Source organism: Arvicola amphibius, chromosome 1, assembly GCF_903992535.2.
Source record: "Arvicola amphibius chromosome 1, mArvAmp1.2, whole genome shotgun sequence".
NCBI classification, from domain to species: Eukaryota; Metazoa; Chordata; class Mammalia; order Rodentia; family Cricetidae; genus Arvicola; species Arvicola amphibius.
Genome location: NC_052047.1, coordinates 13976954 through 14121132, shown reverse-complemented (window position 1 = coordinate 14121132; position 144179 = coordinate 13976954). Strand labels below are relative to the sequence as shown.

At 43.2% G+C, this 144179-nt stretch overlaps 1 protein-coding gene and 1 pseudogene across 2 annotated transcripts; both read left to right on the top strand.

Moving 5' to 3' along the window:
• The first annotated feature begins 25895 nt into the window (after positions 1-25895).
• Positions 25896-29594, top strand: LOC119803246 (annotated as a pseudogene).
• A 12180-nt stretch (positions 29595-41774) lies between these two features.
• Parm1 (prostate androgen-regulated mucin-like protein 1) lies at positions 41775-141422 on the top strand. 2 transcript variants are annotated; one of them, XM_038345134.1, is made up of 4 exons: positions 41775-41991; positions 108148-108849; positions 129352-129430; positions 138979-141422. In XM_038345134.1, exons 1-4 carry the CDS (start codon positions 41949-41951, stop codon positions 139061-139063), a joined length of 909 nt encoding a protein of 302 aa, XP_038201062.1. In that variant the 5' UTR covers positions 41775-41948; the 3' UTR covers positions 139064-141422. The 2 variants fall into 2 exon arrangements, with proteins under 2 accessions (XP_038201062.1, XP_038201073.1); XM_038345145.1 differs by lacking the exons at positions 129352-129430; positions 138979-141422 and adding an exon at positions 116027-116156.
• The last annotated feature ends 2757 nt before the right edge of the window (positions 141423-144179 follow it).

The following is a 144179-nucleotide window of genomic DNA, read 5'->3' as shown; positions in this document are numbered from 1 at the left end:
CAAAGAAAACCTCTACAGATAAAAAAACAATTGCAATAACCCATGTATATTATCAGATTGCCATGGCTTACAATTAGAATTCAACAGCAACACTAATTTCAGAAAGCCCGTAAACATATGGAAATAAAACTATGCTCACCTGAAGCATCAATGGGTCATGGGAAAAAAAGGAAGAAATTAAAGATTTCCTAAAATTCAATGAAAATGACCACACAACATACCCAAATTTATGGGACATAATGAAAGCAGTATTAAGAGGAAAGTTCGTAGCAATAAATGCCTACACACACACACACACAAAAAAAAAAAAAAAAAACGGAAAAATCCCACACTAGTGAGTTAGGAGAACACCTGAAAACTCTAGAACAAAAAGAAGCAAACTCACCCAGGAGAACTAAGTATCCGAAAATAATCAAATTGAGAGCTAAAATCAACAAAATAGAAACAAAGAAAACATTCAAAGAATCAATGAGACAAAGAGTTGGTTCTTTGAGAAAATCAACAAAATAGAAAAAATCTTTATTCAAACTAACCAAAAGACAGAGAGAGAATATCCAAATTAACAAAATCAGAAATGAAAACGGGAACATAACAACAGACAGGGAGGAAATACAGAGAATCATTGGGTCATATTTCAAAAACCTGTGCTCCACAAAAATAGAAAACAAAGGAAATGGACAACTTTCTAGATAAATATCACTTACCAAAATTAAATCAAGACCAGATAAACAAATTAAATAGACCTATAACTGCTAAAGAAATAGAAACGATCATTAAAAGTCTCCCAACCAAAAAAAAAAAAAAAAAATCCAGGGCCAGATAGTTTCATCACAAAATCCTAAAAGATTTTCAAAGAAGAAACATTACCAATACTCATCAAATTGTTCCAAACAATAGAAACAGATGGAACATTGCCAAACACTTTTTATGAAGCTACAATTACCCTGATACCCAAACTAGACAAAGACATTTCTAAGAAAGAGAATTACAGACCAATCTCACTCATGAACATTGATGCAAAAATACTCAACAAAATACTGGCACACTGAATCCAAGAACACATCAGACCAATGGGATCGAATTGAATTGAATCAAAGACGTGAATATCAATCCAAATTCCTATAAACACCTGATTTTTGACAAACTAAAAATAGAAAGGAAAAAGAAAGCATATTCAACAAACTGTGCTGGCATAACTGGATATCAATATGTAGAAGAATGAAAATAGATCTGTATCACCATGCCCCCAACTCAATTCCAAATAGATTGAAGACCTCATCATAAAGCCAGCCACACTAAACCTTATAGACGAGAAAGTGGGAGGTACACTTGAACACATTGACACAGGAGACCACTTCTTAAATACAACCCCAGTAGCACAGACACTGAAAGAAACAATTAATAAATGGGACCTCCTGAAACTGAAAATCTTCTGTAAAGCAAAGGACATGGTCAACAAGACAAAATGGCAGCCTAGAGAACGGGAAAAGATCATCACCAATCCCACATCAGAGAGAGGACTGATCTCCAAAATATACAAAGAACTCAAGAAATTGATCATCAAAGAACACATAATCCAATAAAAAAAAATGGAGTACAGACCTAAACAGAGAACTCTCAACAGAGGAATCTAAAATGGCTGAAAGACACTTAAGGAAATGCTCAACATCCTTAGCCATCAGAGAAATGCAAATTAAAACAACTCTGAGATTCCATCTTATACCTATAAGAATGGCCAAGATCAAAAACACTGATGACAACTTTTGCTGGAGAGGATGTGGAGTAAAGGGAACACTTCTGCATTGCCGATGGGAGTGCAAGCTGGTACAGCCGCTTTGTGATGTGGGAAGGTCTTCTGTTTGAGTTGATTTCATTGGTTAATAAAGAAACTGCCTGGCCCATTTGATTGGCCAGCCCTTAGGTGGGCGGAGTAAACAGAACAGAATGCTGGGAAGGGAAGTTAATAAATCGCCATGCCTCTGCTCTCTGGGTCAGACGCAATGAAGCTCCGGCCCAAGATGGACTTATGCTAGAATCTTCCCAGTAAGGCACCACTTCATGGTGCTACACAGATTATTAGATATGGGTTAATCAAGATGTGAGTAAGAGGCTGAAACTAATGGGTCAGGCAGTGTTTAAATGAATATAGTTTGTGTGTTCTTATTTTGGGGCATAAGCTAGCCAGTGGCTAGGAGCCAGGTGGGACGAAAGGCAGGCCTGCCTGCCGCTCCTCACTACAGCTTTGAATGTCAGTGTGGCGATTTCTCAGAAAATTAGAAAATAACTTTTCTCAAGACCCAGTAATACCACTTTTGGGTATATATCCAAAGGGTGCTCAATCGTGCCACAAGGACATGTGCTCAGCTATATTCATAGCAGCATTGTTTGTCATAGCCAGAACCTGGAAACAACCTAAATGCCCCTTGACTAAAGAATGGATAAGGAAAATGTGGTACATTTATACATTACACACAACAGAAAAGTATAATGACATCTTGAAATTTGCAGGCAAATGGATGGAGCTAGAAAACATCATATTGAGTGAGGTAACCCAGACCCAGTGATACAAGTATCATATGTACTCACTCATAAGTGGTTTTTAGACATAAAGCAAAGAAAACCAGCCTACAATTCACAATCCCAGAGAATATCAACACCAAAAAGGACTTTAAGAGAGATATATATGTTTCTAATCTACATGGGAAGTAGAAAAAGACAAGATATCCTGAGTAAATTGGGAGCATGGGAATCATGGGAAAGGGTTGAAGGGGAGGGGAAATAAAAGAAGGGGAGCGGAGAAAAATATATATCTCAATAAAAACAATTTTAAAAAATAAAAAATAATTTGAAAGATATTCTTGGATTTTTTTCGTAGTAGGGTGGTGATCAAGAAGTTGTCAAGTGGTCCCAGTTTCCCTCATTGCTAGCCGAGGTAAACAGAAACTTGTTTTTATTTCTATTGTAATTAGAAAAATGAACTCTCAAATAATACCTGACATATCACAAGTAAGAGAGTGTTTGCGTATGTGTTATAGAATGTCTATAAAATGTTTAAGAGGCCACATCAGATTTCAAGGAGTTTCAAATGCACCTGACTGGGAGTCTGAAGCAGGAATCTGATGGGGATACTGTTGTAGGGAGTCACTTGTTTGTTTCCCATCCGCCTGGCAGCTCAGACCTGAAATAATCACACAGGAACTATATTATTTAAATCGCTGCTTCACCCATTAGCTCTAGCTTCTTATTAACTAACTCTTACACCTTAATTTAACCCATTTCTAGTAATCTGTGTATCACCATGTGGCTGTGGCTTATTGGGTAAAGTTTCCAGCATCTCCCATGGGGCTACATGACTTCTCTCTGACTCTGCCGTTCTTTCTCCCAGCATTCAGTTTAGTTTTCCTTGCCTAACTAAGTTCTACCTTGCTATAGGTCCAAAGCAGTTTCTTTGTTAATAAGTGATAATCACAGCATACAGAGGGAAATCCCACATCAGGATACAGAATAGAGTCTCTAGGCAGATTGAATAACTAACTATATAGAATATGCTATTGTAGAGTCAAACCACAGGGTAATAAGCAAAGTAGGTGTCGTGGTCAAGTTGAGTCAGAGCAAGGTTGGGACTACTGAGGGTGTTGAGGTAAAAAGCAAAGGCCAAGTCCGGGTAGGTAAACAGGCAAATGGGTAGTTGTCAACTAAAAGACAATGTCAACTGTGAGGCCAAGCTAGGACAGTTCAGAGCTATCTGGCTGACAGTCTCTTGATAAATACACTAGGTGGTCTTGTAGATGGAGCGGCGGGTCTCCTCCCACCATCCGGCTAGCTTTACCCAAAATAATTACATGGAAACTGTTTTCTTTTAAACACTGCCTGGCCCATTAGTTTCAGCCTCTTATTGGCTAATTCTCACATCTCCCTTTAACGCACATTTAGTAATCTGTGTAGCACCATGAGGTGGTCGCTTATCAGGAGAGATCTTAACCTGCGTCCATCTCAGAGAGGAGAAGCATGGCGACTCACTATGGCGACTGCCTGAAGCATCTGCCCGACTCTGCTTCCTTTCTCCCACAATTCTGTTCTGTCTACTCTGCCTACCTAATTTTCTGTTCTCTTAAAGGGCCAAGGCAGTTTCTTTATTAATCAATGAAAGTAACACATAGACACTCCTCCATCATGGTCTGCTATCGGATCAATGGGGGATACTGTCATCATTGTTGTGTGTCCTCTTCTACACTGGGGCTCAGGTGAGGCTATTACACCCTCACCTCAGTCTCGTATGCTAAGTAACTTCTCAGGCCTGGTTTTCCTGATATGGTTTTCATACACCCACATGTTCATATGTTCCTATAATCCCAATTAATTTAGATAGATTTATAGGGTGGCACACTTTCTACTCTGGGAAAGAGTTACTGTCAGTCTGTGCCTCTGATACTGGGCAGTTGGGATTGCTTACATGTCAGGTAAGGTTCGGGTCAGCCTACTTCTGCCTTTGCACTCAGGATGGAGTCAAATGCTGTCTGTGTAATGGAGTCCCTTGGGGCAAGTGATAGTTGCTCCCCCACAAAGAAAACCAAAACAATAAACACTGTTTCACACAATATGGAATAACTTAGAGCAGGACACAACTTGATCTCAATAGCATCAGTCCGGACAGACCAATATAACCACTTCGTATTCACAAAATTTTCCTGTTTCCTTAGTTGTTAAATGAAGATTTTACAGTCAGCTAAATGTTTCTGAAGTTGGGACACACTTTCCAATCAATTTAGACATTTAACATTATAGAGGCAATGACGTTTTTTCTCTCTACCCGTGTATTAGCTAACACATAAAGCAACACCTTTATATTAAAAGCAATGTGGTAATATGGACAGACACTCTGCTCGTTAGTACTTCATTTCCTGCACCAGTCAGGAATGGCATCGACTGTCTTTTGACAGCCTTAGTGAAGAGCAGGAGACTTTTCACCCATACTTGGCTAACAGCCTCATTTCTAAAATCTCAGCAGCTGCATCAGCAGGCACCAGATACCAGATGAAGAGCCAACCTTGTGACAGGCCAGGCGTTTCTTACAGAAGGGCCTCAGAAGCCTGGCTCATTTCCTAAGCTCCATTACCAATTCTGGCAGCTTTGCTGTCAGGTAACCCAAATGTCACTACCAGCTTGGTGTCATCAGGCTCAGGTGACAGGGTAGAGCAGAGCCACAGAGGAACCACAGAGGTTTCTTCAAACCAGAAGAATAGATCAACAGTGACAGATGACCAGAAAACTACCCGAACGAAGCAAATCAGCTTCATTAGATTTTGAAGGTATTAACTGATTAAAATTTATTTCATAGATATTTAAACTCCCAAAGACACTCTTTCTAGGTGAGTGAAGCGGACAGTAAAGTAAGCTGTTTCAGGATTCTGTATGCTGGTTCTGTCCCATCTGTCAGCTGAGCAGTTGAGAACCATATCTCCTTCCTCAGTGGTTGGGCCTCATGCGAACTAACAAAGGGAGGTCCAGGATTCTTCCTTTCTAGCCCATCACATCCTGGCCTTACTGTCGTCCTCTGCCTCTAAGCCACAGAAGCATCCTTTCCACTCTGACAAACTTTTAATCCAGGCTAGAGGGACACACAAATCTGCCCAGAAAACTCCCATATGTAAGTAAATTTTATTTTGGTACCAAGAAAACACATGAAAGATGAGAACTGCAATTGAGAAAACGCCTCCACAAGATAGGCCTACATACATGCAAGCCTATGGGGCATTTTCTTAATGAGTGATTGATGAGAAAGAGACCAGCCCACTGTAGGTGGTGCCTCTCCTGGGCTGGTGGTCCTGGGTTCTATAGGCAAGCAGGTGGAGAAAACCATGATGAACAAGCCAGTAAGAAACTCTCCTTCATGACATCAGTTTCTGCCTCGAAGTTCTGCCCTGACTTTCTTCAAAACTGAACAGTGATGTAGCAGTATAAGCCAAATGAACCCTTTCCTTCCCAAGTTGCTTAGTCATGAATATATTAAACCATCTTTTTCCAGTTGCTGTGCTAAATATTCTAGCAAAAGCCACTTAAGGGAGAATGGATTTGTTCTGGCTCATAACTCCAGAATACTGTCACCTCTGGGAAATGAAGATGTGGTCCCATCATATTAGTAGTCCACTTCTTTCATCTGTAGGACCCCATTTGGTGCAGAACCATGCAGGCTCTATGCATGATGCCCAAGGCTCTGTGAGTTCATATGTATGTCAAACCTGTTGTGTCTAGGCCTTGTTTCTTGGTGTCCTACTTCCCCTCTGTTTCTTAGACTCCTTTTTTCTCCTCTTCTGCAGGACTCCCTGAGCCTAGATTTGATGGTGACAACCCATTTCGGGCTGAGTGTTCCAAGGTCTCATACTCTCTGCATACTATCTTGCTATGACTCTCTGTGTTTATCCCCATACATGTCAGGAGAAGCTTCTCTGATGATGGCTCAACAAGACGCTGATATATGAGTATAGCAGAAAGTCATTAGGAGTCCTTTTATTGCTACACTCTTTAAGTAGAACAACAGTATTTTTTTCTAGGTTCCTGGCACGGGACAATTGTCTCTATTCTGTCAATTATGTTTTAAATAAACACTGATTGGCCAGTACCCAGGCAGGAAGTATAGGCAGGTCAATGAGTACAGGACAATTCTGGGAAGGAGGAAGCCCATTCTTCCTCAGTCCTGTCCAGACACTGAAGAAGCAAGATGTGACCTGCCCCGCTGAAAAAGCTACTGAGCCATGTGGCTAATACACAAGAATAGTGGGCTAATATAAGTTATAAGAGTTAACAAGAAGCCTGAGATAATGGGCCAATCAGTTTATATCTAATGAAGACTGTGTGATTTTCTCTGAGACTAAATGGCTGCGGAACTGGGCAGACCGAAAACCTCATGCAATGGGTCCCTAGATACTAGTCTCAGGTTCTTTTGTCACCCAAGCAGTGTTTAGTATGGGTTCCATCACGTAGAATGGGCCTCAAGTCAAATCAGATATTGGTTGGTTACTCCCACAAGATTTGTGACGACATTGTACTCATTTATTTTGCAGGCAGGACATCATTGTAGACTGAAGGGCTTGGAGTTGGGCTAGTGTTTACATTTCTCATTTGGTAGCATGCAGAGTACTTTCCTGCATCAAAGATGCTAGCCTGTAGGGTTGAAGGATCTATGTAGACACCAACTTGACTTCTCCCTGTTCAATGAATTGTGTAGGTGTTATCTTCAGTAATACGTTCTTGCTGTCAGTTTGTGGATAGCAACCTATGGTCCACAAGGAGGCCAGCTAGGAGTCACATAAATCAACAAAGAAGATCTCTGAGATATGAAACTGTATGAGCAGCTTATTTCCTTTTGAAAGGAAGAGAAGACGTAGTTAGTTTGTTTAATGAAGTTGAGGGATCCAGCGTTGTATTGACATCAAGGGGAAAAGGTTTATAGATAGTATCAGTTGAAAGAAAGGACTGTGGGGCAGCGGGGAGGATGAAGTTGAAATTATAGTTGAAGCTGCAGGAGGTTTGTTGACTGACTCCTGCAGGATTCCTAAAAGGCTGCTAAGGAAGACATGCTTATCAAGGAGAATTAAATCTTCATTTGACTCCTTTGGAATTGGTAAAGAGAACCTTGGTGGTGTCTAAGTAGCATCTTCAAAGAGAAGTTGGAGGAGCATATGAATAGGACTTAGTCTATGACAGAATCCTACTTAGTTCTTAGCCATCTCTGGCAAGGCAGGACATGGGTTGGGATGACCCAAATGTCATCTGCCATCTCACTCTAAACCTAGAGGTTTCTCTCTCTCCCACTAGTTCCCAAATAACCACTCTGAGGCTTAATATTAATTACAAATTGTTTGGCCAATGTCTCAGGCTTCTTACTGGCTAGCTCTACATATTTAAATTAACCCATTTCTATTAATTTGTGGCCCTTGGCTTACCATCAAGTGGCCTGTGGCTTACCAGTAATGCTCTGGAATCTTAATCCTCTGGTGACTGCTGGCATATCTCTCAACTCCACCTTCTTTCTCCCTGTATTCAGTTTGTCTATATTCTGCCGTGTCATAGGCCAAAGTAGCTTTATTCGTCAGGCAATAAAAGCAACAGATATTCACAGCATACAGAAGGATATCCCACATCATCACTCTGCACAACATCCTAAGCTGTTATGGTAGGTAATTTATTAATTTAGGTGGCTCAGTTTTAGTTTACCCGTGTGTGTATGCATGTGTGTGTGCATGTGTGTACCATAACAAGAGTATGAAGCACAGCTCATAGGAGTCAATGCTCTCCTTCTAACATGAATCCTGAGTATTGAACTCGTTTTCCTCCTGAGCCATTTCACCAGACCTGATTTGGTTTTATTCCTGAGGAGTGAATAATATAAATTATTCTGTGTTCGGTGTTACTTGTAAGGAGCAGGAAAGTATGAGCAACACAGAGCAAGAGCTTGTTTCCTTTCAGTTCTTACTTCATCATTGTCTCTGGGGGAGCAACAATGGAACAGAACTAGGGAAAACCCGGGGCACACCTCGTATTAAGAGTTGACATATTTTTCTGAAACAAGTTTTACAATCACAGTATACCTAAGAGTCTTCAACAACAACAACAAAAATAGGCAGAATATTTTTGTAATAAACATCTGGAGTCACACAAAGTATCGGTCAATAGATGAATAGGTAAAGAAAGGGATATATTCTCTATGGAGTTTTATTCAGCCACAAAAAAAATGAAATCATATCACTTTCTGGAAAAGGGAAGTGAATGGAGATCACAATAAGCCAGATTCAGAAAAATTACAGTAGCTACTGTATGGATTTATATTTTTAAAGTTCTAAAAATACTATCTGACCCATAATGTAATTATGATGGTTATTTTTGCTTGTTAACTCTATCTGGAATTAATAAAAACCTAAAGTGACTGAGAAAAAGAAAAAAAAGAGTTGACATATTACATATTATGTGAGGTAACCGTGAAAGGGGACAGAGTCAAGCTCAGGAAAGGGCATTGCTGACATAGTAGAACAAAGGCAGAACAAGACAGAAGTGACCAAAGATGAGGAGAAAGACACAGCAAAGGTCTGGAGAGGAGAAGATAGACAAGGAAGATTCAAAGAAGAGAAACACAGCAAAGGTGGAGAACATGAACTGGATGCAAAGGTAAGAACACTGTGAGAAAGATTATATTATAAAAGAACAAGAATACTTAGCTTAATATAATGAACCGTGAAAGAATATTTATTCTACTTTTATTATTTACATCTATTAGATTTCCTTCATTCTACTGATGCAGTAAGCTAGAATAAAAGCTTCACATGCACGTGCGCGCGCACACACACACACACACACACCAGCAACTTTCTGACAGGTACATGCATCCCCCTACTCTAAAACCAATTCAAATCATGTGGCGAAGCTTTCCGGACTTCTCAGACGTCTTCTCTGAACTGTCAAAGCACACAGCATGCTCTGAGGAGGTCTCCATAGCGACTGCCGGAGCCGGGTATCATTTACACACGTAACAGAGGGGGAAACTGCAGAGCTATTTAAAATTGACATTGACTGGAGCCACTTCTCCGTTTTTTGGCCCAAAGAGAGTGGTAAAATTGCCTCTGGTGAGTAGAAAGTCTTCTACTGAACAAAGCCTTTTATAACAGGAAAGAGACCTCCAGAGAATGAGCTCAAACAGCTCAGTGAAGCAAAGAGGGAATAAAATTACTTTGCCTTCAAAATGAGCAGGGATTTGGGAGACTGGATACAGATCAAGGAGGAAATCGAAGAGGAGAGTAGGCACAGGTGATGACCAAGCAACCCCCACAGCTGGGGACGTGAGGGATAAAACTGACCACCTCCTAGAAATGGAGGTAGTCTAAAACATCAGAAAGAGATTAAATAACATTAACATTTTATCATTTCTTCTGTGGTCTTTTACCACCGAAGTCCTTTAATCATGTGGATGCCATATGCATGCTTGTCTGATAGGAAAGCCAGGACAGGACACTGAATTCCATACCTGGCTCTGTGTAGAACAGAGGAAATGGACGAGTCCTGGAGGGTAAGACTCAAAATCAGGAGGTTAGCCTCACCAGGAAAGAGACTACTATGGCTTTGATTCTGCAAGCCCATGAAACCTAAAGCAACAGCCATGAGAAAGCCTTGATGAAGGCAGTGGCCTGGCTCATCGAACCATTACTTGAGTTATTTGACTTAAATGCTTAAGGAAAGAGAGTCCTAACTATTTGATTTTTATATGTCGATCTCCACTAGTTCACTGTGAATTCCTCGTCTAGAATAAAGACGTACCTCAAACATCTTTGCACCCTTAGTATGTTATGTACACATGGTAAGTGATCAATAAGAATTTTTTAAATACATGGCTAAACTTTTGTGAATGAAAAAGTGCTGCCTTCTCAGAAAAACTTCAGACATTTCATTGGTTGAATGACAAAAAAAAATATCAAGAAGAAAAAGTTACTAGGGGAACCAAGTGAGGTAACCTTGCATTTTATACTCAAAGACCCGTGACAGGGAAGGGACTCATAGTTACATCTCATTAGGCTTTGGAAAGTGAGTAACTAAGCTAGGTGTGTAACTAAGGAGAGGAAGAAAAGCACAGTGAAGGAAACAAGACCCTGAAGAAAAGGCTCTCCCAAGCTTCCAGGAATAGAAAGTCCTCTTGCTATTTTCTTTTAGTATCCATGTCTTACAGCTTTGAAACATTCAAAAACAAAACCCTTGGCACTTGTTTGTTATCATTTTCAAGACTAGCCTTTTAAAAGTCAGATAATCTACAACAACTTGGATTTTATATACTGTCTTAGTCAGTGTTCTATTGCTGTGAAGAGACACCGTGACCATGGCAACTCTTATAAAGGAACGCACTGAATTGGGTCTTGCTTACAGGTTCAGAGGTTTAGTCCATTAGCATTAGAGCAAGGAGCATGGCAGCATGTGGGCAGATGTGGTGGTGGAGAAAGAGCTGAGAGTTCTACATCTGAATCCTTAGGCAGCAGCAAGGAACAGACACTGGAAATGGCTTGGGCTTTTGAAACCCAGAAGCCCCACTCCCATGGCACACTTCCTCCAATAAAGTCACACCTACTCCAACAAGGCCACACCTCCTAATTCCTCTCAAGTAGTGTCACTTTCTGATGACCAAACTTTCAAATGTATCACCATTCTTAATCAAGCCACTACCTACATATATCTAAGTCATTTTTCACCAAAGGAGGAAAGACTTTTCTGATGAAATCAAAAGAAACTTTACACCAAAGAATTAAAGGGCAGCTTTAATATTAAAGCAATTCTTCCACATAACAAGAGATAAATGAAGATAATGACAACATTCTTAGGTTGCTGTCTCTTTGTAGAAATGAGACAAGGAGAATACACTCAAGACAATAGAATGCATTGCCTATGGGTCAAGGGAGGAATTGCTGCCAGCCATAAAATCACATGATATAAACATGTAACTTAGCACAAACATTCTTTATGTAGTGGGAATAGCATGCTCAATTTAAAAGTCAGTGACTTTTCAGTGAGTTTTCTATTGTTAGGAATTGACAAAGCATGAATAATATATAGAAGCCTGCCATACAGACTAGCTTCATTGTGCCAGAATAATTACTTCAGTAACTAATGGAGAAGCACATAAATTTTTATTTTATTCTTCTGGAAAAATCAACTGTGCTCTCATTTTTTTTTGTTTTTGAAAAGGATTTTTTAATCCTTGACACTGGATGATTTTTTTTTTTACAAAGTACTTTGAAAGCTCATGGAAGAAGATTGCTCTCACACATAAAGCACTGAGCATTTTTTCTCTTTCTTATTGTAAAAAATAAGAACTCTTCCCAGCCCATCAAGTCATTTTATAAAGCCAAACAAATCACTGATTTTCCTCCCTTTCATAGTTTCAAGAATACTTCTAAGCAATTTTTCAGAAACTCCTTTTTTTCTTTAGTTTTAACAAAGGGGCCTTCCTTACTATCTTTCAAGTCATTCTCCATGTTTGAGCGTACTTTTATGATTTTGCCGCCTTTATGTCCATTGTTATGGATACCACACAACAAGGCTAAGCCACTTCTGGAAGCCGTAGCAATAACTGGAGACTGCTGAGATGGGGGCTCATTGGGGCAAATCACTCACCTTGTAACAGGGAAGAGGTACCAACACCTTCAGCACAATTAGGAGAGGCTCAAAGGCAGAAGGGGAAGTGGGGGGGTCTTGACAGTGAACAAAAGGAAGGTGCCAAGCAGGATCCAGTTAAAAGGATCCATTCTGGGAAGCTGAAGGATGAGTGGCTAAGTGAGGGGCACCAGAATGCAGTGCGTCTGCGGTTGTCATTGCTTGGTCTTGTCTAGAGCCAAAGGGAAAGGAAAAACTCTCGAGTGAATATTCCCCACTCCTCATGGGATGATGATTGCAGAGGTCAGGGTTTGGTTTCCTTGGTTGCTGCTACGGAGTCTGGGTGAGCGTTCCATTGCCTGGCTGCTGACTGCCTGTGCATGCAGTTGCTTGGTCATTCGTTGTTTTCACCATTTTTCTACATGTAAACTTTGACATGATCACAAAATCTAGCATTGCCTTAGAGATTATGCATCCCCTTCTAATAAGTGCCATGGGAAGTCATCTGGAATGTTATTTCATCATCACTGTGGGAGTCTGAGGAAAGGGAAGCTCCTCTGAGCAAAATGCACAGACTGAGACAGTAACCACAAGGACAAAACCAAAGGAGAAAAACTCTAGTTCCTATAAGATACATGGACCCGGGAAAGTCTAGTTTGCAAACCCAAGCCAAGAATAATTTATTAGGTTTTAGAGCTTAGATCTTGAATGTTGCCCCAAAGCCCATGTGTTCTGGAGGCTTGATTCTCAGCCTTTTAGAAGGTAGTAAAATCTTTAGGAGGTGGAGCCTAATGAAAGCGTGTTAGGTCATATGATCATGAATGACATATGAGGACTCCTCTTCCCTGACCTCCTTCTCTTCTTCCTCTTCCTTCTTTTTAGCACTGAGAATTAAGCAGGCCTCCTCTACCACGCACATCAGCCACAATGTACTGTGCTATCACCAAGCTAAAGCAGGACCAATCACTTGAACTGAAACTTACGCAACCATAAACCAAAATAGACCATTCCTCATTTTCAGTTAATTATCTGAGGTGATAAAAATCTAACTGATGTAACAGAACCCAAGGATCAACCTTAGCGAAGTGAGTTGTCTTGTTCTTGTGGTGATATACAGCATATTCTATCTGAACTGTTTCGTGGTTGTCAGTTAAACAAAATTTACAATGGCATAGACACCGTTACGATTAGCCGAAAGAAATCTAGAGTGATCCTCCACCAGGGCTCATGCCAAGGAGTTGAAACACATCTGTGTTCATTGAAACGGAGGTGATGCCATTAAAAGTCGCTGCCAATGTTAGCAGAAGTTTATGGCGATCTCTTCTAGTAGCATGATTCCCACAGGTAAGAACACCCCTCTCATGGTTTGCATAAGCAATGAGTCAGAAACGTCTGCAGGTAAAAATACAGAATAATCAAAGAGGATGTTGTTCGGGAGCTTGTGACTGAATCAGAATTTCCAGCCTTGGTGATTTACAGATTTGGAGCCTTTTTGTCCAGACAAGTCTCAGAACACTATTTCCAAGATGTAGGATGTGTTTGTCTGAGAAGAACAGACACAAACAGACTGCACACAAAGGAAGTGGTATCTAGCAGAGGTACCATGAAGAACTAGGAAGAAAGGAGTCATTCATGGCTTAAGGTCAGAATCAAGACTGTATAGCAGATGTGTTACATAATTTGAGTCTTTATTACTTTTATAGGGTATGAGTTCTTGGCCCACTGCCCTATGAAGGCAGTGAAAACTTAGATTAACTTAGGTTCATATCATTCACTAGATAGTCTTGTTTCAAGTCATGGGTCACACAGTACAGATGGAAACATCATAAACTATAATTCCCATGTTCCTCCTTCATTACACCAGAATTTATGCCAGAAGTTTTATGTGGAGACCCATAGTGGACTATCTGGCAGTCAATAAAACGGGGGCAATGGCTACTCTTAAGAACAATGTCATAGAAGAGAATGTCTACATTCTAATCTAAAAGGTGTCCTTAGGAGGAAGGAAAAAAGAAAGGGAGTATTATAGAAAAAATGCAAAAAAGGAGTAATAAATCATGGGAAGAAGAGTGACTATAAACAAGCTGTGGAAAAAAAAACGCAAATCACCCAGGAATTCCGGCACAGCTATTATGCATCTCCTACATATGTTGGCTTAGGTAGAGGAATCAACTTGCCCATGTCCAGATGAAAGTCACGGAGAGATTTGATAAATTCCCCTCTGAGGTCATTTTAACTTCTATGCTACCAAACTGCTAACAGGAGAGTTCCAAAGATTATATGAAGGAAAGGTCAAAGGAATGATTTCTCTTCTTTTCCAAATGCAGCAGCTAAGTGTTACTACTTCATAATGCTCTATTTGAATACCTTGAGAGTCTTCCTGTGGGGGGAGTATTGAGGCCATAACCACAGTTGGGCATAATAGCCTACTAGAATAGTTCCTTCAGTGTCCTTTATTGCCGCCTGCTCTTCGGCCTTTGGGACAGCCATGTCTCTAGGAAGGAGAAGTGCATTTGAAATTCCTTACTTTGGTGTTCATTTTCCTACAGAACTGTCGGTGGTGGTGAGAAATGCTGTTTCTAGAGTAAACCCAAGCCACTGCTCCAAACCCTAGACCCAATCTGTACAGTCTATACATGTACCTCAAATACCCATGCTAACAGCTTGTTAGCCAAAGTAGAACTTCAGGGAGGTCACACACACACACACACACACACACACACACACACACACACACACATATATATATATATATATATATATAAAATTTTGAATAAATATCTAAAGGCAAAATGCAAAGAACTCCAATACCAGTGCTAACTTGCAGAACTGGTATGAACTTGCCAAACCATGCAAGTGCTCAAGTGCAGAGCCTATATGGGCTCTGCACCTGACTGAATGCCTTGTCTCCAGCACTGAGAAGTACAGGCTGTGTCTTGGTGAAATGACAAAGGAAACACAAATAACCAAAGGTCATCCAGGTAAGAATGAACAGAGAGAGACAGACAGACAGAGAAACACAGAGAGAGAGACAGAGACAGAGAGAGTCAGAGAGAGACAGAGAAACAGGGACACAGAGAGATCATGCTTCTTGAGTAATCTTTTTGGAACGTGTCTTGATAGGGAGCCTTGAGAAATCTAACTAGATATAAGGTAACTTGTGCAACTAATTAGGATGCATATTGGCTTTGCTTGGTAGATGTTGACTTATTTTTGAAGCAAAAATAGGGTAGCTACTTCTGATTGACTAAGTTCTGACTAGTTTGGACTGGTTGTCACTTAAGTTAGAGGTCAGAGCTCTACTGTCATATATAGCTTGGCCTTGGCTATTGTTTCTGTGTACATACAGTGCCTTCATGTGTGTGTATGTATGTATGTATGTATGTATGTATGTGTGTGTATGTGTGTGCAAGTGTGTATGTGTGTGTGTTTGTATCTAATCTTCTAATCTTGACATGTGTAGCTAGTTGTTTTAATTAAAAAAACTTTGTTGGCCTTTGAGAATATGGGAAATCACGTTCATCTTACATGATGTTCATTAAGTCAAACTTCTAATTTTTGAGAACTCTTGTTATGGTTGCCAAACTTTAAAGCAGTAAGAGCTACTTAAATTCATAATATAAGCCAGATTAGAAAATACCGACATCATTTTCTAACCTACAGAAATGTATTCTGGATCTCTGTGAGTCTGAAACCTCATATACAGAGAACCAGGTCAGCCAGGGCTGCATGTAGGGATCCTGTCTCAAAAGTACCAAAAACTCAAGAGTCATTTCTTTTCAAATGAACCATAAAATGTAACTTTTGCCTATACCAATCAGTTTTCCAAATAAATAGACATATAAAGATGACATATTGCACTTAAAGAAAAGTTCCAGTATGAAGTTCCATGTGGTTTCAACAATTAATTTTAGCAGGAGGAAAAGTCTTTGGGGCTGGCTGAACTGGGTTCAGTGTAAATGTAAGTTTCGGGAGTGGCTATAAACCTTGATCTATGCATACCATGCAAATAAAAATATTTCATTTTTTCCTTTTGAGGTTCCGAGGATTGAACCTAGGACCTCACTCACAGTGGGAAGACGCTCTGCCACTGAGATGTAATCTCAGCTCTTTTTTGTTTTTAACCTTCTATCTTGAGTCAGGGTCTCACTGCATTGCCCAAGTTAGCCCTGTGTTCAATGTATAATCCTGGTAAGCCTTGAACTTTCAACTTTCCTGTCTCAGCTTGCCAAGTAGCTACACTAACAGCCTGTGCCATCTGGGCTAGCAAGCAAGTGATTTCCTTTTTTTAAAAAAAATATGACCCATTTCTATCTGTAAGCGTTGTTTGGCTTGTATGTTTGTATGTGCACCACATGCATGAAGTGCCCATGGAGGCCAGAAGAGGGTGGCAGATACCCTAGAACTAAAGTAGTCATGTGCTTCCACATGGGTGCTGAGAACTAAACCCAGGTCCCCTACAAAAGCAGCAAGAGCTCTTAACCATTAAGCCATCTCTAGCTAGCTCCTAAGCACAGGCATTTTCTAACCATAACTACTACATTAAAAAGAGAAGTATGTATACGTAGAGACATAGTGGGATGACTCAGCAATCAAAAAAGGATGTTTTTTTCTCATTTACAGCAATGCAGATTGAATTAGAGAACAGGGTGTTAGGCGAAGTAAACCAAGAATAGACAGACAAATCCTCTATAGTCTCGCTTGCACTCAAGTGCTAACGACCTTATGGAACTAGAGGGGAAACCATAAACACCAGGGCCTGGAGATAATACGGGGGAGGTAAAGGTAGAGAGATGGCTAATGGATTTCGGAGATGCAACTGAATAGGAGCCTTGTAGTGGCACTTCATTTGTATTCTAATAAATAAAACGTGCCTGAAGATCTGAGAGTAAAACAGCCCCACTGCTCTGCCTTACAGACCAGGTAATGCTAACACACACCTTTAATCCCAGGAGCCACACTAGTTGCCGTAGAAACCGGGCAGTGCATGACTTAAATCCCAATGGTGCACGCCTTAGACCCAGCCCTAGAGAGGACTGTAACATGGGAGCAGACAGCTCTCAAACACAGTCTCATTCTGAGATTCCGGGAGGAAGGATCGCTACTTCAGATTGAGGTCGAGGTAAGAACCAGTGGCTGACTGCTTTGCCTTTTGGGTCTGTAGGTTGAACCACAATTTCAGCCTCTGAGTTTTTATTAACCAGAGCTTCTCATGCTTCGGAACACCACAGGATAACAGGATAACCATGATTGACAGCAATCTCTTGTATATCCTGAAATAAGTAGTAAAGGAAGTTTGAATGTTAGTAACACTGAGAAATAATACATGTTTACGGTTATATATGTACCGATTACCCAGCTCTAATTATTGCATATTTTTATACCTATGTTCAAATAGCACACTTTATGCTATAAGCATATACAATTATTACGAACCAACTAAAATGAAAATGCATATTTATAAAGCAAAACAGAAGATAAACACAAGAGTGAGGCTATATCTAAATAGGGAATCTTTCCCCTTATAATAAGGCAAGAGTTTAATGTTGGTGGCATCAAAGGGCTCTTCTAGCATTCAAAGTGTGGTTAATAGTTTCCCTTTATGAACACTGTATGATGTGCTAGGTTCTGTTCTGATCACCTTCAAGACATAAAGCCCTTTGATATGATTCTGGCAGTAACTCATTTATCAAGGAGGCTCCTATCTTCTGGATCCCTTTGCAATCATTAACTCTCAAATTCTCACATCCTCTCGTAGTTTGTCAAATTGGAGATTGTTATTTTTGTTTTCTACACTAGCTGCAGAATTCTGGAAAAATTAAGGCCCTTTGCTGCAAATCGGGCACTCTCTGCTTTTGCCAGCCTGCTCATTCCCCTTCTGGCAAGTGCAGGGCAGCAGGAAGGGAGGGAGCAGGCTGAAAGAGAGCAGCAAGCGGGGTCAGGAAGTAACCTGAGCTGGATTCAGCCCAAAGCTGCAAATAGGGAATCCAAAACTAAATCCAGCCCAGTCACATTGTAGATTCTAGAGCCAAGAAACTCAGATGCAAGCTGGACTGCCAAGTTGTAGCAAGAGAACCCTGGAGCTGGCAGAGTGAAGGAATTAGACCACAAGAGTGGAGCAGACCCCAGGAGAAGGACAGTGACTCCAGGACATGGGTGTAACCAGCTGCAATGGTCCCTGTACATTTTTGAAAGTTTATTCTAGAATTGTGTGTGTGCATGCATGTGTGCATGTACATGTGTGTGTATGTCTGTGTGCTTGCATCTGTGTGTACATGTGTGTATGTGTGTGCATGCATGTGTGTACGTGTGTGTCTGTGTGCTTGCATCTTTGTGTGCATGTGTGTGTGCATGCATGTGTGTGTGCGTGCATGTGTGCATGCATGTGTGTACATGTGTGTATGTGTGTGCATGCATGTGTGTGTGTGTGTGTGTGTGTGTGTGTGTGTGTGTGTGTGTGTGATGTGTTATGGAAGTCAGAACAAAGGGTGAAGTGCTGCAGTGGAGCTGGAGTTCCAAGTGATTGTGAGTCACCCAGGTTTGAGGAGCTGGATTTGCTTTCCTGGAAAGGGCTGCAAGTGCCCTTGACCTCAGAGCCATCTCTCCAGCCCCAGTTCATGTCCATTCTTGCAGTTTCAGATGAGAAGAGATTGGATAAAGTTGGGTCTAAATACAGCACATGATGGGGACAGAGGGGGACAGAGGGCCCTTGATAAATGGCAGCTTTGGGAAGCAGCATTGTTGAAGGAAATGGCTGGGGCTTGGGTATGGCCTGGATTCTGTCACTCACGAGATGTCTCATGTAGGGCAAGGCTATTGAATCTTTCAGAGCTGGTTCTCTTCACCTGGAGTAGAAACATTAAAACAGAAAGGTCCAGTCCCTGGCTTTCAGCCTATTCCCGACCAGGACTGCATCAGCACAGTCCTGAGAGCAGCCACTGTGATGGAGGAAATGCATGCATCAGGAGCTGGACCACCAAGAGTTCAAGCCTGGCAGCTGAGCTACTGTTATTTTTGTTGGTGTAGGCAAAGAACCAGGCGAAATGGAGATCTTTTTGCTGCCAAGTATTCTCATCGGCGCTGAGAGGCATCCAATTTGTTTCTCTTGATGCTAACTCGACCCAATCCAGGTGTATGAAGGTTCGTTCATCTTGAAGCTCCAGTAGGGGAGAAATCTTCCAGCTGCCATTTGCTTCTGTGGGTTTTAAAGCTGGTGTGTAATTCAGCACAGACATTTAGGGGGTAGATCTGTTTCCCTTTGGTGCTGTGCCTGTCTCACACCCAACAAAGTATGTCCATCTGATGGAGACAGGGAGCAGAAGAGGAGAAAAACGTCTAAAGGGGAATTTTCTCTCTTTAGCATATTTCATTGTACAGAGCAATGGGTTTCCCTAGGACATCTTTATATGTGTGTATCATGGACTTCAGACTATTCACATTCTCTCTTGTTCCCCTCCACTTTATGCTCCTCTTCCCCACAAAAATTTCTCTTCTACCTTCAGGTTTTATTTTCATTTTTAAATCTAAATTCCACAAATGAGAGAAAGCGTGAGATTTGTTTTCCAAGCCTGGTTTAATTCATTTAACATGATGACCTCCAGTCCCATCTGTCTTCCTGCAAATGACAGAATTCCGTGCTTTATAGCCAAATAATGCAGACATATGTCACATTTTCTTTCCATTTATCCACTGATTTACATTACTTGGCTATTGTCAACAGTGACAACAAGCATGTACACATAAGCATCTCTGTTGTGTGATGATTTAGATTTAATGAGAATTTTTTATAATGCTGCATAATCTACAACACAGACATTCACAAATTCATTTCTCAAATGAAATAGAGCCTTCCCCAGTTCATTGCTCACAATTCTTGGTTTTTTGTTTTTTGTTGTTTTTTTGTTTTTACAATTTCCAGTAGGTGTATGATACAGTAATTCAATATATTCTTTTCCTGTGCTCATTTACTCTCACAGGAAATAGAGTGACTGTCTTTCAGATGATAAAGGAGGAAAGAAATGGAGGGGTGGGAAATGGGAAGGGTGCTGTGGGACAATTGTCTTGTACTCTGTCTCTTGTCAGTTGTACTAGTTTAACAAAATGCTGATTGGCCACTAGCCAGGTAGGAAGTATAGGCGGGGTGACCAGAACAGGAGAATTCTGGGAAGAGAAAAGACTCAGTCTGCAGTCACCACCCAGATGCAGAGGAAGCAAGATGAGAATGTCTCACTGATAAAAGGTACCAAGTCACATGGCTAACACAGACAAGAATCAACCCGTGTTGATAAACAATGTAAGAATTAGTTAATAAGAAAGACTGAGCTAATTAAGCTAATAGGCTAATCAATTTATAATTAATGTAGACCTCTGTGTGTTTCTTTGGAACTGAACAGTTGTGGGACTGGTGGGACAGAAACCTCTAACAAGAGGGGTTGATGAATATGCTACCAAAAAAATGATCAATTTTGGTATCTAGTTTGAATACACAAATGTGTGTGTGTGTGTGTGTGTGTGTGTGTGTGCACGCGCGTGTGTGTGTAAACAAACCAGAGAGGATGGAACATTTGAAACAGGTCCTTTTGAAGGATCAGACCTCAACACTGCCACACCAATAAGATGCTAAATGTCTGTTCATAATTAGCTGGCTGCCACTAGACTGGCACAGCAGGATGGTTTTGGAAGAAAGGCACAGCTCATCAATTCATCCTAGCCACTCTCATTGTCACATACCAGGGTGCACAGAAGCCCAGGCCTGGGCTGAAAACACCATTGTGTAGTACACCTTTCAACATGGCAGAGTTCTAGTTTACTTGTCCACTAAAGGATGCTGCCATACAGGAGATGGCACATTAGCCATTACCTTCTGTTGTTCACTGAATATGTACCCTGTCTATAGCCTGGGGACTTTTACACATGCTGCTGCCTACCCTTAATCCTCAGGCTTTCTTTGGCCCATCTGCACACAACATAAGGGTTGCTTTCACAGAATGTGGTTGTCTGAAATGAATGAAGATCACTGTACTCCTTTCACACACCTCTGATCTTTCTTCCCACAATGTCTCCTCATCCATTTCCATTAATGGGCCCCTTGCACTACAAAAAGTAGAATATCCTCCATATCTTTTCATTACTGTACAATAAGCTTTTTTCCTAGATCATTATAGATACTTAAAATTGTATTTGCTTGTTGTAAGGAAGCCACTTGTTTTTCTCCTGGCCACCCAGACTCCAGAAATAATCACATAGAAACCATATTATTTAAATCACTGCTTGGCCCATTAGCTCTAGCTTATTATTTGCTAACTCTTACATCTTAATTTAACCCATCTTCATTAATCTGTGCATCACCAAGAGGTCATGGCCCACTAGCAAAGTTTCAGCATGTCTGTCTCTGGTGGAGGCTCCATGGCTTCTTTTTGACTCCTTCTTCTTTCTCCCAGCATTCAGTTTAGAGTTTTCCCTGCCTACCTCTATTCCCTGCACAGGCCCAAGACAGTTCCTTTATTATGTATTCACAGCATACAGAGGGTAATCCCACCATCATTTGTTTAGTAAACAGATAATGAAAAAGTGATGGAGACAGATAGAGTCAGATTAAAGAAGAGGGTCACATAAGTGCTCTTCTATGATATCTTAAAGTCTCTACTGATATGACAAAATAGCATGACCAAAAGCAATCTGGGGAGAAAAGGGTTTAATTCATCTTACAGCTTTCAGGTCATATTCCACCATCATACCCTGAAGGAAGTCGGGATAAAAACTCAAGACAAGAACCTGGATAGGAACTGAAGCAGAAGCCATGGAGGAATGCTGATTGTTGGCTTGCTTTGCCTTTCTCTTATACAACCAAGAGCACCTGCCTAGGGGTGACCCTCACTGCCATGAGCTGAGCCCTCTCATCTCAAGCATTAATCAAGAAAACGCCCCCACAGACTGCCTACATGGCCAATCTGATAGAAGTATTTTCTCAGTTAAGAGCCACTCTTCCCAAATACGTTGAAGTTTGTGTCAGATTGACAAAAAATCAACCAGGGCACAATGATATCATATTAACCAGAGTACCATTAGCTTCAATAACAAAAGTTGAAATTTTAATGGCTTAATACAATAGGCATTTGTTGCTTGGTCATATGATAATTTAGTGCAGGTGTTCTTGGTGGGAAAGGACTCCCTTCCACAGTCAGCTAACTCCAGGCTTTGCTATCTTGTGGCAAAAAGAAATGACAAAGGAGATGTCTTGCTAGCATTCCCTGTACCAGCCTGAAAGAGATGCCAGCAATTTCTTACCCTTCATTTAAAAGGAAATGTTCAGCATACTAGAAGCAAGAGCAAGGTGATAAGAAATGGGATACTTATCTGGACATGCCCCCAATATTACAGGTGATATGAAGAGCCAAGACTTTTAGTAGACAGCTAACATAACTAGCCACACCATATAATAAGCCAATGCAGACAAAATAAAACCTCCACTGAAAATGCACCAGTCTCATAAGACTTGTTAATTAGAGAGATTTCTGTTTCATTTTGACTATGAACTCATGGTCCTAATAAGGATATTTGAATTATTAAGACCAATGTTCATAAAGTTCTTTTTGGCTTCCTGAAAGCTTCCACAGATTTCCCATGTGTCATATGCTGTTATTAAATCATGTAAAGTATTTGCGTTGACTGCTGGCATTCTCCTCTAATCCCCAAACCTATCCTTACTTATTATCAGTGTCATAATAGAAGGAAACATGGAAGCTTGCCTCTAAGAAGTCTTAAAATATTTTAACACGGAAGTAAAATAGAATGACATGGCATCTCTGGGGATCATTTTATTAGCATCAAACAAGAACTAATTTGAAGATCTTTAAATGTAGTGAATTAAAACCTCTATAAGCAAGGATTATTAACCAGTTTCTTTGGATGCGTCATAAACTCAAAACACTATCTAATACTCAAATGACAAGTAATAAAACCAGAACGTGTGTGTGTGTGTGTATACCTTAAGATGAACTTATTAAAAATCATGGGCTCTTCTTTGATGTATGACATCAGAGGAAACATTCCTGTTTAATGTGAGTTACGTTCTTGGGAAGGCATACTGGTCTGATGAGTGGGGGAACAGTGGTGATTTTGGTCTCTGCTTACTGCTTCTATTCTCCTGAACAATCAACGTGGTCCCATCTAACAGCTGCTGGTAGCCCAAGGCAGATGGGCTGACCCAGTAACTATGTGGCTTTAGACTCCTTACAGACAAATGGCATATTACTAAGTTAAGGCCAAAATGATGTAGGAATCATTTTTTTTTTGGTAGAAAGGCTATAGAGACATAAGTTTATTTGTTCATTTTTGAATGATCGTAGCTTCAAAAGCAGGGTTGGATACTGAGGCTGTGTGAACCACACTGATGGTGTCAAGTTCTTACTCCAAAAGGTGCTTCTTTGTTGGACTGAGGAAAAGAGAGCTTGGGCAGAAGAGAAGTCACAGTGAGAAAAAGCACTTCCCACTGAGCCTATGGTCTGAGTTCAAACCTAGGACATCTGTAGTAGAAAGACATAACTGACTTGTCCATATGTACACTGTGGCACACACACACACACACACACACACACACACACACACACACACACGCACGCACGCATGCACATGCGCTCATGCGAGCACACATACAATGCAATTTTAAAAATATAAAGAAAATACACTGGGCAGTGGTGGCGCTCACCTTTAATCCCAGCACTCTGGAGGCAGAGGCAGACGGATCTCTGTGAGTTTGAGGTCAGCCTGTGAGTTACAGGATTGCTAGGGCTACACAGAGAATTTTTATTTCAAGAAAGTATACATTCATGTATATGTATATGGAAGGATGGAGAGGATTCTTTTTTGACATCCTGTAGGGATTGCTAAAGAAACCGTTCTTTGGTCCTTGCTCCAGTGTCTCTGGATACCTGATATTTAACTTCTCCTTGAATTTGAGTCACTTACATCTTTCAAAAGAATTCACTTCCCTGCTTGAATTAATTAGAATCCGTTTCTGTGGTTTGAGACATGAGAACCTAACAAAAGAAAAGACTTTAAAATTGGTGATCAAAGAGGCACCCAGATATGAAAATTCTAAAAGACAATAATGTGATTTCTTTTACAATTTTAACAGTTGAACAATTCTGCCAAACAAGACAATTCTGAAATCAGATCAGTCAAGTTTAAAGCCACATTAAACGCCAAAGAAATGCTCAATTCAGTCCAACTGCTTTGCATAGGACCAGAGAGAGTGTAAGGTGCTAGTAACAGTTAATGGTCTCCAATCTGTATGTATTCTATTCCCTGGGAGCTAAGAGTCCATGAATTCCAGTACGAAAGGAAATGTGAAGGTTTCCCAAATTTATTATTTCTACAGTCGCAACTCAAAACACTGGACCAAGAGAAACCTGGAAGTCGCATTCCCTGTCTCTCGACAACACGTCATGCCATCAGCTAGCAATTCTGGTGCTTTTGCTCTGAGTATCTCACAGCCCTTTTCCTCTCTCTGGACAGTCATTCCTCTGTGGAAACACTATCAGTCTCTTCAGAAGCGTCACCTTTCAAACACGTAGGAAGATATAGTATGGGATTTGCCATTTTAAAAATGTTATTATGCTTCTCCCTGATCACATTTATTTGTCATTACCAGCCTGAAGGAGAAAGAACAAGAAAACAATACATCAGAAAAAGCACTGAAAATGTCTGGCAACCTTCCATGTCTTTGTGTGTAAAGAGCTAATCCCTAAAGCCCGAACACTAGGGTGCAGACAAGGTGTCTATGCCAGAATTGTGAGAAGAGTATCATTTCCCAGAAATGGGGAAATTCCTGAGGTTAGCAGAGTAGGTTAGATAATAAACAGATAGTCCGGGGGTCTAAATACAGAGGGCACCTGGGAGCTACTTCCTCGGCCTAGTCCCTAGAATAGCTGAAGCCCTTCAGTAAGAAACCCGACTATTTTTGCAAGAATTTTGACACCTCAACCATTGCAGACAGACCCTGGATCTGAGGACTCATATGGAAAACAATGTCTAATTTCCTGTGCTAACCTGGGATTGAGATGGAGCAGATGACTCAAGTTAGGTGGATTCATTTACACTCAAAAGTTTAACATCATACAAAATCCAGGGACCACCGATTTAAAAAAAAAATAAACAACAGAAAGGTAAGAGTAAATAAGGTCAAAATTTTCTACAAACCTGAGAAGATGGGAAGCATGAATTAGATGTGAGCTTGAGAAGGAAAACAGTAGAAAAGGGAAGGAACAACTCTAAAGCATAAAGGACATCCACCTCCTTAAACGCAAACTTTCTAAAGCCCCACCTGCTGCTACTAACTGCCCTTAAGACACTGGAAAAGTGCAGCAATCTTTCCATAAATACACAGTCTGGTCTAAAGGGAGCCAGGAAAGCCCCGGGGGTCCAGAAGGAGGAGGAAATGGAACTGTAATGAGTGTCAGCAGCTGTTACAGCCTTGGGTTTAATGACCACTTGGGAGACGAGAGGTAAGAATTGACCTGTGGGAACCACAGCGGTGGAGCTGGATTTGTATCTAACACTAAGGCCTGTGTATTAAGAGAACTTTAAAAAAAAAAAAAAAGGTAGGCTGTAAAAATATACCTGAGGCAAAAGATGACACACAACGTAATTGTAAGCTTCTCAACTCAGCTTCATGTGAAGAATAAAATATATCAGCTGTACCAAAGTTCCGGAGACTGGGCAATGGGCAATGCATGAAAGGGGTTTTAAGAGTTCATGGTCTGGAAGGCATGTCCATTGTGGCATGGCCAGCCCTATCTGTTCAGCTCTTTAGACTGAGTCACATCATGGAGCTGGCATCAGCCTGGGTCTTCCTGTGTGAGAAAGAGATCACAGGGGAAGGCTCGAAGTCAGAAGGCCTCGGGCGTACTCTGTTATAACGACTCAGTTTCAAGGGATTCTGTTTTTATCTGAGGGTAACCCCATTGCCAGCAGAGGCTTAGCCATCCCCCACTAGACCCCACTACGTATCAAGTTTTTACCACCTGAACACCACCACACTGAGAGGAAAGCCTTAACACCTGAACAAGGCAGGAAAACTCTATCCAAACTCCAGAAGAGCACAAGCAGGAAACAGACTTCCTCCAAAATCAGAACCCAAGCCCTAACGCCACACGGTCTGGAATTTGCTAATCCAGTTCCAGTGTTCCAGTGCTGGAATCTGTTATTACCTGCGTTAGAAGACCCAGGCTGATCACTGTTGGAACAAAGTTAGGCAGAATCTAAGTAAGTTCCCTTAGAACAGGGGTTGGTAATCTATGGTAATTTATGAAAATTGGTTGCATAAATTCTGTGACCGCAGAACCATAGCACTTCTCATGACACGTGAAAATGATGTGAAATTCAGATTTCTGTCTTGAAGTTTGACTGAAACATCCACTCGTTTGTGAGTCTCTGGCTGATTTTACCCCTCTAACAACGGTGTCTATGTGAAACAGCTGCGACAGAAGAGACACGCGTCTCACCACTTCCGGGTGCACTACGCACCACAGGGATAACGTCACAGCCTGAAAACATCCTAAGCGACACTTAGATCGCTGCACTGTCTTGGTCCATTTTAGGCCACTGCCTCCCGAGTGCTGGGATGACAGGTATGCGCCATCGTTTGACTTTCTAAAATGACCCTGCTCCCAAGATCACAGAATTAACCATTCACTCTGCTCTTGCGGCATAATTATGTCTCATCCAGCCGCACCTCTGAACACTGATGCACTGGGGACTGGTTTTTCAACAGGCCCCTTGAGGGGGCACATTAAAACCGTAGCTCAGGCCAGCGCCTTTTATTTTGCTTGTTACTGCACACTCTTCATGTAAAAACAGGACAAACAACAAAGAAATGAATAGAAAAACGAGACTTTAATTATCACACTCCTAAGGTAGAATGGAAAGTGGATTATTTGTTAACTAAACTGAAAAACGCTGTTTCATATCCTTTAATATATTACTAACGTGATAAAAGAATAGGATATATATTCACAGAATGAGACTAAATGTCACATTCTGCATAATATACAGTGTTCTCAAGGAGTTATAAAATGTAGAATTTAATCCTGTTAGGGAATAATTTGTCCCAATGAAACGTCAACTAAATTAATTTTCCAAGTGGTTCGATTGTTAAGCAAGTGTTTGGCTATGAACTGCCCCCCGCCCCCCCCACACACACAGGTTTATTGTTTGGACACTTGGTCATCAGCTGATGACATTGTTTCAGGGGACTTTGGAATTCTTTGGGCATGGGGCCTAACTGGTAGATGTAGGGTCATGGGGATGGCGGCTTACGGTTCTAGCCAAGGTTCTGCTGGTTGACCTGCTTTTATCTAACAGGCCATGCTGCAAACTCCCGCCATCGCTGACAGAACTCTAGCAACCAAGCCTCCTGACCACGAAAGTGTGGTCTCCTCTCCCTCATGCTGTTTCTTCTCAAGTATTTGACTGAGGCAACAAGAAAAATAACTAATATGCCAAGTAAGAAAATCTATTTACCATGTGTGACTTAATTACAGTAGCCGAAAAGGACACTCAGAGAAAGTGAATGCCATTTAGATAATTAGCATTCATACGGGAATTAGTTGCTGCAACTTGAGAATACAAAATAGGGGTGGGGGAGGTGGAGGGAGAGGGAACTGGAATTGATATGTAAAATTTTCAATTAAATAATAATGAAAAAGAAAAAAAGATGATTGTTATGCTGCATACAAATTCGGAAAAGGAGGAGAAAAAGAAATATCATAGTGAAATTAAGACCCAAGCAATTAATTGTCAGTACTTTTCCCTGGGCTCTTGATGAATTGATGGCATTACCCATGCTGTGGTTATTTCTTGTCTTAGTTGGCATTCCTTTTGCTATGATGAAAAACAAACCAGGGAGGAAAAGACTAGTTGGACTTACCCTTCCATATTGCTATTCACCATTAAAAGAAGTCAAGACAGGGATTCAAACAGGGCAGGAACCTGGAGGCAGGAGTTGACACAAAAGCCATGGAGGGGAGCTAAATACTGGCTTGCTCATCAATGACTTGCTCAGCCTGCTTTCTTATAGAACACATGACCAGCAGCCTAGGGGTGGCACCAACCACTATGGGCTGGATCCTCCTCCATCAATCACCAATTAAATAAATGCTCTACAGGCTTGGGTAGAGCCCTTATGGAGTCAGATCTTATGGAGCCTTTTTCTTAATTGAGTTTCTCTCCTCTCAGGTGATGGTAGCTTGTATCAAGTTGACATAAAGCTACCCAGCACATTGCTATTTGAGAATGAAATACTGAATGTTTTAAGAGATTGAAAATTCAGCCTCTGTGAATTTTCTGCAGCTGCGTGGTCACCAAACGATACAACCAGCTCTTTGACGACGAATTGGACCCTTTTGAGGTACTGAAGGCAGCAAAGAACAAGAAAAAAGAAGCTGACAGGGGCGGCTTTGGAGGCCCCAGGGCCAAGAGTGCGGCTCAGGCTGCATGGCCCAGACCAACTCTAAGACTGCAGGCAAAGAGTTGCATAAAGAGTCCCAGAAAGACCGCAAGAACCTGCTGCCCTGCATCGTTGGCGTGGCTGACAAAAAGGAAGGGGTCGCTGGAGCTTAAGAAAGGAGGAATAAGGAGAGTTGGAAGAAGGCGTGATTAACAACTTCAGGGTGAAGGGAAAATAATTGATAGGGGAGCAGAAAGGCGACCACCTAGGGAAAGAAGATTTGAAAAGCCTTGCAGAAAGGCGGAAGGGGGTAAATTTTCAGTTGATAGACTGATTATTGAAAGGCCTATTCGAGGCCGAGGTGGTCTTGGAAGGGGTCGAGAAGACCTTGGACGTGGAAGGGGCCGAGGCGATGGATTTGATTCTCATGGCAAATGTGAATTTGATAGGCATAGGGGAAGAGATAGATCTAGCTTGAAGCATGAGGACAAACGTGGAGGTAGCGGATCTCACAACTGGGGAACTGTCAAAGATCAATGAACTGATTTGGAGCAATCCAATGTGACTGAGGAAACACCCGAAGGTGAAGAGACAGACTGAAAATAAGGAGAATGTAGTGGAAGAGGTTAAGGAAGGGGGTCCAAAAGAGATGACTTTGGATGGATGGAAAGCTATTCAAAATAAAGACCGAGCAAAAGTAGAAGTTAATATCAGAAAACCAAATGAAGTTGCATCAATGGAAAAAGTGATTTGTTCTGCATAAATAAAAAAGGGAAGCAGCTCATGCTGAAGATCCGGTTATGGACCATCATTTCCAGAAGCCAGCAAATGATGTAACGTCTCAACTGGAGATCAGTTTTGGAGACCTAGGCCGCCCAGGACGTGTGTCAGGGGAGGACATTGTGGATGCGGGCTTGGTGGACTTCCAAACCGGGATAGCAGGACTGATAGGTCAAGTGTTTCAGGTCCTGGTGTTGATGACCCAGAGGCACTCCCAGCTCTGCCTAACTGGACGCCATAATACAACCCTGGCTCCTTTGCCGACCTCCTGTTCAAAGCATGCATGCTTAAAGATCCCAAACAACTAAGAATTTAAAAAAAAACACCTGTCATTCATACCATTCATACCATTCATACCAGACTGAATTTTATCTGTTTTGAAAATGAACATCTCTAGCCACTCAGAAGTAACAAATACGTTAGTTTTGTATTTAGAAATGTATTGGTAGCAGGGATATTTCAATAATTTTTAGAGATTATGCATTCTTCATGAATACTTTTGTATTGCTACTTGCAAGCATGCATTTCCAAACTTGAAATATAGTTGCGAACAGTGTGTACCAGTTTAAAAAAAAAGAACACTTTGAAAGTTGAGAAAATATTTAGTTTGTCCAACTTAAAGTAGAATTTACTAAGATACATAAAACTTGTAGTTAAAATATACATAACAAAATAAGATAAAACAAGATGAAAAGAAGCATGTCTGAGAGAGATGGCTCGGCAGATTGAGGGGACTGCACAGGGTCTGATGATCTGAGTGCTGTCACTGGATCCCATAAGGGGGCAGGAGAGAGCCAAGTTCTGAGAGCTGTCCTCTGACCTTCATGTGTGCGCCATGGTTCGTGCACACAGTTTATTCCTGATTTGTAAAATCAAAATAATTTTTATACCAAGATGGAATGTAATATTTTTATATTGGCTTTTCTTTTTGTTTCCTTAGAGCAAATGAAAGCAAAGAAAGGAAACTATCCTAGTAATCACAGGGTGGATAACCACCGAGTGGTCCCAGTTTAAAGGGAAAAACAATAAGTTTCATGTGTTAATAACCTTAGTTCAGAAGTCCAGGTCATTGATTTCATTACATATTCTTGATGCTTTATGTTAAAAATTGGGAAATATGGATGTAAAACATGCTTGTACCAAAATGCAATAGTGATTTTGAAAACACCATGGTGTGATGACTTCCAGGCTATAGGAGTTGCATTTTCCATGAAATACATTGGTTTGACTTGGAAAGCAAAGTTATAAACTTTGATTATTTAGACCTGGGATCTGTGAGACACTTTCCCATGAACTTAGCTTCTCATGTCAGAGAAAACATTTAGCAGTATTTGCAGCCCTAGGAAGACTCAGTATTTCAGGGGGAAACTAAAACTTGAAGAGACAAGTCATCTTTACCAATAGATTGATAGTTCCCTAAAATTTATTTTCTGATGATGAGGGCTAAAATTGTACAAATACTTTATATTTGTCAAATGTGGTAATTTGATATCATATAGTAAAATGCTTTAAAATTTTGGATAATCTGTAAAACTCAGTGAACCATTGTTTTTCATGCGGCCAATGTTTAATATTATTTAAAAAAAATCCTTTGTGGATAAAAAACATCTTCAAAGTATAGAACGGTCTAATGGATTTTAATGTTTCCTAATATGAAAATTATATTAATGTGCTTTCAGGTTTCACACACTGGGCTGACTTTTAAGAATCCATGCTTCATTGACCACAGTTGCAGTATGAAAGAAGAAAATCTTCAATCATCTGAAGGGATCTGAAGATGCCGTTCTTACATAAACACTTCAGAGTTCTTACAAGTTTCATCAGTGCAAAGGGTCCTGAGGCCCTTTGAGAAATTCTTCTATAAATTGTGCATATGTCAACTTAGACGGCCAAACAGCACTGCCAGCGGCTTTGAGTAGTCATGAACCTAATTTGTCTCAACACTGTGATGTTTGTCAGGCTGTTACTATCAATCCTACTTTTTGTCATCATCTTCATCTTTAACCTACGCAAGCAGCGTTTGCTGAAATTCTTTGTCTAGACTCAGTCACGACCCTCTCCGTGTGCTTGCAACCATCTGAAGTACAGTCTGCAGGTGGAAAAGTGAGAGTTGAAAGGTCAGAGGCCATGCATCCTTCATTCTCACTCACCGCTCCCCAGCTGTTGCTCTGTGGCTGCGCTGCCCATGATGGCACCCGCCAGTCATATTTACTGAAAAGCAGATAACCAGTTAAAATGACATGCATGTCTAAAAGTGTCAGATCTACCATGGGATTCAAAGGACAAAAAGAATGTGAACCAGCTGAGAAGATTTATGTTTGATACCTGTTGTTATGATAACTAGGACATCTAGTTTCAGTAAAATATATTCTCCAATAAATTCTAGTCGCTGCTTTTCCTTTTTAGAAATGTGATGTGGGATGGAACTGGAGCTAAGTGGTATAGGGGGTGCCAGCATGTGCAAGGCCCTGGGCTCTAGGCCAGGCACTAAAATGAGAGAGAGAGAAAGAGACACAGAAAGGGAGGGAGGGAGGGACGGACGGAGGGAGGAAGGGAGGGAGGGAGGGAAAGAGAATATTAAATGAAGCCACTAGAAAAATTAAAGTTGTGCATGTGGCCAGGCCAGTGTTTTATTTTTATTGGACAGCACACACTAATCTAGGGTTATTAACTCAATTAAGTTTTAACTAGTTTGAATAAGTAGTTCCATTGTGCACATAGCCTCCAAGAAGTCAGCATCATCCTTCTTGAGATATTTAAAGACTTTTAATCGTTAATTAAAAATTACTGACACATGGTTTGTTGTTCTCAGCGTGATCATGCAGCTTCAAACCCTGCTGTTTAAATCAGGTAAACAAGTGTGCCTCATCCGGCCCTTCCATAATTGTCCAGTTCAAGCACTTATTTCTCAGCTAAGTTCCAAACTTTCACTTCTACAATTTGCGTAATCACTTTTGATATATTTTGTCATTAATATTAAATGTCAAAGAATTAGAGTTCAAAAGCGAAAAGCAAAGATGTAGGGACATGTGATGTAGACCCAAAGGAAATGCGTTTGCGATTCAGCTTGTGGAGCGTAAACGAAGCAAAGATAAAATATAGCAAGGTCTTGAGGCTGCTGTGGTCCTGCCTTGCAATAGCAGGAAGGGGTGGGGGAAGGGCTGCAAGAGGCAGGAGAGCCTTCCACGCTGTTCGTTTGCAGCAGTAACGATTACTGCTCTCGAGCTCCCGTCACACAACTGTGTGTCAAGAACCTTGGCAGCAGGTAGCAACGTGTTCTCACTGCCTAGAGACTCCCCAAATGTTTTCATATACACGCCAAAGTTTCTTCTGTAGACATGTATTGGTCCTTCGATTGCAGCAAGCCTTTCATGTGTATTATCTGTTCTGTCCTTGGGATGAGTTTAGAGGAAGCCTCAAGGCTTCAAGGAAACCTCTAAAGCTACGGGGCTTCCCTATCCTGTGCTTTGATAGCACATAACTGTTGGTTTCTCATTGACAGAGGACTTGAACTCAGAATGCCTCATATCTTGGGTCCTCAGAATGACCCACAGAATGATGAGAGATGAGAACTTAGGTGTTGAGCTGGTGCTGCAATAGCTTAAGGCTCCTGGACCTGTTCAGGGTGGGGTAAATGTATGTTGTATGTTTAATAAAAACACAGAGATAGAAATTGGTATTCAACCTGAAAGTCAGAAAAGCAGAACAGCCAGCCACTGGCTCTTACCTCTACCATAGTGCAAAATGGCGATCCTGACTCCAGGAATCTCAGGATGAGACTGTGACTGTAAGCTGTCTCCTCCCATTTTATATTCCTCTCTAGGGCTGGGATTAAAGGTACGCACCACTACTTCCTGGCTTCTATGGCAAACTAATGTGGTTTCTGGGATTAAATATGTGTGTCATTGCTACCTGGTCTGAAAGGCTGATCACTGTGGCTGTTTTACTCTCTGAACTTTAGAGAAGCTTTATTTATGAAAATACCAATGAAATATCACTTCATTATGTGTGAGAAGATAAATTTTGGGAGCCAGATGATGGGATTTATGGACTGAGTGTTCCACTGTGGGTGGCCATGTCAGAGGAGTAGCAGATGGCAAGTGACTTCAGGGAATCAGCCCACTGGGAAACAAAACCCTGGTGGGTGAATGTCGGGTAGGCAAGGTGCCCTAGAACCTCGGGCCTGGAATGTTTCTTGTACTGCTGTGTCTTTGCATGTTTGCCACTGCCATTTTTATCTGGTATCTGGTACGGTGTGAATGGGCATGGGGAGATCCCCACTCCCCGTAATGCAGTATGATCATCTCTTGGAAATATCCCGCTCTACTGGGCATTTTTTTTCTGTGGATTATTATGAAGATCATTTCCTTTTAAGTTGTATTGTTTAACTGAAGCAATGATTTATGCTATGTTAGTGTTAGTTTAAATAGGATTTTGATGATTGAGGGTTTTTAATAAATATAGTCAGGAATTATGATAGAGGTTAGTGAAAAAAGGTCAGATAAAATGTTGCCCCTTCCTCTGATAAAGCAGAGACTGCAGAGGATTAAAAAACAGAAGCAAAGATGTGGTCACACAGCTAGATACATGAGTTTCTACTGAGGAGCCATATAGGCTGGGGCTAAGTTAATGACTAAGAAAAACAATAGAGCCTCAGTAATCCAGATAGCTTAAATGCTTGTAAACTTAGTGTTGGGAGATGTGGTCACAGGTTTTGGAGTGCATCATAACTAAAACAAAGCTTTGAAAATAACAAGTTTAGACTAAGATCTAAACTTACTTTTGTCAAACGGCTTTGAGGTGAAAACCCTTGGAAAACACCCTAAGGTTCACAAGGACACAGGGCTGAGTGGTAGATTCCTTAAAGGCAGGGAACAAAATCAAAGCAGCCCAATTATTGTCAGCTGCTGTACCTTCCTTGTAAGGATTGTTTGGTGATCAAGGATGATGATTAATTCCTCATACCCATTTCTGCCTTCAGTCTCCTGATACCTACTAATTGATGAGCAGGTATACGCCCTAAAGATTTAAAGTAGAGCTGATTGATTGTTTTTCATGTATAAAAGTTTAGGTTTGTGATTACTTTAAGATACCTTATAAAATTACCTTTAAAGCTAAGTAATAAAGTGATTGATTCTTCCTTTGTAATCGCAATATGCAGCTTACCAGCAAAAGAACTGACTGAGAAAAATACCCTGCTTGCCCACACTCTGTTATATATCTATAACAAGTTACTTAGATACAAATGTGTGTGGGTTCTCGGGATGACTTTGTTTTAATCATGTAAGGGAAATGAAAAACTTGTTTTTTTTTTTAACCTGTATTCATTATAGTTACTCACTTGAAAAATAGAATGGAACCACATTGTAATTTTTATATTATCTGAAAGATTTTGTTGGGGTATATAAGCTGTTGGGGAAAAATAAGGTCAGAAAAAGACAGAAAACAGAGGAAAGAAATCAAGAGAGAGAGTGTGCGTGTCTTTTCCCTTAGTCCCTCATTTAAAAAGTTTTAGTGCACTGACTCCATGGATGCCCTTCACGCGCTGCTGGAGGCTGGTTCCCATGGCAGCAGAACTCCACACCCATTTCAGACACAGATGCTGAAGCTCCGACTGCCACTCTGACTCCGTGTTGTAAGCAGGCTGCTTGTTCATTTCCGGCTGCTCAGTCCCAAAATAATCACACAAAAACTGTATTATTTAAGCCACTGCTTAGCCCATTAGCTCTAGCTTCCTATTGTCTAACACTTATATCTTAATTTAACCGATCTCCATTAATCTGTGTATCTTCATGTGGCTGTGGTTTACCGGCTAATGTTCTGGCATCTGTCTCTGGTGGGGCTACTTGGCTTCTCTCCACTCCGCCCTTCTTTCTCCTAGTATTCAGTTTAGTTTTCCCCGCCTAACTAAGTTCTACCCTATCACAGACTCCAGACAGTTTCTTTATTAGCCAATCATACTCATAGCATACAGAGGGGAATCCCACATCAACTCCGGATATTTGAAGACAGAATTTTTAAGGAGGTAACTACAGATAAATTAGGTCATAATAGTGGGTCTGTAATACAGTAGGACTGGTACCCTTATAAAGTAATAAGGTACATAAATATGCACCACAGATAAAAGGTCATTTGAGGCTATATCCAGAGGATAGGTATTGTCAAACTAAGGAGAGAAAAAAACAAATTGATCATAAATAAACTCTCCAGCACTTTGGTCTTGCAGTCAACGTCTGTAACTTTAAAAAATAAAATTCCTCTGGACCTGGTGGTGGAGGTCTGAAATCCCAGATATCTGGAAGGCTGAAGCAGGAGGATAACAAGTTCAAGGCCACCATGGGCAATAGAGCAAGTTTAATAAACTCAGCCTGAACAATTTGGCAAAGCCCTGTCTCAAAATAGAGAGGGAAAAGACAGCTGTGGACGTAGTCAGTGAGAGAGCAGTTGCCTAGAACACCTGATGGTCCACATTCAGTCTTTAGTACTCTGGCACTGGTGGAACAGGCTCCAATACCTTAGCACAGATGACACCATGTTAGGGATCCATTCTGACCTAAGAACCCAGCACATAAGCCCCAGCACCAAAATGAGAACAAAAACCTAATCCATCAAAGACCTAGTCCATGTTTCCAGGATCTGGGGAAGTCCCTAACTGGACTAACCTTGCTTTTTGGCCTCTTGTAGTTTTGCCTCTCCCTAACTGTTCTTGCCAACTGAAGTGTGTCAACCTGATGTAGTTTTTGTGTCTATAAGGCAAAGAATGGTGAGGCTTGGGGGCTGCATGATTTAGTCAAGTTCCCCATGCAGTTGCTAGGCAGCAATATAGACTTTTGATTTGGCTTTAAGAGTGTCCATGTTTACTCTGGTGGAATTACCTTACAACACTGGAAAGAATGGAAGGGAGGGATGAAGGAAGAGAGGGAGGGAGGGACAGAAGAAAGAAGGGAAAAGATATTCTGCTTTTTAGGACATTAAATGTGTAGTGTATTATAGCAGCCTTAGAACACTAACACAGGTGCCAAGAGAGTAAAGTCCTTGTTTGGCAGTGGTAGAGAGGAGGCATGGCCCACACATCTACCCACCATTACACAATCTCACACAGTTCTATTGTCCAAATTATTTGCTCTTTCGTCAACCATGAGGCTAAAGGTCTAGAGATAATATTTCTGTGGGTCGAGCATATCTCACCTAATATTGTCCATGACGTACAATACATCCAGGATGCCAGAAGTTAAGCCAGTCAAGGGTAATGTTTTTACAAAATGTTGAAAGCCAGTAACACTAGAAATCTATTCTAACAATGATCAAAAAGGAATGAAGTTGGTAAAAGGCAATTTTTTCCTCAGGTTTTATCCCACTAGAACACTATAAAAGGACCAAAAGGAATCTCTGAAGGCAGAAAAGCATAAACAGCCACACACAAGTTTCACCTCTGACCCCACTGATGAGAGCCTGTTCCCTGCTATTATAGAACTTCAGTTTCCTTCAACTCCAAGTATCTTAATTACTTTGCTTTCCGACTTAGAATAGTAGCATCATAGGAGAGAAAATTTAGTTTCGAATTTCTTATATAGAATGTCTTAGCTTGGACTCTCTGTAATGAAAGGCAGATTAATATGAGGGGAAAAAAAAGACAATTTTAAAGGTGTGTGTAAGTGTTACAGCTCTGGAGGGAAAGGTATCCTGGCCTTTAGAAGCCAGCCAATACCTATAACTCTGAAGAGAAAGGTATCCTGACTGTTAGAAGCCAGGCTATATATCTAAGTATTACAGCTCAGAAGAGAAAGGTATCCTGACTGTTAGAAGCCAGGCTATTCCTATAGCTTGGAAGAGAAACTTATCCTGGCTGTCAGAAGCCAGGCTATATCTGTAAGTATTACAGCTCAGAAGGGAAAGGTAGCCTGGCTGTCAGAAGCCAGGCTGAACTATAGCTCTATTCTGGTTCAGGATGGTTTCCCTGTAGGCATATAGCAATCCTGCTGCTCTCCCAGAGAGCCATTACAGCTCAGCTCAGCTCTGCTCCACTCTGTTAAGGGAGTTGCCCCAAAGAGATGTAGTCATTCTGCACCTGAAGCAGTTGTTACTTCTGGGCTCCTCTCTGCTAAGGGGTGCTGCCCGCCCCTCCACCCCCCGCATATTTGCTCTTGCTCTGGTGAAAGGGTGAAAGTTGTTACTTTCTGCCCCATTCCACTCCTGAGGAAGATAGTCTTCCCCCAGAACTCATTCAAGCGATTTATTGGGAAGAAGGAATCAGAGAGTGGCTGCCGCTGCCAGGGTGGAGAAGGCAGCTCTGAGCTGAACAGACTTAGCCCACTGCTCTGCCCATGGACCAATGTGTCTAGTAATTTAGTCATCCTTATTTCTCTTAGTCCTGACGGCTGTTTCCTTTCTAAGTTCCCCTCTGTAAGAAAGTTACTTCCAACCTATTCTCCCTATTTCTCAAAGTAATTATTACGCCCAAAGGGTATATTTTGGTGTGGTATATTCTGGTACCTACCTCATAAAGTGCAAACAAATGCATGTACACACACACACACAACTTAGAAATTTTCTTAACAAATAACAGATGTCAATAAATGTTATTAGATATTTATTTGTAACACTTAATATAAAACTTTTATGATTATGATTTTTTTGATTAATCGTTCTGTGTAGAAACCTGCTGATGGAAGAGTCAATAAACATTTCATAACTCTTCCCCAATAGACTTTCTCCTCCCTCTCTGGTCACATGAGAATATTTAGCTTCCTAGCTTTCTTGAATTTGGACATGGCTATTGACTTGCTTTAGCTCACAGCCAGGAGTAACCACATATAGTTATGTAACTGAATATGGAGTTATAAAATTGTTCAGAGAGGTAATTAATTCAAACCCAAGTGTTTCTAATGGACCTTGATTGTGTTGCATCTAGAGGCTTCACTGCAAACTAGGGTTGAAACACATAGCATGTAATTTAACATACCATCATACCACTTAATGCCTGAAACATACCACCACGCTGCCTGAAACACCTCAGCTCACACTCGAGATTATTTTATATCAAGAATTTCAATTTTCTTACTTTACACACAGACGTTTCTCCTCTTACAGAAGCATAATGGTTTAATCACAGAAAACAAAGTCTTTTAATATTTTCCTACTGTTAGTTCCTCAGTACGCAAGAAGCAAATTGTTTATCTTTTGCTTGTCTTGTATTCAAATGTTTGTTTTCTTTTTGGAGTTGCTGTTTAAGTTTCTGCGTAGTTTCACTAAAGGTGTCGTTTATGAATTTTGGCTCGGGGTTAGAACAGAATCTCCTATGGATCTGCCATTGTGTACTGTATGTGTGTGTGACGGGTGTTTTCACTGCAAGAAGGGCTACAGGAGGAGAAGGAGAGGGGCTGAGATAGGGAAAGAGGCCCAGAGAAGGACTAAAATCCATTACTTAGATTATGAAACTGTCAGAGAATAAACAATAAATGAACTAAAAAGGAACTGGTCCACTCTGAAATGCTGGAGAAGCTCTGTAACCAGCAGAAACCAGTGTTCAGGGACGGTTTGAGTCTTTTCAGAAAGATGAACAGACATCTATGCTATTTGTATGCAACCTTACTTAAGTCAGCCCATAGAAAGGGAAAGGCACCAATGTGTGGGGGTCCGCAGAATCTGCTCCACCCTAACTGAAGGTCAGAGAACTTACAAGCACTCTCTGCCTTTCAAAGTTATTGACGAGATGTCTGACTTGGGGAGTGGCTACAAGCAAGATATTCTGATCTAGGGTGTAGTAATTCGGTGTTTTGGGCACATATATATATATATATATATATATATATATATATATATATATATATATATATATTTGGTTTTTCGAGACAGGGTTTCTCTGCAGCTTTTTTAGAGCCTGTCCTGGAACTAGCTCTTGTAGACCAGGCTGGCCTCGAACTCACAGAGATCCGTCTGCCTCTGCCTCCTGAGTGCTGGGATTAAAGGCGTGCGCCACCACCGCCTGGCTGTTTTGGGCATTTAAATGACCCACAGAAGTGCTTACATCTACCCCGACTACTGGTCAGGAGTTTAAGCCTATTATTGCTCCTTCAAGGCTATTGACAGGAGATTTAATTTAAGGTGTGACTACTAACAAAGATATCTTGACCTAGGGTGTGGCTACTTGGTGCTTTGGGTATTAAAACGGTAATCACTTCATTTGTTCCTTGTATCATAATTTAAAAAAAGTCCTTTGCTTTCTTCCCCTTCTTTGGCTTGGGGTATTTAAAGGTCATGAGAAATAAATGAGGGCAGATTCAGTGTTCACTGAGTTGCCCTCCCAGTACTATCCTGTGTCACCGTATATCTATCTCTGTTTATTCCACCTAACATTTTTAATCCACACGCCCCTCCCTATCGAGGCTGGACCCTGTCAGGTGGCTCCTTAACGTGGGACGCGACACCAGACAGTGCCTGAAAGAACGCCACTGTCAGGCTCCATCTGTGTCTGGCTGCAGACTCCATGACAGTCAAAGCCCAGATGTCAAAACGCTTCGCAATCACACGGGTCAGGTAGACGCTGGAAGGCTTCAGAGAAATGTTTAAGACGTTGAATTTGTGAGTTTGGTGGAGCCAAGGAGGCAGGAAAGGGGATTCGGTCCTTGCTTGCCGTATTTTTGCTTTATACCCAACAGGAATCAGTGCATTTGTGAAGACTGGACAATTATGGGCCCTGTGTAATCTTTTGTGGAAGTCCAAGATCTTCAAGCGGTGGTGGGGAGGGGAGGCCTAGACTTGGCCACAGTTAAAGTCATGAACCCTGACTGAGAAAGAGAGGAGCCCCTGACAGGAGGGAAATGACACAGCCAATGAGATGACGTCAGCTCCGCAGATGGCACCTAGCTCTGCAAGTCCTCATGACAGTTCCTTTACTCTTACAACTCTCTTTCTAGCTGGTCACTAGAGGGCACCAGGCTCAGACTGCACCAAACTGAAGAGGATGTGGCATGTAACAGGTATTAGAACTAGGTGTGTGTGTGGGGGGGGGGGATGTTGTAAATGACACCACTGGGACCTTGAGGGGTCCCATGGCAACTGAGGACCGCAGTGCGTGACAAATACACCCTGCAGACAGAGCTTGAGTGTGGCGTTTATTTGAAATTAAGGGAATGGGAAGGGAAGAGAGAACGAGAGAGAGAGAGAGAGAGAGAGAGAGAGAGAGAGAGAGAGAGAGAGAGAGAGAGAGAGAGAGAGAGAGAGAGAGAGAGCAGAAAAGAGGAGGAACAGTGGGAAAGAGCAACCAAGAGTGGGCGGAGCTTGTCTCTTAAAAGGTCCTTCGCACCTGTATTCAAACTAGGACCCAGGGCTGGCTAGAGTAATGCCTGGGTACATCCTGCAGGAGACAGGGCAGGTCAGCATAATAACTGAATCCTAACAGGAGAATTAGGTGAAAGGTCAGTTTTGACCCCTCTTTGGGGAAGCCCTGATCTTTGGAGAGGCATTCAAATATAGAGAATGAGCCCAGGGAGGCATCTGGTTACCCTTTACTAACTGTGAGGCCTGGGCAACTTATTTCCTACCCAAAACAATCAAGGATGCAATGTACCCCCCTGGGATGATTGCCATAGTAAGTGAGTGACTGAACTTGGGTTGTATGTGAATGTACATTGCCCATTGCCTAGCCCGTTTCCATTTCTCAGAAAATGCCATCATCATTATTATTTAACAATATATTTTATTATATTGTGATTATGGCCTTCTGTACAAACTATATAAACATAGCACGTTCCTTATGCCTACAATTTCTTACCTGTGAAATAATAATTTTATGCCTCTGGGTTAGTAGAGGAAATTTCAGGGCGGTAACTAGTCAGACACGTGGTTCAGTTCTGGCGACCGTGTCACCAGATAGTGGCATTTCTTCTGGTTTGAAGCTGAATAAGGTAGCCCAGACACCAGGAAGTGCAGCGGGAGGGAGTTCAGGACTGGTGAGGGTTTAATGTACACAGAGAAATGAAGGAGAAGGTCTTCGTTCCATACTTGGGAAGAAGTGTATCGATTTCTGAAATAACTTTTTGATCACCTCTCTAAAGGTAATGTGTTTTCATAAGGGGAAACTGAGTTGGATTCCTGAGGGCAAGGACCCATTAGCACTTTGCTTTGCCTGGGCTTCTCGAACAGGCTCTCTGAGCCGCTGCTGAATCCACCGAAAGCTCGGGTTTGCGCCCACTGTCCAGCAGAGGCCGCCCTGGGCCGGGACTCCTGGGACCCGTGCGCAGGGAGGGGGCAGGCCAGTGGGTGGCCCCTGTCCTCGCAGGAGGGCCGGGTGGGAGGGGTTTGGCGATGTTGCAGGCGGGCTCTGTGCTCAGGCAGCTGGGATGGAGCTGAAGTGCGCCTGGCGCCGCAGGGTACACAGCTGACTCCGTGCACCACCTCCTTTTTGCCTAGCACCGCCAGACACCAAAGCTGCCACAGTAGCTGCCTGGACTGATCGCTCCGGGAGGTCAGCACCACCCTCTCCTCCCGCAGCCCACCAGTCGGTAGAGGAGCTGCCCGTGCCCGGACGCACTTGTCCAGCCCCTGGAAACTCTTCCCTAGCAGCGTCCAGCTCGGTACCGAGCACCGGAGTAACATGGTCTGCAAGGCGCTCATCGCTCTCTGCATCTTCACCGCAGGTACTTGGCTCGCTCCGCGGAAGAGCCAGGCGCGGGGAGGCCGGCGCCGGAGCGCGGTGGGGGTGGGGGGTGGGGGGTGGGGGGTGGAGGAAAAGCGACACCGGGAAGTAAGTCGCCACTGGAGGGTGGTGGGTCTGCAGGTATGCGCACATAGGTTTGAGATGAACGGTTTTGGCGGGCCTGGAGGGGAGAAAAGACTGGGTCCTTGCTGCGGCAGCCTGTGTCCCCCCAACAAATTCAAGCTTTGTGAAACAGGTGGCCGACTAACTGGTGCGTTAGAATCCCGAACCCTGCAAGGAGAGGACTGCTCTCTGCGGAGGCTTCTCCTCCTTGCTGGAGTCTCAGAGAGCACCTGCCACAGTCCCAGACATCACTTCTTTCCGTGGCTTGTCCTGCCAGGGAATACAGAGTCAGAGCAGGGGTCGGATAAAGCCGCTGCGAAGAGGGCTTCAGCAATCCTGTGCGCTCAACGGGCCTGGTTAGAGCTCGAGGACTTAGGGTCCCTGGAACTCCCGCGTCGCTTTTTACTTAGGCTTAGGGATGATGCGGCACTGTCTCAGGGGCAGAGGCCCAGGCTGGGGTCAAGCTTGCGATCACTGTTGGAGAACTGCAGGTCTACTGTGGCCAAGGAGCCTTCCAAAGATGTGCTCCCTGAATGAAATTAGTAACTTGGCTAAAAGTAAGGTACACACCTCCCTCTGCCTGTGCGCCCACCCCCAATATCACTCTCTGGCTCTATGCTGCCTCTATGCGTGCTCCCTCCCCCCACCGCCGGATGGTCTAAGGACTACTAGCCAGCCACGACCTTGGGTAGACAACCCAAACCAGCCCGCGGACTGCAAAGAAATCAGGCACCTTCGTCTGGGGTTGATACCAGGTTTTTATCCAGGAAGAAAAAAAGTATAGCCCAATAAAGAACTATGGATAAGGGACAAGGTGCGGGAGGGGGGGGAGGGTTGGGGTGGGGTGGACGGAGGGAGAGTAACCCAAGAGGACAGTCTGGTCTGTTTAAGAACTGATCCAAAACCACATACAAGCCAATTCAAGATTCAAGCTTTAGTTCAAGCGTTTTCCTTCTTGAATTGCTTGGGTTCCTGTAAATGTGCCTCCCCGCCCCCGCCCAAAAGAAGTCACAACTCCTTGAGAAGAATCTGGAAGCTTCCCCCGCGGCTCTCAGAGGATAACGTAGTTTTAAGGGAAAGTTCCCCTAGCTTGAGCCAATAGCACGCTTTTTTTCTCTCCATACTAACGTCTGGGAGAGCCTTTCATCCGCAAGGGCTAGAGACCTGCCTACAGATCTTTCCGGAACCGTCCGGCGGCTTCCATGGCAATTCTCTTGGGAGAGGAGCGCTTAAACCTGAAAGTGGAATAGCCTCCCTGGTTGGATTGCGTCCAAAAGTAGTTCCCTAGTCCTCCAAGGAGAATTTGAGGACCCGAAAGGGAACCCATTTAAGAAGCTTAAGAAACCTGCTGTGGGCTGATTTTGTTTGCTAAATTGACTTTGCACCTTTATCCATTTATTTATTATTTATTTGCGTGCTTAATATTGTTGAACATGCGGTTGGAAAAAAAACAAAACAAACAAACAAAAAACAAAAATGAATTAATATTAATAAGGAGCTCAAATAAGATGGTTTACTGATTGATTGGTGATTGATGATTGATTGGTTGGTTGATTTCTCTAGTCTTCCTCTTCAACTGTGCTCGGCTGAGACAAAAATATTGTCCATTGCTCCTCCCCTCCCCCAGAGCCAGGTGGCTGGTGTTTCAGAGACTGGCTGAGCAGCCCCAGTTCTATGCCCTCAGGCTTCTTCCACTGGGATCTGGGCCATCAGGTCATGGGCTCTGGAGGCCTAGGAAGACATATTGCCTCTTTCCCTTACTTGGTCTTCATGTTGCTTACCCCATAAGCAAGCTAGGACGCGGACGGCAGCTCTCTCCGGAGTTTGTGAATCTGAATGAATCTTTCCATGGACAGCTTGTTAATAAAACTGCCTACCATAAATAGACTGGAAAATAATGCCAAAATTATCATAAATAGCTCATGAGAGTCTCTGCATTCCAAAGTAAAGCAGTTTCAGATTGATATATTTTTCTAGAAGGTTCTGGATAATAGCAGGCACCGGCGCCGGGGAAGCTTGTACTGAGCTTCCCTGGCAAGCTACTCACCAAAGGATAGCTTTTCGTTTTCCTGTTCTATTTTCTCTCCAGCATTAGAGGCTTCAGAAAAACTTGAACAAACCTTAAAGTGATACTTGATTGAACTAGAGACAGTGTCCAACTGGGCTTTAATTTTTAGCTCAACAAATCCTCTTGATAAATGTGTTTCATCCAGTATATATTATGGGCACTTGAAATACATGTACTTTGACCGGAGACAGCTCAATATTTGTCCCCTGAAGTACCCCTCAGTGAGCTATATAAGGTATATAGAAGCACTCAGATGGCCTTTTGAAACACTTAAGAAGACAAAAGAAATTCATTATGTAAGAGTAGTCCATATATATGAGAAGCCAGTGATCCAGCTTCTCTTGCTCTGGGTCTGCCCTGTCTACCCCTGCCCAGATCTGGAAAACAGTGCACAGTGCACCCTGTTCCCAGGCACCCTGGAACACTCATTGGTCCTCTGCTAAGCAAGGTGAAGAGAGCTAGAATTTCAGTCTGCTCACCAGCAAGGGATCTGTGTGTGTGCACGTGTGTACGTGCATGCATGTGTGTGTGTGTGTGTGCATGCGCACATGCGCGTGCATGCACACATACGTGTTCTGGATCCATCAGCTCTCTCTTCTCTGCATGACTAACATCAGCCATTGCTCTTTGCCTATACAAGTTCTCATGTGGGTCAGTTCAATAGCCGTATCACAAATATACTACAAATTCGCCGCCTATCTCTGGGAAGGTATACTGGAAGAATCAGGCAAAGTTGCCTGCATTGCTTTCTCCTGAAATCTGTAGTCACAATGAAAGACATGGCATCTTCCTTTGAACGAAGAGACCTGAAAATTGCAAGCTTTGTAATATCCTCTGATGCATTCACTGAGGCAAAGCGTATATGTGGAGCAAGTAGATTATGCAGCCTGATTATTTACAGTACCTACCCTAGTTCAGGGCAAGTACCTTAACCACCCTGCATTTTTTTATATTTAACATTAGGGGAGGGGGGCACCTCATAAGGTTGGAGAAAATGTTAATTGACTGAGCATACCTACAAGTACACAGTGCTGGGGACATAGAAAATGCTCGGTAATGTTAGCCCTTGCTGCTCTTAACCTTAATAAAGCTGATTATATCCAGCACTGAACACACAGGTCCCCAAATGCAGAGGTGATATCAACGTTGTCACTTGTACTCCAGACTGCAGACTGTCACTAACATGGCAAGGCTGACTGTTCCAGCAAACTCACATTGCAAAGTAGGACGACAGTCAGCTGAGCCACTAAATGCCTACTTTAAAAGGTTAAGGATGTGCTAGTTCAGACACAGCACAGTGATCAGGAAAACATAGGTTTAGTTATAATTAATGAAAAATAAAGTCCTCACTAAGGACTTTTACAAATGTGCGTATTTAGAAAAACCCAAGTCAGCTAGATCCGAAAGGTCAAATCCCCAGAGCAACACATTTGGGGATGATTTGGAGTAAATGGGTCGTTTTATCTGATGATTCTGAGTGCCTTTCTCCAGAACCCAGAGTCCTTGATAACGGCCAGATTGCTAACTGAACCTTAGCCCTTGGGCCTGCGCTAATTGTGCTAGTGTTTTTAAGAAGGAAATACCGGTCAAGTATTCACACTAAGACAATAATTTTCACTTGGGGATGGGGGAAGCCCAGGACCCACAAAAAACACAGAGAGCGGCATTTAAAAACATGTTTATCACCTCAGTGGGACCCATGGCAAATGTAGGCTCCTTATGAGAGCAGTTAGAACCATCCACCTCCTTTTAAGAATACCTTTTCTCAATTGGTGTTCAGGAGACAACGATTTGCCTTGCTCGTGAGATAGCAAGGGGAAAGTTAATGTTTCCTGTAGTAGACAATGCCAGCTCTAAGAAGTAGATGGGTTGTGTCTGCTTTGCCCTATGGTTGCTTACTCGTGGGAAATGTACGGTCAATAGGTTATCGCCCGGTTAATGTGCAAGCCAGACTAGAAAGCCAGACTCCTGATGTAGGCAGTTTATGACATCCTCAGTTGCTTAAATGACAAGAACTGATGTACATCTCTAGCACATACATCTTTAAATATTTGTCATAATCCTTCACATGAGCACAGCCCATCAATTATGTGTTTCTAACACTGTTTACCAACCTCGAAAATGCTGCCATTTTTGTAAGTAATAAGAACCATCAAATGAAGTCGAGAAGCGTAGGATTCCGTCCATGGATGCTTTTACTAGGTGTAGGTAGACTGTTAACGGAAAGTGTACTATCTTATTTTTTCTTTGCCCCATGTTGCCACATTGAGCAGATAAAAACTCGGGCTATCTAGTCACATTTAAATTTCAAGTAAATAGTGATTCTAAATATATCCCGTGTAACATTAAAATTCAGTTTTTCACTGGGGAGCACTGCATTTTATCTGGCAACTCTACTTTGGCCATTCATCTTCAAAGCACCCATGCAATGCGCCTGCTGGAGGACGACCTTCAGTTTGAACCTTGTTTCCTAGGGCCTTAGCTGTTCAGCACCACTGCAGTAAAAGTCTGTTTGTGGAGAAAACATGGAGATTTAATGGCAGCTCTCTCTTTTGGTTAGGACCTGCATAGATTAGGACTCAGGGCCAGTTTGCTCTCCAGAGAGATATTTTGATTCTGTTTCCATACCGATCAACTGTGTATGGTTTTGGGTTTCTGACCAGCAGGTGGCTTTTCTATGGCTTCTTTAACCCATTTTAAGGAGCCCTTCTGACCCTCCCTTTTAAAAAGAAATAGTGTATTTCTCAGAGTAGCAATGTTTTTGCCGAGAGCTGGATTTCGAAGTTGTCTGGAATGTAGCCGGCGGCTGATTTAAAGGGAATGTTATAGAATAGCTTTGGAATTCAGCACCCATTTTCTTGCCAAGATCTTAAGACATCTTACAAATATTAATTATATAACTTTTATATAATTCCTGCTGGATGGATTTATTGGTATCACTTAAAAAGCTGTAGCTATACAGACCCTGAAGCAACACATTAGGCAGAATTATAAGGCAGATATTAAAAGGTCTTATAAGCTATTTGACTTTGGAAGAGATTTTCACTCCTCATTCTCAGGGAAAAGAGTCTGTGAATAGCTACCTGTTAAGTAAAGGAAATTGTGGAAAATTACTAGGTGTGGTATTTAGAAAACATGTCTATTTGATATGAAGGGTAAGCAATGGAATAAAACCTCTACTTACATTCCAAATTCTGTTTTTTTTTTTTCCTTTCCATAAGCAAGAAAATAAAGACATGATATTCAGTATGAGTGTTGAACAGGAAAGGAATTAGGTGGGAGAGAATTTTTTTTTTTTCTGCCTGGGGTTGTAAATTTAGGGCTACCATTGGTTAGATCATGCTGTATTTCCTAATATATAATTAATAAAATGTGTTATCCTTTATCTTTGTGGTAGCCTTTCCTACTTTGTATAGTCCCAAAGCATGACCTCATCAGTGCATTTAATTACCCATCAGTGCGTCCTTGATGGGAACCTATGGACGGTGCCTGAGATCTTAATCCACTTGTTTGGGTATAATTGGGGAACTTATGAACAACAAGTATCTATTTCTCAGAAATTCTAGAGGTTGTTAAGTCCACAATTAAAGTGCTACTGGGTTCTGCATCGTGAGAGTGTACTGGGTACTTTCTCTTTGATAAATGGAGCCTTCTTTTTGTGTAGTTGCATGGTAGATGACTCACGGCCACTCCCTGGGAACTCCTATATGGCCACTACTCCATTCATGGTGGCTTCACCATCATGATCTAGTCACCTCCCAGATCCTCTGCTTCCTAATATCATCTCTTTGGGAGTTACAATTTTTAACACACAAATTTTGGTGAATGGGGGACCAGGGAGATGAATCAGTAGGCAAATCTTGGCCGTGCAAGTGTGAGGACTTAGGTTCAAATTCTTGGTACCCAGGTGCAGAGACACGGGTCTGTAACAGAGAGAAGGGGCTGAGATGGAGAATGTGAAGGGACTTCTGTTCCTCTTGCTTGTCAGGGAAACATTACAAAGTCTGGGAACCTGAGGACCTCTTTCTTGGCCTGGTAAGGAGGCAAGGTTTTGGTGAGGGGATGCATGTCTGTCATGGGTGTTCTTGTGTCGATGTACCCATGAGAAGCAGCAACAAAACATGCCAAATAAGAAGGAATTCAGATTGTTTTGACTTAAAAACTGCAGCATTGATGGAGATGATGTTTAAAGGAAAGTCCCCAATTTCTCCTTCTTTGACACGCTGATCAAATATATCTGAGTAGGGACAAAAGATGAACTTAGAAGAACAGATGACCATCATCTATATTCTAGGAAATGCTTGCGAAGGAAATGTAATGTGAAATTACATATGGAAGCAGAGTTAGAAGGTGGGAAGGGCTCTCCAGAAGTTCCCTAGGTGACTTGGGCACAGCAAAAGGTACACCGTTGAAGGAATGCAGGATCATCAGGTGTTTGGAGAAAGGCATTGGTAATGCAGACTTAGAACCACTAAGGCCTTCTTTTTCCTCTCAATGTCCGGATCTTCAAGACAATGTGTCTTACTTTCCTTTCAATTTTATGCCGAGTCTAAGCACAATCTAGCACTTCCATTGCTCTGGCCCTGAACAGAGCCACTGCCATCTTTTCCCTGGAGGACAGTAATGGCCTCCCAGATGTCAGTCCCCAAACTTTTCCTCCTGAGATCCGCTTTGTACAGGGAACTGTCATTGGGTCTATTGGAAATGTATCAGGGCGTCACTGCTCTGTGCTAAGTCCTAACCCCATTGCATCCAACTGAAGGTCAAATCCTTAAAGAGACAGTCAAGATTTGCCCATAGGGTCCGTTTGCTCTTGACCTGGGTGTCAGCATTTGCTCGCTTTGCCCCAGCCACCCTTCATTTCTTACAGCATGCTGTGGTTGGCTTCTCTCTTGGGAGCCAACTTTCTTCAAGGGTTCACAACGGGAATTGTCCAGCCATCTCTAAACTGCCATTGTTGGCTGCCTCTCCAAAACTGTCCAAAATACTTAAGATGTCAGAGGAGAGAGAGAGAGAGAGAGAGAGAGAGAGAGAGAGAGAGAGAGAGAGAGAGAGAGAGAGAGAGAGAGAGAGACCTTGATTCCTTTTGCTCCGTTTGGCAGGTTTTTATTCCCAAACAATTGGCTGACTACTTTGGGCCTGTATTGGGACGGTACTTCATGGTCGAACACAGGGTGGCAGAATCCTGTTTGCCCTCTGACTGAGCATAGGAGAATGAGAGGAAGAAATCAATCCCACAGTCTCCTTGGAGGACATTCCTCCAGTGGTCCAAAAGCTCTCACTAGGCCACCTCTTACAGGTTCTACCAACACTCACCGGCAAGGAACTGGGCACCCAACCTTTAACAAGTGAACCAGTGAGGGACATTATAGAGCCGAGATGTGGCACATGTGTCCAACTGTCACGTTCTCAGTAAATGCTACCCTGACCAACATGTTAAAGTTACAGTATGGTCTCCCTGCCAAGCCTGTGTCCCTCCACCCCTCACCCTTACCTCTCACAAAACCACAGTTTCACACAGGGGCCTTTGTCTCTCCTGCCTGTTTGGGCAGTCCTCAGTGAAAGGATACTTTGGGGCACACAGTAGGTGCTCAAAATGTATTTGCAGGGTTAACACAATACTTCGTTGAAAATTTTCCATAGGTCGTCTAAATTGGGACATTTCAAACTTGCTGACCGTCAGGCACTGTGTCTAGTGTAGGGCTTATACATCGTGTGTTACAAAAGCAGTAGTCAGGCCTCTGGTCCTCACTTTACAGGAAACAAACAAATGAATAAAAACCCCACCTAAGCTTTAAGAGCAGCTATTTTATGGCTATACGCCTATGGAATTCTGAAATCCTTCTAAACTATAGAGTTTCCCCCTGCTATGGCCATCATTTTAGAATAGTTGGAGCTTCTTAACTCTGTGGCCAATTAAGAAAATGTCACCTTTGAGCTCAGCTAGGATGGGTATGGATATGATAGAGAGCCACAATTTGAACCATTTTGGGAGTTTTCTCAATAACTAAAAATAGCTTGGTGATGAAATGTGGTTTGAGTCTAAAGGAAATACAACTGGCAATTTCCCAGTAAAGCCTGAAAAAGTTAAGTAAATTCAGACCCTGAGTGTCAAAAGTATAAGTCAGTCACCAATAGTCTCAAGGAGATAATGGGGGGGGGGTTCTTGACCTTAGTTTATGCGTTACAGCTTTCTTAATGAGTCTGAAACATGAGCTATGTTTTAATACAAACAATAACTAGAGATGATGCTGAAGTTCCAGCTAAAATCAACCTGTATCCTAGAATAGAGAGGAAGGATAGGAGGATGCCTGTAATTTATCCTGTAGGTAGATACATCCTTTGACACAGTTGGTGTTAAATTTGCCCAGCATGGCACATGCCTCTTCTTTATCATACAACCCCCCCAAATCTGGTACTATCCTTCTTATTCAAAGTAGGAATGATTGTTTATGTGGTAGCTGCCAAGAAGAACATGATCTTTAAAATAAGAACATGCTGATCTTGATGATATCAACTTGGAGAAGCAATTTATAAGGAAGGGAAAGATGGTGCTTTATTTAAAACATTATACTTATTTATTTCATAAGTTCTGTTTGTCCCGTTCTCGAGAAAGGCAAACTTGCTGCCATCCATGTTCGGCAGCCTTGACTGTGAACAAAGAGTAATCAATCTCAGGTGACCCTGGGCTTGCGCTACAGGGCCTGCAAGGAATGTGTGGTGCTGAGACTGTGACATTGCAATAGGGGTGGCCCCCTGTCCCCACCAGAGTGATGTTGTGAGAAGCAGGTGAAATCAGTAAAATGAGAAGCAGCGCCTAATATCTCACTGGAAGGAAAAAGAGCACAGAGCAAGAAGAGAAGGTTGTGGGACCCCAAATCTCATACTCAAGCGTAGCTGCAGATGGAGTGAAGTTCTGTTGTTCTGAGATGAGAGCTGGTCAGTGAAGGCACCCTGTTTTCAGTATTCATCCTGAGCAGTATCAGTGAGTACTTTAAGGAGTGAGGAGCCTACGCTACTGGGCAAACATGGCTACAGTCTGTAGTTGTCACGATATGAGGAAAGAAAGCTATAGGATAAGGATAAGTGTACACCTGCGTTAAAGGGGGTTGGAAGGACACAGTGAGTCTGTCCCCCCACTTCTCGGAAGTTTCCAATCCCATGTTGTGTATACTGCAAGCCCACCTCTTGCAGTAGTTCATGGGGCTACGGTCACTGCTAGACAGCTGTTGCAATTCTCAGCATATTGACTTGAAAGTCATTTTGACCAAACTCAAAAATGAAATCCTAGAGAAGCAAGTTACCTCAGAAAGGTTTACCAGGCAGCGCTGATGTAATGGGCAAAGGTTCTAGGAAAAAAAAAAAACTGACTTGACATAATAATATTGTATTTCCTAAAATTCAATGTTGTCTAAGGCACTGCTTGGGACCACCATCTTGGATCATTTTTAAGGGGCTCTGAGCTATCAGATCAATACTTATGGCATAATATTATAATTCTCTTCTAAAACCTAAAATCTCTTCAGCATTTGTTACTATGGGATCTACTTTTTTTTTAAATACATCCTAAGTTTCTCAAAATGAAAGTTGTCAACTTAGATATCAAATAAGAGAAATAGCCTTTAGAAAACTATATTATTTCTTTCCTTTGGCAACATTCAATATATGATATCATCTTTCCAACAAAGTAATCAATAGTGTGTGGTTTAGGAAGATGCTGGAATATCCATTATTAGTCCTCTGCAGCATTCTCAGAGAACAATGATGCTGTGCTGGGGACACTGCTGGACAGGCAGACAGGGCAGTGAGAAGCTGAGCTCTTGTCCCAGCCAACCCCTTCCATTTTGAGAAAACTGTGCACAATGATGGAGACCCACTTTCCTGGGTACCACACATCACTCTGTGTTTGTTTCCTCTGCATCACCTTCTGATCCTCCTGTTGCCTTGTAAGGGATGCAATACTGTTCCCACTTTGCAGCTGAGGTTACAGGGCTTCAAAAGTTAAGTAATAAGCCATTCACTTGCAGTTGATAAGCAGCAAAGCTAAGATTTGAGCTTACAGCTTTCATCTTTACCCATTTCTAACCTCACTATCTTGAACTGCCAAGATAGTTCAATCCAAATATAGTGAAATGCCAAATCACTGTGCATTCCCAATGTTGATTCTCATCTTGTCCCACATGTTACAGCCTTGGTTGAGAGCCTGCTTTGCATCAATCTTTCCTTAAGCTGTGACACATAAGTGGTCACTTCCCTCACACAGGATCCTCAGTCTTTGGGAACCCATTTAGGCCAGGAGAGGTTGCCTATTCCCATAGTAAGAAAGGTAAATGGACCCAAATCTACTTAAGATTCTCCCAGGTGTTCTGATGGTGGGGTCTAGGTTCCATCTTCACTCACAGAATGGCTGCTCCTTGTGGAGGTAGCTAATTCCGGGCAGGTCTGATTAGATGACTTGAGTATTTTGTTAGACCAGAAAGAAAAGACCTTCTCATGACGTCAGAGGATTCAAAGAAGCTTCGTAAAACTCTAACTGGCCAAAGATGCTGATCAATGATGCAGTGACCAATGAGAATAATAATTGGAATGGACTGAAACCTACTAAATGTGTTTGCTAATGAGTACAAAATGATTTCGAAACCAGAACAATGAAATAATGCAGATGTTATTGATTTTCACTGGAAGATGCTAATAAGACCATAAATTATTTTGAAAACATAATAAATAATGACAGAGAATCAAGTATTGCTTATTCATTGATTTCTAGATATCACTGCCTTTCTATTGCGAGTATAATATTGAATGATGGAACATTTAATGGAAAGCTGATTGGTTGTCTCTGCTGAAGTCTTGCAGCTAGTCCGTCCAGAAGGGGCAACAGAAGCAGTTACCTTCACGCATAGACTCATGAGTTACTGGCTTTTGGTCATCAGTGGCTACGTATATCTTAAAGCATGGCATTACCAGATACTTGTCCCTCCCACACCATCCCTTTTGATATAGTCTTGCCACATCCAAAGGGAGCCTACATCCTGTCAAGTTTCTTCAGCCAACTGGGGAAGGTGATGGTGAATCCCATGGGAGTGAAGTCAGAAAGCTCCAGAAAACAGGAGGGTCAATAGGAACAATAGCCTGGTTTCCTCAATAAACAGATCATAAGAAATAAAAGAAAATGGCTGAGAAAAAAGATGTGCAGAGAAAGGAAAAATCTGTAGACCAAAAGGAAGACTTAAGAACAGAGCAACCAACCCCAATTGTGCCCCTTATTCAGGTTCTGAACCGAGCCAAAACTCTAACATTATGTGACAACATTTATGACATATTTGTGAACGAGAACATTGACTTGCTCTTTAAATGAGGCTAAGGTTTTGTTTATTTTTGCCATGATAATGATATACACATTATTTTCCAACAACCTTATCCCTTAGAGACCCTTATCATTATAGTTACAAAAATTTTATTGTTCCTAAGGTATGTTTTATATAACATGAGTGCAGGAGAATGGGTTGGGATCTTATATGAAGAAATAGTTTTTAGTTAGTAACGGCTGAAACTGAGTAAAGGGAGTAGAGGGATTCAGAGATTGCTTCCACTTAGCAGAGGATTAAATTTTTGTTACAAAAAGTTTTTAGAAAGGCTTCTCCTCCTAACCCAGAGCCTATCTCCAAATGACAGTCACTCACAAAGGAAAAACTAGTTTTCTCCAACAGTGTTCCACCCCACTGGGTATACAAACCACACTGGTGGACAGGCCCAACACCCAGCGGTAGATGGCCAACACAGAATCAACTCAATGGTATTTTTGGAGATTTATTTTGTCCCATAGCGCTGGTTTTCTGTTTTACCACAGGTCTTTTGCTTATATATTAATGGTTTCCAGTTTTGTGTCTTTATGGGATTTCTGTGTGTGCCGGAGTCTGCGACTCTGAGTCTGTGTGTGTTCATTGTGCTTTCTCTTTGTTTCTTTTTTTCCTGTTGGTTTGTTTTGTCTTACTCTGGTTGCTTAGTTTGTTTTAGTTGCCTGTTTGTTTTCTACTAGGAGGGAAAAAGAGAAAGGGTGTGGATTTGGATGGGTAGGAGGTTCAGGAGGATCTTGGAGGAACTGGTGATGGCACAGGGAATGATCAGCATATATTGTCTGAAAAAAATTATTTTCAATGAAAATTAGAATTATTTTTTAAAAGGCTTTTAGAAAAGAAGTTTACTAGAGGTCTATTACTAGACCTCATTGTTGGGTATGGAGGACAAGGCTTTAGAGGTAATCATGTCATAAGAGGCTATAGAGGCACATACAGCATCTCTGGTGCATCAGCCTTGGGAAGCGGAGGCCTCCTGTACCCCTTCAGGATGCTTTGCCTTTCCTACTTCCTCTTCCTCACCCCTAAACACTATTCTTCACTGTTCCCTACTGACCCAAGTTCTCCAGCTTGCAAGCTCAGATTTAAGTAGTTTGGAGGTGTAAGCCTCTAGAGATCAGGGGCATGTCTTAACTTTACATCCCTCCATTGTATGCATGAACCCATAGGGCAATACTCAATGCTTGTCAAATCCAACTAAAGAAACTGAAGCTTAGAGATGTGGAGTCCAAGGTCTCACAGGTAGATGATGGCCAAATGTAAACTCAGCTTTTCATGAAAACATTAAGTTCCCCGGCTTCAGGGAATCCAAAGTCCATTCAACTTTGCCCTTTTCTCCTTAAGAGGTAAAACTTGAAGGCTGAGCTGGGTAGAGAAGTGACATATTAACACAGCACACAGAGAGATACTATCTACTGCCACTCACAGGGATGTAGATGAGCACAGAGCCTTGCAGGACTAACTTTTAGGAAAAATAATATCTTCATAGGGGTAAACAGTCCAGGATATACAATACCCTGTGATTTGGGAGTTGCACAGAGATGAGTATCATAAGGACCTAGAGAAAGCACCAAAGGCAGATGGGAGGCTGGGAGGAGCCCAGTGGCCTGCTTCATCTGATGAAACAGGAGCAAATGTTTTAGAAAGGAATTATAATTGCTTTCCATAGAAGCTTGTTATGTTTGGGCAATCACACCACCAGCACGTTCTTATGAAAGAAAATTCCACTCTGTCTAGTCTTGTGCGTGCAGCAAGGATTGCCTTGTAAAGGCTCTAGGAGTTGAGCTAGGACTAACTGTTATGAGGATTCTTAGAGAAAGGAGGCAACCCAAGAGCATCTTCTGAAAAATACATTTTTTGGGGTGCAGGGGAAAGGAAAAGGGGCATAAGTTATGTTTCTGGCTAGGTGTGTGTTCTTGTTTAAAAGCCAGACTGTTCTTGCAATCCACAGCCTAACTTTGAAATGTGTCGTCAAAACAGTCTATAAACACGGCTTGGAATTCCAGCACTCAGTCAGGAGGGGCAGCTATTTAAGGCTGCAGAGTGAGTTCAAGATCAGCCTAGGGTGCATGAGACTGTAACAAAATAAAATTAATCAAACAGACAAAAACCAGTTGACGATAGTGTTTTAAAATACACAGTCATGTATATTCCTCCAAGATAAGTATAAGTAAACTCTACCTCAAATGTTAAAAATAAAACAAAGCTCCCAGAACCTATAGATGCCAGCAAATGATGGCTTCTGATAGCAAGTCTCTCTGTGGAAATGAAGGAGGGTGTCAAAGCCAGGGCCTGTCTGTGGCTGGTCCCCTTTTCCTCTCAACTTCACCCGCATCTGCAGTACAAAGGATTTATCAAAGAAAGGAGCTTTCCTTTCTGGGTTTTTAATGCCACTAGAAAGACACTTCTTTCCTCTGAACTTGGGACACCAGGGATCTGTCCTGGTGTCATCAACAAAGACTGGAGAGATTAAGAAGGATGTCTACCTCCCGGTGGACACATTCTCCTGTCTTCATTACCCAGCAGCTGAGGTTGCCAAGATTCACCGTTGTCCCTAAACATTACTCCCTGCGAACTGTTGGGAGCTTCTTGTCCTCCTCAACTGTGCCAGCTGCCAGGCTCGGTATAAATATAGATTATCTATTGTCTCAGTTTCCTAAGGCTCCATAATAAATTACCACAGAATTGTACAGCTTAAAACAGCAACCATTTATCCTCTCTCAGGTCTGAAAACTAAAGTCTGGAATCAAGGCTTCTGCTCTCTCTCAGAAGCTCCTTTCTTGCCTCTCCCAGCTTCTGGTAGCCCCAGGTTTTCCTTGGCTTTAATCCCTGCCTCTGACATCACGGGACCTTTCCCTGTCTGAGATGGCCTGCTGCCCTTGTGAGTTCTCTCTGATAAGGACATTGAGCCAGGAAGCACCCACCTTCCTTCAGTGTGACTTCCCTTTACCTTGACGTCATCTGCAGAGATGGTGTTTCCAAGCATGGTCACATTTCCCATTCTAGGAGTTTGGGTGGCAAAATATGCTTTTTTGGTTTTTTTTTTTGCTATAATAGCAAGGTGGGAGGGGTTGTTTTGTTGTTGTTTTGTTTATTATTCTTATTATTTACTTATTTCTCTTGATGGAAAAAAATCAAGACTGTTTAGATCAGATGTTTCTCAGTTTTAGTTCAGTGGGGATTAGAAGAAGCTTTACTAAACAGAGACACCCTGCCTACACCGTGACCATTAGATAACAGTAGCACACTGTGTTGTGTCAAACAATAGAAAAATTAAGAAAAAGACCAAGGAAGGAAATGCCTTTATACATTGCTAAAGTATGAGACTCACTGGAAACCAGCAGTCTAAGTTAATGAGGTTTTCAATGTCTCTCATTACAGCTCCACACAGATGAATGAATTGTGCTAAACAGTAGCGGCTGGGATTAGCCGGCCATCCTGCTAAGGGTGAGGGGTCGGAAGGTGATTCTGGAACTTTCTGATGTGGGCAAGGCTCTAGCAGTAGCATGTATACTATTTTGGGTTCCTATGGAAAATTTTGAGGGCCACTTCACTTCTTCTCTGTGACTTTTAAATACAACGCTGCCGTTGTATTTACAGCTGAGAAAGGGACTGATGGAGGTGACAATTATTCTTCTGTTGGTTCTCAGTGTAGCTCGTTGCTGTGTAGAAACAGTACCTGCACCCTGTGTGTGAGAGGATCTGTTTCTAAAAGAGTCCTCTTCTTAGGTCTACGTGGAGTATTATGGGATGTGAGGATGTAAGTAGTCATGAGAATTCTTTCTGGAAAAAAATGCATAAACTGTGACATTCTAGGAGGATAGATGCCTGTTGGCCACTGTTAACTGTGTGTGTGTGTGTGTGTGTGTGTGTGTGTGTGTGTGTTTGTAAGTGTATGTGTGTGGGTGTGGGAGAGTGAGTATGTGTGTGCCTATGAGTATGTATGTGTGTGTGTCTCTGTGTGAGACAGGGGTGTGTGTGATATGTATGATGTGCTGTGTTTTCTTTCATCTTCCTTCTTACTAAAATAGTTGGAATTTTCTAAAAGCTATCAAGTATGCTTAAGACTGTCTCACTAGAGAAAAATTACTATTCAAATGATTCATATAGTTCTAGAGAATCTAAAATTTACTTTCCCTCCCATAGACAGGTAAAATGTTTTATACTACAAGACCCATAGCCATATCTATCTCTCCCGAGTAATAGCCAAGATGTTATTCTACAAACATGAACATTTATTTCGCTCTGAATCTATGTACCTGAGGACCTTTTCTAATCACAGCTATTTGGGATGAAAACAACCACTTGAAACTGGTACAAAAAACACGTTTTCATCCATAAGAGATGCAGTGACTTACAGTGTTAACCTGTGTGGGTAAGAGAAGAGAGGGGTCGAGCTCTGGATCTATGAGCAAACCTCTTTGAGGAGAAGCAGCTTCGAGCCCAGATGAGAAGTTGCAAACCAAGAAAACTGAGTCGATCTATTTTTAAGATCTCAGAGGGAGTCACTGAGCTTCCAGAATGACGTGCAAAGAGCCTGGTAGCCAGAATCGGTGCCTGAGAGACTGGGAGAAAAGAGTTCAGAAGCTTTTGGTGTTTTGTCTTGTTTTCTGAAACAACTAAGATGAAAAGAGTTAATCAAGAGATCTATGGTTACATGAGGGTGAGCAGGTCAGATGGTTTATATATCTGGTTTGGGGCAAATGTCTGAGAAGCCCGAACTTTTATCTAGAAGATCGCACTGGACGATAACTCTCATAGAACAAAAGAAATGACAAGAAACATTAAAGTTTGAAAGTGAGCTTTCCCACTACTGACATCTGAGAACATCCTGGCCTCTCCAGAGACACGTGACCAAGGGAGGGAAGCAGACAAGCTGGCTGGGGCCCCTTCAGCCCTGGAGGGCATGATGAGGTTGGAAGTGGCAAATCAAACTGACTTAGAGTTTACCAGCTCCACTTTACCCTCCCAACACCCCCACACCTACACCCTTCCCCATTCCTACCTCAGCCATGGCTAGCTTTTCAGAGATAGCATCCTTACAGCTTGAGACCTGACTTGAAACTTCTGGGAAAAATAGGAGTAGATCCTGAACACACCCCCAAAGTTCCAGGCCCAACAGCCACACAAAATTCCTTTGGAAATTACTGAGATGGAAACAGCTACTGTTCGAACAAAAACTACTCAAGAAACACCAAGAGCCTCTGATATGGTTGGAGTTCTCGGGAAAATAATTAATGTCTCTGTGACAATCAGCCTTGGGTGTTGGCTTTCTGGGAAGGCACAGAAAACTTGAACTAGAGAGTCAAGTTGGGATTTAATGGTTTGATGTGGGATTTCCCTCTGTATGCTGTAATTACCATTGATTAATAAAGAAACTGCTTTGGACCTATAGCAAGGCAGAACTTAGCTAGGCGGGGAAAACTAAACTGAATGCTGGGAGAAAGAAGGTGGAGTTAGGAGAAGTCATGTAGCCCTATCAGAGATAGATGCTGGAACTTTACCCAGTAAGCCACAGCCACGTGGTGATATACAAATTAATGGAGATGGGTTAGTTTAGGATATAAGAGTTAGCCAGAAATATGCTTAAACTATTGGCCAAACAGTGTTGCCAGTAATATGGTTTCAGTGTGGCTATTTCAGGGCTGAGCAGCTGGGGAAAAAACAAGTGGCCTGCTACTACAATGGTTTATTGGTTTGTTTGCTTTTGTTGCTTGTTTATTTTTGTTTTTTTGTTTGCTTATTTTTGTTATTATTTTGGTCTTTTCTCTATTTTAGTCCAGCTTTACCAACAGCAGAAGCTTGGATTTGGAAATGTGCCTATATTCTTTGCTGCATAATCACTGCAAGTTGTCCTGTTGTTTGTTTGGCTTTTAGCATTTATCACAGACTGGCTTCACACTTGCTAGGTAGCCAAGGATAACCTTGAATTTCTGATCCTTCTGCCTCCATTTTCTGAGTGTTGAGGTGACAGGCGTGTGTTCACCACACCCAGTTTGTATGGTGCTGGGGATTCAACCCAGGGTTTTGTGTATTCTAATCATGCTCTCCACCAACTAACTGAGCTACATCCCCAACCCAACTTCAAGATTTGTAACAACCCTAATTTGAGCTGTGTTTGACCCAGCCTTGGAATTACAAGAGCAATGCAAACCTCTGCCCTTGGAATCCACTGAATAGTCCTGTCGATGCAGACGACCTACCCTAGCACATTCAGAACAGCAATTTGCTCCTGCTGTGATTACACAGGAGAGGTAGCACATCCTGGCTCCCATCTACAAGTGATGTTGGCCCTCATTGTGTTCCTGAATGCACATATGTCTGTATATTTTCTTGGTTTTATTTTTATGAAAATATTTTTTAAACATTACACATAAGTAATGCCTGATTGTTTTTTTTTCTCTGTGATAAGGAATTTGACAGAACACAGGCCATTGGCTGGGAGCTGTGTTAATTGGAGTAACCTAATTGACAGATCAAAACCGAGCTGAAACATTTAGGCTGAAGCCATGTAAAGTTAACTTTCTGAACGTGTTAGGTTATGTGACTTTCAAAGAACATTGGATTAACTCAGTCAGTGCTTTCTCCTTATATGGCACCATTTTGAAGTAAAAATTCAGCTTATAATATGGAAAAATGATTAAGATCTGACCAGACTTAATTTACATAGGTTATAAGTGACACGCTCTGGAGATGAAATAATATCCAACAAATGTGCTTACTTCTAATATGTTTGCATGTTTTCAAAATGAAGAGAAAAACTTTATTTTAAAATGTATTACATAGTTGTAATAAGGTCACTAAGAAGAACAATGCCTGAATTGTCATCCATTAAATAAAAGGACCATGTGGTTGTTTTTGGTATCTCTTGTTTGTGACCTAAAATGGCATCTTAACCTAAGGCTTTCCTAAACTCAGTTGACTCATGGATGAACACCTGGAAGTCCATGAATTGTACGAATCATATCAGACATTGTGTGTGTTCTGATGGGCACTGTCTTTCTTGGGAGAAGACCTGTAGATGTTACCCAATGCCTAGGTTCTATATTTGCAATGAAGTTAAGAACAGGTGATATCCATTCTATGGTTAATTTGATGATTAAATGATTTAGACTTTAAACAAACAAACTCACAAACCTCCCCAGAATGTTTCAGGAATCATTCCAGTTTACCTGGGCTGTGGTATCTACCATATCCATTCATTTTGCCTCAGATCACCTTCAAAGGCAGAGTGACCTTTCAATTTGTGGGTCAGGAAACAGAGGTGGCAAATGCTTCAGTGCATGCCGCTCAGCCTAGGAATCAGCCATGGTTGTTATGGACTCTTGGTCTTGTGAGCTTTTCACCAGAGTTCAATATAAATATCCCAAAAGACCTAGTTTAAGGATAGAGAATGTGGCAGAGCGCTTGCCTACCACAGTGAATGAAGCCTTGAGTTTAATCCTCAACTCAAAAACAAACAACAAAACTCCTTCCTCTTCGATACTCAAAGCTCAATAATTTAGAAACCACTTTGACTAATAAAGTTCCTCAATCAATGGCAGGAAACAGAAGCCACAGACACACATCCCACACTGCTCTGAAAACCTCTTCAGAGTTCATATCTACGCAGGGGAGCCAAGATTCTGATTTCACCCCAGAAAAGCATTTCTGAACAAGTCATTATGAAGCAAATTGGAGCTTATTGGAAAGATTCTTTAACAAAGACGCAAGCAGAGTTAAGAGATGGGCTGCTCTAGTAGACTTTCTGTTGCTATGGTAAAACACCAACTAAAACCAGCTTGGGGAGAAAGGGATTTATTTGGCTTATATCTTAGAGCCCATCATCAGAGAAAGTCGGGCAAAAACTCAGGCAGAGGCCATGGAGAAACACTGCTTACTGGCTTGATCCTCCTGGCTTGCTCGGTTTGCTTTCTTATACCCTGTGATCAACTGTCCAAGGGTGGCACTGCCTACAACGGGCTTGGCCCTTCCTCCTCAATCACCAATCAAGAAAATGTTCCACAGCCTTCCCACAGGTCAGTTTGGTACGGGGGACTTTCTCAACTGAGGTTCCCTTTTCTTGGATGACTCGAGAGTTTGCGTCAGTTTGACAAACAAACAAACAAAAAAAAAAAAAACCAAAAAACTAATCAGCAAAACTGACAGAAAAAAATTAACCAACAAACAGGTGCTTAGGAAAAGGAAAGTACACACCCGAGAGCATGGTTGCTGGCGTCTCAAGAGTGAGGCGTGCGGAATTGTCTTTGCAACAGTCATGTGTACCATTTGGGTGGCTTCTGGAGTTTTGTCTCAGAGTTGCTTAGGAATCCGGATGAGATTACAGGTGATTACTAAGCTGGGATAACAGCTGATAAGGAAAAACTGTGGGCCACAAGGTTCACAAAAGGGAGAGATAACACCCTGTTACCATAAACAAAGTTTATAGTCTCATTTATGACTTTCCTCAGAAACTTCAGGTTCAGATCTGAGAAGGGAGTGAGATTGCACTCACTGGTCATTTACCTCGTCGCTATTTTAATATTTGAAAGACCTTAGTTTAGAAGGAAGATTGTCTCTGTGTAGCAGTCTTCATAGTGGATTTTGTTAACTCTGCTGACATTCTTGACTCTCTACTAGCAGAAGACCTCATCCAGACTCCGGTCCTTTCCCTTCCCGTGCTTCTTACTGTCCCCTGCCTTTTCATCCCGCCTCAAACCAAAAGAAACCAGACTAATGGAAAGCATGAGTTTATAACTGACAACTGTTTCTCAGTGGACAGAGTTCTTTAGGCTCTTTCTCTAAATTCAAATTAAAAAAAAAAAACATAAGACACCTTATGGTTTCCTCAGAACATCCGGGTACAATGTGCCATTCCTCACAAGATTCCGATTGTCAGCCTGGGCCTCACTACAGACATGAGAGGGACCAGGACACAGAATTGAGGTGACATGTACCAAGGCTACAGAGCCAGGACTCCACATGATCTTAAACTGAAGCTTGTGCTTGTTCATTGCATGACAACCGTCTCCGTGGCGCCCTGAGGGTGTCAGACAGAGGTGAGGTAGCGCACACAGGTGGTCTTTAACCTATGCGACCATCTTTATAGAAATGTGTTGGAGAGAGCACTGCTTACAAAAGAGATTCCAACTGAAGGTAAACAGGCTGCTCCCGGGAGTTTAAATTGGAAGGATTTTTCTAAGGGTACGGAATGTTCCTCCACACCAAGCTAACAGAGACTAACCAGACCTGAGACAAGCAAGGAAAGTCCTGAGTGTGGCATCTTCTCAACCTGTGAGTACAGACTATGAATTTTAAGAGACACATTGGGGGAGCTTGCATGTTTTTTCCTTCTAGAAGCAAACTCAACCTAAATAATAATAATAATAATAATAATAATAATAATAATAATTAATAATAATACAGCAAGACAGATAATAGCATCCATATGTTCTCATTGGCTTTTTACAGAATACTATAGAAATTGAATCACAGTCATTATTATTGTTATTTCTAATGTTAAACCTTTTTATTAGATGGGACTTTGATATTAAGAAAATGGAGGGGGATTTTTCATTCATTTATTATTTTTTTTTCTGAGACAGGATCTCTATGGCATTGATTCTCAACCTGTGCGTTGTGACTTCCACAAGGGTTATTTATCAGATATTTACATTATAATTCACAATATTAGCAAAGTTACAGTTATGAAGTAGCAATGAAATAATTTTGTGGTCGGGGGTCACCACAACCTGAACTACTATATTAAAGAGCCGCAGGATTAGGAAGTTGAGAACCACTGCTCTATGGAGTCCTGGCTGTCCTGGAGCCCTCTATTTCTATACATAAGGTTGGCCCCTAACTCAGTGATCCATGATTTGCCTGCCTCTGTCTCCTGAGTGCAGGGGTTAAAGGCATGTGCTGCCATGCCTGGCAAGACTTTTTATAGTCTACCTATTCATTTATTTAATCTTATTTTAAAAACAACTGTCCAGTTTCCTCACCTTGTGTTAGCAAATACCAATAACATATCAATAATAATTGGTTTCATTATGACATGCTCATACATATACATAATGTCGTATTTGATTTCTTTCTATAATTATCTCTTTTATTTTTGAGGTTATAATATAATTTCATTCTTTACCCCTTCCCTTTCTTCACTCAAACCCCCCCATACTTCAAATGTATAACCCCTTTTTTCATTAATTTTTGTTACATGCATCTTTATATATACATGTATATTCCTAAATATTACTTTTTCAGTCTGTATAATGTTACCTGTATGTTTTCATGGATGACCATTGGTAATGGATAACCAATTGGTGTGCTCTTCCCTGGGGAAGACTATCTCTTCTGCTCTTGGCAATCCCACTTCTGTGAGAGGCAAGGGCTGGTGTCCTTGTGCATGTCTTCAATCCCAGCTCTGGAAAGAATAAGAAATGGGAGGACCAGGGGCTTTTCCCTGGTGTGAACTGAAGTTTCCAGGGGTGTGGAGGATACCTATGTTAAAGATTTTACAAGGCTACCCAACCAGTTCTAATTTCTGTGACTACAGTGAGTTGGGATGTTGCAGATACATAGGCAAATTACCGTGCTGTCTTTAGCCCCCTAATAGTGGCTAGTCATTGCCTGTCACTGTGTCTGACTTGACATCAGTATGACAATAATATGAAAGCTTAGTGATGTTAACAGACCAGCAGAGTCCACGAACCCAAGAGGTAAAATTGTTGTCAGATAGCATTTGAAACCTGTTCTACTTTGCTGTAAACATAATGTTTCTACCAGTGTTTTTGAAAAATGTACTATGACTTTCGTTTGTTCTATAACTATAGAAATTTCATAAAAATGTTACCATGCTTGAAAAATGGTATTTTAGGTGGCCTGAATGTATGTTCCAAGGCTGTTGTGACTCATATTCGGCTCTAGAATAAGCTACTTAATTCTGTTTGAGGTACAAGGCCTGTGTTTTTGCATCAACACTAATTGGTTCCAGGCTAGAAAGTGAGACTGTCACAAAAACAAGAACAAAGAAATAAGGAAACTGAGAGGAGAGAGAGAGAGAGAGAGAGAGAGAGAGAGAGAGAGAGACAGAGAGACAGAGAGAGAGAAAGAGAGAGAGAGAGAGAAGGGGGTGAGAGAGAAAAAAACAACAGCAAGGCAAAAGAGAGAGCAAGAGAGAAAGTACACAAGGGTCTTCATTGAGCTAACTCATGCTGATCATATGGAGAAGGCTCATCATGACCAGTAAGGGTAAGAACATTCCTGAGCATGCTCAGTGTAAGACTAGTCCTCTCAAAAACAATGGGTAGGACACTGGGCAGAGTATTAGCATTAGTATAAAGCTATAATGACCACATTACTCTAGATCACCCGCAAGCAGGCATTGATGGTTTGGGAACACTGAAAGGCATTCTTCCCCAACTCCCATATACAAACACAGGAACCTCCCCACAAAAGCTCCTGCTTGGCAACTTACAAAGCCACGGGGCTAGTGGCTACCAGGCTTAAACGCCTGTCTCTCTATCATCTAACCTGTGTTTTTTCTATTTTCTGTGTTCTGTCTATGTCTTTTAAGAGACAAACATCAAAATCTACATGTGGCCTGTTGGGTGGTGGGAGATTAATTTACCCAAATAGTCCTGATACGCAGTGATGCTTGCATAAAGAAGTCCCTCTTACTACATTTCACATTGGTAGTGGCATGATTTTGCCACTTAGTCTGCTTGCTAGGCTGATGGATTCTAGAAAGCTTTTTCTCTTTTGAATAATTGAGTCCACTCAGCTTTTTTCTAAAGTGCAGACGCAAGCAGAAGACTCCAACTAGAGGCTCCTGTGTGAATGTGGGGACAGGGATGACCAGAATAACACGTTGTTCTTCAGTTGGGTCTCTGTGCAGATCTACGGAGAGCTATAGTACAGAGAGTCAAGTGGTGTTGAGGTATGCCCAGAGAGAATGTATATGGCTGCCAGGCATCTTTTGAACAGTGTTCCAAAGTGTGGTGAACAACTTTTATTTCCCTTCTCTAAGCAGGTATAGTCCATTGTTTTGGGAGAAGTGGAACTAAGACAACAGCCAAGCTACACCCAAATCTGCCTGTAGTGCTTTCAGTGAGCTCTGCCATTGCAGGCAGGAGGCCCAGAGTGCCATCCAAGCCTGGAGCGTGGCAGATAATCTGGAGAGAGTATCATCAGAATTGGTAGGAGCTGACAGTATCTCATTGCTTTAAGTGATAGACTCCTTTCAAAAAATTGTAGAAGAGACTCTTCACAGAAATGCTTGTTTTTATTTGTTCTTTGTTTGTTTTACATTACTCTGTAGTTTGTAAATAATGAGCGGCATCTAAACTGCATGGTATGAGAACGGGAGCAGGCATTCTGATAAGCTGGAGACGTGGGGAAAATGTTCCACAAAAATGAGAAATAGCTCCTACCTCAAAGGGATGTGAAGATTAAGTCAAAATGGCCTTTAGCACTTCCTAACATGCACTCACACTCAATAAATGTCATCTCCTGGTAGTATTCACGACAGCAAGAGTTACCTCTGCAATAAAATCAATAGCAGTGAATATGTAAGTAGGGTCCGCATGCGCCTTCTCAAGATTTTCTTTTAAAGAAAAGATCTACAACAGGGCTGGTCAGTAAAACCATCCGTGATGTTGGAAATCTTTTCTTCTCTATGTAGTCCTACTCGGTAAGCCATGGGCTGCATCTGACTACTGAGCGTTTGGAAGGCAGCTGGCGCAAATGAGAAAACTAACTTTTCCCTTTATCTAATTTTCAGAGCTACATACGACAGGTCACTTCTGCATCTGACAGTGGAGGCCTAGGATCATGAACTCATACGATGTTTCACTTCTAAGAAACTAACTAGTACCAGTCTTCCCTGGGTCTTTGGTGTATATATTATGGCTTCCAGTTTAGTGTTTTTTTTTATGGGATTCCTGTGTGTACAAATAAAAAAAGGAAGAAAGAAAGAAGAGAGAGAGAGACCAGCTAAAGCCTTCATTTTCCCTGGCCTTAACCACTATATAGATGTGACTGAGACACTCGGTGGGAAATAGAATTGACCAGGGTCACATAGTCATTAAATGACTGACCAGGTACTAGAACTTGGAATTTCTGGTTCCTGGGAGAAAATTCACATTTTTCACAACTGAAATCCACACGAATTATCTTGCACTTCAGAAAGCGCCTGTTGACTAAGCATCATGAGCTTCAGTGCCCTTCCCATCATTCCCTGTTCCTTCTTCAGGCAGGCTTCTGTCCCTTTGGTATCTAGATCCACGACATTTCCAGTGGGTCTAGAGTCATCCGTAACTCACTAACAAGTATTTGCTCCCTTATTTTGACAATAGCTAAATGTGACATGATGTATTCTAGCAGCTGGTCTACTAGAACGTGGTCAGCATCACAACCACACAACTAGTTCTTCCTATTGTTACCTTTCCTGAATGCTAAACTTATACCAACAAAATTCTGACTGTCTTAGATATTTAGGAAACAAGAGATAAGATATTTCATCCTTTAAATGTTGAGAAGAGGCCGTCAGGGAAGTCTGGGGTGATGGAGACGAGGGAAATGTCAGAAAAGAGTCAGCCTCCTCCCAAAGTCTTCACGCTGGCAGAATGTCTAGTTTAATTGTCTCCAAGCTCTGCCCTCTAGTAGAAGGGTTTCAGCTTCCAGGAGTAGGACTGGTAAACTGGTGAATTCCAGTTGATGCCAGTACCTAGTTATGGAGGAGCAAATCTCCAAAGCAACCGGCAGGCAGCAGAATGAGCCTCCACCTTCTGAACTTCAAAGGCAGTTTGTCTCTTCTGTGCTGTAAATCCTGTCCACACTGCTAAAGCAACTCCCAGGGACTCTAAAGGAGAAGCATACTATTCTTTCTCCCACCCACCTTCTCTTCCTTTCTCCAGTTTTCCTCTTTGGGGAGACAACCATTTAAAGTCTAGGACATTCAAAAGCAACTATATGGGAAATAAGAAAATCTAATCAGGAAAAGGCATGGAACCAAGATCTGTGCTTATTCAGACTAACAACCAGCACAGCAAAAGCCTCCCCACTCAAAGGTCAAAAACACCTTAGCAAACCTGGAGAGAGAGAGAGAGAGAGAGAGAGAGAGAGAGAGAGAGAGAGAGAGAGAGAGAGAGAGAGAGAGAGAGAGAGAGAGAGAGAGAGAGAGAGGGAGAGAGAGAGAGAGAGAGAGAGGCTCTCTAGGGTCACTGCATGAGTAGATTCAAAAGTTTGATTCCCATCTACAGAAAATGTACTCATGTACAAAGATGTGGGAAACCATGACCATTAAAGGGAAGAAGTAAGACAATAGAAACTCTCCCTGAAAATGACCTGGTTGAGGCCCTACTTAGCAAACACTTCAAAGCTGTAGACTTAAAGACATCCAGAGATCTCAAGGGAATATGGAGAAAGTTAAGGAAATAAATTCTAAACAAAGTGGAAGTGTCAAGAAAGAGACAAAAAGCCAGAAAGAAGCGAAGATTCTGGAGCAGAAAGGTCCAGTAACTGAAATGAAAAGTTCAGTAGACTGATTCACCGGCACACTGGGGCCGTAGTTTCAGTAGTTCTAAAGTAGAAAAACTAAGGTGATTTTCTCTGAAAAATATAGAAAAATTACCAAAGAAATTTGCACAGAGTATAAGAGATTGGTGGAAAATTACCTACTAGACCAGCATATTCTTTATGGAAATCCCAGATGGAGAAAGAAGGAAAATGAGCAGGGGGATTATTTAAAAAAAATGTTCCAAAACTACCCAAATTTGGTATAAGGTGTGAGTACAAATATTTAAGAGGCTCATTGAACTCTAGAGAGATGAGTTACAAAACTTAAAAAAAAACACCCTGCCAAAACACATTTATTGTACAATTGGTGCAAGACAGACATAAAGAGAATCTTGAAAGCCGCAAGAGAGAAGTGACTTGTTACACAAGGAATTCCTAATAAGATTATTACAAGAAATCCCAAAGGTCAGTAGGCAGGATATAAGGTACTAAAAAAAAATACTGAATACTGTATCGGAAAAAAAAAAAAAACTGTGGCAAATACACAGGAGAAAGGCACTCCCAGACGAACATGTGAGGACGCTCTGTGCTGCTTGACCTGGGGACCCCTTTATGGGCAGACTTTCAATGACAAAAAGGACCTGTGAGGAGAGCTCTTCTAGACTGACATGAAAAGAACCTAGGCAGGAATATGAACCCTATGGAGAAGCGAAGCTCTCAATAAAGGTAAATGCATGGGTATATTAGTCATAGCTCTCTAGAGAAACAGAGCTGATATAATGATATATTCATAAGTATATATATATATATATGATTTATTAGAATGGCTTATAGGCTGTGGTCTAGCTAGTCCAACAATAACCCTCTATCAATGGAAAGTCCAAAAATTCCATAGTTGTTCAATCAAAGAGGCTGGATATCTCAGCTGGTCTTCAGTATACAGTATATGTGGGAATCCCAAAGAAGTAGGCTCTAATGTCAGTGAAGGAGCAAACTTGGCAGTGAGAGGAAGCAGGCAAAGAGAGCAAGCTTCCCTCTTCCATGTCCTTTATATAGGCTGCAACCAGAAGGTGTAGCCCAGATTAAAGGTGGATATTCCTACCTCGAAAGATCCAGATTAGGGATAGGTTTTCCCATTTCAAATGATTTAATATTTTTTTAAAAAAAAATCCCTCACAGATGTGCTCAGGAGCTTGGGTTTTAGTTAATTCCAGATATAGTCAAATTGTCAACCAAGAATAGCCATCACAATGAGCAATTATAAAAATATCATTTTAGCTTTGATTTGTAACTTTATTTTTGTATTCTCCCAGATTTAAAATAATAATACCTTAAAAATAACTGTGTACTGAGGGCTGGAGAGATGGCTCAGCGGTTAAGAGCATTGCCTGCTCTTCCAAAGGTCCTGAGTTCAATTCCCAGCAACCACATGGTGGCTCACAACCATCTGTAAGGGGGTCTGGTGCCCTCTTCTGCCCTGCAGGCATACACACAGACAGAATATTGTATATATAATAAATAAATAAATATTTTTTAAAAATAACTGTGTACTAGTCAACTTTCCATTGATACATGACGTATCTGAGACACTTGGCTTATTAAAAGAAAAGACTTATTTTGGATCCTGGTCCAAAATCATGATTGAATCCAGGACCCAGTACTTCTTTGTTTGGAACTCCTAGAAGAGAAGGGGTACCAGAATCCCTTGAGGGCTGTATTAGCCTCTTTAAGGAAAGAGAGCTTATCAGATAACTACATACATTAAAAGGATTAATCAGAATGCTTACAGGATGCAGTCTAGGTAGCCCAACAATGGTGGGCTCACACTGGAGATATTCAGAATCCAGTACCTGCTTCCTCCACAAGACTGCGTGTCTCAGCAGTCCTAATCTGGTGCTGAAGGCCTGGAGTTTCCTGAGAGCTATTGGTCTTTGCTTCACATTAGAAATTTAAAAAAGCCAGCTCTACTAACAGTTAAAGAATACTCCAGAAACTGGACACATGGGCTTGCCAGCGAGTGTGAAGGCAAGCAGCCAAAGGGCAAAGTTTCCTCCTTCCACGTCCTTTCACCTGGACTACAACTAAACATGGAGATGCCCATATTTAGAGTGGGTGTCTCAGCTAACTCTCTCTGGATGCACCTTCATAGACACACCCAAAGGTATGCCTCATTACTTCCATGGGTGTTTCTTAATCTAATTGTGCTGATAATCAAAGTCAGCCATCAAAGAAGAAAGCCAAGAGTACAGACTGAAACCCAGGTACAGCAATATGGAAGAGTGGGGATTTATAGCCAATGGGGTGGGAGTCAGTGGAAAGAAAATCACTGGGAAGAGACATCAAACATGGAGGGATTTCTGCCAAATCATTTTTAGCAGAATTTTCCTTCAAAGCCAGCCAAGGACTGACACAGCAAAGGAAAGGTAGGGTTGAGGAACACAATCATCAATACATGGCGGGATTCTCACTCACCTGATGTGAAAGGATTCTCACTGTGATGGCCAAGCAGGCCAAAGACAGGCCAAGGTCCAAAGAGCAAGTCTGTTTGCGAATATGGCCCAGAGGAGCCTCCTGGAAGTTGGAAGAATCTGTACCATCACCAGCCACTGTAATGTCACTTGATTGCAATCTGAGTGGTTCCTGCAGTGCCAGCTTCTGTCTAGCGGCTTGACTCCCCTCTGAGTGATTTAGTTGTATCTGGTGAGCTGGCAGGGAGTAGCCTGGGTCTAGATCTACCTATGCTTTCACGTCCGGCATCTGTGTCTTGGCCTTGGCATTACCAGCACTGGTCAGTTTTCTCCCAAATAGACTGGCGTGTGGGTCTGAAGACAGTAAGCATTGCCATATGGCATGAGATTTGGTAAATAACCTGGTACCTACAATCCACCAGGCAGTTTTTTCTCACAGCCAAGGGCCTTCAAATCCTCATTCTAGCCAAAAAATGGTTACACAGATGGAAGAACTTTATAAACATGAATTCTGTGAACCTGCCAATATAGGTTGGGGAGATTAACAATAATAAGACTTTATATTCCTGTACATTTTAGTACAATGTCAATACACCCAGTGTAGAGTGTTTCACAAAGCCACTAAGTTCAGTCTCTACATTTGTTTCTCATTTGGGTTATTTCTGGAGTGATGTCTTCCATGCAAAGCCATCTCATGTAATGAAACAACTTCCGATAGAACAAGTTCTGGGTTTGGGCCAAATTCTGACCTAAAATGATTTGCACAATAGCCCCATTTCTCCAAGTTTTTGGCCATGGAGACACCTAAGAATTCTGTCTGCAGGGAGACAGATTATATCATGGAGTGTTAATGCAGAGGGATTGTCGGTGGGGGGGGGGGGACCCAGCAAAAGTTGATATTGGCATGAAGGCTGAGCTGTTGAAAACTCAAGTTCAAAGTTTTCTGGGTATTTTTTCCCCAATGGCTTAAGTTCCAAATAAATTTTATAGGCTAACATATTGTGACTCTCTCAATTCCATGAATATTCTGAAGAGACGTGAGAAAGGTCTTCAAATCTAACTAAACACATGTCTGCCTATAAGGTCTTCTTGTTCTGTAGCCACTGGACCTGTGACTTCTCTGAGGAGTATTTTGCTGTAAGGAGGAGGTAGAATGGTGGCCAGAGTCTTGGACAGAATGCAGCCATTATTTACAGAGCACAGACAGGCTGTGAGCCAACATCCCGATGCGTACACGGGTTACTTGATGAGACCGCAAGTACAGAATTCTGTAGTCTGCCCAGAAAACATGATACGGGTTTCATTATTTCTGAAATATTTAAGGTGTTCTCCCTCCTTTCATTCTTGGTCCTTACAAAGCCCTTTAATTTTAACACCATCTCCTAGCCAACATTCACAATAAAATTAATGTATTCCATGACTTCATTTCTTTTCAGCGGTTTATGATATTTAAGAGCAGGCCAACCATGATTTATTTATAGAGTTTGATCCTGTTTCTGCTCCTCTATTTCCTCTCCTGGAAAGCAGAAAGAAAAAACTGTAAATATATCAAAGAAATTAGACATTGAACTTTACCTTCCCCCAACTGCTGCACATAAAATTAAAGCATTTGTCTCAAGACAAAATTAAGAGCAAAGAACATTGTATCATCTGAAAATCAGATTACAAAAACATCAGGTCTAGCTAATAATATTTGTACAGGTCAGGAAATACAGAAGCAGATTTATTCTGGTTTTGAGCCCCACTAACTTTGTATGGCTACTATAGTTGGTAATAAGCCCTTTCTCCCTTCCTGGATTCTGTACCATGCCGTCTTCAAATAAGATGTGAAAACTTTTACATTTCTCATACTGATTATCTGCTGCTGTGCACAGAAGGAGGAAGAGGGAAGAAAAAATAACACTGGAACTCTCATTAATTGAAACAGAAACTAAGTGCACAGTCTGCCCTGATCCCAACGATGCCCTGTTAACTGCAAAGGAGAGACAGTTTGAGGTCCACTGTATACTGTGCATTTCTTTGCCATCCATAATCTTTCTGTCCATACATGAATACATCTACAAGAAGGAACGTTTCCTTTTGGTCATTCACTTCTGTTTCCTTTTTGCCCCCAAAGTGTCAAAAATACATGATGTCTTTAAAAATAATCAATAAAATCTAAGGCTCTTTGGTTTCTAGTCATTCTGAAAGTATGTTTTTTTCCCATTCTGAAGAAATGCTTCAAGCAAGAGACAAAAGCAAATTGTGAGCTGCTATTCATGATCAAAATAAGAAATAGTTTTTACTGACAGAACCCCCCCCCCCCCAAACTACACTGAGCAGAAGAAAGCCGGGTTTGGACTGCTGGTCGGGCCTTGCTAGTGGCTACGGGGGAGGTGGTCAAGGCGCACACTTAGAGCTTCTCCTGAAGTTGAGGAAAGGGAAGAACTACTGAGGTCCTCTGCTGTTCCCTCTCAGTTCCAGAAATTTCCTGTCTCACAGGGCCTTCGCAGTGTCTTTGCTACTCTTCTGTTACTGTGACAAGACGTGATGACCAAGACGACTTATTAAGAAGCATGTAAGTGGGACTTGCTTGCAGTCAGTGGCCATGATGGCAGGAAATATGGCAGTGGGCCGGTAGGCATGGGGCTAAGGCAGTATCCAAGAGCATCTATCTGGTCCACGAGCCTGAGGCAGCCACACCTTTTAATCCTTCCCAAACAGTCCCACCAGCCGGGGACCAGTGATTCACATATACAAGATTCTCATTCAAAGATCCAAAGCCAATTCCTGGCCTCATTAGATAGGATGTCTCTTACGATTATTACTGCTATGACCAAATATTTGACAAATCATTTAAAGAGGAAGTTTTTATGTTGGTTTATGGATGCCTGGTCACATGAGCATGACAGCAGGCACAGATGGCGGAGGCTAGCTACTCAGCTCGTAGCAGGATAGGAAGTAGAAAGTAGAGAGAATGACTACAGAGAGAAGCCAGGGTGGGAAACACCCAAGGACACACCTTCCCTGACCCACTTCCTCCAAGGAGGCCTCCTCCTGCCTTCTGAATCTCCCTATGAATTACCACAGTGTTATAAACTAATGGAGGGGTGTCCACTCATTAGATCAAAGCCAGGAACCAAACCCCTTGGAGACTCTGTCACACACAGACACACAGAGGTGTGTTTCTTTAACCTTACAGGCACATCTCAACACAAGCAACTTGACAGCTCACCCTAACCATCGCAGACCACACAAACTTGAGATTCTAAAGCGTTTAGACATTCTGGGAGGAAGCACACACTTTAGCAGCTACACCAGGGCTCCAGTGCCAGGGAGTGCGAACCCACACCCAGAATGCCATTTTGTTCAAACTAAGCGCGATTACCACCATTTTATTCCACGTGGCGTAGGTGTCTTTCCTCCGGGATTCACACAACGGCCTGGCCTCGAGCAGTCCGGAGGCCTTCAGTGAGAGTGCACAGGCCCTGGCGTTTCATCACAAAAGTTAAAGTCTCCATCCAATACAACTGGATCCCCCAATAAAACTGTGTGGTGCTTTGAATAAGAATCTCGTCTGTGTGAATCATTGGTCCCCAGCTGGTGGGAAAAGAGTCACGTCTCCAGAGGAATCGGGTGTTTTGAAAGCACCCAGTCGGAAGGCACGGCTTTGGGACCACTCCTCCTTTCCCCAGCAGTAAAAGCTAAGAAAGGAAAGGTCACCAGGTAGAGCATGTTCTGATGGAACTGAATCCCTCCTGGGAAGGCAGTGCCTGACACCTTCTCTTTCAGCTGCTCCTCTATCTTGCACCCCCCCCCCAAAAAAAAAACCATGGTGTGCGCTGTGTAGCCAGCAGCCAGAGCTTTGTTCCCCACTGTCTTCTGAGAGCTCATAGAAATTGATATGATAGTTACTGTGCTTTCATCTTGAGGTCTGTCAGCTGAGCTCCTGGGCCTGCCAGGACCTGGAGGAGCCTGGATGCACCTTTGGTTATTGTCCAAGTCTCTGGTTTTTACAGAAAATGAAGGCAGTTCACAGCCAGATGCCCAGCCTAGGTGCAGAGACAATGATTGCAGTATCTTCCCTCACGTGTATTCCAGCCACTATTCTGGGTTGTAAAGCTCGAACCAAAAGAAACCTCTCTCAGTAGGAAGAGGCCACACTTTCTATAACTAAACTTAAAAGTGACACTCTGTGCACAGGGGATAAGCGTACATAGAGGTTTCTGACACCGCAACCACACTAGACATTCCAGTTCATTCTTTTCCAACCCTTACCTTTGCCTGGAGCCATTTGAGTGTGGTCCTGTCTCTTTCCTCAGGTTTGAGGAGTCTCTAGGGGCTAGGGACAGAAGACTCCACATGTCAGTCTCCAGTAGCTCAGTTCAGGCATGGCAGACCAGCCTTCTAAGAGGGGCACAACTGGTACAAAGGGGTCCTGTCCTGGTGCTCCCACGGATCAGGGGGAGGAAAAACTAGACCAGGAAAAAGAAAGTCACTCTCATATCTGCCCTGATTTCATTAAGTTTAGATCCTGTAGGCATCCAGTCCAGCTGCAATGGAGCTGTTCAGTCACCTGACAGGTATGCTGGAACATACCTGACAGGTATGCTGGAACAAACAGAGCATGTTTGTTCGAGAACACTCTCTTCCCCAGTGGCAGATGTCTCGCCATGCTGATTCCAACCTGTCTGCATGTATTAGGAAAGCAATTGAATTTCTGTGTTATGGCAAGTAAAGCCTGATCAGGAGCCAAACGCTCGGCCACAGCATTTGCCTCTGTTTTCCAGAGCCAGAGCTGAGAGACCATGCCTTAGGAGGCAGCATTCAAGAGCCGGGGGCCTGTTCTGAGCTCCCCCTCTGCTTTCAGTGACTAGAGCAGGGCAGGCAGGCGTGGTCCTTCAACCTCTAGATTTAAGGTTTTGCATCTACAGGGAACAATGGAATACAGAGATCTCAAAATTGAGTATTGGACATTTGGTGACAAGTTGCTTACTACTAAAATCATCTTTCCAAATTTCTTTCATCTTTTTTTACGTTTGCCACATATAGAGGATGTGTCCCAACTAATATATCATAATTTGTCATCAGCATTTTGCCTCTCCTTTTCATTCTAATTGTTTATTTTTTGAAACTATAATATATTATTTCCCTCCTTTCTTTTCCTTCCTCCAAATCCTTGGATGTACCCCCTTTCAAATTCATGGCCTCTTTTCTTTGCTACTACATATTATGTATGTATGCATGTATATGTGTAGGTATATATACATATATATCTTAAACATATAAATACAACTTGATCAGTCTTAATAATGCTACTTGTATGTATATTTTCAGGGCTGACCATTTGGTATTGGATAACCGATTCTGTGCTCTTCCATGGGGAGGGCTATTTTTCCTGCTCCCAGCACTCTTTAGTGGCCTGTTCTTTGTATAAGGTTGACACCTCCTGAGCGTTCTTCCTTTCATGTTAGCACATCTGTTGGTATTGTCCTTATTCATGAGACTTCATGGATGTAGCTTCTCTGACATTTCTAGAAGACACAATCTCACAGAAAACCTTTGGCTCTTGCAAACTTTCCATCCCCTCTTCTGGAATGATCCCTGAGCTTTGAGTGTAGGGAGCATTGTTGTAGATGAACGGTCAGTTCGGAGTGGGCTCCACAACTCCAAACTGTGCTCAGTTGTGGGTTTCTGTAGTGGTCTGTCTGTTGCAAATGTACACTTTCTTGATGTTGCCTCTTCTCAAAAGCACATGGGATGGAGGAGCATCTGAGATCTGTACTTTCTAGACTTGCTTCCTAGACTAAGAGTACTTATCAGGAAACATCTCAGGCCAGCCAGGCCAGTTCTCGGGCATCCTTCTCAGACGTTCTGAGTTCTGCTTTGTGGGATTATCTATTCCACGCCTTCCTCAATGGTGGGGTATAAATGAAGAGCTGGCTTGACCTTCAAGCACCCTTGCTTGTGACCCTAATCTTCCTCCAGCCTAGTCTAGACACTCTCTCCAAGGAAACATCCTGGAGGTTTCTGAAGAGTCTGCTCTATTACAGCCCATTTGCTGGGTGGTGTCTGCCCCTCTCAGACAGGACACCTTGTACAGTCACAACACAATGATTTTATGTCACAGGGAGTTTTCTATTGCTATAGAGTTTCTTGAGGCCACTGGTTGTGACGGTGTCTCTGGGGGTTGTGCAAGGTTGAGCAAGAATATGGAATGAATGTCCTGTCTCTGAGCAGGACAGAGATGAAAACATAAGAATCCCTGAGTCATGCCTGGTGGAGCAATGCTGTTTGCTCCTGGTGGCCTTCCTGAGGCAGAGAGAGCAACTACTCAAGTGTCTGTAAGACCCTGCTCTCTCCACTGTTGGAAGAATCCCTGCTTTTTGCATTAAGCATCAGATGCATTTGATTTTGCTCTTAAAAATATAAAAAAAAAATCTGTGGCAACACTTTTCCTTTCAGCCATATTCATGCACTCACTTTAGAGACTTCTGTGGTTGCCTCCATAACTTCTCCATTTAGCTTTGAGGTGCGTATTTGTTTGTGCCATAGCAAGAAGGTAACTTCAGAAAGGAACACAAATCTTAGTTTAAAAGTTTCTGAACACTCTGCCTTTCGCAGACTCACAGATGAACCTGGATGTTCTCAGAAAGTCCATTCTGACTCACCCTCCCTGACATTCTGTAGAGAGCATCTCAGGATGCGGAGCCACCTTTGAAAGACTTGTCATTTAATTAACGTCTTTGTAGAAAGTTCCTCAGTTAATACCCACTACTTCTTCCCTTAGTCTGCCCAGAGGCTCCATGAAAGCAGCAAAGGCTCCTTCTAAGAAGAACTACATTCTCTGGGCTTTTTAATTTGAAATGTTAAATCCTTGACAGTGTAATCTAGATGATTCCCTCCTGGATCCAGACAGGAAGACAACATGAAAACTGATAATTTGGGGATGAGGACTCCAGGACAGCTGGAAGGTGTCCCAGTGGTCATAGGCTTGTGCTTCAATAGGATTGCAGCTGCAATCATTATGTTCTGACTGCTGCACATCATCTGCTTTATGAGCTGTAGTTCTTGGGAGAGCATTCCCCTCCTTTGCAAGCAGTAAGGTCATCATACCTTTTGTGTGACTTTTCCTGAGAGGAGACACAAACAAATGCTGTCTCATCCCCAAATAGAGCCCTGACAATAGACCAAAGAAACTAAGTCCAACTCTCTGAACCAATGGGTTTATTGGGTTTGCTTACAGAAGTATGGGCTTACATGCAGAAGTTTTTACAGGAACAATGATGACTCAAAAACAGCTAGATCACTTAAAAGCACCCCAGTTGCCCCCCTGTGTGATTTTGGTCAGCTGGAAAGGTCAGAGGGTCTCTTGCCTGAAGTTGTTACCACTTACAGAACCTTGAAGAGGAGCCTTACGGGTGTTATATTTCAATGGCTTTCTATGATTTAGGATTGTTCCTGAGCCTTGTCAGTTTCCTGTGTTTCCTGTGTTGGGAAGAACCTCTCTCCACCCCACAGAAGGGAGTATTGCTATTTGGAGGCAATTTCTCTACAACAGTTCTGCACAGTGGTTATTCTGAAAATTAAGCAAAACAATTTAAAAATGTTAAAATTAAAATGCATATGTATCAATAATCTCTATAATTACATCATATTTAGGTACTTATAATTATCTCTTTCTACTTCCATGCTGCTTTTAAGAGTCTTGTTTAATATTTTGTTTGTTTGTATTTCAATGTTTTTAATCAATGATTGGTTTCATAAATTCATATTGTATGGGTCATAAACTTGACATTTAAAAAAATTAATGAAACTAGCCATATAGGCAATGCTGGAGAACATGTTGAAGAGCGTTACATTTCCCCCATTAAATACAAGGAGGCTTTCAAAGTATTCTTGTTTCTTCCATAAAAGGTCCAGAATATTGAAAATAACCAAGGACAACAGAGATGAAGGAGAGAGAGAGACAGACACAGAGAGACAGGGAGAGAGAGAGAAATATAGAAAGGGAGACAGAGACAGGGAGAGGAAAAGGGGGGGCTGATAAAATATAGCCCAGGGGTACTGTGTGGACACTGTCTCTTGGATTCTGATAGTCAGGTTCCACATCTGTATATTTTATTTACCTTCAAAAAGAGTCAAAGATAAGCAAAAAGTCCTGTCCTCAAAGATCAGGACAACCTACATTCCTCCTTATAGTCCGTGGCAGTACAGACTTGAAGATAGTCATGAAATTACAATAATAAGAAATGTAGGCTATCTAGAAGATGCAGACTCTGAGCATCTATTTTAACAATTGCCTATTTTCCTTTTTTTTTTTTTTTGATGTGGCTGTTTGTTCAGGCAGGCCAATGAACTGAAGGCTTTGGAATGTCTCCAAGGTATACACTCCTGAGACTCCTTATTCCCTGAGAATCAGAAGAAAGGGTCCAGCTTCCACATTTATGAATTTGGGGTCATGTCTTGATCTCCAAATGTTAATCCTAAAGATGAGAGGAGAAAGACCACCAACCCAAATCATCATGGTCAAATTAATTAAAGCAAGCTTTTTTATTTGTGTATGATATCTCACTCCTCCTAAGGCAGTGTGGTTCAAGAGGTAAGCCTTGGATGTGAGGAAGACAAGGCTTTTATAGAGCTCAGGATAGGGGGCTTCCAAATGGGGGGATTTGGCAGGCAAAATAGATGGGGTTACAGGAGCAGAGCATAAGCAGAACAAATCAGTCCCCCCCTGAAACAATTACATGGCTACAAGGTGGACATAACAGGATAGTCAGTGGTGGCCATATAACCTTTTGAAACAAAGGTAGTGTTGCAAGATGGTTATTAACAACTTTTTGAAACAAAGACATGATTGCAATTCCTGGAACATGCAATGCAGAACTATTTGTAGTTAAAGGTTATAGGTGGGTAAAAGTCTGATCCTTGAGAAACATATATTTGATCACAGGGAGTAGTGAGCCTAGTTTGTCTTTACTTGTGGGAGATGACATTTAAACCTAAGATGGAGGCAGGCTGTTTCTTCAGTAGCAAGTCATGAACAATCCAGCCTCCTTTCCCTGCGGAGTTAGTATACTAGTACTAGGGTCATCTCCTGTGTCACTGTGACATGCTTCAGTGGCTATGTGACCAGTGACATAAAAGGCTCAGCTTCAGAAGGCACTGGGGCACACAGATTCGTGCCAACAATGAGTCGTCTTTTTCATTGTCAGCTCAATCCTGGGAAGGGGACACTATTGCTATCCCATCTTACGGCTGAAGTGACTGAGGCTTTGGAGGAGGAAAGCATAGTGACTTACCCAAGGTCAAGAGTAATGTGCCTGAGGTTCAGAACCATAATGTGAGCCGTGATTTCACCTCCCTCTGTCTGAATGCAGCACAAACACAGTCATCTAGTATAATTCAGCAAGAGCCAAAATCCACAAAAAATAGACCCGAGAAAACCATCTTTTGTTTTTCGCCTCTTCTTTAGTAACACTAATGCTTGAGAGATGGCATTTTTACAATGCAGAGGACCTGCGATGCATAATAACCCATTTTAAGATTTATGTGTGCCTGGATGCCAGCAAAGCCTGCCAAAAATACTTTCCTGGTTTGAAAAAAATAGATGGATTTGGCTAGCTTTCACCTTTCCCAGTGGTTTTGAAAAGTTTCTTTTGCAGTTTGAAAGACAAAATACAGATTTAATTATCTTTTTCTAGATAATGTTCTAACTGCCTAATTACACTAAAAGCATTAATTGTAGATATTATGAACAGCGGTGCACAATAAAACATTTCCTCACGATTTAACCAGACTCACCAATTAAAGAAAGTCCTGAACATCTTCCCTCAAACCCTTATTATCTCTACATTTTCACAAACAACTAGCTCATTTGCATGGAACCTGTAGCAGCAGATGCAAGATACATGTGGAGTTTTGTGTGCGGGAAATCGACATAAACAGCAGAGGAAGATGCTAAACGGGGGAATGTAAACATGTATCTACACATAAAGGGCAATGGCAATGGCCATTTGCTTGTGAGCGCATGCACATGTAAGTTTGTGTGTGTGTTTGTGTGTGTGTGTGTGGAGTGTGTGCGTGTGCATGTGCACAGACAGACAGACGCACAGCCTGGAGTGAAAAGGCAGAGCAGTTGTAGGTGACTTCAGATTGTGGGTAACTCAAATCTCTGAAAGAGTTAAACAGGGGGAGACAGACTTGGTGAGAGAACCAGGTTGCTGCCATTATACCTATGAACAGAACAGTGGGGCTGTGGTGTCGGGCATGTGGCTGCTACACCACCTCCATTCAGCACTCATCACTTCCTTGGTGGAGTTAAGATGAGAAAGCCCGGTGCACACTACAAGCCCGGCTGTGCTTTCCTCTCCATTTGTTTCATTCTTTTCCCTCTGCAGATTAATTTCCCCCTGTTCTTTCCTCACAATTTAAATATTAACTCTGGCAGATTCTCCAGAATCCTAATCCCCAGGACAGTTACTTGAAAGAAGAAATCGAATTGGTCCAACTTGGGTAAGGTCTACCCTATGTACCAGCTGTGATTGGAGAAGAGGAACACAGCATCGGGGTGTGATCACAGGGCCCATTCCTTTGCAGATTGGAGAAGGTTTTTGGAAAGAGATGCAGTACTCTCATAACATTATTAAATGAAATAATTATAAACATTAATAGTTGTAAATAAGTTATAGCAAATGTTTAGTGTGTGTGTGTGTGTGTGTGTGTGTATTTAAGTATAAATGCTTAATACTCCTCATTATAAATGGGAGTCACTTTAAGGAAAAAGAATGTAAACCAACTCAATAAGTTCATAAAGTGAATTTGAAATAACAGATCCATTGGATTGTGGTGATATTTTGTTTATGATCTAACAAAGCTTTCCTGAAGATCAGAGTGCAAAGTTAGCCATTCAGGTCAGCCATACAGGCCAGGCAGTGGTGACACACACCTTTAACCCCAGCAGCCATACTAGTTAGCCATAGAAGCCAGCAGTGGTGGTGCACATCCTCAGTCCCAGCACTACAAAGGAATATAAGACGGGATGAGATGGGAACTCACTTTCTTTTCAATCTGAAGATTTCATAGAGGTAAGAGCTCTCTAGTGGTTGGCTGCTTTGCTTCTCTGACCTTTCAGCTTGAACCCCAATATCTGTTCTGGGTTTTTATTATCTGTAATACATTAGATATGTGTTTTCTTATAATAAATGGAAATATATGAAATATTAGCTACTACAAGTTGTGACAGTGTCAAGAGGTAAAATTGAGAAGTTGTAAAGTTTGCTGGTCAGTCTGATTAGTTCTTAAAAAACTAAACTTGAAAGAGTCTGTGGTGCTTTCTGATGGTTTCTCAGTAAGGACAGCATGACATTCTGTTTTGAAAAGGATGAAAATCCAAAGAAATGAGCCAGCCCCATCTAAGGATAATAAATGATTTTAATCTTCCTTTAATTATTCAAAACATAAGCAGACTGTCAGTGTCCTTCCACGAAGTCAGGAGGAGTGTGAGAAGTGGTTAGTTCTTTGAAAGGTGACTTTATAAGAGAGATGGCTGTGCTCAGATACACTGAACACATTTATCCAATGGAGAAATGAATGGCCAAGAGCACAGCATGTATGTTTATGCTGGGGGAGAGATGTACAGTAAACAGGGCACATTCTCATGACTGTGGGAGAGATGACTGTGGAAGATGATCATATTCTTATTTAAGAAAAAATCTTTTATTGAGGATATTTATACAACTGTGGAAGATGTGTACAAGCATACAATGGACACATTTGTGTGATTGTGGAAGCGGCAGGCACGTATACAATGTAAAACAACTATGGGCAGCTGGCCAGGTATGCAAACAGGGGTAGGATCAACGGCTTGGTATGTGACAGGTAGAGGACTCTATGAAATAACTCAACAGTGTGGAATATTTTATACCATAGAAGTTTGCTCAGTTCTTGTCGGTTGAACTATGTGATGCGCCTAAGCAGAATCCTAAAAGTGCTAGTAAATGCTATCTGACAAATCCAAAATGCTACACAAATACAAGAAAAAGTTCAATTGATCACTAACTAAATACTTCCTGTGTGCCTAATATTTACCAGAGTCTGCTTTAAATAAAACCATATGGCTTTTGCCTCTGATTTAAAAAAAATAACATGGAGGGTATGGCTTATGTGCTGCTTCTCAAAGCTGAGACTTCTGGCTGTAAGCAGGCCCGCATGAATTTGAAGGGACTGCAAGAGAAGCTTAAAGTTTAGTTTGGTATGCAAAGAATGACAGATAAGGTTATAAATGTAGACTAGTCTAAAGTCTCCGAGGGAAAGGTCTTCAATGCTGGAGGACCAGTTTGAGCTTGGTGTCTTAGTCCCTGTTCTATTGCCGTGATGAGAGACCATGACCAAGGCAACTTACAAAGGCAGGCATTTAATTGTGGGCTTGATTACAGTTTCAGAGGATTAGTCCATCACGATCATTGACAGGATGCATGGCGACAGGCAGGCAAGCGTGGCTCTGGAACTGTAGCTAAGAACTTACATCCTGATTTGCAGGAGTGGGGGTGGGGGGCTGATGTGGGCTTTTGAAACCTCAAGGCCCATCTCCAGTGACACACTGCCTCCAACAAAGCCATAACTCTGAACCCTGCACAAGCATTTCCACCAAAGGGGAACCAAACATTCAAATATATGAGCCTCTGGGGGCCATTCTCATCCAAACCATCACACCTGGCTTTAGAGACAGCAGTAAAGTGTTGAGACGTTGATGTCCTATTAACAGGTTGCCTTTTGGAAGGACTGAGTAAATAGAGGAGGACAAGGGCTCTCCTCTTCTCCCTCTTGCTTGGTATAGTGATGACTAGAATGTGCGAGCATTTCTCCACCCTCTCCATCAGCAAACAAAGAGTCTTCCTCGATGCTGGTCGCTACCAGCTGAGCATCCTCATTCGATTCAATCCAGTTCAATCCTGACACCGTCCATCTACTGGGAAGAAATGTCAGCTTCCACAAGTCTCAAGAGCTTAGTCACACAAGACGACCTCATACTTAAGATACCAGCTGTAAACACAGGTTGTCGCACTTCTGACCAACTTCTGTAAACTGGAGTTTCCACAGCCACCTCTTTGGGTTTGGTCAACTTGTTAGCCTGTCTCACGGACCTTGGAACCACATCTATTAGTTTGTTGTAAGGATTATTACAAAGGCTACAGATAAATAGACAATGGAACGGGTGCATGGACCAAGGCATGGAGGGAGTGTCACAGTGTACCCCAGCCCTCTTTGGGTACACCTACCACCTTCAAGAATCCCCACTTGTATCAAGACAGAGGGAGCCATTATGGGGTTAACGAGAAGCCTGGCACTAGGGAAATTCCCAGGAATCCACAAGAATGACCCCCAGCTAAGGCTCTAAGCAATAGTGGAGAGGGTGCCTGAACTGGCCTTCCCCATTATAAGATTGATGACTATCTTAATTGTCGTGGTAGAACCTTCATCTAGTAACTGATGGAGTCAGACGCAGAGATCCACAGCTAAGCACTGGAATTAGCTCCCAGAGTCCAGTTGAAAAGAGGGAGGAGGGGCTGGAGAGATGGCTCAGCGGTTAAGAGCACTGACTGCTCTTCCAGAGGACCCGGGTTCAATTCCCAGCACCCACATGGCAGCTCACAACTGTCTGAAAATGCAGTTCCACGAGATCTGACACCTTCACACCAATGTACATAAAGTTAAATAAATAATTTAAAAAAAAAAGAAAGAAAAGAAAAGAGGGAGGAGCAATAGTATGAGCAAAGGGGTCAAGACCATGGTGGGGATACCCACAGAGACAGCTGACCCAAGTTAGTTTACTGATTCCAGACTGATAGCTGGAGAACCTGCATAGGACTGAACTAGGCCTTCTGAATGAGGGTAACATGTGTGACTTGGGCAGTTTGTGGGGCCACTAGCAGTGGGATCAGGATTTATCCCTAGTGCATGAACTGGCTTTCAGGAACCATTCTCTATGGAGGGATACTTTGCTTAGCCTAGATGTGAAGGGGGAGGGCTTGGTCCTGCCTTAATGTGATGTGATAGACTTCTTTTGACTCCCTGTGGGAATCTTTACCCTCTCTGAGGAGTGGATAGGGAGAAGGAAGGAGAGTAGGAGGATGGGAGGGAAGGGGATCTAGGGTTGGTATGTAAAATTAAAAAAGATTGTTTTTAAAAAAAATTTTTTTAATCCCACTTGTTCTTTTATCAGTACGTTCCCCAAAACCTGCCCCTTTGGTGAGGGCTTCGTTATGTGAGCATGGTCAACCCTCACTAAGACACCACTGAACACTGGTAATCAGCTGAGTCAGCTCAGGTTAACAGTCAGGTAATGCAGCAGGAAGTCCCGCCTCTCTCGAAACTTTCTGCTGGCCAGTGTTCACTCTCCTGCTATCTGGAGTTTCCAGCTATCAATCATCTTACTAGCATTAGGAAGATGGTCACATTCCTTTGGGGAGTCTCAAAGTTTTAGAAACTGTACATCAGAAAAGACCAATTATGTCTTCCTAATGTCACAGGAGGGTCACCTGATAATGGATGAATCATTCAAGCTAGAAGCAATGACATCAAAGACAAGGCCTTAGTAGCAAGGGAGTGATAATGGGACCATTGAGAAAAAAATATGAATAGGAATAACATCGGAGGATGAGAGTTTATAGCAAACAAGAGACCTCGTGCATATGAAGCTGTTGCAGGAAACTGGTGGAGGAGCCTGTTAGACACACACTATAAGATCAAGATGTCAAAGATGACTTCGGAGTTCCAATTTGACCAATTAGGAACCTGAAAGTACTAACTAACTGGGAACTGCCACTAATGAAAAATCAAATCACAGGAGAAAGGCAAAAAAAAAAAAAATTGTTGCTGACCTTGAAGTGCAAGCAGAGCATAATAAATAAATGTGTGTACACACATGATAGGGTTTCCCACTCAAGCAGTTAGGCCCCAGGAGCCACTGCAATGTGTCCTGATAGCAGAGTCTTTCACCTGTGTAGACATTTCTTCAATATCTTCCCTGACAGGACCAGTTTTTCTAGTTGGAAGGAGGAAGAGCTTTGCAGCTGAGGTATAAATAGGGATTAGTGAGTTTCTTCAGAATGCTTTTGGCCTCAGCACAGCACAGATCTGGCCAGACATGAAGCTCAGATGTGCCGAAGCAGTATCAGAGACAGTGGAAACCCCTCTAGCCTCTGTCTGTGATCCAAGAGATATGAACTTACAATCATCTAGACAAAAATCTTAAAAAGCTGCACATCAGCACTGGCCAAGTTAGAGACAAGGATGATCCTCGCACAGAGGGAAGGCTAAGATCAGAAAGGGGAGGGGTGCATAGGACACAACAATGGTTATCAGTCAAGCTTAATTCTGTAATGAAGTAATCAGACTAATTCAGATAGAAGGCAGAAATATCCACCTGAATTCATGCTAGTCTGTTTAGATGCGCACCTTCCTGGACCTAGATGGAGTGGGTTGGACCTTGGACTTCCTGCAGGGCAGGGAACCCTGACTGCTCCTTGGACTGAAAGGGAGGGAGAGGGGAGTTAGGGGAGGGAAGGGAAATGGGAGGTGGGGAGGAGGCGGAAATTTTTAATAATAATAATAAAAAAATGGGAAAAAAAGAAATGAGAGTTCAAGGCCCACTAGTATTGTGAAGTTGCCACTAGTACTTGACAAGAAACTGAAGCCATCAGATCAGGTGACAATGCAAAGAGAATCCCTGTGTTGTGGATTCAACCAGGAGCTATAGAGATAACAGGAGCCAATGGGATGGATGCACTATTTTAGAAGCCATGGGAACAGGCTTCATAGCCAACCTTTCTAAAATACCATGTAAACAGTAATTTTACAGGGGCACCTTTCATGGGCTTAAGGGCTATTCTGAAACATTATTGGACTGTTACAGATTATTACAGCTAATATGTATGGTTTCCACTTTATACACACATCTGAATTATACACATATACATTGTACATGTACACACACACCCCTACATATATACACTAATTTTAAAATACTGAAGATTGATACCTAGACAGAAATGCAGAAAAGGCCAAACAGTTTCCCTGAGTTGAATATGCAGTGTTGAGGGGTTTGGGGAGGACAAAGCTGCTTCTTGAAACAGAGCATTAGATCTGAACCTGCAGAGAATTCATTTCCAGTCTTGGCTAGGTTCTGACAAGTATCTATTTAGATGCAGAATTCTCGAAGGTGGCAACAGAGTCACTAGAAATGAGTTGACAAACCCATTTCTGACTCTCATTCTGACTGAAAATAACCCTTGTGCCTGTGAGGCAGAGGGAATCCATATACAAGGGATATTCGATTAGTGATAGAACAGCTAATTAATAAAGATTGTTGTGGTCTCAACATCACAGAGCTTAAATACAAGTTAAAAGGATAAAAAATTTTCAAGTAATTTAATTCATTTCCCAAGACAAAGTTTAAAACAATGAAAGGGATACAAATAAATAAATAAATAATCCAACAGCACAGATAACTACAATACCTGCCACCTAATCAGAAACCATCAGACACTTAAATAAACACCAAGTCGGGAATCACAGGGGGAAGAAAAGCCAGTCTATGGGATTTGATCCAGAAGTGGTACAGATGACAAAGTCAATAGTAAAGAATGTTCAGGTAACCATGGCGAATGCATTGCATGTGTGTAAGAAAATGGAAGCAAGCAATGATGAGCTGAAGAAAGGGGTGGGAAACTTCTGCAGAGTCAGTCAAGGGGCAGGGAAGGCCTTACAATGTCTGGTAGGAAGACAGTACACTAATAGACATTCACTAGAATAATTAACGAGTTTAAGAACAATGGTTTCAATGTTTTGAAAATAAAAACTGGGGGATGATAACTAAACTCCCAGAAAGGCAGTGGGTTTAGGAACAACTTCTAGTTGGTATATGCAGGGGCTAGAGGGGAACTTTGGGGAGCAGTGCATCTGTGTCTGGATTAAGATGATGATTCATAGACTATACAAATATTAAATAGTCAGGTAGAAGCACTTAAAATACGTGTTATTGTGTCCCAATTGTACTTCACGAAGATAAGTAGGGGCTGGGGAGAAACCATTGTCATGTAAACTTTGAAGACCTGGGTTCAGTCAACCTTCCCGAATTAATAAGCTCCAAATCTATGAGAGATGCCATTTGAAAAATAAGATGAAAGCTCCTGAGGAAAGATATCTAAAGTTGACCTCTGACCTCTATATGCACATGTACCACCCCACATGTACACCAGCATGCATGCTCACAAGCATCCATATGCAATAAGAAAGATAAAAGAGAATAGACATAGAATCTTAAATGAGAGAATGTTTGATGTGAGCAGTAATCATTACAGAAGTCTTTCCAGAAGTAAAAAGGGCTGCGAGGAAGGCCTTGCTCAAGTGGCAGAAGAAACTCAGCAAGGTCCTTAGGCAGAGGACAGAGTACTGAGAGCTGAGAAGCAGGAATTTGTCTGCTGGACAGAAGAGAAGAACGAGGCAAAGAGCAGAGCCAATAGTCTTCTTCCATTTTCAAGGGTAATTTCTTCCTGAAACCCTAATGAAGCAAATTCCTGTCAGTCTAAAACATAATCGCTGCTCGTTTCAAGAGATGCCAAGGTATCCTGAAAGCCAGAATTATACCACTGATGTTAAAAGAACTCCACATTGGTTCTGGATATTATCATGTCAGTAGCAGACACTAGTTCTAGCCATTGTTGTATGCACTTTCTGCATTAATTATTCTGCGACATGACTGGATGTCTTAGTTTAGTTTCTAAATGGCAAATGAGTACCACATACTTAAACCATTTTAGCCCCCAATAGTAAATAAGTCAATAAAAACAATACAGATAATGCATAGATTGTCATTTGTAACACAGTGACAAACTTGCGAAGCAGAAATACTGGGAATATAGGACCACTGAGAAGATGGCGTCACAAAGCAATTGTTTCCAAATGATAGATCAGTGATTGCCTAAGAGCAGCAGGGTGTGCAGGGTGAGATTGCAAAGGGACGTGAAGAATCTCTTCTAGACAATCTGTTCAATACAGCTTCTACAAAAGCATACAATCTGAGACAGCTCCCCTAGACATAGATAAGATACATCACAAGTCAACACAGATAGTGCATGAAATTTTGAAAATCTAAATTCATGTAGACCCAAAAAGCATTCTGGGAGGTAAGCTAAGGGAAAAGTAAGAGCAGTTAATAGAGGCATTTGAATGACAGATTTGGGTTTTGAATTTAGTCAGGAAACTTAGAAGATCTAGAAAAGTAGAGTGATCTTGTGAAAGATATCTTAAAGATTAACCAATTCTGTGTGCAGAGTAGAATTAGGCAGATGATGAATGACGTGGGAAATATTTAAGATGTTATCATGGGTCAACTGGGGAAGATAGGATGTGATTGTGAATTTTTTAAAAAGTGACAGTACAAACCCAAACACATCTAACATGAATAATTAATATGCATGGTGCATCTCATGTACCTGACATTATGTGTATCAGCTATCATATTATGGAACCTGCAATATTACTCACCATGTTTCACAGCTGAGGAAACAAAGGAACCTAGAGATTAAATGATTGTGATCCCAAGAGCTAGTGGAGGCTGAACCAAGGTTTGGATAGCTCAGTTTGGCCACACAGATCCATAGTTCTCTGCTTCCCTCCAGTATTTATTTGAAAGTTTGTACCATGGCTATTGGGAATGTCACTAATGGAGCCAAGGATGATCCTGAGTATGTCTGTAGGCAGACTTTTCTTTTCTGCCATCCAGTTCACAAATAACTACACAGAGACTTAATATTAATTATAAATGCTTGGTTAATAGCTTGGGTTTGTTTTTAGCTAGCTCTTATATCTTGAATTGACCCACTTCTATTCATCTATGTGATGTCCCAAGGCTCAGTTACTTCATGCATATACTTCCCATCCTGCTTGCTCTACATCTCATGGCATCTCCTCAGACTCCACCCTTCTTCTCCCAGCATTCTCTCTACTCCCCAAATTCTGCCTAGCCATTGGTCAGTCATCTTTGTATTAACAATGAGAGCAACATACCTTCACAGTGTACAGAGGATTGGAAGGATTATTCCACAGCATGTGTCCACTTCTCTCCATGGTCACTGCCATAGCCCAGGCAGTCCTCTCTCTACAGTGGCCCTGGTTGGTTTCTCCCTTTCCAAAGATGCTTCCCCTCCAGTCATCCTGCTCTCCAGCCAGATCTCTACTCTCACCAGAGTGATCTCTCAGAAACGTAATCACATAACATTTTGTTCGAAGCTCCTCTATGGTCTGGCCCTTCCAACCTTCTCATTCATCATCTGCTTTTTAGGTTCCAGACATAAGCCTTTATACACTCTCATTTCTATGGCTTCAATGCTCTTTCTGTTGGGAATTCTCTTTTCCTTCTGTCCAGCCCCCCATTCCTGACTACTTCTACAAGGCCGATTCTTCAAGAAAACCTGCTGAAATCTCCTGGCCAACATTTGCTCCAAATTTCCTCCAATGTTCCTGGACATCGCAAGTCCCCTCCACCTTGTCACTGCCAATTACACTGCATTCTAAACTCAAGCTTAGTGAGTGGCCACTCCGTTGACTCTGACGCTCTGGGAAGACAATGATTACTGTTTATTTTATTCCCAACACTCAATACACTGCAAGAGGCCTGGTTGAATTCTTCAAGTTGAAATAGAAGTGAATATTGGGTTTGACAAAGTATAGAAAAGAAATCCAACTTTCTTTGAACACATTAAACCCAATTAGTACTTTTGGCAGAATTGGGGATCATTTAGGAAACTTGTTTTGGGGGGTGGTTAGCAAGGAGATATTCAGTTGACATGTTGAATTTGGTGATGAAGAAATGCCCTGTGTGCTGCTGTGGCATGGCAGGGCATGGGTTCACTTGGGGATGAGGCTGCAGAATCAGACTTGTTCATTATCATTTTAGAGAAATTTCCTCTCCTTGCCTTGCTCAGTAGTCTTTACCTAGGCCAGTTATTATTTTATTACAGTAAAACAGAAACCAAATTCATACCAGGAATATTCCATACATGAAGGGAGAACTGATTTCCTCTGCATCTTTAAGAAAGTTTATTTGTGTCTTATGTGCTTTGCTATTTCTCGCTTGGATAGAGAGGCAAAGAGTAGGTTTCAGAGATAGGAGTCGAAACTTGATCAATTGAATCAAGTGCTCTTGATTCAATTATACAGCAAATAGAAATGCTGTTTCTGGTCTTGCAAAAAAATAATTTTCCTTCTCTACACATCATTATTTGATAAGGGCTTTAAGAAAAGTCGACTTTCTGGATGGAGATCTGGGAATGCAGTCACAGCCTCAACTGTACCCAGCTACAGTACTCCCGCTGCAGGGGCCTGACGAAGAATTAGGAAGTACTTTTCGCAAAAGATGGGGATCAGTCTGAAACCGCCTCTGAACATGTTTTGGTAGTCTGGCTATCAGAAAGTCCCTTCCAGAGGACCTGCGAACATCTGTCTATCCCACAATCTAAAAGAACGAACCAGTCATTTCCCTCTGAGAACTGATATGAGGAATTTCTATGTCTGGGCTGGGGCCAAATATTTCTTTCTTTCTGATAAATCATTTAGAGAGAGGAGAAAAGAGAAAGAAGGAGGAAGAACAGAGAGTGAGATATTGATTTATTTCACTCTAGTGCAGAGGGTTTCTCTTAATAACGCCCTATCTATAGAAATAGGATCTTCTGCGCTAAAGACCTGAAGATGTCCATATACCTTTGGATGCAAACCCTAGCCTTATCTCTTGCAAGCAATTTAGCTTTGGATTAAAACTTGAACAAAGGGGGAAGGCCTATGGCTGAAACAAGGAGAGCTTAGGGAATCTGGCTTTTCTGGAAGGCAGCAGGGAACTCAGGTTGGGTACTTAGACCTGAAATCACTTTTCACATGAAGCCACGTCAGCTTTATGTGAAACTCTGTCATAGAATATTTATTTACACTGTCAAGATGTGTCTTTGCCAAGGTGCCTTCTGATTGGTTTAATAAAGAGCTGAATGGCCCATAGCTAGGTAGAAAGAGGTTAGGCAGAACTTTGGGGGACAGAGATTATTCTAGGAAGAAAGGTAGAGCTGCCAGCCAGACTTGAAGCTTGGCCCATTAGCTCTAGCTTCTTATTGGCTAACTCCTACATATTAATTTTACCCTTTTCTATTAATCTGTGTATCACCACATGGCTGTTGCTTGCCAGCTAAAGTTCTGGCATCTGTCTCCAGCAGAGCTACATGACTTCTCTCTGCCTCTGCCTCCTTTCTCCCAGCATTCAGCTTAGTTTTCCCCACCTAACTCTGTTCCCCTATAGCTCTGCTATAGGCCCAAAGCAGTTCCTTTATTAACCAATGGTATTCACAGCATACAGAGGGGAATCTCACATCATGGAGGGAGCAGGATGGGCAGTGTGGAGATGAGGTAACACCACATGGCAGAATGTGTTAATTTAAGTGGTAAGAGCTAGTTGAGAATAAGTCTAAGCCAATAGTCACCGTGTCATTATTTGCGAGCTGGTGGTCTCAACAAGAAAGTACTGCTATGAAACTCTGCCTCAGCTTACACATGGATTAGAGTGTCACCTCATTGTCCCACCAGTGCAAAGGGGACATGACAATTTAGGAAGTGATGTGGTGCAGATGACTGAATATAGGCAGCTGGGCTTGGGGTTTTTGCTTTTTAACGTTTTTTTTCTAAGCTGCAGTACTTGGCAATTCTAAGCAAGTATACCCAAAGCAAAATTATTCTTTGGGTTCAGCTATGAACAGAACACAATTTTATACAGCTTTCAAATTTTCCCCAGTTTAGCTCATGGAGCCAGACTCCGTGATTCCAGACTGATGTGTCTAAGAGCATGTGTCAGCAACAGATGCAGAGGAACGTTGTGACGGGTCCCAGAGATTCTGGTCAGATACGCTCTGCTCCAGTAACAGCAGCACCCGAGACACCTCCCCGGTTGGGGGTGCTACAGTCTTCATTAGCAGAGAGAAACACTTAAGGCTGCGGCAGCTGGGGGCTGTTAACAGGTGGAGTCCGGGAGAGCTGAGAGGTAGTTCCATGGGTAAAGTGCAAGTCTATGAGAACCAGGAAGACCTCAGTTCAATACCTAGAACCTATGTAGAAGTGCTTGCTGTAGTGGCATGGCCTGGTAACTCCAGAGCTGGGGAGGCAGAGACCAGTGGATATTTGGAGCCAAACTCCAGATTGGGTGAGTGACCCTGCCTCAAAAAAAAAAAATTAATTTATCCCCTAAGTAATGATGCCTAAGGTTGACTTCTAGTATGTGTCCCACACATGTGTGGTGTACACCCACATGTCATACAAACGGAGCACATGAGATGCTGGGTGTATGGTTATATGTGCTCAAGAAGTGACTACAGTCATTTTGAGCAGACATGCAAACCCTGAGGAAGGAAATGTTGTCTTTCTGGACTCATGAGTGTGTTAGGTAATGAAAGAAGAAGAGAAGCTGGGAATTTTAGGTAAATTAAAAATTCTGAAGGCTGCTGCCACAGGTAACAAATTGGGAGGTAATTAACCACATTAAATGAGAATTTGTCCCAGAGTTTCTTCAAACAGCCCGTTTCCCTTGTCACTTCAAGTATTTGATGAAAATTCATTACCCACGGCATCACTTACATAAAGCATGCTCTTGCCTAGTGATCACAGCTGATTTATTTCATTATGAGCAATGTTTCTCAGATGGGACTCACCTCTACAATATTAACAGGCAACCTTAACAACACCTTATCTTAATCTGCTTTGTGCCGCTACAACAGAATCCCACAGCCGGGTCATTTGCAAAGAGCCGGTTCTTAAATTCAGTTCAGGAGACTGGAGAGGCCACAGTGGAGGGGCTGGCATAGGAGGGAGAGGCTCCCCTATGGTGGAGGAGGCAGGGTGATAGAGGATGTACACACACACCCATATGCATGCATGTGCAGGTACATGCTAGAGAGGTCATGATAGGCTACAGCCTATCATTTATTCCTCCAAAACCCACTCCCGCCATCACTAGCCCACTCTTGAAGTAACAGCATCAAAGGTCCCACCTCCCAACTCCGTCACACCAGGGACTAATTTTCTAGCACATTGTCTTTAGGGGACACACTGGAAACATAGCACAACTGGAAATAAGATTTGTCTCACTCGCCCCAACTGAGACTCCTAGCAGTCGTGGAGAGGGGCCTGAACTGGTCATCTGCTATTCGCAGCTTAGTGACTTCCCTAATTGCCATCAGGGGTAGTCTATCCAATAACTGATGGAAGCAGAGGCAGAGGTCCACAGACAAGCACTGTGCTGAGCTCTGAGAGTCTTGCTGAAGAAAGGGGAGAGGGATTTACAAGCTGGGGGTGGTCATGACGGGGGAACCCACAGAAACAGCGGATCTGAGCTCTTGGGAGCTCATGGACGGTGGACCAACAGTCAGGGAACCTGTGTGTGTGACGATTGTGTAGCTTGGTCTCTTAGTAAGGCTTCTAACAGTGAGAGCAGGACCTCTCCCTGGCACCAGCTGGCTTTTGGTAACCTGTTCCCCATGTTGGATTACCTGGAGATAAGGGAAGGAGCTCAGTCCTGCCCCAACCTGATGTGCCATGCTTTGTGCAAGCCCTTGGGAAGTCTGCCCCTTTCTGAATAAAGACTGAAGAAATGTGGATAGGGAGGGGAATAGATGGTAGAGAGGAAGAGGACAGGAGGAGAGTAGGGAGGGGAAACTGGCTGGTATGTAAAATAAAATGTTATTTAAAAAATATTAAAAAGAAAAAAGTTTGTCTCACGTTTTCTGCTAGTCATAACTGTATGCAATCTGTGAGCGTGCACATGGTTTTATAGCCTTGCAATGACTGTGTTTATTGGGGGACAGAATGATAGCATGGTCCCTGCTTCCCGCATGTGGCCGGTATATCTGTGAAAACATGTGGAGACATAGAAAGATTTCATGGGTGAAAACAATGAAACCCAAGGGCTCTCTTGGATCCTGGTGATATGTTGGGTTGTGCTGTACATTGTGGTTCAGTCCTCAACATCTAACTGCCTGCTCTCAGTCCTAGTTTGGAAAAAGCATGTTGTCATTAGAGAAATGCAGTATTGAAGCTCCCTGGTCAGAAAGAAGGTTAATAATGAGGGAAACTGAGTCTCACCAAGGACAGTCTGTAGCTTACTCGGGGAGCTCTGGCCTTGCAGTCCTCAGAGGCAGGGCCCTCCGAGCTCCAAATGCTGCTCCTATCCTTCCAGCCTGGAACACACAAGCCAGTGACAAGCCTTGTCCTCATGGAGATGTCTTTCAGGTTCTACGCACTGCAGCCCAGTGCTCTCTCAAAACCTGAAACTTAGGAGACAGTTTCAGAGGCAGGAAGAAAACTAAAGGGCTATATCACAATGCACTCAGGAGGCAGAGACAGGAGGGTTTCTGTGAGCTCAAGGCTGACCTGGTCTACATGGTTTCAGGGCAAGTCAGGGCTACATAGTGAGACCCTGTCTAAATAAATTAATGATTATTTATAATAATACATAATGCTCTGATATAAATATAATAAATAATTAATTGCTTGTCTCAGCATTTCACTTGTCCCTTCCTTTTCTCAATGATTTGACTGGCTTGCTCAATCTAGTCTATAGAATATTTAGCAAACTATACAGTGTGTATGAAGTTAGCTGTACTAACAGCAGAGGGTTTCCCACACAGCAAGGTCAAATGGAAACATTAAGCACTTACATGTAGGAAGGAAAGGAGAATTGTAGCAGTCAGTGGAAAAACATTCTCTGTCTCTCTGTCTGTCTCTGTCTCTGTGTCTCTGTCTCTCTTTCTCTCTCTCTCTCTCTCTCTCTCTCTCTCTCTCTCTCTCTCTCTCTCTCTCTCTCTCTCTCTCTCTCTCTCTCTCCCTCCCTCCCTCCTCTGTATTGTTTCATTACCTGGGTGCCTTGCTAACAGCAGGCACTCCAGACACAGCGGCTGAACTAGACAAGCCAAGGGTAATCTGCTAAATGATGCTTAACGTTTGCAGTAGATGCAGTGATGGTGGATTTTGATTGTGAACTTGATTAAGCTAAGAAATGACAAAGACATTGGTGAGGGCCACCTTTGCAGGGGATGAGAGAGCATTTCTAGAAAGGATTAATTGAGGGCAGAATACCCACCTTGAATATGGACAGCGCCATCTCATGGGCTGGGATCCCAGACTGAATAAAAGAAGAAAAGGGAAAAAGGAGCTAAACAGCACAATGCACCTCTCTGTGTTCTGGTTTGCTGAGGTGTGAGCAAGAACTGCCACTTGTTCCCGCCACTACAGAGCCAGCTGCCTCTGGGCCCTGCCTGCGATGGCCAGCTACATCCCCTCACACTATGCCAAATCAAAGAGCTCCCCCCTCACGTTGCTTCTGGTCAGGCATTTGGTCAGTGCAGCAACAAGAAATGGACAGAAATGGCATTCTGGGGGATGTGTTCTAGCTTGTATCTCATTGCATAGATAAAGACAGGCTAACCAGTCTAAAAATAACCAGGTGTGGGCTCCGGGCTCTTGTTGAGTACTAGTTCCTGGCCTGATATACGTATCAAGACTCTTTGGAAAATGCCTTTAAAGTTTCGGAATGTTTTAATAAGGCACAGGTCATATTTAACTTTTTCTTCTCTTTTTCTCTACATCCTTCCTTTCTTCTTTCTTTCCTTTCCTTCTCTCTTTCTGATACATGTTTTGGTAGTATGTGGAGACAGCTTGCACTTCATCAGGATTCTGCCCAGAGATCACGTCCAGGAAACATGGACGTACAGCCAGGCATTACTTTGTTGAAAGATGAGGGGAGCAGATAACCCCTAAGACTCACAGTTGAAGCCATAGGGAAAAGACAGATACCTAGGTTAGTTCCTAAAAAGCATCTCGTGAAAAATCACTACCAGATCACAGGAGTAGGCACATTTGGACCCAGGATCCAGTCCCAGATGTCAATATAATTGCTTAAGTTTTATTGAGCTCTTACTTGGCAACAGGTATTGTGAAAAGCATTTTTAATGATCTACTGGTTTTAGTACACATCGTAGAAATTCTGACCAACGGTGCCTTAGTTCTCAAACTATACTTCCTTCCTTAACAGGAAGTCTAAGCTATGTATTTTTAATTAACAGGCCGTCTGCAGACAGTCATCTCAGGTCTGGGTTGGCAGTTCAATAGTATCGTTAAGGAGAAAAACTCTTTTCTTCTCTTACGTAACTCTTAGTGGGTTGACTTTATCCTTGACTTCCACAAAATGTCAACCACTGTGGCAGACATCACATCTGCATTAAAGACAAGCATGAAGAAAAAAATAATAGTAGCCAAGAGTCTTGACCCTTCTTACATAGTCCTTTTATAAAGAGGCAGAGAATTTTCTAGCAAACCCTTAACCTCTGTTTCATCTATTTTGTCAACCAGCACTAGAATATACTGATTGCCATTAGCAAGTCAGGAGATTAGGAAGACAATAGGCAGCTTTTATTCTCTTTGGGAAGACAGGCAATAAGAGATTAAGACTAGTTACTGAATTAGCCAGACAGTGTCTACCTTCCATGAAGTATCGATTAATCCTGACTATAAACCCTTTGAATGCAAGAACTGGTGGTACCTCTAATTTGTAATAAGAGGATTAAATGAATAAGACAAAGTCACCCAGCAAAGACATGGCTTGGCTTATTGTTTGAATCATTATAGGCAGCTGTATATAATATCATGGTAGTTATAAAGAGTAAGAGACATGAAGACAGACTGTTTTCTCATGTCTGACCCAAGGTTTGCTGCTCCCTAGCTGAGAGCACACTTAATAACCCAGCTGAGTACCACTGGGAATGAATGAGTTCAAACCTAAGAGTTTGCCTGTGTCATGATTCCATTGGTATGAAGTTCAAATACAAGCATAAGTCTAAATGGCACAAAATGGGATTCAAACTACTTTGAGGGAGTCATGTGATGAGAGACCATGAGAGAAGTTTTCAGAAGCCAGAAGGGCTCAGATACTTTTTGACTATGAAAACAGTGGCATAAGTACTTCTGGTAGCCCCAGCCACTGACAGTGCCCCCTTACCAAGTTGCCTCTAAAGAGATTCAGTCTTGAAGCAGAGCAACGTTATAGGCTTTGCTAAATTCTGTTCTGATGTTTCCAGGTCCATAGGGATGAAAAATGGCTGGCTTGTGTCTTTGGCGTATTGGAGGTGGAAAATAAACACTGGGCCACCCTTTAGCCAGACAAGAGATCTTAGCATTTTATAAACACCCAGGGGAAAAAAAGGAGTTCTGTTTTTTTTTTTAACAGGAGAGAGACAGAGAGCTGGACTTAACTTATAAACCTAAGAATGTGGCTTGCAAGCACAGGATGAGGCTACGTAGGGAGAATCCCACCTCAATTCTAGGAAGACTGTCTCTGGTAAAACAGCTAAAGTGGTACCTGCATGTTATCCTTGCTCTTTGCTTAGAAAGGTCTAGAAACGTCAGAAAAGTGAGGTATGTCAAAAGTGATATTGCCCACCAAGGCTGACGGACTGGGCACTGCATTCAAGCCAGGCTTGATCCAGGCACTCCTCAGACCATCTAAGTCCCATTGACCTAGGGGTCAGTATAGGAATGCCCTCAAAATGGGCTACAGAGTCCTGGAGGAAACACAGCTGGCCACAGAGACATCTTCATTTCTAACACTGGAATGTTTCAAGTCAGCTTTTTCTGTGTGGAAATGTGACAGACTTGTCCAGAGCCCCACAAATGCTAGGATTGAACCTATGGAGGGAAAGTACCAGAGAACATGCTACTACCCCTTAAAACACCCCCTGGCAACCAAAGGAGGCCTTAGAGTTCTTTTTTCTTTTGATACTGCCTACTGTGCTGTGCATGGTGGCCATATTTGACCCGAAATGATCCAAGAGAAGGTACCATACCTATGTCCATGTTTCTTCTTCCCATCAGCTTCTGAAGAACATCACTATGATGCCTTTAACATTTGAAGCCTCTGTCAATCATCGGATGGTATACTTTCTCAGTAGTGCCTCCTGGGACTGAGCACTTCAGGCCTTCTCAACCCAGAGGAAATGAACTTTGGTGGAGACTTGGCTGACAAAGTCAGATGTTAAAAAAAGAATAGGATCTTTTTGCCAAGAGGTACAACATTCTTTATAAATGTTATTTTCTCATTAGCATATTAGTATGCATAGCAGGGACAGAGAACTGATGTTTTCAGTAGCGCTGACTGTGTGGATGGAGACGCTGAGTCATACAGCCTGTCTGCACACTCTGACTTAGTCACTCTCTGCCCACTGTTGGGACCACATGGTGTTTCATTTCCATAAGCAATGCACTCAAGGCAATTCTAGTAAAAACAAGTGTCTTCTAAAGCAGAGTTCAATGGCTTGGGGGCACACACATTCTGTCTAGACATATGATGGTTTTAAAATACCATATGGTTAGAGCACACTCCAAATGGCAATGAGTTTCCAGATATGACATGAAACTTCTAGAGTACTGGGTGCTCTGAGCAGCCCCAACCAAAGGTAGCATGGGTCACATTTGTGAGCTAGTTATTCTCACACTAAAGAATATAATGACCCAGCTTAGATACTGAAGGAAAACCCAACTTCTCCCATCCTGGAGTTCCCAGTGTCTATTTAATGTGGTCATAGTGACACAAGGTTGTCATTAAGCCATGTCATAAGATGGTATTTCAGGAGCTGATGGTTCTGGCCTGTATCATTATTGTGGAGAAGAAATCCCGGACTCAAGATATGTATTGCTCAGTTGATAGATTGTTTGTCTAACACGTACAAGGACCTGGGTTCAAGTCCTAGCACTACACAAAACTGTGAACCTGGACATGGTGGCTCATGCCTGAAACCCCAGCACTCAGGAGGGAGAGGCAGGATGTGGGACAATCAGATGTTCAAGGTCATCTTCTGCTTTATAGTGAACATAAAGCCAGCCTAGGCTACAAGAGGACTCCTCAAGAGAAAAAAGAAAGCCTTTGGCCTCCAAAACTAAGTCAGCAGAAATAACAGATGCCTGTGTAAAGCCCATCTGAAATTTCATGTTAACTATTCATTTTTATGGAACTCATAAACACACGAAAGACGTAGGGGGCACGTTTCTATCATGACCCAGCTTTTAAATCAGAAAGCACTTCTGTCTTCAAAGGACAGAAAAATACCTGCTTTTCTCATCTTCTCTGAGCATGTTCTCTGTATCAGGCACTAACGCATCAAGGATGAGGCTCAGTCCTGTCAACGCAGTGGGAGGAAGCGAGACGAAATGATTGACAGGAGAATATTGCTACAGTTCGTGCCCATATGAAGCCGGAACAAAGGCGTTTTGTAGTTGGAGTGCATTTCACAGAGCAAGCAGGGCTCCCTTTCTCAGAACTGGGCTGGCAGACTAGAATCAGGAGGCTGGAGTCAGACTAGGAAGCCCAAGAGCCAAAAAAAGGGAGGCAGAACATTTCAGGAATTCATGGTGGTTCTGTGCCAGAGAGTTCAGGATCTTTACTGAAGGCACAGTGGGAACTGTGGGAGCATTGAAGTTCAGAAGAGTTCGTATAATTATATACCATTTTAAAGAGCATTCTAATGTCCCACACTAGACACTATATCTGGGGAGAGAAGAGGAAAAGTTTTCAAACATGGGTTCCACAATTCACAAATGCACCTGCACTTTCCAGTCATAGAGGCTTGGGCAAGATGGTGTAGGTTCAAGTTTCAGCTTAGAAAACTTAGTTTCCTTTTCTGGGTCTGGCTCTGGTTATTTGTGAAACTTAAGACAGAAGATGCTAACCTTGTGAAGGTTAGATAGAAGTCACAGGGTGTGGCCCAGCCGAGGCCCTGCATCCAGCTCTCACACATATCCTCAGTGTGTGTGTGTGTGTGTGTGTGTGTGTGTGTAAGAGAAAGTATGTGTGTGAGAGAGAGAAAGTATGTGTGTGAGAGAGACTGTATGTGTGTGTGAGAGAGAGTATATGTGCGTGTGAGAGAATGTGCGTGTGTAAGAGAGTATGTGTGTGAGAGTGCGTGAGTGTGTATATACGTGTGTATGAGAGTATGTGTAATGTATGTGAGAGAGTATGTGTGTGTGAGGGGGAATGTGTGAGTGTATATGTATATATTGTGAAAGAATGTGTGTATGAATGTGTGTGAGTGTGTATGTATGTGTAAGTATGTTTGTGTATATATATGTATGGGAATGTGTGAGTGAGTGTGTGTGTGTGTGTGTGTGTATGTGTATGTATGGGAATGTGTGAGTGTGTGTGTGTGTGTGTGTGTGTGTGTGTACATGCCTCTGGCTCTTCAGAGGATGAACGAGAGTTATGTAGAGTGAATGTCAGCATTTAACACAGCCCTTCTGCCACCCAGCCCTCTGCCAGGAGACCACAGCCAGCACTTCAACCTAACTTGGCAACCACAGAGGAGAGCTGACTGCACTTTTATTAAGTTTCAGCAAGTTTGCCAAAGCTTTGTCATGTCTTTTCTCAGGTAGCTGACAAGCTAGGGGCAAGGGAGGACAAGGAGAAAACAGGAAATGGGCAGTCTTATACCCAAGCTGTGTGAGAATCCAGCACCAGCCGGGGTTGCTGCTTGTGGACTTTAGGGACAGGGTGTGTGGTGACACACAGATGTGTCAGGAGGCTCAGAGCAAACTCTTTAGTCAACGGTGCCTCGTAACGCCTCCCACTGGTGGGAGGATATGCCTGAGTGTCCCATCTATCAGCCCCAACCCCTCTTCATCACATGGTAGGAAACCAGGGATCAAGCCAAATGCTCAGTCTTTCACATATCAAAGAGCTGTAACAGGGACACTGATGTCCCACTCAGGACAGTGCACGTGGGGACAAGTAATTGAGGAATCTGTTTTGTTTTGGTTTGGTTTTCGTGACAGCCATCTGTCAGGTCATCTTGCAGCACGGTAGCTGGAGTCTGACCACGCCAGGATCAGCCGGCGCTCGTAAATACACACGAATATACTGCCCAGACAGTACGCACCATGGCTGCTAATGTCACTTTGCCTTTAAGCAATGTTGGCGCCTCTCTAAGAGAGAGATAACTGGGTTTTATGTCTTCAACCTGGTAGCTTCCATTTTCTCAAGGAAATACTAAAAGTCCTTTGGTTTTCCAGAGTGAAGTGGCTCTGCTGTGGAGGGAAATCGGACAGAGCATGATGCTTTTGCAACCTTCTCTAATGTCTCCTGGGGGCTCTTGCCTGCTAACTCTGTAACAGCAGATGGTAGAGTCAGGTCTTGCAGCCACGTTGAGGCTGTGGCACAGGTTGCCTGGAAGGGCCAGACATTAAGTGCTCAAGCTCTGACTCCGGCTTCAGAGACAATGTCCAGGTGTTGTTCTTGGTATTGAAAGGTACATCACGTGGCTTTCCCTGCCTGTGTCTTCTCTGTTGTTTGCAGGTGAGAGGTTACAGCCCTGACTCTTTTCTTCAAAGGTTCAGAAAGTGTGCACTCCTACCTGTTAGACCTCTTCGGTTTGGTGTGCCTATGAGAAAATAAGCCGTCCATATGAGAAAACAGAAACCATATGCCACAGAGGTTCTGAATAATGAAACTTTGGCTCCCGAATGTGATGATGGCTCAGAGACAGCTCTTTCGGAGCTAATTAGGGCTGGGGAGGTCGTGAGAGAATGGGCTCCTACTGATGGAATTCATTCCTTATAAAGGACATCATAGTGCTCAGGAAGATGAGGCAGAAGAACAGCCCACAAGTTCAAGATTGCCCGGGGTGACATAATGGGTTCTAAGTCAACTTGGGCTACAAAGTGAGACCCAATCTCAAAACATATATGTATATATGTACATATATACATATGTGTGTGTATATACATATACATACGAGGAAAAAGAAGAGAGCATGAGAGAGAGACATGCTATCTCTCCCCATTCCACGCTCCACCCAAATTCCTAAAGGAAGGACACATGAGAACATCTAGTTGATGGCCATCCATAGACCAGGAAGAGTGTCCTCATCAGAAACTGAATTGCCTAGCACAGTGACATTGGGCTTCTCACCTTCTATAACTGAGATGCATTGTGTTAAATACTCAGCCTTCAGTGTTTAGTTATCACTACTACCACGCCGCCGCCGCGGCCGCCACCACCACCCAGAAAACAAATGCATGTGGCATTCTCTAAGATGGTCATAGTATGTTCATCTGGGATTTTTTTTATAGTAGTAGAAGATCTGCCTTAGGTAGGCAGCAATGGAATACAGACAATATAGCAAAGCTAAGATTTTTAATATCTTATGCGAATCATGGTACCCAACATTATCATGTGATTTTGTGCATTGTTGCTTGGTTAGGAGTAGAAATTGCCTGAGCTGGACCATAAAGTACTTGAAATAAGCACGAAGTCGGTAGCCATAGGAAGTAAACGACCACCTCCAGATCTCTCTGGAAGCAGGCAGGATGGGAACAGAAAAGTAAATTAGTAAGAATTGCACAAGGAAGCGGAAGTCTCCGTCAACAAACCAGCACGTGGAGTAGCCATTTTTCGACCTCTAACGATATAACAGAATAGCTTTTGGTATTCTGCAGCATGTAACAATGCAAGTGTCCTCCTGAACAACAGATCGCTTAGCTGGCATCATGTACATTCTTATCCGTTTATGAACAGCTCAAATGTTATCTCTTCCGTGACTTCTCTAAATGTCGATTGAAAATGACATTTGGATATTTTTACATCCTGTAGTGCAGAATTTATTAATCTCTCTCTGAGCTTCAAGGGATAGGAAGAATGAGCAAGTGGATGATGAATGAACGAGGAGAATAGTAAATGGAAGAATGAATGGCGGATAAATTAGCGAGTTAATTCACGAGGAGTGAATGAATCTGTGCTCTTTTGGTGAGTCCTCATTTACCTCTGACTTGTAGCGATCCTTTGACCCGACTTCCAGGCTGAGGCTGAGGCTATCTGCCCATTTATGAATCTCAGAAGTGGGTTTAAGCACTGCCATGTCTTGAGTCAGCCATGGGCGCTGCCATGATATGGAGGCAGTAAGCTCCAGAGTAACATACAAATATTTCATACTTCACTAATGCCCATGTCAAAGGTTCCTTGGCTACTAGAATACACCATAACTGCCTGGACTACTGTTTAGCCTAAGTTTGGAGGGCTGTCCTCTTATATCCTAAGGAAGCAATTTTTTCACCATCCACATTCAGAACCAACTCCTTAAAACATTTCCTTGCCAGTCGCAAGTTCCCTAACACTCAGTCTAGCCTCTGACCAATGCTTTTAAAGTAAAATTAAACCAGTCGTGTTTAAGGACATACAAATGTTAAGTTCAGAGTTAGGCTCTGTAGTACATCTGCCATTAGCCCCTGAATATTTCACAAGGCATCAGACAAGGTGGCAAATTCTATCAGGATGCCCAGAATGCCTCCCATCTGGTCTTTTCTCCCTTTCTTGGCTAGTGTCCAGCCCCTGCCCTGCTCTTTCTGAACACTATTTAGGCTTGCCCTTACCACTGTTAATTCTCAAGAGGAGACTCCTCATGGATGTAGGGTTAGATAGTTGAGGACCTAATATATTAATGCCTAATATATTATAGGCTTATATTATGGCAGAAAGACAAAGTGAAGCAAAGATGTTGCCCTTTAATGATACTAGACAGGCAGTTGTCCTTGTTATAGTTTTGGTCCTTGGTCCCTTTAAGAGACAAGCCATGCCCACTCCCTCCCCCATCCGCTGAGGCAGGCTGATCTTCAGCTTCTGGCCTGAGCTCGCTTTCTTTTCCATCTTCCTCTCGGAGAGAGGCAGCTTCGCTTCTGCCTCTCTCCCCACTTCTCCGCTCCCCACCCCCGTCTCTGTCTCTCCTCTCTCCTCCTCTCTCTCTCTCTCTCTCTCTCTCTCTCTCTCTCTCTCTCTCTCTCTCTCTCTCTCTCTCTGTCTCTTCCCCCTTCATAACCACCTGAATAAATATTCAACCTCACCCTGCATGTCGTGTCTATCCATGTCTCTGTCTTCTGCCCGCCTGTCATGATGTGTCTCCCTGCCTGGGACCAGTCACTGCTCTGGGACCAGCAGCCGTCTCTGCCTGGGACTGGCTGCTCGCAGGGCCCGCTGTCTGCCACCACATGGCCTGCTACCACCATTTGGGACCTACAGCATTTCTGCTGCCTACTGCCGCCGGGGATCTTGCAGCATTTTTTAAAAAAATTATAAATGTAGTGGGAAGTGGCGGGCTGTGTCCCGCCACCCGGCTAGCTCCAATCTGTAGAGTGAAGCGGCAGGCTGTTCCCGCCACCCGCCACCCGGCCGCCGGCTAGCTTTACACCCGAAATAATTACACGGAAACTGTATTCTTTTAAAACACTGCCTGGCCCATAGTTTCAGCCTCTTATTGGTTAATTCTCACATCTTCCTTTAACCCATATTTAGTAATCTGGGTAGCACCACGAGGTGTGGCTTACCAGGAGAGATCTTAACCTGCGTCCATCTCGGAGAGGAGCAGCATGGAGACTCACTATGGTGACTGCCTGAAGCGTCTCCCCCACTCTACTTCCTTGTTCCCACAATTCTGTTCTGTCTACTCCACCTACCTAATTTTTTGTCTCTTAAAGGGCCAAGGCAGTTTTCTTTATTAATTAACCAATGAAAGAAACATAGACAGATAACTCTCCTCCATCATATAAAAGTCCTGACTAAGCAGCTACTAGCCAAATGACACGTGGACTAGATGAGATGACATTAGACTAGTCAGAAAGAAAGGATTTTGTTTTATCTTTATATATGTATATATGACTGTTTTGCCTGCTTGTATGTCTGTGCGCCATGCATGCAGTACCTGTGGAGCCCAGAAGACAGCATCAGATCCCCTTGAAACTGGACTTACAGGGAGTTGTGCCATTTCGGTGCTGGGACTCAAACCTGGGTCCTCTGGAAGAATAATCAGTGTTCTGAATCCCTGAGCTGTATCTCCAGCCCCTTGGGAAGGAAGGCTTTAAGCATTTGGTTTTCTCTTCCTTCTTTGCTGCCTGTCTTCTACAAGTACTTATTTAATATTTACTGTGACCTGGACACTGTCCTTAGGAAAAACCACAACAAATCATGCCATGTCTTTGTACCCTTACTAAAATGTAGCTTACATTTTGATACAAATGAAAATAGGTAACTCCAAAAAGAAATAGAAGTATGCAAAAAAAGAAAATTAGGTAAAAAGTAGGTCAGTTTCTCAAAAAGTTAAAGAGGATTACCCCATGACCCAGCAATCTCACTCTTGGGTAGATACCCAAAGGAACTGAAAGCAGGGAGATAGCAGATCTCTATGTACTCACACTCATATCCATGGCGACAGTCCTCTCAATGGCCAAAAGGCAGATGATAAGCTGATAAACACAAGATGGGGTGGATGGAGGGATGATGGATGGATGGAGGGAGGGAGGGATGGATGGATGATAGATGATGGATGGATGGATGGATGGATGGATAGATGGATGATGGATGGATGATAGATGATGGATGGATGATAGATGATGGATGGATGGATGATAGATGATGGATGGATGGATGGATAGATGGATGATGGGTGGATGATAGATGATGGATGGATGGATGGATGGATAGATGGATGGATGGATAGATGATGGATGGATGATAAATGAAGGATGGATTAGATAGGTAGGTAGGTAGGTAGATAGATAGATAGATAGATAGATAGATAGATAGATAGATAGATAGATAGATAGACAGACGGACGGACAGATAGATAACAATATGTAGGGCATTCTAGCACATGCTATTGCATGGGTGAGATTTAAAGTCTTTAGGATAAGTGAAATAAATGTATATTAAAAGGACCAAGCCTATATGATTCAACTTTCATGAGACCCTTAAATGATCAATTTTACACAGAATATAGAAAGACCCTTTGCACAAGCCGCAAAGAGTGAGGAGAGAGAGCTCGACAAAATGAGAAGGTTGTAGAGATGGATGGCGACCCCCGGGATGAAGTTAATAAACTTAAAGCCGTGAGCTGCACACGCAGATTGTTAAAACCGTAAACGTTGGCTGTGATTTTACCGCGCAGTCTTTCTTACTCTTTGAAAAGAGTGACGTGAAGCTGGAGCGGAGATGGTTTTAATTAGAATCGTCTGAGAAGAGCTTCTGAGGTGACTTTGAGTCAAAGCTAATCACAATGAGAAAAACCTAAGATGACACGGGGTCTTTCTGATTTCGTTCTAAGTACGACAGGATGCATTTGAAGTATTTTGATTAGCTGAAAAATGAAACCAGACATGATAGCACACACCTTTGACCTCAGTGCTCAAGACGCCGAGGTAGGTGGATCTCCAGAATTCCAGGTCCGCCTGGGCTACATAGTGAAATCTTGCCACGAACAAAAAGAAAAGAGCAAACACCTTAAAAGGTTTTAAGATTAACTTGAAAGATTTTCTCGGCTGTGTCTAAAAAGCACACAGAAGTTTCTTCTGGGTGAAACCCAGAAGCCAGGAGGCCTTTTAAGAGGCCCCTGCTGTCACCTGAATAGTTAACTCGGGGATGTTGAGGTGATTATGAAGAAAGCGAGTGTATCAGGTTACAGTTCAAGGGAGTGAGTGACTGAGAACTCCATTTGGGTATGAGGAACAAAGGCTGGCGTCTCTATTTTCAGTTGAGAACTTTGCAGTTGGGATTCCCTATACTGAGATGGAAATGACAAGGAAAAGCTGTTGGCAGATGAGGAAGGTCCAGAGAGGCAATCCAGCGGCATACTATACGGAGTGGAACGATGAGCCCAGAGCCTGCCAGACTAACTCAAAGAAGTCATTGCTTAAACTTCATGAATGAAGAATAAAGTGAATGACTAACTCAATGGAGGGTAGGAGCAAGGTTGAGGGAAGAATTAATTCTAAACTTTACAAAATCTGAAAGGGAAGATTTGACAAAATCATGATTGCAAAAAATAACAGTCTAGAACTTGTGATATTCCCAAACCATACATGAGGGTTTTATTCTGAAACTCCTCTTCCTTCCATAGGAATGTACTTCTAAATCACCAAGCCCTACCTCAGGGTACAGAAAGGCAGAAAGATAGAGGGAGGGGGCAGGCTCTCCATGGCTCTTTGGGATTTGAAATAGGAGCAGGGCGGCAGAGGCCCCTCTGAAACTCTACCCACCTCCTGCCAGTCACCAAGCACTGATTTACTGATTTTACTGCCCCCTCTCTCCCCTTCCCCCCCTCTCTCCTCCACACACACAAGCACACACACATACACACATAGACACTCTTGGCATCCCCAGTGTGCAGGTGTTATGCAATGACACTCAATCATGCAGGCAAATGCCAGGAGTTTCTGCAGAGGGCTTCATCCCCTAAGGACAGTGATTTAAACCAGCAGGAGACAAGATTATTTCTTTCCACCTGTAGCCAGGTCTTGAGTTGACTGACCCACTAATTGCTCTTCTGGAGGGAGCTTCGGGCCAGTTCCTACTGGGAGTCACAAGTCAAGGCGACAGATAAGTGAGAAGAGTAGGTTTTAAAAGTCACTTTCACACCTCAATGTCACCTGCACAGTGGGGGAAAATAAGAGAAAAATACCTGGAATTACACCGTAAATCAGCTGTGCAATTGTGCGTGTGTATATGGTTTTCATGCAATTAACTGTGTTTGTCCTGACTCTTTCTTTCATAGGACTGAGGGTACAGGGTTCACCGACACCGACACCGACCCCAGTATCTGCTTCTCTTATGACAAAAATGACCCCCTCTCCAGCCACCTTGACTACCTCTGCACAAAACACTGCTATGACCAGCACCCCAGTGGCCGGTGGCACTCACAACGCTTCTGTTCTCCCCACTGCTGCTGCATCCTTGACATCTCAGCTCTCCAAGAACATTTCCACTGTCCCCAGAGAAGAGGCTGTCAGCAGCCCAGCTTCGAAGTGGAACGGCAGCAACACAGAGTCACCTGCCAGCTTCTCCCCAACGAGCAACAATGTCCACTTGACACCCACTCCCAAGGAGCAAGGTCTCAACAGTCCTGAAGCAAGTGTGCCAACCACTACGCCCCAGCCACCCACGCTCATTTCTTCTCAGGCTCCAGCCTCAACAGCCACATCCCAGGCAACTTCCCCTCCAGAGTCTCTGTCTGCCTCCAGTGTCTCTAACCACAGCTCCACGGTGACCAGCATCCAGTCCACAGGAGCTCCAACGGCACCCACGTCCCCAGCAGAGGGGCCCAGCTCGAGTCAGACACCCACTTCCCATGTTACAGCCGAGGCGGCACCCAAGGAGAAATCACCCCAAGATGCTGAGCATGACAGAGTGGCCTGTGAGTCTGAGACCACCACCCCCTTCCTGATCATGCAAGAAGTGGAGAATGCCTTAAGTTCCGGTGAGTCCCTCTCGAGATGAGACTGATGTTCTAGGTCGTGCTAAGGTCAAGCACCCCTCCCATGGGAGAGAGGTGGAAGGCACAGTACCTAAGGATGATTATAAGGATCTATAATTTTAACAAGAATGCAAGTTTTCAGTCACTTAATATTTCATATTCTTTGTAGTCAGTTGTCATCTGTCTGATGTGTCTTTACAGAATGTCACAGGGGTTGTACATAAGAAGACCATGAAGTAAAATAATCGGGTCAAGCTTTCCTAGGTTTTGCTTACAACTTCCTAGCCCCCTCTCAAAATGGGGGAGACCCCCAGCAAAACAAGATCTTTTTCCTTCGGGTGTCACAAAACCAAAGAGAAAAACCAAAGCTGAGCATCAGTGGCCTACATGACAGAGAATGGAGAATTGGGGAGTCTAGCCTCAGAAGTGATTGGTTTACCTTGTCTGAAGTGGGAACATCATACATACAGGGTTTTCAAAAATAATGAGACTGATAAAAGGAATATTCAAGACTTTGCCTTTAATATGGGAAATTCTTTCCCTCCTCCTATGGTGTGGTCCATGGCAGCTGGTGAGTATGTCACGAATAATATAGATTCAGGTTACAATGAATTCTGAGGTTGTCGGGCCATCACTTTGGAAGCATCTTAGATCTAAGTAGTTTTGGCTAGCCTAGCTGTAGAGGATGTTCTGGCCTTCAAGGACAAGATTAAGGCTAAAAATTCAGCGTGGACCCTGGGTGACAGCTTCGGCGCTGAGTGACCTGGATGTCATTCTTTCCCTATGCCGTTTATTTTCCTCATGGGCAGTGCTTTGCCACACACTGTCCTCATGGAGGTCAGATGGCAAACATGGTGCTTAGGGCACAGAAGAGCTCCAAAAATGACAATCCGGCTCAGTTCTAATGAGATGTTGGCCTTAGAAGCTGATCACTGTAGGGTAGAGGCTGATCACTGTAGGGTAGAGGCTGATCACTGTAGGGTAGAGGCTGATCACTGTAGGGTAGAGGCTGATCACTGTAGGGTAGAGGTGGAGGAGGCTTGTTCATAGACACTGCTGTGCCTCCTGGAAAGCAGCATGGATTTTATAGAACACTGCACTCATTTTTATTCTCAAAAAAACCCCTGTAAAATTAGTGTTGTGTTAGCCTCATTTTACCATCCTGAAAATTATGGTGGATACATATTCAGGGTCTTTTCTAAAGCTACACATAGCAGACCCCAATGTGAAACTCTAAACTTCTGGACCTTTGGCAGAAAAGGCTTCCATGAAAACAACTTTCCATGCAACAAGAACCAGTGAGGCAAGAATGGCCAGCACGCCCAGTGGAAATGGACCCCAAGCCTTTCCCTCAGTGGTCGTGGGCAGGCTTGCATTGAGAATAGAAGGTTCCAGTCAGATCATGTATGACAAGCTAGGGCCAATGGAACACTGTCAGTGGGGAGAAAGAGACATCTTTTAGTGAGAACAAACAAACTCTGGGGATGGACATAGTGCTAGAGAGTGTTGGGGAAAGAGAAGCTGAGATTAACGGAGGACTCACTGCTGTAGAAGAGCCCATAGGCTAATCATGGGCTAATCGGACAAGCAGTCTCAGAAAACTGTAAGCAGGGGACACTGTAGAAACATGTGGAACTTTGGTGGTGGTGCGCACCTTTAATCCCAGCACTCACGAGGCAGAGGCAGGAGGAGATTTCTGAGTTTGAGGCCAGCCTAGTCTATAGAGAGAGTTCCAGGACAGCCAGGGCTACACATAGAAACCCTGTCCTGGAAAAAAAAAGGAAAGGAAAGAAAAGAAAGAAGGAAGGAAGGAAGGAAGGAAGGAAGGAAGGAAGGAAGGAAGGAAGGAAGGAAGGAAGGAAAAGAAGAGAAATGTGAAAATTCCAAAGGATTAAAAACTATTTTTCAAATCTTATCTCAAAGGCTGGGGGCATACCAGTGAGGGGAACAAGAGTGAAGGAAACATTCCAACTGGGCTGAAGGCGTCCACTGCAGAGGCCTGGCTGAGGTGCAGGAGGCGTAAACTAAGGGCCAGGCATGAGACAGGACAGAACTGAAACCGGCATTCAGTAGCAAGCCCTGTGGATCTTTCCATGTCCTCCATGACAGCAGCGACTCTGGCTTGAAAGGAACTACCCTTCCTTCCTATTCTACCTCCACTCTGACATGCAGCCAGAAACCAAGGCAAGTGAAGCCAGTGTCATAGCAGAGAGCCAGGTGGAAAAGGGCAGGGCAAGCCTGCAGAGGGGTAGTGGTGACCCATTCCCAGCCCACTGACACCTGTTCACAGTTCCAGGCCAGTCCTCAGCACGCCGTCCTTAGCTATGCACCTCTGTTGCTGTCTCACCCTGACTTCCTGCCCGAGTGTGAGGGAGGTACCTAAAGCAGAGTGGGTTTCATAAAATCCATCTCTCATAAAAGGAGCATCCAGGTACAAGCCTGTGGGCATGGTCCCATCCACCTTTTTCTTCCTGCTCTAGACTCTGAGCGCTGTTGCCTGTGAGTGCTGCATCTCTTTGCTTCTCTCTCCAGAATTCCACAGATGGGATGGTTTGATACTCTAGAGTACCAAGTCTAAGCTTGGTGAAAGGGGATCTCCAGGATCTGATATGTCTTCCTGAATCCGCTAGTTCCTTAACTGGAACTTTCAGGAATGATCTGGCAGTTTTGGCTTGGTCTTTAGATCATATTTCTTCTTTATTTCAACCGTGCAGGCCCAAAGGTTCAAAATTGGTGACAAACAGCTGAGTCATGGTCCTTTGTAGTTCAAGAAAATATGCGCACATGGGAACTCTGCATGAAGAGAAGCTTAGATGGATAGGGAAGAGAGAAAGGTGGCAGGGGAGGGTGGTTATCAAGTCCAGGCCAGGGTGCTTTCATAGAACACGGAGAATTTGTCCCTTAAGATCTCTTTAATACAAAATTACTTAAAGTGCGTCTGCCAGGACCCACTGGCTGTCCTTTGGGATTCAAGCAGAGAGAAAGGACACAAGTAATTCCTAATTCCACTTGTAGCTTCTAACCCAAGTATGAACCAAGACATGCGGGACAAGTATGGGGGCCGTGGGATACGGCCTGTCCATCACACAGGAAGAGACTATTCCCTGGAGGAGTGATATACCTCGCTCAAAGTCACACCTCTGCTCAAGGTCACGCCTCTCAGGAGAGAGCTGGGCCCAGAATGGTCTGGCTCTGGGCCAACCCAGCCTTGCTGCACACACCTCATCAGCCCTCAGCTCCCCTGAGCTCCCGTTTCCAGACGGCTGGGCAGGGATGCTCTTCAGAGATCAGTTGCTGCCAGTGCTAAGGACCGCCCTTTGTGTGACAGTTGCTCTTATTCAGGGTGAGTTTACATAGGTCGTTTCTATTAATCCATCTTTTCAACAAATACTTAGTCCTAGCCCACTGACTAATTCAGAAACAAAGCAAATGTTATGTGAGTCCAAATCAACCAGAGAAATCCATGATCCTCTGTGGTGAAGGGAGCTGGGAGCATCAGGAAATGGAGTCTGAGAAGATGGGTCTGGAAAACATGCGCCGAGGTGAGGGCCCAGAATTTCTGCAGGTGATGTCGAGGGGAGCGTACTGCAACTGTAGGACCGCCTGCTCTCGTAAGGAACCCTGTATCTTCCCTGCCTCCTGCTCCTTTGGCTAATTCTCAGGCCCAGGTAGATCTGACTACTATATAGCTGTTGACTTTGACGGCATGGTTGGAGCCCTCATCTCCAAGGCACTGTCTCCGCTTGAGCTCCAGAGCAAGTTTCTCTCGTTCCTCTACTTGTTCTGCCTTTGCCTCCCTCACAGCCCATCAGCAGGCGCTCCAGGTAATACTGAACACTACAGGGCCACCCCACCCTCTTTCTCCCCTGTTGTCCCCACCCCTTGCCTTCCTCCCTTTGGTCTGAGAGGACAGCGTCCTGATGGTGCTGAGACACACACGTCAACCCCGTCCTGTTTTATGGAACTGCACCTGTGTCTGTCCCGCTGTCGGCCAACTGAAGACCTCCCCGGGGTCAGTCGTGAGCATCTCACACTTGAGATGTCTGGGGGAGACTATTAAGTTCCTCAGCCGGTGATCTGTGGAGCTCCCTTCTTCCATCCTCCACATTCAGTCACTCTGTCTATCTGACCTGATGGCTTCTCATCCCTCCCTCTCCCTCTCAGGTTGCTACAATATTGCTGAAAGTGGCCTGATCACTCATCACACCCTTCCAGATGGCCATTTTTAGAAACAGGGTTTTGGATCTCTTGGGTTGTGTCGTTCCATTGACTCAGCCCTGATGACCAACACCTGCCTAGTTAACTGAGGGCCTCAGAATCAAGCACTTCTTAGGCCTTGCCCTTTTCTGTGGATGGATATAGGTTGTGATTCTTTCAGCCTTCACTTCTGACCTTGAGGAGGTCATAGGTGTTACACCGGCCCTCAGACCTCCAATATAGTAGCCAGGAGCCAAATGTAACCTCTAGGGCCTAGAACCGTGGCTGCTCTGAGCAGAGATGGTCTGTGACTCAGATCGTACTCACTGAGTTTCAAAGACCCAGTGTAGGAAAGAACAGAAAGTAAACACTTTTTTTTTTTTTGCAGGCTGAGGTGGTAATATTTTAGATATATTGAGTTAGATAAAAATGATTTTTTAAATGAAGAACCAGCAACTCCAAACAGATCCCATGGTGTTGTGGCTCTGATGGTCTAATTAATTCCCTTTTAACCAGAATGAAGGGCCAGGGTTCAGGTGATACCCACAAAGTTCATCGTGCCCCCAAACCTGTACAGACTTTCTATCTCATTGTTTTATACCCCCCAAGCCCCCTGACAACCTTCCTATTAACTGAACACAGAGAACCCTTCTGCCGCAGGGCCTTAGCACACACTGTTCCCCTGCCTGAAACACCCACCCTCCTCTTTTTAATGAACCAGTCCTGTTCCTTGTCTGGACTCAATTCAACTCCCATCTCTTTAGCAAACCTTCGCTCCACTAAGTGGAATGATAGGTGCCGTCAGTGTGGATCCATTTACCATGCTTCACTGGCCTTGTTATTGCTTGCAGTTCCCTGACAGCATCTCCTGTATTGGGAGACTGCCTGCTTACTGCTAGGAAGGACCCTGCTCACAGGGACTAAGGAGGAGGCTAAGTCTCAGCCCTCTGATGTGGCAGATCCTCGGCAGCATTCACTAAGCCAGTGAAAGTATCCATCAGTCAGCACCAGGGTAGCTGCTACACTTATCTGACCATCCTTATCCATAAGACGGAAGAGGAAGAAGATCTGTAGGGTGTGGCTGTCAGAGGTTAAGATGGCATGGACACTTAGCGATTACACAGTGTCCCCAAATGATAGCTTTGACTGTTGTTTTATTATTATTTGCTATTTTATTAACTTTTTGATGCTACTGCTATCGTCATCTTTATTATCCTGTTTGTCATAATGAAGGATGCCCCCAATCTTCAACAAGCATTTATTAAGCCAGGTATATGACTCTGTACTAAAGACACATGTAGCAATGAATAATGGTCTCTTCTCTGGAAATGGACAGTGTAGCATGTATGTCCTAGAAAGCAGTGTAGAGTCCCAGGCTGCCTGGTCAGGTGCATCACCAATGAAGGAGGAAGGAGCTTCGGGAGGGGTGTCAGAGGCCCTAGCTCATAAAGTTGTTGCTGTACCTGGTAGTCCACTGATAGTCACTGAAGGGAAGAATAGTCTAAGAATTGTGCTTAAACAGTATTCAACAGCAGGAGAAATGAGCAGGGTAAGTTGTAATCAGTTGAGGGCCAAAAAAAAAAAAAATGTACCAGTTCATACCTGGTTTCTGGTTACTTACTCGTCATCAGTAATAGACAAGTCATGTTATTAACTACTCTACCGTTAAGGAGTTTCACTATAAACTGAGGCTATCTTAAAGTCCTTCGTGTGTGCCATCTATGACAGTTGTTTACTGCACAGACCCAATGCCAAAAAAATGAGATCCTTGTTTGTGGGAGCCTAAATTGGAGGTTGGGCTATTTCCCAGCAGAGGTTCCCCTCACTCAATTCTAGGAATAGACCAATGAGGCTGGATCAGCTGTATCTCCTCTAAAGGTGAAAACTATGCACACAGAAACCAACTTACTCAAGTCTCACGTGAGGGACAGGGCCAGGGTTCAATCTTAAGCCAAGGCTTCCTGCCACTGAACCCATCCTGTCTGACGTAATGGAAACACAGAGTCAGGAGAGCTAACAGTTACCAGCACACTGCAGCCTTTGCCCAACTAGAAAAGGTGCAGCTTGGGTTAAATTTGGATCATACTGCGTTGTCAAACCAGGGCTCCTCGTGTGTGAGTACTCTGATGTGGTTTTCATTCCCCCAAGCAAAGTCAGTGCAACGCCCAGCTCGGGACACAGTGAGCAGAGGAGGGAGGGGCTGAGATGCAGAGCAGGTCACCCTCATGACATCACCAGGCGACACACACACCCTTCGTTGCTGTACTCATTCTGCTTGTTACAGTGTGGAACCCGCGAGTCCACGGGGATTGTGATGCATTTTCCAGTACAATGAGAAGGATGGAGCTGTGAAAATTGGTGGCATTTTCTGAGCTGTGAATTGCTGGTTTGAAGTTCAGTTTTTTATTCAGCAGGAACTGTGCTAATAAACACCCTGAGAGGGCAGTACTACAGAGACATCGGGATATCTCTGTGTCTCCACCTCCAGGAATTTTCGTGTAGAAGACATCCATGCCTTCGAGATGAATGTAGACTTGAAAAAAAAAAGAATAAATGGATAGGAAAGATAAAAGAATTACTTAAAAATGTATCTTGGAAAGTTTTAGGAGTGAAAAATGTATATTGTAATAAGTTAATGACCTAGTTCAAAAACATTAAAAATCTGCTAAAGGATCTAACATTGATTTAATATAAAAACCTATGTATGAGAATAGCATATGAAGGGAATGCTAGCCTTCCTTAACATATTTTTAGAAAGCTCAGAAGAATATATCAGAAAGCAATACTCCTCAAGGGTAGGTTGTCCGGCACTCAGTTTATAAATACATCATACCCACCAGCAGCTGGACCTCTTCAGTGAGTGGCACTACGCACCTTCCTGTCCTCTTCCTCCCACTTTCTATGTCTTCTCCACCACCAAGTATTACTATTTTTATTCATATACTTAATTATCTTTATGTTCATGAGTGTTTTGCCTTTACAGAAGTCTGTAAACCACGTGTGTGCAATATCCACAAAGGCTAGAAGAGAGAATTGGGTCTTCTGGACCTGGAGGTTCTGACAGTTGTGAGCTTCTGTTTGGTTGCTGGGAACAGAACCCGAGTCCTCCGAATGAGCAGCCAGAGTTCTTAACCACTAAGCCATCTCTCCAACCCCAGCAAGTGTTATAGACACTGAACTGTTGGTAGCTTCGAAACTCATCCACATCTGCTGCTTGTTTGCAAGTCAGGACTCTCAAAACGCAACAGCAGAGGCCTCCATGCCCGCCTCTCCACTGCTCCATTTCCCTGGCCTTGCTTATTTATGGCAGAGCAGCCAGAGAGGGAATTAAACACAAATCAAACAGAACTCCTATCACTAACCTCCATCAATATCTCAGCCGTCAAAGCAAATCTCTCAAGTTTTCACTTCATGTGGCCTCTTTCTGCCCCCCGTGAAGCATCCAAACACCTGCCCCTCACTCTCAGCATCTCCAAGACTAGCTGAATCTCAGGTTCCTACGTCTACTGGTCTTCCTCATGACTTAGGGTCACCATCGATGCAATGCTTCTTTCTGGAACCTGCTCCAACACCTCATTCCAGTTCAGTCCTCGAATCTCAGCTCAGACATTGCTTGTGATGGATTTTTCCTCTGTGCCTTTCAATCCACTTCTTACCGTTCAGTTACAGTGGATAACAGCTCGGTTGTATTCTCCACAGCAGGGTGATATACTGAGCTGTGTGAGTGTTTATTGCCGTCACTGCTTCTCAAGCTACATGGGGACCGGGAGAAACTGTTTTGGGTCAAAAATATATTCCTAGCACCCAATTTTGCCTAGGTCCGAGTAGGTATTCAATAAATACTCAGTAAATGAACATTTTTTGTTTTATATAGAAACACACACACTTTCTTAACGCTGTATATTCTGAGTTTTTAATTGAAAATGAAAAAAATATTGAAGACCCTCCCCTGTGCATGCATAGATACCTCTGGTACTCTGTCAGGACCACAGACCTTCTCAAGGGCTCTCCACTGTCATGATGGGTCTCCCCTCTCGCCCGCCTGACACACCTCGTGGTGCCCACATCCTGATGCCCACTTTGGACCTTGTGATGAGTGCTGGCTGCAATAACTGTTCTTATGAACTTTAGTCACACTCTCTTCTTATGGGCTGGATTTTGCTGTTGTTGTTGTTAATCTTCAAACCTTGCTAATTCCCAGTGGACTCTAATAGATGCTGTTTCAGTTAAAACACAATCATCTATTTCGCCTTTGACTTACCTTCACTATTTAAACCTTAATCTGATTTTGAAAGTATTTCTAAGATAACCTTTAAAAAATATATGTCAAGGTAATAAAACCAGCTATTTGCCTTTCATATTGTAGCAAGACAACCATTGTGCATTTTAATTGCCCCGATGCCATGTTTTATTATATTTGGAGAATTTCTGTCTCCATGGAACAATTTTTCTTTTCTGCTTCAGACTTGACTTTCATCAGTGATAGGTGAGAGGTGGCTCTGAAAAGGCTTCACTGAGAATTGGCATATAAACCCTGATAATGTTGTTAAGGAACCTACAGCCGGGTGGGTCATTAAGAGAGATGGATGAGGACTGACCCAATCTCAGCTCCACACTGAACCGTTAGAATGTTCTAACTCAGGACTGCGTGCTTTTTTAGTTAGAGAGTAACTAGTCGGGAAATGGAGTGTGGCTCACCATCTATCCATCAGCTCTGTCAGAAAAAAAATCTAAAGGTCTCATCCCAGGGGACTGAGCTGGGACTATTGTGTCAAGAAATCATATAAGTGATGCTGAATTCATAGTGTCCTTAATATGCCTGCTTCCTCCACCCTAGGAAAAGCAACATGTAGCCTTTTTACAGGTTCTTACATTCATGGCTAGATGAATATCTTCAAGGAGTAGACCACTGGCTTAAAGACAAAGGTGAATTTTATGCTAAGATGAAACATCTCACTGAGTTGGTGGAAGTGAGCCATGGACACTCTGTAGCGCGTTTCCATTTAAAGATGGTGCAGAGTGACTTTCAAGATGGGCTGCAGGAAGGCAAGGCTCTGACAATGGCACGAACTCGAACATGAACCGGTCTGGCTCAGATCTCTCCAGTGCCTTTTGCTACATGAGAGACCCTGGGGTAAGTTTGTTTATCCCTGGACCTCATCTTCAAGATGAAGGCACACAGAACTGTACCTAGTCTGTAAAATTCTTATTAAGACCTAATAAGACAACAGCACAAAGTCCTTCTAATAGAGTTAGCAGTAAATGACGTCAGCTGTTATTATTACAGTTGGAGTCTTAATTTCGGGGGAGGTGGCTACTGCTAGCTCAGTCTCTTTTAGACTAGTTTTCTTAGCTTGGAATCTTAGAATGTTTATAAAAAACACTTTAAGACTCCCAAAGGGACACTTACAGTGAGTATTGGGTAATAAAAGCCCGCGTAAATGCCTGTCTTTACTACAATACAGAAAAGGACAATCCAAACGGTGTGAAGGAGAAAAACTGCTCCCCTCTGAAACAGTAACACTTTCACTTGGGAAGCCAAAGAGAGTGGGCTAAAGAATGAAACAACTCGAGTTTTCTAGCCAAGAAGAGCAGTCTTGGGGTGCTAGGGGAAAACAGTGAGCTAGGAAAAGAGGCATACCCGAAAGGAGCCAGGGTAGTACCCTCCCCTAACTTGAGCTAGGAGAAGAGTCATACCCATAAGGGGCCAGGGCAGTACCCTCCCCTAACTTGAGATAGAAGAATTATACCAGAAAGGAGCCAGGGCAGTACCCTCCCCTAACTTGCATCACAGTTGGGAAATTAGTTTTTTTCTTTCCAGTGTTTTTAACTGGAAAACCTCAGAGGCCTGAGTCTGGGAAAATTTAAACTTGGTAAATATAGTGTCTGAAAGCAGGCCCCTATGGGGCCTTGGTGATTAATTACATGGGGACCAAGCTGAATTTAACTAATGGTTCTTAGGAGATCTCTGATTCCTTGGGGTTACTGTAATTACGGTGATGTCATTGCCCTCACCCAAAGTTGTTGGGACAAGTGACCCCGGGGATAAATGACCTGAAACAGTAATAATTAAAAGCAATAAACATGCACATTACTTGGCAAAGGGGGGGACTGTGTGTCTGGCTCTGACATTGTCCTTACCGGCTTTCTTGTGGCCTGTGAACAGGGAGGCATCCAGAGTGGAAAGCTGCACCTACGAACACCGGGCTACCCCAAAGGGAAAGGGGCCTTCTCCTGGCAGAGTGGATGAGTTCAACCAGAGACCTCTGCCAACTCTTCCATCTTATTATGTCCCTCAGGATGGTTTGATCCGAGGCCAGGCTTCACGTTTATTATTAAACTACTAGGTAGAGTATAGATTGTAACAGTGGCACAGCCGTCGTCTCTCAATGTTCCTGGAGACAAGGTGGTGTCCTTCCCGTAATATATCGCCCCCCAGGCAATATTCGCAGAGATGACTCGGGAGTTGAGAACACCAAGCTGGTCCTTAGTAATCCTCATTCCCTACAGACTGGGTATAGAACTCACCCTCCAGCCAACTCAGTGTGAGCTGTGCTCCTGACAGCCCCGGAGCTGCTCTGTGGCAATCAGCTTAGGCAGCGTCGTGCTATGAGAAAAGGGATAAGCAAGACCATTGCTATTCTTGGAAATCCCAGGTGGCTCATATTACAGATGTCAAAGGTGAGCTGGGACTGGGCAATCTAAACAGGTAGTTAAAGTCAATTCCAAGTGAGAGGGAGGTCTCATTTGTGTCGGGAAAGACTGTAATTGTAAGTGAGGTGAAGAAACTTTAAAACCATGGAAACGGAGACCCGCCAGAAATGGTTGCACTAATTGCAAGCCTGTGCCCCGTGCTTCCTGACAGTGGGTACCGTGCTGTGTTCCCATGAGAGAGCAAAGCGGAGAGGAAACAGCACCGGGAGGTGTAGTTCATGCCATTTATTACCCTAACCGATCAGCCTTTCCACTGTTCATTTTAGCTGTATGCTTTATGCAGCAAAGTGTTGATTTATTACTTATCTGCATGGTGTATGTGTGTACACATTCATGTCTGTACATGCAGACAGTGTACGTGCATGTATGTGCACACTGTGTGTTGAAGCTACAGGTCAGAGTCAGGTGTCTTTTTGAGTCCCTCTCCACCTCAGTTCTCAAGACAGGGTGTCTCACTGAAGCTGAAGTTCACCTATTTGACTGCAGTGGTTGGCAGTGGACCAGGGACACACCCAGCTTCTGCCTTCCCAGCACTGAGATTAGAGGTGTTCCCAGGCTTTAATGTGGGTGCCAAGGAGCCAAACACAAGTCTTCCTACCTCTGTGGCACGGCCTTAACTGATTGAACCGTCACCCCAGCTCACAACAGTACTTTTAGGCCAAAGGACAAGTATTCTCCAAACCAGGTCTTCAAAATACGTGGAGTGTAAAAGTACGGTTGCGCTCCTGGCCCAAGCCTGAAGCCAATCTGTGCGCTGGCCTAGATGCCTACTAACTAGCTCTTTAATACAGTTAGAAAGGAGGGGACACTCCAGATGGACAGCAGTTGCCTAATTTCACTCAGTTGGCTTCTTACCCTGTGTATGACGACATAATAAATCAATGATTTAAAGGCTTACGAGGGGCTTGCTAGAGAAAAGGAAGACCTTGCAGAGACAATCTTAGGTTGTCCTCATTCAAACACTTCTATAGATTCACATACAAAGCATATGATGATAAAGAGCTGTCTTTCTTACACCATGTATAGTAACAAAGTGTGAGTAAACAAGCTCGAAGGCAGAGGAGTCAGCTCAGTTGGTGAAGTGCTTGTGTACAAGTGTGGGGATCTGAGTTCAAGCACAAGCACTCACCTAAAACAAACTGGTGATGCATGTTTATAATCTCAGTACTAGTGGTGGGGGGAGAGACAGGCAGGTCCCTGGGGCTCACTGGCCAGCTACCCTCATCTAATGAGTGCACCCCAGATCCAAGTGAGAGAAACTGTCTCTGGACACCTCCTGAGGAGCCATATCCAAAGTTGTCCTCTAACATATATATATATATATATATATATATATATATATATATATATATATACACACACATATATAATTTATTAAAATTTTTATGTGAATTGGTGCAAAGGTATCAGTTACAGACAGTTGTAAGCTGCCATATGGGTGCTGGAAATTGAACCCATGTCCTCTCTGGAAGAAAAGCCAGTGCTCTTAAGTGCTGGGTCATCTCTCCAGCCCATCTTCTGACTTTTACATGCACACACATATACATATAAACATATACACATCCCCATAAATAGTCCAAAATTATTAATTTTAAGCCGGGCGGTGGTGGCGCACGCCTTTAATCCCAGCACTCGGGAGGCAGAGGCAGGCGGATCTCTGTGAGTTCGAGACCAGCCTGGTCTACAAGAGCTAGTTCCAGGACAGGCTCCAAAGCCACAGAGAAACCCTGTCTCGAAAAACCAAAAAAAAATTATTAATTTTAATTAATTAATAATAAGTTAGCTATATTTCAGAGGAAATCAGAATTATAAATTTCTTATTTTAGGCCTAGGCAAATAAAGAAACATGGTTTGGTATTCCTGGTTTTCAGAGACTTCCAATTGAAAGCCCGCAGGACTTGCACACTTTGCTCATTGGCTTAACAGTGCATCTCTTGGCTGTATCTTGGGTGTAAATATGCATTACTAACCACAGGCACATATGCCAGTCTCAGGTATGCCAGAGTAAAGAAGATAACTAGAAAAATGGGGTTTGAGGTAGATCTACCCTTTGAGATTAGATGTGGGGAGGTTCTGGGGTGCCTCTTCCCAGAATGCTTCTGGGGTTCCCTCGCCTTCCCACAATGCCATCCCTGACCTTTAGAATACTCAGTCACTTGGTCCTGAGTACATAGACCTTTTCACGACCCCTTTTAATTTCCACTACACCTTCTTATGTAGACATGGTTCGTTCCTGTGAATCATGTGACCGTGGGAAAGTCACACCGTCTCCCAGTTTGTGAAGTGAAAAGACTGGCTACAAAGACCTCAGGGAAACCCCTCTCCCTTTGTGCCAGTTCACAAAACATTTCCTTCTGTCTGGTCTTCTGCTTTAGAGGCAGAAGGCAAGGGTTAGCTCTTTTTTAGGCACGCATTGAGGATGCTTCTCTCTACTGCCGGTGCTGATGCAGAAATGTTGGGTATCTGTTCTCTTCCTAGCTAGCTCCTACCTCATGCCTCCCCAGCTGTCTGTCCAAATCCTGCCCACCCAGAGAAATGATTCATTCTCACCTCTTCTCAAGACTTGTTCCAACTTTTCCAGGCTCATCTCTCTCAGTTACAGGTAGAAACACCAAGTTTGGCATTGGCTACCTCCCTACTTATCGTCCTATCTGCCAATCCAAACCTGGACTCTCCTGTGGGGTCCCCAGACACTGAAACTTGCCTCGGCAAGCCCCTGGCACGATTTTCTCTATTCCACATTCCTAGACCAAGAGGAAGTCAGGAGTCCATCCAAAACAGTCTTTGAGACCAGGGAGTTCACTCAAAACAGCCTTGTGAGACTATAAAACGACGAAGGAAACAAATTTAGCTCCCACAACATGGAGTAGAGTAAGGGGGGGAACGGTCTGAGAGTCAAGCAGGATCCCTTTCCAGAAGTCAACACGACCTTCAGTAGTTCAAAGATACCATCCATTTAGGTGTATAAGGAATAAGGAGATTTTTTTCATTCTCTTCTCATCCCACTCGATATACATCCCATCATTTTCACCAGCAAACAGATGGCATAGACCCCTACTGGAAAGCTGTGAACAACAAAGGAGTCCGTATTGAACATGAACATATATTTTCTTGTCATTTTCCCCTAGACAATGTAGTCTACTGACTATTGACAAAGCCTCTACACTTGACTGGTTATACTAACTAGTCCAAAGGCAATTTACAGTGTATGGAAGATGTGCATAGACTACATTCAAATACTCTTCCATTTTCTATAAGGAACTTAAATCCCTTGGATTTCTGTGTCTGTGGAGGATTATAATACCAGTCCTTCATGGATGCTGTGGGATGACCGCTGCACTGCACATTTGGCAGAAATATAAGCAGTTATTTTTTGGGGGGGGTCACAATATGTGTGTGTATGTGCGTGAATGCACATACATGCACTCACACACATGTGCTCAAAACCAGTGCACGTATCTTTACCTGCTGTCCTGTGACTTGAGGCTGCTTCTAATTAGTCCTCTTCCCAACACACGTATCACCACCAGAGAAGTGTCAGTTGCTGTTATTAATTGTTATTAACTATTAATGACCCTGTCAGTTGCAGGGTTATTTAATACCCAGTTGTTACTGCGCTTTGACTCATCTTCACAGTGCCTATAGCAGGACCCAAACTACCACACAATCCCGATTTAGACCTTGACTCCAGAGAGCCAATAGGAAGCAGACAAGACATCCAGAGCACAGGCTTGACATAATGCCTGGCCTAGCTCTAGCACTCCAGTGAAGGCGGCTGGAGCAGTTAGTGGGTAGCAGCATGGATTCTGAGCCAGCATGTCCTTTGTAACAGGCCTTTCTAGTTACCAGCATCTGGGGCCCTACGCCTCTGTCCTCAGTTTCTCCATCGGTAAAGTGGAGATAACAAAAGCACTTAGTTCCCAGAGTTCTTACAAGAATAGATGCATTGAAATGCTGAAGCTTACAGAGCTAAGGGCAGGGAAGCACTAGCTGCTACTGTTTATAGTAGCACCGCTTGTTTATTATTATTACCATTGAAGGACAGCACTTCTGCAAAGATGGAAGAGCCTACCATAATAAATGGAAATCTAAGACACATGCGGTTCTGGGACTCAACCCCTCCCCCCGCAACACACGCAGAGACAGACACTTTGAAGGAGAAAGAAAGAACTGAAGTCAAAGTGCCCCTGGTTCCTGATGACCAGTGAAGGAGCTGTCACACACTTTGACGTGGCCACCTGTTCCTGTCTCTTTCTCCCTGACTTTTTGAACCAGGAAGAAGGAAGGAAAGCATGATAATCCTGAAGAACAGTTGAGAGAGCTGTTAATGAGCCTGCTCAAGTGCAGCAGCAGTGTGGGCACACACCCAGGACAGGGGTCAGGCGCTCACTCTCTGCTGAAATACAGTAGGAGTGTGTGCACACACCCAGGGCACAGGACTGGTACTCACACTCTGCTGAAATACAGTAGGAGTGTGTGTACACACCCAGGACACGGGTCAGGCGCTCACACTCTTCTTAAACACAACAGAAGTGTGTGCACACACCCAGGACACGGGTCAGGTGCTCACACTCTGCTGAAATACAGTAGGAGTGTGTGCACACACCCAGAACACGGGTCAGGTGCTCACACTCTGCTGAAATACAGTAGGAGTGTATGCACACACCCAGGACACAGGACTGGTACTCACACTCTGCTGAAATACAGTAGGAGTGTGTGTACACACCCAGGACACTGGTCAGGCGCTCACACTCTTCTTAAACACAACAGAAGTGTGTGCACACACCCAGGACCTGGGCCAGGCACTCACACAATATGAACCAAATTCTCTGACTAAGTGGCTCACGTGTCAAAACAATGGACAGGAGCTAAGCACTCTTCTTTTCTTCACCCTTGGACACTCCTCCATTGCCTGTCCCACCCCCTGTGTTCGCAAGCAGCACCTGTGAAAGCACTGGTCAAGTGTGTTCCAGGCTATGTAGATCCACCCTACCACGTCCTAGCATTTGCATTCTGGGTGCATTTGGCAAATATTCCCAATAAAAACTTCGAATGAAAGGATTCTTTCATATTAATTGGTGTAGGGAGTTCACTCAAGGGAAAAATTCTAAAAGTGGGGACTTCAGGGTTATGATACAGGAGATAGCACTGACATAGGAAGAACCCTTGAGTTTGGGACAACAAGAAGGTCAACCCGTCTGTGGGTTAGAGACAAGCATGGAGAGAGAAGCCCCTTAAAATGTTTGTTTCAGGACTGCCTCTGGTCATTGACCAAGGGAGCAGTGTCTGGCCAAATCTCAGCAGGGGCATGTCCTTTTAGGAGTTTGCTATGGCTCTGCACAGGTCTAATCCATCTCTAGGCAATTATTACTAAATTAACTCTCTTCCAGCCACCCATTGAGACTCATCATTATATAGTGTGGGGGTGAAGGTCATGGGCAGGGCAGGATGGAGTCCTAGAGGGAGGTGATTGGATAAGACCTAGACCCGAGGGTTCAGGATGAAGGGGTGCAAAGCCTGCCTGTGTTCGAGAATGTCCTTAGTGCCGTGACTGGGGTCGAAACTTCGGGTTATTATGTTTCCTGTGAGTATCATGATGAGTAATTCAACACTGAAGGAAAGAGTTAAGTGCCTACCGTGCGCTGGAGACTGCGCCTGATGCTAAAAATATGCCAAGGCTGAAGAAGATGCAAGGTGGCTATGATTAGAATCGGCCTAAAGACGCTCAAAACCACAACCCAGTGTTTGGGAACAGGAGCCACGTTATTAGTTAGTCCAGAGCGTCCGTCAGAAAGAGCACCTCAGAAGCCTTCGTACATGGTTATGTCACAGGGAAGAAAACAAAAACAAATCAAATGAACCAAGAAGGCAAGAGCCGAAGAGTCCATGGAATGGGCTACAGGAAGCAACTAGCTTGGTGATGACAGCAACGCAAAAGGTGCAATAAAGCCCGGGTTCACATGTTACTCAGCTCCGTGAGTTGCCAAATATAAAACTTTAACCAACATCTCTGTCTTCCTAGGCCTCAGCTTCCTCATCTATAAAATGCATCCATTCAGCTTATAAAAAAAGCATTAAATGAGAGGCGTAACCTTCTTGGTCAAGGACTGGCCCAAAGAAATCACCTGCAAAAGACGGGAGCTGTCCTTAACCTTGAGCTCCTTTGTTCTCATTCTGAGGATTATGCAAGTGACAAGATGGGGCACTTTGAGAAATCCCGGCTTTGGGATGGCGTGAACTTCACGGAGGCTTTGGTTTCTGGATCTTCACGAGCTCTTTGGTTGGGCAGAACATGTTGGCACAGCACACTCTTGCATTTTGGCTTACACGATGTGCAGATACGTTTCCTCTAATTCTCCCAGGTCTGCCCATCCCACAGCTTTACTGTGTGAGTCACACCTGGTCGGTAAATAATGGATCCCAAGGAGGAAGAAAAAGGCCAGCAAACTTCCCCACGCCCTTTCTCACCTTGGAACCTGTGAGGCCCTGTACATCCCGTACGGGCAAAGCTTTCCCCACATCCCTTCCTCCTCTTTCTTCTCCTTGTCCCATCTTGGAAAAAAAATAAAAAGGAGAATAAGATGACAAGGGGAATTCCAGGTTACACAAAAGTTGGGGAGGCAGCATTTGTTTGCGGGATCGCAGTTACCACAGAAAGCAGTGCTCTCAGGAGCTTAGCAGCGCTCTCTCTCTCTCTCTCTCTCTCTCTCTCTCTCTCTTGCTCTCTCTCTCTCTGTCTCTCTCTGTGTGTCTCTCTCTCTGTCTCTCTGTCTCTCTGTCTTTCTTTCTCTCTCTCTTTCTCTCTGTCTCTCTCACTCACACACACACACACACACACACACACAACACACACACACACACACACACACACTACTACCACCACCAAGTGGGGCTTCCCAGGACAGACAGCTGCTGAGGGAAAGCTCAGAACACAGACTCTTCTAGGCTCAGGCTAAATCTCCTTCCGGAAGACTCCAACTCCTGGGGTGAGGATAGGGGCAGGGATGGAGGTGTGGAGGGTGGCTTGTGAAAAGATCCCAAACTTCAGCACAAACCATTTTACGTTATACATTGGTGGAACCAACTCTCCAAAGGGCCCTTTACCCAGCGTCCCCCAGGAGACTACCAAGCAAAATGTCAATGGTAACCTCCTCCATCTCTGGTAATGACGATGATGACACCTGTGGCCACGGAAGGGTGGCCTTGAAGATTTGAACCTGCTCCTGGAGCAGAATGACCGCAGTGACATGGAGAAGAAGCAGGACACTCTGCCACTTGCTCTCCACACACGAGAGAAGAACAGCGCTTAAGTTGGGGGAACTTCCTGATTTATTTCAAAAGGAGGTGGTATAGAAAGATGCTGGGTAAATGGCAGAGGTAGAGGAGATGGACACCCTGAAGAAGGTCAGACCTACAATGTCCTACATGAAACTATTCTTAGGGTGGTTGAAGAGTCTTAGTGGAGCCAACTATATTCCTTTCCTTTTGGGAGCCCGGGGGTAAATTAAAAGGGTGAGTTTTTTTTTTCTTTTAGACTGCATCTAATCACAATGACTGCATCCTCTCAGTCATCAAATGCCCCCTCAGCTTACCTTGTGGTTCTAACCCTCCCTTTGAAAGCTCTCGGCAGAGTTCCTAAGAGGCTTCTGTGGACTTTGGATTGTTCTAATTTCAGCACAGTTTGGAGGCCAAGAAGCTAAGAGCTGCCTTTCAAAACAGGAGTGGAGGTTTTTCATAAGAGGACGTGACCTCAGGCTTTCTCCACTTGACCAGATCTGTGCGTTGCAGCAATCGGCACCACGATCTTCCTAATGCCATCTAAAGGGGAGATAACTGGGCTGATGATTACACTCATCTGGCTCAAAAGCCTTCTAAAAGCGAAGACGTGGAGACGCAAGCTGTCCTGGAGTATGCACGCTCTGCAATGGTTGATATGGCCAGTCTCCATGGAAACAGCAAGCTCTCCTCATTGTCTTCAAGTTAGCAATGACCCTTGGTTCTGCCCTGTAACCACTAGGAATGTAGATGCCTGATGTAGCCTTTCACCTAAAACTTGACGGGAATTACTAAAGAGTTAAGTAGTGGCTTTGCTTCTTGACCCTGCCCTACTTCTTTTGGAAGTAGAAGGAATGGTAGAGAAAACAATAAGCACAAGCCATTCATGGAAGGAAGCTGGAAATAAAAGAAATGCCAAATAACTTACAATTGATAAATCTTTAAGGATGTGGGGGAGATTCATGTGCAAGAGAGAGGAAATGGTCCGGGATCATGCGTTGAACAGTTCTTCAGACTGGTGTGTGTGACATCCCGTTTACCTGTAATAAAATTGTGTGTGATGAGCAGAACACACAAGTCAATCCAGCTGACTAAATAGCTCCTGTTCACACAGCCGATCATGGTTATTCACACATGTGTGTATGGCATACGTGCATACGCATGTGTGTTCACATACACACACACACACACACACACACACACACACACACACACGTCTACATATTTCACTCCAGATCTCTCGGCTTTTTCCTAGGCATTTAAGAAAAGCTCCATTCACTTGTTGAATCCATAAGTGGTGTACTAAAAGAGTAAGCAGGTCTATTATACCAAAAGTCTTCTGAAATATTTGGGGACAAGAGTCTAATTGATCATTAACACTTCTAACATAGAATAAAAGAAAAAGTATATGCATTATTAGTCAAAAACTCATACAGAAAGGGTGCTGTATTCCAAAGATACATTTGGAGCCAGGATGGTTATTTTTATATGGTCGTATGCCTAAAGGGTTGGTCTGTCTGCCTCTCTATTTACCTTCCCATTAATATTGCTTTAGGAATCAGATTCAAACGGTAGCAGAAAGCATGTGTGTCCCTTTATAACTGTGTTGCTACAGCAATGACAACAAAATTATTCCCTGAACAGTTGACCTTATTTTGCCTACCAAACTTGACTTCATTCTCTATCGTCCAAATTTACTGTTTAAATATGGAAGCTGGCCGTACACCCAAAGAGAAGCATTAATGTTTTTCTCAAATGCTTTGATCTGATGATATCCGCGAAATTTGCACACCTCCTTCCAAAGTGACCCTTTCAAAGGGACACTACTGTAACAGCTGTGTGCCTCCAGTTTTATTAAAAATTCAGCTACATTACTTCATAGTGGCGCTTGAATAGGACACCTTCCTCCCGATCTTTCACAAGGGACCCAACGACACAGGAAAAGACATTTGGAGACATAAAATCTCCTCGCCCTGCAGACAGCAGTGCTGGCAGCTGACCCCACCACTCTTCGAAGGGCCGTGAGGTACACTGTGTACTGCCCTTCGTATTCCAGAGCATCCAGCACGTCATGATAGATGCTAAAATAAGTATTGGCTGCTCACTGAACCTCACTTTGTTGCCTTGTTTTGTTTTGTTTCATTTTAAGCTCAGTAACAGAACTGAAGTCCCGGCTTTTGTTCTTGTTCTAACTTCCATCAGAATGGTCTGAGGTCAATAGCTTTTTCCTCTCCCAGAGGAGATGTGGTTAGATATTGGGTACTCTAAAGTTCACCAAGCTAACTCTTTCATTATCTTTTCTGGGCCTTTTCCTTACAGGCAGTATCGCCGCCATCACTGTGACAGTCATCGCCGTGGTGTTGTTGGTGTTTGGAGCTGCGGCATACCTAAAGATCAGGTGAGACACTCCTTCCTTCTTGAAAAGAGCAAGATTCCTGTGAGGCTCCAGGATGAAGGCTGTTTCGCCATGGGCTTGCTCTGTGATGGGTATCTCATCCCTCAGAAATACTGTCAGGGAAGTGAACGTGGCCAGTAGACTAGTCCCACATTAGACAGGGACGGACAGTTTGTAGAAAACACTTGAGTATAGGCATGATGACGTCACAGGACAAGGTTTACCTAGAGTTTGGAGTCTCTGTGCAGGCGCTCTGCCCTGAAATCACATGATTGCTCTGGGAAAGCTGCACACCTCTGGGAATTAAGGCTCCCTCATCTGTGGGCTGGGGCGGAGGGCAGAGCCACTGGTTGCTCAGTCCTGATGTTCTGCATGCTCATTGATTAATTGGCAATTCATCTATTCAAGGCATGCTTATTAGTCTAGCCAAAATATAAAAACTAAAAGGAAAATGTAGCATTGTCTAGAAAACTGGGCTTCGGCACCAGATTATGGCCTTTTATTGTTAGTTTTAAAAACATTTTCTCCTATGAGGTGAAGGTGAGCATAGAGGGTAGATGCGATTCATGTTCCTTAGCCAGACAGAAAGTTACAATACTCTTTGAAGCCCTGTTCTTATTTCCCGTCGCTCTGTAAAAATCCAGACGTCCTCAAAGTCATGTTCCTCATGTCGAGACACACACACACCATACAAACATACACAGAGACACACATACATTCGACATAGATACCCACACATCCATATACACACATAGCGGATACACACATATGCCATACAGACACACGTACATTTGACATAGATACACACACATCCATATACACATATACATACACATCAGACACAGACACACATACACATCAGATACACACACACCATACAAACACACACAGAGATACACATACATTAGACATATACACACACCATATACACATATACACACATATCAGATACACACACATACCATAAGACACACATACATTGAACATAGATACACACATATACACATAAACAAACATGCATCAGATATACACACATACCATACAAACACACATACATTAGACATAGACACACATATGCGCATGCATGTGAGCACACACACCACACACACACACACGTACACACACACATTCTCCTGTCTTACTTCTGGTCATCAAAGCTGAGTTCCTTCCTCACAGAGCATCTGCTGCTCCTACCTCATGCCCTGTGCTTGTCTTCTATAAGAGCACATCCCCTCATCAGCCCCTCATCTCCTGCGGTCACCCCAGCCCAGCCCACCAGGGAATGCCTTTCTCTTCCTTCCAATATATTACCCCATCTTTTGTTATCACTTGACATCAAATCAATCTAATAATGGTGTCAAGAATGAGAGTGTTTCATGGTATCGCCTCCATTTAGGGTACAAAGACAGAAAAGGACACTTTTTGGGGAAAAATTTAAACAAAAAGGCCTGAATTACTCATGTCCAAAAGCCTTTATAAAAGCACACAGATATTTCTTTCAGATTTTTTTCTTTTGGTTTTTCGAGACAGGGTTTCTCTGCAGCTTTAGAGCCTGTCCTGGAGCTAGCTCTTGTAGACCAGGCTGGTCTCGAACTCACAGAGATCCGCCTGCCTCTGCCTCCCGAGTGCTGGGATTAAAGGCGTGCGCCACCACCGCCCGGCTCTTTCAGATTTAAAAACAAAAAATCTTTGCCTTCGTTAAGCCTGAATTTCTTTGAATGTCAAATTTAATTTTATAAATCATGCAGTTGTGAGTGGTACTCTCTGCTCTATTTAACGACTAGTTTACTGCTATAGATATCTCGTGTTTATGAGTTAAGTGGCTTCGTTGCTACTTTGCAACAAGAGTATGCTAAAAATATATCCCTGTCCCAGCCAGAGAAACTTACAGATAAATTAAAATCATTTCTCAACTCACTAATGATGATATTCTGCAGAACTATAACACCAAAAAAAAAAAAAAAACATGACCTTGGTACAAATGTCCTCCCACTTGCTATATTCTACACACACATACCAAAAAAGATTAGCAAAAATCAGCTAAAGAACTCTTTGCCTTGACTTTAAGCAAATTTACCATTTCAAACAAATATCTGCAGGCTTGAACAGTAAGTATTCAGATTCTAGACGCTGGGCGATGCTGGTTCATGTCCCAGCCCCACCATTTTATAGCATCCTGTACAGAGCAAATCATTAGCCCTCACTCCCTTACCTGTGAAGAATAGTGGTTTTAGCCACCTGGTGGGCATCCTGGGGGAATGAATAGATACTGTACTGCCATCATCACCAAAATGGTAAGCTAGAGGGAATCTTGGTAACATAGTCACACATACATAGATAAACACACACATACACACACACACACACACACACACACACACACACACGTTTACTGATCGCCAGCCATGTGGCAGGCATCTCTCTGAACAATGGGACTATCTCAGTGATGCAGCAGGGTCCTTCTATCAGAGAATGAACCACACTTAGAAAACTAGCATGCCCTTACAAATTGTTCTGTGCGCTGATGAAAACTCTGTAAAAATGCTGTTTTTTAAACAATATTCCTTCCAGCCCTAACACCAGATAAATTTGAGGGTAAAATCAAACGACTCTCTGCTTTTCTCCCCCATGTCTCTCTTTTCCAAATGTAGAAGGTCCACGGTGACGTGAGCATAAGGGTACTGCTTATATATTTATCTACCCACATTTGGCACTGTAAACATAAGGATAAGGTAGTCACACCCACGCATTAGAAAGCCCCTAAGGAAAACCCCTTTTTACTTCTCCATTATGTTTTTGTAGGGAAAGTGGTGATATAAATAGTTAATTGTTTTCATGAGTCTTAGACCATGCCAAAACCCATTCAAGTGTTATCTTGCCAGATTCTTGGAAAATACCTCTGACTGAGCCTTCATCAAACATATAGTCAGCTCCATTGATGTCTGCCCCTCCCTGTATGTGTGTATATGTTGTATGTGTGTGCGTGTGTCTGTGTGTGTATGTGGATATGAGTATGTGTGTGTACATATGTGTATGCATGCATATGTGTAACATTAGGTTTCGCTTTGCCTAAAAATTTGTTTTGCTTCTATCACCCCATATTCCTAAGGACAACAGCATGCAAGTGTTCTCTTATCTGGGGGACGCTTATCACCTGGCTACCAACTGAAATCCCAGGTCACGCGGGAGCTGTTAGCTTACGGCCTATACCCACAGGCTACAACCCTGGCACAGCCAATGTCCCTGTGAGTGCAAAGCCACTGAAAGGGCAGCCTTGCCCCCCAAACCCAGCGCACCTTGCCAGCTCAGGGCTCATTTCTGCCAAAGGCATCGGCAAACTCATTAGCTGTCTGTTTTCATGTGTCTCTTCTCCAGTGACCTCTGACCTCCAGTCTTATCACAGAGTCTGCTGCCTGGAATACTGTTATCTTTTAATGCCCAGAGCCTTCATAGGATGGGGCTTATGGAATTGACCTTCCCGAACTTTCTTAAAGCTCTCCTGCTATGGACCCGTCTTGACCAGCAGGAGTTTAAGTGGAAGGGGAGAACAGGAGCTCAGCACCACACTGGCCTTTCTCCTGTAGCTGTCGAGCTTGTCTTGAGATTGGAATAAGGGCCATTGAGTGCCCAAGAGGCCATAGCTTGGTAGTAAGCGCAGGACCTATGGACAAGCTGATAGAACAGTCTGCCCTGTGCCATAATGAGACACTTAACTCCAGAGTATGGAGGATTAAACAGGGAAACCTGCACATGTTCAGTGGGGAGGCTGAGGGGAGCTGCTGGGGGCAGCTGATTGCTGTGTTACCCATCATTCTCAGAACTCACCTCAGCATCTCACGGGATGCTCGGTGAGATGGTAGATTCCAACAAGAGGCTGGCGGAATGACTGTGTCCTTGGCGTCCGCACACCTGGTCGTCACAAAGGATTCACAGTTGTGTGACTGTGCACTGTGTGGCAACTTCCTTGCGATGTTCTTCGTCAACAAGGTAGTGTCTGTGGTAGACATTCATAAGCAGAAACCATCCCAGGCAGTCTCCACTCCAAGGCTCATTTGCAAATGTAATGGGAAGCAAAGGCCCTCCCTACCTCGTGCAGGGGGGTGCCTTTAATTAGTGATGATTGAAGAGTTCTGGAAGTCAGTTGTGTTTTGTGGAAATGGCTCAGAGCTGCTCAGCTAGGAGATAAGCGCCCCACACAAGAGCCCACATCTGCAGAAGTGGCTGGCGCTGTGATTAGGTGTGCTGCTAACCTTTCACAAAAACTCACGTCATCTCGATTTTTAGACACAGCAGGGCCTGGTTCTCCACGTGTTTTGGTGGAGGTTCGCTGCCTTGCTTTGTGTCTCACGGTGACTGCGGACAGCTTCTGCTTGTTCTTTGGGTTTCCTGACAAGCCCCGGCCAGCTGCCAAGACCAGGGTCTTTTAGATTTTGTCATCCGCATGCTATTTTTCAAGTTAGCTTTTGGAGTTCTGGGAGTCATTTGGCCCCAGCTCCTCTGTGGCTTTCTGGACTCTGCTGAATAAAATTGCCAGTGGGGGTGGAGGCAAATCACAAACAATTCCCAGTGATCCTGATCCTGATTCGGTGCTCTCGACAGGGTCCTTACATCCGCATTTCTAGCTAGCTCACCGAGGATGCCCAAGCTGATGGTCCAAGAATCATACTTCGAATAATTCTACTTTATCCTTATATCCTGACACTTCTAAGAAACACTTGGCTGTGGAGGTTCCCCAGATGCACAACCCTGTCCCTTCACGCCTCAGTGACTCTGAATGAACTAAGGGGTGTTTGGTTTATCCAGCATTTTAGTTCCCACATTGCCTGGCTCTAGAGAGGTCTGCTCTTGTAGCCTCTTCCTCACCCTTTCCATACCGAGTTCCTGGATGCACCTTCCAGCTGCCTTCCACTTCCTTTCCAGGAAATGACCATGGGTTCCAGCCTCTACCACTGGAGCCATAAAAAGCCTCTGGTCCCCCATCCAAGTACGAAGTGAGAGCTTTAGAATATAACTCACTGCAAGGGACCACAGTTAGTCAACAGCAAGAGTAATCTTAGAGGCTGGTTCGCCTGTCGGGGTGCAGGTGTGAGGAAGTGGGAGCCACTTGTGTAACCCACACAGGCTTTCACTAACCACTTCTTCAAAGTTGAGTCTCCAGCCCTCATCTGTGGTGATGGTCTGACCGTGGGATGGTGTCTCACAGATAACTAACTGTAGTGTGAAAGGGACTGGCTATTGGAAGATATGTTTGGAAATAATAGCTTTGAGAGAAAAAACAGACTATGCAAGAAGATTTTGAAAATAATGTTTGGAAATGTGCCCATCATGGGGATTTTGGTAGAAAGAAACAGAACTGTGAACTCTGTAAACTCTGCCACTAACTCGCTGTGGTAACAGTGCCTGGCCTCTGTGGCCTCAGTTTTCTTAGCTTTAAACCGTCCTCCAGAACATTAATGTCCTAACTTGGACAGATCGTTACACAAAGCACAGACCTTAGATGATGCTGACGGGTACCACTGTCATGGCTGCCTGCAATATTCAATTTTCCATGAATTGAAACATTCAAAATGAAAATTTGATTGTCTTTTTAATAGGGACCTGGTAGATGCAACACAGATGTGTTGTATGTTCCTGCCCCCAATGAGGGAATGACCTCTTTCCCACCTCTGACTTTAGGATGTGTTCCAGATGTCCATGGGACTCAGCCCTAGTCTCCTCAAATGATGCCTTCGTGAGTCCTTCTCGGCCACCATTCAGAACTGCAAAGCCCACCTCCCACTGGGAACGCCTCATGCCTTGCTTTATTTTCTCCATGACATTTCCCCCACCTACCACATAATTATTTGTAACATAGCTATTATGCCCCCATCTCAGAACGTAAGGTCTCTGAAGACAGATATTTAAGTGTATCTAGTTGGTCAGGTGTCCCTAGGTTTCCAAAATCGGGTCCCTTAGACTAAGTTTTTAATGAAAGGATCCAGGCAGGGATGTGGTCATTAGACATCAGGAGTCACGGGTCTAAACTGAAAAAGGAGACAATGACCGCCACACCAGACATCTTTGCTAATGGAAGTCAGAGCTTAATTACCGATGGCTAATAAGTGTGGCATTTTCCCCGAAATAAGCTCTCTCATAATGTCTGTGTTTCCTTCCTGCTTAGCTCATGGTAAGCACTGATGATTGACAAGTGGGTCTCCCCTGCCAAAAGAGTGGGGTGGAGGCTTTGCCAAGAGCTGGGATGTGCCCTTGGAAAACCAGCAGGGGGTTTCTAAAAATATTTGTTTAGACTCTAAGAAAGTGAAACACCACACTTAGCATCAAGGACAATAAAGAAATGGCAAAAAGAGAAGAAGGTAAAATAAGAGACTAGTCAATTTTCCCTCTCAGGATCTGCCTCTAGCTAACTGAACCTTGTGCACAGTAGAAGCGCAGATGAGAAGGGTAGCGCCATTGACTGGGGGCACTGTGGGCTCTGAGCTAAGTGCTGCAGAGCCACAGCGTAGCATGGGGTCTGGCTGTAATTCTCCTCCTTCTTTTTCTTAAGTCAAGTGGAGCCTTTGACCTCCAGCATTCTTTACTGATTGTTTTCCCCCACATCGCCAGCTTTGTATAACATCGCCACAAGCCGTAAGAACCTTCTCTGGTATTGGCCAAGTTGACAGATACACAATTTCTTTGCTACTAGATATAAACTGCCTCCAAATATTCACATTATAAACCATAACATCAAGCTTAACACATTAAGTGTACAGATAGTTCATTTAAGAGGAACCAGTTCACAACAAGTGAAAACACAGGGCAGGTACGCCTCTGTATTGAGAAATCACGTAAACAAAGTTGCTTTTCCCCAGGAATAATGTCACTCATACCGACTGCGCCTCAGATGGAAATTAGATAAAGAATGTTGTCCTACAGAATCAAAAGGAGGTTTTTATTATCAGGTACCCCCATAAATAATAGTGGCAAAGCCCTCTAAACTCCTTCTGTCTGCCTTTCCTAATGTTAGCTGAGGAGGACTTTGTTCTTTTATGTCTTAGACTCTGCCTGCACATGCCCCTCTGGAAAGCGCACCGCGTCCAATCAAAATGGGCCATGACTTAAGCTCTGGCACTAACCACCAACTATTCTCCCCTCATCAGGTTCCCAGGTTCCCACAACTGAGTTTCACTTCCTCTGTCCACAGCAACCTCAGATTTACCCAAGCCCAGCCTGAATCCCCACATGTCCAGTTCTTGTTCTGGCCCCTGAATGTGTTAAGAGCAAACCCTGCAGGTTCAGTGTGTTTCCCGTTTTTCTCTTTTTACCCCCCACCCATTTTTGTTTATCCATATCCCTTGCATTTCTTTCCTTGCTCAACGGCACTCACTGGTCAAATGTAAAGGTGAGGAAACGGGAGCCAAGTCTGGTGCTTTTCTTCATTCTCCTCGTGTTTGTAACGTAGATGCCTCTTTCAATGCAGCAAACTCAGGGCTAGCATTGTCCCAAGTGCCTAAGTGAACCAACCACAGACTGTAAAATCTGGTGGCCAGAGGAGTTTTAGTCCTTTGACCTCACTTTGCCATAGTAACATTTTATAAGATTCAAATGACAAGAATGTCAGAAACCGGATTTCTTCCTATCCCTGGAGATAGCTTCAGTAGTTCAGTGCTGTTTCCGTTTCAGACTTAGCATGGGCCTGTGTGAGTTGCATTATAATAAAAGTTACAAAGGCCAATATTTATTGTGTGCCAAGCCTTTAAAACGCATTACCTCATTGCCTCCTTCTAACAACTTTAATGCATGTTTTAACTGTCCATTCCGTAAATGAAGGAACAAAGGGGTCAAACACCTACTCAGGACATACATCTATTGACCAAACTGACAGTTTATGAGAATAAAATTATATGAAAGAGATTAAAATGCCACAAGACTTTAAATTGCCTTCAAGGCGAAGCAGGGGCTCCCTATCAATGAAGGCACAGGGTTATTAGGAATATGTTTTCCAGACTTAGAGCAGTAAAGTCGTGCTGAAACACAGGGTGGGCGCCAGCACTACAGTGCCTGGGGTTTTATTTTCTCATGGGGCAGCTCCTGTTTCTCGGTTATCCGACTAGTGGTTGTTTGGAACAGGAGGGTCTTTAAGTAAGTGGAGGGGCGGCCATGACTAGCACATGATCTTCACCTACTAAAATGGCCTCTGCTCTTCCTCCTGTGTATCCAAAGGGCTGTAGCGTGTCTAGGCTGCTTCTTGTGTGCCCTCTCTTTCCCACATCCACATCCACGTGATCGTGAGCTGAGAGTGTAGACAGACTGTTTTGTGGGGCATTTTCAAGTTTCCACGGATAAAGATAGGGTCCACCGAGTCAGCTTGCAGGAGCTCTACTGGAACTCTGAAACAAATACAACGAGGGCCTTTTCTGACAAACTGCCATCTCTGCCAATCCCTGGCTGACGTCGGTAAGCTGCAGGGGAGGGGCCAGTGTGTTAGTAGCCTATGGAAGAGGAGCAAAGGCCTTTTGTGTCCCTCCGGTTGTATTTCTACTTTGCTTACTGTTCGCCTCTGACTGAGAGAAGATTATGGGGACTGGGCATGTTTTTCTGTGCTGTAGTTAGTATCCATGATTTCCAATTCAATCTCAGCCCTGTGGGTATAAATTCAGCTCTTATCCCTCAGGTTCCCAGAGTCTAATTGTCACCTCAGCCAGGCAAAGAGGACAGCCTACCCAGGCTCTGGTGGGGCATTGGCATTGTGGGCGGCTATGACATGTGTAAGAATTCACACACTAGCAGGAACCTCAGAGGCACCATGTGCGTGTTTATGTTGTTTCCGATTCTGTCGTTCATTTTAGTCTTTAAATGCCCATGCCATTCCCATGGAATGCCTGTCTTTGTGAATAGACTCGCTTTTGTGAGAACTCAAGATACATCTTTGTCAGTTTCTGTGCCTTCCGCAGACCGTTATGGATGACTTACCGTGTGCCAGATCTTGTAGATGCTAGAAATAGAACCATGAATAAACATAACAGGCAAATTATAGCTACCCTCATGAAACATGTAGTCTAGCTGAAAAAGAAGAATAATTACGGAGCAGATCAATTACACTTCCCGAAGGCCGTTTTCCTCATCAGAGAAACAGTTCTTTCCCCCAGTCTTGATTTTGAGGATCTACTAAAAACTGAGTCTAGACTCACTCGACAAATGACAACGAGACACCAAGAGCAGTGGTGACAGCAGTAGTGTCTGTGACTGTGTGGATATCACTCTAGGGAAAATAGGCCCCGGGACCTACATCAAGATCCTGTACCCCTAGCTTCCCTTCCCTTCCTTTCTTAGTGGACAGCTGTGGAGATGGAGCCTCCTCTCCTTTCTCCTGCACTGGAGATGAAGGAGAAAAAGACTCAGCCAATCTCAACAGAAAGGGCCAGGCTGGCTCCTGGGTGGATGTTGGTAACTAGGGTCAGCATAGTCCAGGGTTATCCTGCTGGCCTGTGAGCATCCTGGGTTCAGGCTCCGGGGTATTAACTTGTCCTCAGACGGCACATCTACAGTGACGTCATCTTCTTCTCACACAGGCATTCCTCCTACGGAAGGCTGCTGGACGACCATGACTACGGGTCCTGGGGAAACTACAACAACCCTCTCTATGACGACTCCTAACAAAGGAAGGTGGCTGGGCACAAGAAATAGCTGTCCTTTATTTATAAGTGCTTATCCAGTAGAATTAATAACAAGTACTTGATGCTCACTGAACGACAATCGCAAGCCCTGTTTTGTTGGTATGGTTGTTTTGTTTTGTTTTGTGTTTTGTTTTCTCCTCCCTCTCCTCTGGCTGCTACTACAACATCCCCCTTCTGGTACAAAAGAACCATTTTGTACAGGCCAGTGGAGGCCAATTTGCAGCTGGCACGGGCCATCTTTGCATTGACCAGGCCGGACACCATGAGGTGGTGGCTGCAGCCCCCACCGCAAGACCCATTGGAAGAACTGAGGAAAAGGGCTCGGGATGCCCTGTTGGGGATTTAATTTGAAGGGAACTTTTGGTTTGGGTTATTTCTTAAACTTCTCTATAGGAAATTACACGGAGGATCAGTGGGGAGAAGAGAAAGGAATCCCTGGAGGATGTCACCCTGTGTGGAGAAAGCAAGGGTTTCTTGATTTCTTTGTAATCCTTCTTTGCCTGGCTGTATCTGACAGGATGCCTACTTGGTCCTACAAGCAGATAGACAACTCTTAGCTGCCTAATTAGGAGAGATGAAAGACAGCTGTACCCAGGAGGAGACCAGCAGGCAAGAGCAAAGAAGCCCAGCAGGCTGCTGTCAATCTTAGCATGCTCTCAACCTGTTCTCCCCATCCAGGCCACTGGAAGGCAATGGGGATCCCTGCCCACTCCCCATGCAGGCCACTGGAAAACAATAGGGATCCTAGCCCATTCCCCATCCAGGGCACCAGAAGGCAGTGGGGATCCCAGCCCACTGGCTTTCAGAACAGTTACGGCACAGTTTCAAAAGAGAGACTGAGAGGTGAGCTTAAAGAACAGCAAGGGAGAGGCTTGTGGAGAATAAAGATGGGGGAAGAAAGAAGGGACAAAAGCTCACAGGGACCCTCTTGAAGGAAGGAGGAGCCAGCTCCCCATTGGTAGTGGGAAATACCTAAATCCTGGAGGAGCCCAGAGAATTCTCACTTCGCACAGATAAAGCAGCGGGTTGGGGAATGGCTATATGCTATTTTAAAACAATGTTTAAAAAGACAGTTAACCTTCCATAGGAAGTAGACACTGAGAATTACCTGTTTATTCTCCCTAACACCTACCTTACTCATTCTTCCTTTTAATAAATGAACACCTCTGGGTCTCCAGACTCAAAATCTTGTACAACAAATTTTGAGAAATGGACGTTTTCCTTCACCAGCATTCATTTATTTTACTTATTAACCATCAGGAAGTGATTTTGTCTCCCCCTGCCCCCGGCCAGGAATATTTGAAAATGTCCGGTGGCCACTTTTGCCTGCTACTACTTATCTTGAAATACTACTAAGGGGTGGAGGCTGTGGCTCCTTGGCACAGGACAAGCTGCCACCACAAAGAGCCTTCTAGCCCGACACATCAAAGGCTGACATTGAGACCCAGATGCCTCGTGATGTCCTTGTGATGTAAAAAGACACTCACACATCAGTAAAACCCTTTCGTTTTTATCAAAGTGAAACATCATTTTTTCCTTCTCCAGAGTGGTAGCTTGTTGACTGATAGGTTGCTTTCCGGCATGTGCAGTTGCCTTATATTGTTGGTGTTTCTAGAGAGCTTCGCTACAGGGCTGCACGGCTGGTCAGCAACATCTGATCCTGGGACCCAGCATCTTACGCCCCGATTTCATGTAGTAGAGAGCATGCGTCTTAAAATATGTTACATTGGCCTAGGATGTCACAGAGAACAAGAAACCATCAGTTTTTAATTCCTCAGACAGATCCTGCCCCACGATTCTGTTGAAAAAAAATAAAAGAACACTATAGTGCTATCCTCCACCCCTCCGGTGTGGAGATCACAAATTGGGGTACTTCCCACAACCTGCCATCTAGGTGCTGGGGAGAAATCTTCCTAAATCTCAGAGGTGCCAAAAGGAAAGAGCAACCATCAGAGGTCATCTGCATGCAGAGAGGGGTTCGCAGAAATTCAGATAACCCTGAATACGAACACAAAAGGGCACACACACACACACACACACACACACACATGCACGCAAACCTCCTCATGAAAACTACAAGGGTATGTCCTCTGGCCATGCCTGACATGAACAGCTGTCCCTCATTACCACCCTGATGGCTTCACAGGTCTCCAGTTAGGCAAAGGACAGGGCATTCTACGTCTCATTTTCCTTCCCCAGCCCAAAACCTTTTTGACACATGACACAAGCTCTCTGTGGAACACTTTAGGAGACTGCACTTCAGGAACCCCTTCTGGGGTCAGTCCTAGGCCAGAGGAACCAGCTTCCCTCCCAGAACCCTCACCTGTTAGAAACCAAGGACACAGCAAGAACTGTTTTTTTTTTTTTTTTTTTTTTTTTTTTTTTTTTTTTTTTTTACGCCAAAGGATGCCATTGTGCATGAACACGTGACTGCTTTTGCTATGGTTAACTTCCAATTGCTTCTAGCAAAACACAGCACAGTTATACACAGTGAGGTGACAGCGTCCCCTCAAAACTCAAAGCATGACCCTTGCTTTGCTTGATAGTATAAAATGTGTACATGTGAGAATTTACTTTGCCAAATATATTTTTCTTCCATTGAATTGGTCTAGAGATATCCCAGCGTCTTTATTCTACAAATGTTGCTACACACACACACACACACACACACACACACACACACCACACGCCCCTCTGAAATATATGCCAATAATTGATACCCTTTACCTCAGGGAGAGTTAGTTCAAGTCTATACAAGGGAAATTAGTGGCCCTAGTGAATCTAAACTGTCACACCCCATCATGGTTAGGACTGGCTCAATGCTTTAGAGAGAAAGTCGGAGCAGAAAGTGAGCTAGAAGCCTCTTCTCAATGGACTGCGAGTGACCAGAGAATGATATGCAACTCTGCTTTCTTTTCCTGGGACCCTGGTGGGTCCCCCAGTCCTCCCCGTACAGCTGTGTCTTCATTTATAAAAATGGGGGTGATGCCTTCTTAGTAGTCTGGCCCCTTCCTACCTCACAGACATATTGTGAGGATTAATGAAATTACAGTGTTTTCATTTTCTGGAGAGAAGAAGCTATTTATGGACATTTCAAGTATTATATAGATATATGAGTGATCTCAGTTTCTTATGTGCTGTTTTACTGGCGTGTCATTTTTTACTTATTCTATAAAGTTCCAGTTAATGTCATGGCCACATCAGATGACCATCAGAGCGCTGAACTTCCCTCCCACGCACCTGCATGATGCAGGGTCACCTGGTCCTGGAACCACAAAGAATGGTCTCCCCTCTGACTGTAAAGATGGCCCAGGACACAGGTCTCACAGGCGTGCATCGGAATCCAGGTTAGGATGACCATGGATGTCTGAGCACTAATGGCAGAAGACCTCTGGCTTGTATACCCCGAGATCTCCGAGGAGTAGACTGTTGTCTAATGTGATCTGTTTGCTCTTCATCTTGCTTGCAAGGGTGCATGGTTCAATCCTGTGCATCTTGAAAATTTGCGAATGGTCCAGATGCTAATTTGCACGTCGATTCACCTTTGCCTTTAACCTTCTTTTGAAGGCAAACGGATGTACCATTTCAACTTTGATCCTGGAAAGGTTAGCTGATATTCACTCTTTGCCACATTTCTCTCTTGGACTAATTTAGCTGACACCGTTGAAAGCTGAGAAGGTGTGCAACATCTTTGATATTTGATGACATCATATCTACATTTGTTGTAAGATCTATTGCATACCAATTATAATTCTACCAATTAAAGTGGTTAAAAGCTTGTGTCTAGCTGTGGTGATTTACATTTTGAGATGTTTTGCTCTCCAGGCCACTGGGTTCATTTTTATTGGTCATATTAAGTAGCTCCAACTTGTCCTTAATGAAATTGTATCCCCCATCAATAAATAATATTTTCTGTAGCACAGGAAGGCCGCTCTGACCTTGAAACAAGCTGGAAAAGTGTTAGCGTTGAACAAACTTTCTGAGCACTGATTTCACTCCCAAATATTCTGTGTGTTTCACCCAGCCGAGGTACAAGTAAACATTTTGATTTGGTGAGAGAGACGGCAAGCATAATCCAGTCACATTAATGCGCATTGGCATTAGCGTGCACGTGGTGTTTGCTTCATTCCATTTCAAAAAATTAAATTCAGCATATTCATCCTTGCCTGACAGCTAATTAGCAGGCGATTTCAGCCATCCAGAGTATAATTTCAACCTCAAGAAGCTAAGCAAATGTTATTTTGCTTTTGAAGGAAATAGCCACAGCAAATCTCATGCATTTTGCTCCATGTGGGAAGAGTGAAACAGCTGCAAAATAATAAAAAAAAAGTTTCTTCTTTCTTCCCCTTGAGACCTAGCCTAATGGAGTCCTGGCAGGCTTTGAACTTACTATGTAGCTCAAGCTGGCCTTGAACTCCTGACCCATACACCACAAGGACCTCCTAGACATGGTTGACTCAATGATGAATGTATACTGAAAATCAGGTTTAATCCAGTTAATTGCCTGGCTACACAGCATCAAAGACTTGCTAGGACATCACAAGAAATGGAGAGCAAACATGGAGCGAACCCTCCTATTGGCTATTTTCGTTGATGTGGCCTGGATTTGTGTCCCTTGGAGGCTCTGGTATTGAGGCCTGGTCAGCAGTCTATGCACTCCTGGAGTTACTGTGAGATTTTCACAAGGTGGGGCCTAGTAGAAGGAAATTAGGCAATTGAAAGCAAATCTTTGAAGTTTGGGGACCAGGACCCTCCTGCGTCTTTTGCCTTTCAGCTGCACAAGGTGAGCGACTTCCTTGGCTTTCCAGTTCTACTATGGGACCATGAGAAGCAAGACCATGGACTGGCTTCTGTGAAAACATAAGCCAAAACAAATCTCCGCAGCCGCTGTTTCACACTGACAGACAAATTCCCCATGATCCTGTTGCTCCCCTGAATCTAGATCCACAGCACCCACGTAAAAGCCATGCCTGGCAGTGCATGGCTCTAACCCTGGAACTGGAAGTCAAGAACAGGGATGGGGGATCCTGATGACGTGCTGGCCAGCCAATCTCATAAAAATGGTTCAGAGAGAGATGTGGGGGGTCCCCCCCACC

Coding starts and splice junctions, on each gene's coding strand:
- Parm1 (XM_038345134.1), top strand. CDS start 41,949: ATGGTCTGCAAGGCGCTCATCGCTCTCTGCATCTTCACCGCAG. Junction 41,992..108,147: donor TCTCTGCATCTTCACCGCAG/GTACTTGGCTCG, acceptor TTTCTTTCATAG/GACTGAGGGTACAGGGTTCA. Junction 129,431..138,978: donor GCGGCATACCTAAAGATCAG/GTGAGACACTCC, acceptor CTTCTCACACAG/GCATTCCTCCTACGGAAGGC.